This window comes from Pteropus medius, unplaced genomic scaffold (assembly GCF_902729225.1).
Source record: "Pteropus medius unplaced genomic scaffold, Ma_sr-lr_union100, whole genome shotgun sequence".
NCBI lineage: Eukaryota > Metazoa > Chordata > Mammalia > Chiroptera > Pteropodidae > Pteropus > Pteropus medius.
Window position 1 is genome coordinate 66176 of NW_024342467.1, and position 144179 is coordinate 210354.

The 144179-nt window shown below is 37.0% G+C and overlaps 2 protein-coding genes and 1 pseudogene across 15 annotated transcripts in view; 2 read left to right on the forward strand and 1 right to left on the reverse strand.

Annotated features, from left to right (window-relative positions):
* Positions 1 to 9340: 9340 nt before the first annotated feature.
* Positions 9341 to 101272, forward strand: GLCCI1 (glucocorticoid induced 1). Of its 5 annotated transcripts, none has more exons than XM_039862227.1 (9): positions 9665 to 10321; positions 40528 to 40679; positions 57753 to 57839; positions 67877 to 68014; positions 75191 to 75307; positions 79641 to 79793; positions 83884 to 84094; positions 97060 to 97180; positions 98372 to 101272. In XM_039862227.1, the coding sequence occupies exons 1-9, from the start codon at positions 9871 to 9873 to the stop codon at positions 98715 to 98717; spliced, it is 1776 nt and encodes a 591-aa protein (XP_039718161.1). In that variant the 5' UTR covers positions 9665 to 9870; the 3' UTR covers positions 98718 to 101272. The 5 variants fall into 5 exon arrangements, with proteins under 5 accessions (XP_039718137.1, XP_039718161.1, XP_039718152.1 ...); XM_039862195.1 differs by having other exon boundaries at positions 9725 to 10321; positions 75194 to 75307; XM_039862203.1 differs by lacking the exon at positions 67877 to 68014 and having other exon boundaries at positions 9341 to 10321.
* A 14587-nt stretch (positions 101273 to 115859) lies between these two features.
* Positions 115860 to 144179, reverse strand: part of ICA1 (islet cell autoantigen 1) — a 132564-nt gene continuing 104244 nt past the window's right edge. For 4 of the 10 annotated variants that reach the window (XM_039862264.1, XM_039862258.1, XM_039862251.1 and 1 more), the window contains exons 9-15: positions 142878 to 142972; positions 140771 to 140823; positions 137909 to 137971; positions 137764 to 137796; positions 128571 to 128840; positions 118955 to 119044; positions 115860 to 116654 (exon numbers count right to left, since the gene is read on the reverse strand). In XM_039862264.1, coding sequence (XP_039718198.1) covers positions 116533 to 116654; positions 118955 to 119044; positions 128571 to 128840; positions 137764 to 137796; positions 137909 to 137971; positions 140771 to 140823; positions 142878 to 142972 — 726 coding nt within the window. In that variant the 3' untranslated portion in view covers positions 115860 to 116532. The remainder of the gene's footprint in view (positions 116655 to 118954; positions 119045 to 128570; positions 128841 to 137763; positions 137797 to 137908; positions 137972 to 140770; positions 140824 to 142877; positions 142973 to 144179) is intronic. The other 6 variants (XM_039862323.1, XM_039862291.1, XM_039862312.1 and 3 more) reach the window with 4 other exon arrangements.
* On the forward strand, positions 135848 to 135966 carry LOC120602607 (uncharacterized; annotated as a pseudogene).

The following is a 144179-nucleotide window of genomic DNA, read 5'->3' on the forward strand; positions in this document are numbered from 1 at the left end:
GTATCTGTTATACTGTAGGCACTGGCAAGGTGTTAAGTGATCTATAAGTAAACAGAAGATTCTTCCTTGCCCTTAGAGACCACAGTACAGTGGGGAAGGCTTAAACAAGCAAGTAAACAAGTGCATGTTTACAACTTTTAATGAGCACTACAGATGAAACAAACTGGCTAAATGATAGACGACAGGTTATCAGTAATGGGTGAGGACTCAGAAAGGATACTCTGAAGTCAGGACACTTAAGCTGAGACCTGAAGAATGTGACGAAGCCACTCAGAGAAACTGAGGAGTGGGGACGTGGAAGGTGTGTTTATGCTAAGGACCCACTTGCGTGAAGGCTCTGCAGTGGTCTCTCAGGGGAAGTGAAGAGTCCACTGTGGCTGGAACTTAAAGGGTGAGAGAGGAGCATAAAGTAAGATTAGGTAGAAAAGGGGGCAGAAGCCAGAGTAGGCCAGGCCTTTTAAGCTATTTTAAGGAATTTGGATTTCATTGCAAAGAAACTGGAAGACAATGAACAGATTTAAGTAGGAAACAATGTGGTCCTATATAGTTCCCTTTATCCTGATTAGCAGGAAAGAGATTAAGGAAGGCAAGAGTAGCAGCTAGAAGACCAATTGGTAGCAGTAGCCCAGATAAGAGATAATGGTAGTTTGGATTAATATAGTAGCACAGGAGATGGAGAGAAGTGGGTAGATTAGACATCTACATCAGGGAAAAAAGACAGGATGATGGGTTGGAGTTAAAGAGGGAAAGAGAATGAGAAATCAGGAACATCACTCAGGTTGTTTTGTTTAGAATAACTGGGTGGATGGTGATACCATTTACTGAAGTGGGAAAAAATAAAGATAGGATTTCTTTTTTATTGGGAAAAGCAAGAGTTTAAGAGGGAAAAGCAGGAAATTAAGAGTTTAGCTCTGTTTTAGAAACATTAATTTCAGGTATTCGTGGAGACTTGCCATGCCAAATAGGCAACCAGATATCTGAATACGAAACTTGGAAGAAATGTCTGGACTGGAGAGATTGATTTGGTAGTTGCCAGCATTTTATGTATTTAAAGCCTTGAGAATGGCTGAAATTACCAAGAAGGTGAGTTTATAATGAAGAAAGCAGAGAACAAAGCCCAATTTTTAGAGGGAGCTAGAGGAGAAAAATCCCTTGAAAGACACTGAACACCACTGGTTAGGGAAGTAGAAGGGAGACCAGACCATTGCAGTGTCCTAGACTCAAATGGAAGAGATTCTTTTCAAGAAGTTGAGCCTGACTAACTATGTTGAAGTTGGGGTAAGATGAGGTCCAAGCAATAGTCACTGGGTCTGGCTGTTAACAGTGATTAGCAGTTTTCAGTGGTATGGAGGGTGGAGGCCTGATTGGAATAGATTGAATAGGATGTCAACTCTATCAAGAAGTGTTGCTGTGACGGGATCAGAGAATTAGAACTGCAGATGGAAATAAATAGCATAAGAATTTTTGTTTTGCTTTTTAAAAATGTTCATATATGTTGGGAATAGTCAAGAATTTGATGATGAACAAGAGGAATGGAAAAACTGAGGAAATGAAGTCCCTGAGAAGGTAAGAGAGGAAGAAATTGAAATTACAAGTAGAGGAAATGGCTTTTAATGGGAGAGAAGAAAATGTATCACTTGCACTGGAAAGAAAAGAGAAAGGGATCCAAATGCCAAAAGATTTGTAGATTTGATGGCAGAAATATACTGGCGTTGTGTCAGGAGTAGGTAGGTAGGCATGGGGATGGTTTAGAGGACCGAAGAAAAAAGATATAAAACAGTCACCATGGGAAAATAAACAGCCTCTCCCTCTCCCTCTTTTTCTCTTTCTCTCATCACCTGTTCTCATTTCTATTTTCTGCAAGTCACTTTATTCTTTTTCTCTCAGAAGGCAGATTTCCTATGCTTCTCTGTGCCTGGAATAGAAGATGGCCACCCCATGCACAAGTTCCTGTGTTCACCTAGTTCACGCCCTCAGTAGAAAAATATCATATTTCTTAATTCCAAATTCCCAGGGGAGAAATTTAATGGGTTAGTTTAGGTCAGTTGTCGAATTCATGTCAAACCAACCATGGTCAGAGGAACAGGTCATTTGTACAAACACAGCTGTCAGGTCCAAGTCCTCTATGTGATGGGGGAGGATTAGCCCTTAGAGAAGGGGGACACCAGTTGCCAGGTACCCCACAAAGCGTCTACCAAACTAATCTTCTGAGATGCCAAGCTATTTTATTAAGGAAGGCTTCCCTTTGGCCTTCTTTTCTATTTGTTTTAACTCTTTCTTTCCCTATTAATGTATAATTTTCTCAAATTTTGTCCTTGATTCTCTTTTCCTTTATTTCTATGCATTTCTCCTTTGCCAACTTCATTTTTGCCCATGGCTTCAACAACCATGTGTACATGGGTAACCCCAAAATCCATATCTCTGCTCTTCTCCACTTCACTATCATTTTAAAACTGTCTCCAAAACACTTTCTTTTTTCTTTTTCTTTTTTCTTTCTTTTTTTTTTTTGGTATCTGTATGAGATGAGGTATGTTAACTAAACTTATTGTGGTAATCATTTTATAACATATGTCAGTCAAGTCTTTATGCTGTATCCCTTAAACATTTACCATGCTATATGTCAATTATATCATAATAAAACAAAGGGGTTAAAAACTTGCCTCCACTTAGATATCCTCCAGTTGTTTTATTTATAGATGAACGCATTTTCTTCTCCCCAAACCTACTCCTTGTCTTAGCTACCCTGTTCCTGTTAAAGCCACCATACTATTCCCTCAGGCCTTTAAGCCTGAAGCTTCAGAGTTGCCTGACCTCCTATTTTCAAGGTCCATCAACTGAGAAGGAGCATCCCTTGCGTCTTTTCCTCCTGTCTTTTCTCCGTGTCGCCTGCCATTCCTCTAATTCTCATTTCCTAAACTCGTGTGGACTATTCTCAAAGTCTGATAAATCGCCTTCCAGTTTGCACTCTCCAATCCAAGTTGTAAACTATTCTTCATTAATCTTCATAAAGCACAGCTCCACTCATGTTTTCCCCACCCACTCAAGAATCTTCAACAGCGTCTCACTGCATATTCAATAAAGTGTGAAACTTGCCTGGCAACCTCTATGACCTGTCATCAACAGAGCAAAACTTATCTTCTATTAACCATTAGTCAAGATGGACTTTTTGATCATCTCCTAATATATCTTGTGTATTCCAAACAAGACTTCTTCATTCCCTTCTTTCTGAAGCCTCTTCTTGAAAGTTATCTTTCCCTTCTATCATTTTCATATTACTTTGTTTGCATCTCTTCTATGGAACATATGTTTAGACATGATTTTTACCTTCATTGGTAGGCATATCTTTTTGCCTCTGATAGACTACAATTCACAAAAGTGTGAAAACAGGTATGCCCTACAGAATACACAACAGTGTCTGGCACTTAGAAGACATTTAATAAATAACATCATGAGGCATTTCTAAGGCCTGATGCTAGTACTGTTGCTATTAAACTCTCACATAGATCTATTAGATGTATTAATATGGACCTTTTCAATAAGATGCTGAGTAGAACTCTGAAAACTGTGTGCTACAAAAAGTTTAATAAAAAGAAACTTCTCTAGTCAAGCACTGCCGATGAGTTGACTGCACCTTAACAACAGTCCGTCAACACAGTTATGTAGTAAAAAGTGAAATTCTGTCAGATAGGAGGAAATTATCCATGACACATTTTAATCAGTCTAAACTCTCATTTAAAAAAATAATGCTATGATAATCACACATACCCTCTTCATAGGACTGCTATTGCTCTCATGTTTTGTTGACACCACATTTGGAACTAAAACAAATGGAATATCACAGCGTGAAAAGATTTAGAATATTTGCAGCACTTTGGTCCCCAAGTCTTTAGCCTCTGAATGTGCTGGCTTTGTACAATACGGTCTTTTAGTTTAATGATAAAAGTCTACTTATGTATCAGCTCAGGGGATGTGCCCCTTGTACTATAGCTGGCTGTACAAATTGCTGTGGAGATGAAATCTGAAAAAATTGGTGATCCTCATCACTGATTTCTATCCTTGTAGAAATAACTGCATACTTACTTTTTAAATATTTATCAGTTAAAAATAAAATATCCTCTATTTCTATTGACTCTTCTGAACTTCTTTTAGAAACAAAGTTTAGGGGAAAGCTCCTTGATATTGATCTTAGCAAAGATTTTGTGGATATGAGACCCATAACACAAGCAACAAAAGTAAAAATAAACCAGTGGAATTACATCAAACTAAAAAGCCTTCTGCATGGCAAAAGAAAAGCAGCTCACAGAATGGGAGAAATATTTGCAAACCACATATTTGATAAAGGGTTAATATCCAATATATATAAGGAACTCACACAACTCAATAGCAAAAAACAAAAACAAAAACAAAACCCAAACAATTCAATTAAAAAACTGTCAAAGCATCTGAATAGTTTTTCCAAAGAAGACATTCAAATGGTCAACAGCTTCATGAAAAAATGCTCAACATCACTACTCATCAGGGAAGTGCAAATCAAAACCATAATGAGATATCACATTGCACTTGTTAGAATGGCTATCAAAAAGACATAACATATGCTGTCGAGAATGTGGGGAAAATGTAACCCTTGGTGGGTATGTAAATTGGTATAGCCACTATAAAAAACAATATTGGAGATTCTTCAGAAAATTATAAATATAACTACCAATTCCATTTCTGGTATATATCTGAAGGAAATGAAATCAGTATCTTGAAGAGCTATCTGTATCCCCATGTTCACTGCAGCATTATTTATAATAGCCAAGAATGGAAACAACCTAAATGTTGATTGATTGATAAATGGACAAAGAAAATGTGCTAAATATGTACAATGGAATATTATTCAGCCATAAAAAGAAATCTTGCCATTTGTGATAACGTGGATGAATCTTGAAGTCATCATACTAAGTGAAATAAGTGAGATGAAGAAAGACAAATACTATATGATCTCACTTACAGTGGAATCTAAAAAAAAAACAAACTCATAGAAAGAGAAGAGATTGGTGGTTGCCAGGTACAAGGGGAGACCGGGGAAATGGCTAAAGGTGGTCAAAAGGTACAAACTTTCAGTTATAAGATGAATAAGTTCTGGGGACAATGTACATCATGATGACTTTAGTTAACAGAACTATGTTCTACCACTGAAAGTTGCTAAGAGGTTTCAAGAGTTTTTACCCCACAAAAAAAAATTTTAACTATATGAAATGATAGATATGCTAACTCTATTGTTAGTCATTTTGCATTATATACCTATTATCAAATCATTACATTACCTTAACATACACAATCTTATATATGTTATACCTCAGTAAAGCTGGGAGAAAAGAAAGCAAAAATTTTATTATTTACATGAAATGTCCTTTTCTACTTAATTTTTTTTTTCAGTTCCTTTACACAGGCCTCTTGAGAATAGCTGTTCCTAACAGTAAGATAGAGTTAACTAAAAATCAGCAGATGTCACTCCCTAACTGATCCTTCTCAACTGTCCTTCTCTGTTAATTTCAGTTGGTTATTTTTTTCTGCAAATTTCAACTGCCTTTCCTCCATTACCAATTTCATTTTCCATTTTCAACCTCTGTTGAGCCTCCAAGAACTAATATTTTTCACTTTGCCTATAATATGTATTTTTTTTATATAATGCTTTCTTTTTGAATGCGAGCCTCAATGCAAAAATCTGTATGTTTTACGGTAGCCACATGGAACATTTTTCTATTCTGTGGCTATGCCTTTGCAACAGAGACATACCTGTTATTATCTCATTTTTTTTTTTTTCTGACGAAAGGCACAGTTTTAGTTCATGGAACAAGCACTTGTTAGAATTTGCTACTCTTTCAACAACATTGAGCAAATATTGTCTACCATGTACCAAGCACTGTTGTGGAGATTTAGCAGTTATAAAATAGATAGAAAGTATTGTTTTCATGGCTCTTATATTCTACACAGAGAGAACAAAATATAATAGGTTGCATGATGATAGGTGCTCTGGAAAAAAAAAAAAAGTGGGCTAGAGAGTAGAGAACACATAGTGGTTCCTTGCAGTTTTAAAAAGAGTTTTCAGAAAAGCTGTCATCATGAAAGTGGTGACATCTGAGAAAAGGACCTGATGGAAACAGGGAGAAAGCCTTGTGGATATCTGGGTCAAGAACTTTTGCAGAGGGAACACCTAGTGCAAAGGTGCACGTAGGCTGTCACAAGCAGTAAGGAGTTTTACTGTAAGCATCTGCCAGGGACAAAAATTCAGGCAAGGCTTTTTTTGTTGTTGCTATAAAGACTCCACCTACATGAGAGCTTAATAAGCTTAAGATGAACATCAGTGCAGATCTGTTTAGTGTTCTCTCTCAGCCATGACCTCATTGTTAATACTGACAGCCTGGACTGCCTCTTAGATTTGGATGGGCCTTGGATGAACAGCCTGGCAAACCTGGATGAAATCAGAAGAGAGGGTTATGGTAGCTCTGTAGACCCCATGATTCTCATTTCATTCTGTCTCCACATGAGGCTGCATATTAATCATATGTAGCCAATGATTCCAAGTTTTCATTTAAACCTAAAATATAGTCTATTATCATATATGAACTAAGAAGTATAATGTAATTCTACCTCAGATTAGCTAATGGTGAATTCTTGTCCCACAGACAGATAAGACAAAGGGCTACTGAGACAAAAGTATTTCTTATGCCACCAAATTGTGCTTTTGATGTTGTCTTCGTCTAGTCAGGACAACACATTAAAGAGGTCATTACTATCATTGAGTCTTATGTAGAACTTCCAGAGACTGTTACACTTATATTCAACAAACAGATAGTCTGCACTGGGCCTATCTATCCCATAGCCCCTACCTCCTTCTGATCTAAGTGGTTTCCAATTTACTGAGGAAAACATTTTCCTAAACCTTCTGTTGTCACCTTGGAGCCTACTCCTATCCTTAATAAGAATAAAATACTATTAAGAACTCAATAGATGAACATTTGAAAGCAGTGGGTTTAGTTTATTTCAGCTTATCTTTGATTTGTTTAGAAACTAAATTCCTTACACGTGAAGATCAGTACTTATTTTATGAGCATAAAGGTTTAAGAGAAAAACCAAGATTTCTTTAGCAAAGGTAACTGAATATCCAAATAGGGTCATCGTGACTTATGAATAACCGAAAATAATATTTTATCATCATACCAGTTCTATGTTGGTCATTTAGATTCAGTTTAGATGTTTGATTTAAGTTGGCTATGGTAGATTTGAACAAACACAGAAAGCCTTTAAACTATGGCCAGGTATGTTGTTTTAAATCCAAATCAAGTATTGAACACTCTGACTGTAGCTTGATATAAATTTAGAATTATCATAATATGTGTTCAGGTTGTTCCATATTTATATTTATATAAAAATGTCCAGAGATGATATTTCTATAATGAAACAATAATGTAATCAAATCAACAACTTAGAAATTTACCAGCATTTTTTTTTTACCTTTACATATTTTAATTTGTCAAAATTCTTGTTCATAAGCTGAAAAAGTCATTGGAAAGAAGCAAGCCATTTATCATTCTTCTTTCCCATGGAAAAATGCAATTTCCTAATTAACAATGAATCTTTAATTTCAGATGGAAAAAACCACACAATAGATCATTATACCAAGTTTGAAAGAGCAAGGTCTTTCTTCTATTTATAATTACAATATGTTATTCTGGAAAGCAAAAAAAATATATATATATATAGTGGGCTGTCTTCACTTATAAACATTTTTTTTTTTAACTAAAGGGGCCTTATCTCACAGATGAGATTCATGGACTGTTGTAAGTACTCTACAAGTATGTATTCCACAGCCTTAAACTGTGATGTGCTAGAGCAGAGGGCTTACTCAAAACCTCGAGTTAGTCCACCTGGGTTAGATTCTTAGCTACCCACTTACTAGCTGAGTAATCTCAGGCAAGACATTTAGCTTTTTTTCTGCTTCAGCTGATAACACAGTATGGCTAATAATAGTATCTATTTGTGGATTATAGAAGGACAGAATGAGCTAACACATAAAAGTTCTCAGAATAGTTACTGGTGCACGGTGAACGTTCATTAGATGTCAGTTATTCTAGTGTGGGACAAAGTGAGGAACTATCACCTGTCTTAATAGTATGAAGTACTGGATGTAATTTTAATATTTGTATTGGGATTCATCCACGTTTTACAGAACCTAGTATGCTTTCTGGTCTGAGGGCTCAAGTAAGCAGAGAGGGATGGCTTTTCTAAGTGAAACTGATCCCTGCACATAGTACCCGAAATCAGAGGAAGCTTGTCAGTGTGACACAAGAGTAGACCAATGTGACTTCCCACTTCTCTCTTTTTTTTTTTTATCTCAAAGAAATTAATAATGTAGACCCTTAAATTAATTGTTTCTGCTTAATTTAAGGTTTAAACCCTTGGTTTGCTGTGCAGTAAACTTAGGTTTTTTGATAGTTACCCAAAATCTTTCTATCTCTTCGTTTCACTGCAGAATAAAAACTAAATTTACCGCAGCGGATTGGTATTATTAAGTTGGGCATTATTTCTCCCAAGAGGCCATCTGCCTTGGGGAAAGGCAACAGGATGCTCTCCATTAATATATCTGATGGTGTAATGATGTACCACCCCTGCAATTCAGAGTTACGGTCTCAGAACAAAAGATCTGATCATCTCATCTTACTGCATAACTACAAATGTTAGGCTAGGCTGTGAGAGTATCAGCCCATCGCGCGATCCAGTTTCCAGACATTGCTTCTGATGGCCTAAAGTTCTTTTGATCAATTAGTCTACTTGCCACAAAAATTCAGATTAATAAAATTAGAAGGAGAAGGGATGGATTCATCTGGTTCCAACTCCAAAACACCCCACCAGAACAGGTGTACTTGCAAGGTAAAGTTTGCTTTAAGTGTTCTCTGTCTCAAATTGTACAATTGGCCCGGGACGGTGGAACCCTCTCAACCTGCTTACCGGGTCGTGCGCGTGTCTGCGGGTGCCGAGGCACGCGCACACACACTGGGACCCACTTTCCTAAGCCAACCCAATCAAAGTCTCGCTCTCACCTCAAGGGCTGTCAACTCTCACGCCCCTCCCTACGCGCTCAGCCCCCTCCTCACTCTTCCACCCCTCACGCTCCGCCTCCAAAGTAGGACTCACCACTTTCATTGGTAGTCACTCCTCTCACTCCTATCCTGGAACCAATCACTCGCATTCTGGTGGAGAGCGGCGGAGCCAATGGGAATACTCGTTGCGGCAGCTGCCGGGTCCCGAGCACCGGGAGGCGGTGCCGGGGGCTGGGTGCCGGTGGGGGATTAGTTGCCGTTTGGAGTGAGAAGCGGGCAGAGGCGGCGGCGGTGGCGGTGGCGCGGGATCCGCGGAGAACCAGAAACCTCAAGGCCCTTACTCCCTGACCGGTCCCCAGAAGCAGGAGTCCCGGCCCTCCCTGCAGCTGCCGCGCTCTCCCGTGCGTGCAGCCCCGCCTGGCTGCGAGCGGCCCCCGGGGCTACGTGATCCGGACGGTTGCCCCTCTCCCCTGTCAGCGCGATGCCCGGGGCGGCGGCGGCTCTGGGCTCCTCGCGGTCCCGGCCGTGACCACCACACGGAGCCCGACCAGGCGGTTGGGGCCGTTAGACGTTTGTTTTCGCAGGCTTCCCCTCCCCCCTCCCCCCTCGCCGAGGCGGCTGGGGTGCGCGTTGGGAAGGGGGAGCCGACAGACTCCTCCCCCTCCTCGATACCCCCGCCCCTCCCCCTTACACACTCGCACGCACTATCGCGCCGGCTCCCACACGCTCGCGCGGCTCCGCGCCTCCCTGTCGGCCGGCGTCGTCCAGGGCCCGCCGAGCCACCATGTCCACCGCCTCCTCCTCCAGTTCCTCCCAGACCTCTCATCCCCCGCCGCAGAGGATGCGGCGCAGCGCCACGGGCTCCCCGCCCGCCACCCCCGCCGCCGGGAGTGGGAACGGTGCGGGCGGCAGCGGCGTGGGCTGCGCCCCGGCTGCGGGAGCCGGGCGGCTGCTGCAGCCCATCCGCGCCACGGTGCCCTACCAGCTCCTGCGGGGCAGCCAGCACAGTCCCACGCGCCTGCCCGCCGCCGCCGCCGCCGCCGCCGCCTCGCTGGGCAGCCTCTCGGGGCCCGGAGCTGCCCGCGGCCCCAGCCCGCCCAGCCCGACGCCGCCGCCGGCCGGGGCCCCCACCGAGCAGGCGCCGCGGGCCAAGGGCCGCCCGAGACGGTCCCCCGAGAGCCACCGGAGGAGCAACTCACCTGAGAGAAGGAGCCCCGGCTCGCCTGTGTGCAGAGGTAGCGAGCCCAACCCTTCCGTCCTCCCGGGCTGCGTCTCCCCGACGGTGCCCTCCGCGGAAACTTCAGCCTCTCCGGGCTTCTCTTTGCTAGTGCATTATCGAAGGTGTGAAAGTGGCTTTGGGAATCTCACCCCACCCCCTACGGTCGCTGCGGGGCTTGGAGGAGCGAACTGCACAGCAACTTTTATTTGACCCTTCTGCCGCCCCTCAGATTTTATCTTTCATCACTCACCTGCGTGGAAAGGTTTTTCAGTTTAAGAGCTGATAAGCTCATTCATGTGTTTGCCGTTTGTAGCGGGGGAAGGAGGAGATGGGAGAAACACTTTAATAAACAAGCACACTAACTCTCCGGCAGCGGATAAGGTGGTGGTTGTAATCTCTACAGCCTCTTTGTGCTTTCCTTCAAAGTTCCTAATGCCTGTGACTACCGGGATACTTCCCCCCCCCCTTTTTTTGGAGGGGTGGTGACATTAGTTACGATGTAAGGATATTTCTCGGGTGTGTAGAGGGGACAATTTTGGATGTGCAATTCAAGTGTATAGTGTTTTGCTTTTTTTTTTATCGTTTCTACTTACATAGTCATATGTATCAGAACTATATGTGAAGTGTGCACACTTTTTCCATTTTTAAGTACACTTAACAGTTCGATTCAGCTGTTTAGAGGATCTCAAGTTTCTTTTTTGTTAAGTGTCAAAGGTAATGGGGAGCTGGTGGATGCTGACAGCTTTCCTTAATGTTTTCTGTTTTGGTTTGGTTTTGTTTATGTCTAGGGACACAGTGCAGATCTAGTTGAGTCCTTGGGGAGAAAAGGAAGATTAGCCAAAACAGGGACTTAAAGCTCAAAGCTCATAAGGGAGAGCGGAGTAGCTAATATTATTAGATACCAGGCTAGAGCTACAGATGCTGCTGCTGCCGCTGCCGCCGCTGCTGCTTCTGCACTGTGGAGAGAACAGATCATTCTGAGTGGAAAAATCTCTGCTTGGAAGGGAAACACTGTGGAGCTCTGTACAATGTTCATGTGGTATGTGGAATTTTTTTAAATGGAGTTTTCTTGATGAAGGGCTTAGACTTGGAGAAAATTGTTGTGTTATGATAGATTACAGTCTTGGTGTTTTTGTTTTAATATTTCTGACCTGTAATTGGCATGTTGCTAAGGCATTTGTTTTCAGACCACTTGATGGTGAGGCAAGGTAGACTGTAGTGCAGTGGTATGTGTACATGAACACCAAGAAATACATCCAGTAATCTGTATGCACCAGGAGGAATTTGTTCCCCCACTCCTCCCCCAGGTCAAGCCAGCTGCTGCAGAAACTGACATCCTCCAGCAAATCCTGAATGAATGAATGAAAACAACGTGATCGCCCTAATAATGACCACCACTGAACACACATCTTTGGCTGTATTTTATAGAAAAGGCCACCATTTTCTAACAGATTAATGCCATATGCAACTCCCTTGCACATTTTCTAGAGCTATATGAAATGAGAGGTAACAACGAAAAGAAGGCAGCAGTGACATAAATTTTTCAGTGATTTAGTATCAACAGTATGTAGATTGAGTTTTGGGATTTTCTTTTAGGGACTAATATATGCGCCGTAAAGTAAGCATTGCAGGCAGATTGTGTACACAGGGTTTTGTGGGCAGAGTAAGAGTAGTTTCGGCAATTGCTACAACAATATAATGGCCATCTAGTACCTCCTCTTTTGTTGATAAACACTAGCATCTTACAACAGATGATAGTACAACTTGTTTTTCTGCATCCTTCAAGAGCCTTAATTGCTTAGGAATTACATGTCCATCATCAAGTAGTTTTAATGAAATTTGTGATCAGGCTTAAACTGTTCTCTTTGTTATAGCATTGCACATCTAAATTTAATGCAATTTTAATGCAATCATGATGAAAACACTTTTCTGAGTCTGGTGGTGCGGTAAACAGATTTGCATCATCAGAGAGCTTGTACTGGGAATGGAAGAGGCCTTTCTGCTGTCTTTAACACCAGGTGGTTTTGTCAGTTTCTTACATTGAAATGATTTTGAATGCAGACTCTTGACCCCAGTTGCCTGACCATATTACCTTTATGTTACTTCACATCCCGCCCTGCTAGAGACCTACCCAAATTAAAACTATAGAACTATTCTGTTCCGTTTAGTCAGTCATTTAAAATCCATACTATGAACAGTTGAACAATTTTTCAAATGATAATCTATTCAGTCTCTTTTGAATTCTGCAAGGTTCTGACTTCAGTGGATTTTAGTCTCCACAGGTCAAGACTCCTGCCGCTGCCTCTGCTGCTGCAGACACTGACATCACTATACTGCATGAATGAAAAACAACAACGTGCTCCATTTCTTGCTCTCCACCTTCCTTTTCTGCACAGTCGTGTGTGTGTGTGTGTGTGTGTGTGTGTGTGTGTGTGTGTGTGTTTAAGATAGTGTTATGCTGCATATGAAACTACATTAAAAATGTTAAGTAGCTGGTGGCTTGAGGGATGTGTATTTAGTGTAGAGGCATATTGTTTACAAAAAGCTAAGTGCTGTGAGCATTTGGACTAGAGATGACATAACAGCATTCAGTATTTTTTATCTGGACTGATGGTTATGGAAGAAAATACAGAAGCTTTCGACAGTTTTCTTTGGAAGTGTTTTACCAAAAAGAAATTATGAAACAAAATAATTTCTAAGCATGTTTATTAAATCATTATTATCTCCCTCTTAAACATTAATATGCATATTTACAGGGTTAAAGCTAAAAGTAATAAAGAAATGGTACTCATATTATTTCAGAAGGTTGAGGAAAAGCTGAATTCTTTAGATGCGATCAAATAATACGATATTAATTTATAAAATCCAGCAAGAAGATGGTAATTTCCTTTATTTTGTAGCACAGTTTCAGATAATTTAAATGGGTATCATAATAGAGATACATAAATCTCTAAACATCTTCAGTGGAGAGGACCTGGAGTTTTACAGATTGAAACTATATTGTTTATGCATATGGATCATATTTTTCTTTGTATTTTAATTTTTTTTTAAACTTCGAGGTTTTTTATATTCATTTCTTTACTTCTGCCATTAGCAAAATGTCATTCTCCCCCTTGTTAGGTTTTGAAGGGTCTTGAAGTTGTGAATGACAAGCTGCTGAATGCATCCTCAGGCTCCCTGTGATGTGTTTGTAATAGATGTAAAATCATAAAGTATTATGCAAATAGTTATTTTTTGTAATGGTAATACATAAAATGTACCTTTGAGATAAATAGAACAACTCAAATGAGGATATAGCAGGATGTTAGTGTTAAAATTAATGATCTTTAAGCTAAAATGATAAATGACAACCAAAATAAAATGAAGTTGCTCCTTTTTGAAATCTCATACAACAAAATCTATGGATTTTAAAACAGAACAAATACAATTTTTACTGTGTAAGATAGTAAGCAGCAATTGCAAATCCTCTGGTAGTTTTGTTGTAAAGATTGAGCATTAGAATGAATTATAAATTCAAAAGATATAAAAATAGTTGTATTAGAATACTCTGGAGGGAGAACACTGCTTATTTTGAAGCGTACCAAATCTAATTAAAAACATGGAATCGTAATTTATATAGTTCCTGCTATGTAAAATAGTATGCATTGATTTCTGATTTAATGTAACAAATATTTAGACCCAATATTCTAAAAGATTACTAACTCTAGAGAGAAATTTGATTAGACTTTTTCATGAGTACCTTGAGAGCCTTATTGTTTAATACATTAAGAAGGTAAAGAAAAAAGCCAGCCAGCATATAACGTTGAATGACTGCATGCAATGTGCATGTGTCTGTGTGTTTTAATCAATTAATTTGCTTTCAGTTTTTTATCACTTCATTAAATATCCCTTTTTGAGTCATTTTATGCTGTGCTCAGTTTGTGGAATGCCAACATTCTTAATTACATTTTCTCTTTTAAAAGATACATTCTCTTCCTATAAAGTTACTTTTCAGGTGGCTATTCTTGGGAATTAAGGTCCTCTCCCTGTCCCTGCCTTAAGATTAATTTTCTTAGAGTGCTTAGAGGAACTTGTTTTAAAGCTTTCCTGTACTAGAGTGATAATAGAGTTCAAGTTTTGGCTTCTTTTTTTCCCTAGAGTGGCAGGTTTCAAATATTGTTTTTTGGGGGGAAAGTTTGTCAGCCTTTGAGAACTACACTCAGTATCAACAACATTCATTATTAATGTAATTTTTCTTACCAATTATGGTGCATAAAGTTTCTAGATCAGTGGGTGAATAGCCAAATAGATAAGCTAATTTATAGCTTATATATTCTTAAACTATTGTTTCATGTTCAAAGATTATATACCTCTCAAATAACTGTTACTCTAAACATATTGAATGTCATATACCTAAGGTATGTAAAAGTACCTAGCTGTATATAAAGTTTTGTGTGTTTATATTGAACTAAAACGATTCCATTATTTACAATAAATACTTTTTACAGAAGGACATTTCATTTACTATAGTATACATTTCATCAGGGGTTTAATGCAGATTAGATTTATACATTGGAGAAATGTTGAAAAGTAATGTCATCCTTGTGATTTTTATTTTATTTGTGATAACGTGGACTAAATGTTAATTAGAAAACAAAGGAATAATTGGTCTCCATATCAATGAATAGGAATGGAAATAAATGGTGGTGTTCACCAGTAGCTAATAGTTTTTCTTAAATTAATAAAGAAAATTTTAAAGCCTGTTTTATCAAAACTTTCACACATAGTTAATAATCTGTTGAAGAGTATATACTAATGACTTTGTTATTCTTAATTTTAGTTCAGTCTTTTCTTCAGAGCTTAAAATTCCCAGACACCACCAAGATAGGCTTTTCCACAGTACCTGTCCTGGGTCTGTGCCTGGCCCTGTTGCCTTTTGTTTTCAATATATAATTTTGTTCTCTTATTAAATTTCAAAGAAACCAAATCACTCATTCTGTTTCTGTCCTATATGTTGCTTATTTTAACAAGAGGTTGAGCTTATCCGATGATGGCCTCAAACTGGTTTTGCCAAAAGTAAGTGGAGGAAAGAGAGAACCCTCCTCATCTATTGATGTAGAAGGGCTCAGGAACTGGTGGAAGAGCCAGAAGCCCCCTCTCTTTCTTCCTGCCCCTTATGTGGACCCCCTGGAACTGACCATGACTCCACCCATCTGATTCTAGAAGAATAAGATGTGCGTTTATTCTACAGACATTTATAATGGATTGGTAGTGACTACAAAGAAAATAAGGATTTTACTTACACTGTAAACGAATTGTGTAAAAATACTTTTCTAGTATTTTATTTTAGTAGGGACAAACATGGCAGATAACCTTTAAGCAGTGTTGTTTACTTCAAGTGACTGCTATTGAGGCAAATACGGGGGCGGCGGGGCAAGTTCACGAATACCTCAGTAACTTCCTATGTATTCTGTTGTATATCTGGTTATAGATGGAAAGAAAACATTTGAGTATTTACTATGTAAAGGGTAGTGTATACTTGCATTCATCAGGAAAGTGGATTTGAAATGCAAATCTGATTTCAGGTCCACTGTTCATTCCACATTCTGCAAGATTATCTATCCTGTTGTTTCCAGTTCAAAAACACTGATTTTGGTGATCGGCCATGATTTCTGAGCTAAAAAAAATTATTAAAAATAGATGTTTCTATTGTTTCCACAGCATTACTACACAATGCTGGAATATACTTTGACTTTTTCAGAATGTATGAAAATGTTAGACCTAAGATGTTGAATATAACTGAAATAGAATATTGATGGGTTGGTCATATTTCTCCATTTGTCACATAAAAGTATGAGAGTGTATGTGTGAGAGCATGCACGAGAAGAGAATGTGTGCGCCCATGAGCAAAAGAAAAACCCTTTTCCTGAAGGCTCGAGAATATGAACTTAATTGTGCCTGGCCCTCCTTACATCTAGAATCGATGCTGTTCTTGAATCATGTTACAGTGAGCAGAAGTACTTTTCTCCATGAATATTAAAAGATAGTTATATATGGTGGTTGACTGATGAGTGATTCAGGAATCACTAAGCAGAAACACTGGTCTCAAATGATCATCCCAGCAACTGGTGCTGGGTTAATTCAGCCCTCCCAAGAGCTAACAGTTATCACTGAATTTGTAGGTTTGAATTCTGTATGTTGGTGCACCTTGATGGCTTACCAGAAATAAGGATGTGTCAAAGAAACTAGTGAAATCCATTGTTGTGTGGCAAGGTTTAGTGTCCAGAATTGTTTTCCAGTTACTAGAATTAAGAAATCCACGAAACATCTGAATGTTTTTCATAGCAAGAAGGCAAAAACTGCTACTTGCTGCCTTTCTAAAGATCAAATACTTAACAACCACTGATAGTAATAGCTCCTTATTTTAGCCAGTTATGACCACAGGGAGAACTTTTCTGAATAGTCTATATAGCTAATTTTAACTTTTACATTACTAGAAAATTATTTGCTGAAACATTTTCTAAAATTATTATACAGTCATTTTCTTAGGCAGAACAAATGACATAAATGAACTTTGTGGCTTAATTAGCTTTATTAGTACTTATTATATACCTAATAAAATGATCACTATAGATAGTATTGAATATAAGATTGAGCATTGACTGATAACTGGAGTTACCCTATAACTGATTCTATACATTTGCTTTTGGGATTGTCTTTTTTCTAAGGAAAGTGGAATGAAGCAATGTGGGGTTACATTATTCCTTGGTAGAATAACCTGTCTCTTTTCTTCCAGAATATATTATCAAGTAAAAGATCAAAGAAATTATTTCACAAATGGTTCCATAACAGAGCCTTGGGGAAAAAAGGTATACTAGAAAACAATAGATTTTGTGTCAAGAGACCTGGGTTCTGTTTCCAGTTTTACCAATCGACTTATGTCAAGTCACTAACTCTTTGCATCTTTTTTTCTCTGTCTTTAAGATGAGCAAAATAGTTTTCTTAAGATTTTGGTTGGGTATGGAGAAAATTGTGCTATTGAAAAGAAAACAAAATTTATTAAACTGGAAAAAATTTTTGACATTTCTCCCCCAGCTTTACTGAGGCATAATTGACAAATAAAAATTGTATGTATTTAAGATATACGGTGTGATGATTTGATATAAGTATAAACTGTGAAATGATTACCACAATCAAGCTAATGAACACATCAGTCACTTCACACAGTTGCCTTTTTTATGTGTGATGAGAATACTTAAAGTCTACTCTTAGCAAATTACTCATAATCAAAAGTTTATACTCTTTGACTAACAGTTCCCCATTTCCCTCGCCTGGCAACCACTGTTCTGCTCTCTCCTATGAATTCAACTTTAGATTCTACATATAAAGGAGAACATATAGTATTTGCTTTCTTTGGCTTATTTCACTTAGCACAATGTCTTCCAAGTTCACCTACGTTGTTGCCAGTGGCAGGATTTCCTTTTTAAAGGCTGTATAATATTTCATTGTATTTTGTATACCACATTTTCTTTATCCATTTCTCTGTCAGTGGACACTTATCTTGGCTGTTGATGATAAGCTGCAGTGAACTTGGGGGTGCATATATCTCTTCAGTATACTGATTTCTGTTCCTTTGGTTATGTACTCAGAAGTGGGATTGCTGGATCATATGGTAGTTCTATTTTTAAGTTTCTGAGGAACCTCCATACCGTTTTATTTTTCCAGCAATTTATATTCCCATCAACTTTGTGCAGGGTTACTTTTTCTCCACATCCTCACCAACACATATGTTGTCTTTTTGGTAATGGCCATTCTGATAGGTGTGAGATGTTATCTCATTGTGGTTTTGCATTCTCTTGATGATTAGTAATTCTGAGCACCTTTTCATATACTTGTTGGCCATTTATATGTCTTCTTTGAGGAAAAAATGGCTATTCAGATATGTTGCCATTTTTAATTGGGTTATTTGGTTTTGCTGTTGAGCTTTATGAGTTTCTTATATTTTTTGGATATCAATCCCTTATCAGATGTATGGTTTGCAGATATTTTCTCCCATTCCAGAACTTACCTTTCCATTTTGTCAATTGTTTCTTTTGCTGTGCAGCATTTTGTTGTTGTTTGATGTAATCCACTTATTTTTGCTTTTGTTCTTGTGCTTTTGCTGTTGTATCAAAAATGTCACTGCCAAGGAGCTTTTTCCCTATACTTTCTTGCAGTAGTTTTACTTTTTCAAGTCTTATATTTAATTCTTTAATCCATTTCGAGTTAATTATGTGTATGACATAAGGTAAGGGTCTAGTTTCATTCTTTTGCATCTAGATATCTATCTAGTTTTCCTGGCACCACTTATTGAAGAGACTGTCCTTTTCCCATTGTGTATTCTTGACACCCTTGTCAAAAATTAGTTGAACATATATGCATGGGTTTATTTCTGGGTGCTCTCTTCTGTTCCATTGGCCTACACGTCTGTTTTTATGCTAGTACTATATTGTTTTGGTAACAATTGTATAGATGCTTTTAAATAAAGTTAGTTACCATTTATCAAGCTTTTATGTCAGCCTCTGGTCTTCATTGGGACCCAATATAGAGTACTTTATAACCTCTCCTCACAGATGTGGAAATGACATCTTGAGAAGTAATTTGCCCAAGGTCAGGCAGCATACACAGAGGGTCCAGAAGGTCATTTAACTCTCTAAGTTCCGACTTAAGTTAGCGGAAAGTTACTTTTGGAACCCAGTTGATTATGGAGTAGGAAAGCATGTACAGTGGGATATCCCATTGCTTATAAAGTTAAGTCATGGAAAGGCCAAAAATAGCTTTGGAGGGTTGCATAAAGAAAAAGCTAAATGGGACTAGACTCTAGGGTCTACAGAACCTAAAATAGCTGCAAGTATTCCGAGAGGCCTCAGGTATGCATTTAAGAATGTCATGACCCTTCAAAACCTTATGCATTAATAGGCCTTTCCCTTGGTCCTTAAAGGACCTACCACTTTGTTAAAACAATTTAGAATTAATTTTTTAAAACTGCCTTTCACATAAAATCTGGGTAGAGTAAGGTTTTATGTATTTTCATGTTTTACAGTATAGGCTTTTCACTTAAAATAAAGCATGATAAGGCTCCATTCAACCTTAACATTGATTCTTTACCTTTAGTATCCTTTGATATTTTAGCAGCATTCAAAATAGTATCTGTTTATATATAACTATCATGGCAAAGCAGCCAGGTGCACTATCTTCTCAATTTATGGCAGGTTGGGCTTCTTCAATTTTTCTTCGTTTGCTGATGTGATGTAGAAAAGATATTTTGATCTCCATTTTAATAATTTCTCCCAGGGTGTTTTGGCATTTTTTTTCACTGTCACATGTGCTTGCTGTAAGCTCTCTTTAGTAGTGTGGAGCATGAGTCCTTTCATAAGTAACATTAGAAATAGTATTGTTAAGATATTAGAAGTATTGTATAGAGTTAATGTGATGGATGAAGTTTCTCATGACATTTCTTCTATAATTTTATTTTCTAGTTGACTGTGTCAGTTTATAAGTTGAATGATATCATTTATATCTTATAACATATCTTAGAAGATAATAAAAACTAGTTGTCTATCAGTTTATAAGTTGAATTATATCATTTATGTCATAACATTTATATCTTAGAAGATAATAAAAACTAGTAGGGCTTAGTTGCTCAGGGTTACATATCCGGTCTACCCATAAAAAAAAAAAAACTTTACTATTTTCACGTAAACCTGTGAAGTGATCACAGTACAATTTACAAAGAGAAGTTACAGAAAGATCATAGTGAGGTATAGATTTGTTTATGTATTAGCTGGTAATCTGTAAACAAAATACATTCATAATATCTTTGAGTTATGTGACAGTGTCATTTTTTTTCTTAAGTATTTTTGAGGTAATCTGATGCATCACCCTGAAAAGAATCAACTGTCCTTTTCCTGCTTAAAGTCAAATTATTTAAGTGCCTAGTACTTAACGGGTTAACAAACATGGCTAAATGCAGTTTCATTAGTATTATAAAATTAGGGAGTTGGACTATGCTCAGAAATAAGGTTTTTGAAAAAGATACAATGTTCTTCAATATTTTGATCAGACGGCATTACAAAACTTATTTTAAAATTCTGTTCTTTACATGACAAAGTGACCCATTAATAAAAATCACCTGGTTTAGTTGATTGCATTTTTTTCACTCTTTTGTCTTTTTGGCTAGTGTAGCTTTAATGTATTTCAGTGATAACTGTTCATTCATTAAAGAAATGTTTGTTTCGGGTATTATACTAGTTGTTGGTAGTATGTTGGTGAGTAAAACTAGTGGATTACCTCTTTCACACAATAAATGTTTATTGAATCCCTGCTATGTCTGAGGAACTCTGTTTAACCCTTACAGATACACACTCTAGGTGCAATTAGTGTGCTCACGTTTGTATTTCTCAACAAGGTCAGTTCATTTAAAGTCTGCCAAGAATTCGACCCACTATTTTCTCTGAGTTTTAGATTTCATATATGAATTGTTATTTTCCTATGCTTACCTTCCTAAGTTAGATTTTTGGTATTCTTTTTGAATACCACACACTCTGTTTATATGTGTTTTTCTTCCATTAGATAAAAACTTAGGAGAACTTCATCCTGTGACTTCTATAATATATCTGGATCTAAGCTACATTGCTGCCAGGATATATGACATTCTGCTGTAGTTTGGTTTAGGATGATTCACTGGCATTTTCTCTGTGCACACACATACACACCCTTTCAGAATTCTGAACTTTTTTTATTGGTTATGGCTTCTTGTGTAGAAATGTAGTAATATGAAGTAATAACATATAGTAATACCTGGACAGCGGTGCCCTGTGTGGCTATTGAAATGTGTAGGACTTGGCTTTGACTAAGTATCTGCTGTTACTGAGCTAGATGGAAAATAAGCTTTTCACATCTTGTATTACCATTGACTCGATACATTGGTTGAATGCACAATAACTTGTCTTTATTAAACTCAGAGTTTACTTGTTCTCAGTTTTTATTAAACTCAGAGTTTACTTGTTCTCAGTTTTTCTATTTATAGTTTTTACCTTAAAGAATCATTAGCATTACAGCCTTTAGTAGTAGTACTATTCAGTTGTGTTGATCTTTAGGACAATTGTCTTATTCTACTTTGTATTAAACCATGTGGTCAAAAAACAACTTCTTTATACAGATATTCCTGTTTAATGGAATAAGTGTTACATGCAATCTCATGGTAAAACAGATGTTAAGTGAATCATTTTTTGGGTTATTATTATTATTTTTTTTTTTTTGCTTTCATTGAAGGAAAGCTTATAGCCCCTGAATATAACCATATAATAAACCAACTGAAATTGCATGTAGAAATTTTAGGAAATAGGAAAGCATAGGAAAAGTAATGAAATAAATTATTGTTAATATTTGTTTTGTTCACTTTAAAATATTTCCTTCTTGAATTAAGTGCCTCAAAACGTAAAAGAAAGTAAATATCTAGTATAGTAGCTGAATCTTTGATTAGACTCACTGTGTTCCCATAGTTAATATAGCAATTCTAGAGGCTTTAATAGTTTAGCTATGCTTTTTCATCTTAACTCATTTTAATGTTTCTGTATTGTATTTAAGATAATTTTGGTGGATGGGTGTACTTCAAGTAGTACCTTGTCATTTTTAGCATTCCACCATCCAGCATGGTGATTGGTGCTGAGAAAAGACCCTGCAGAGAATATTTGTTAAATCCTAACATAGGATTTATATAGAGATTTCTGTTGTAGCTATTTATGTATCTGGGTTCAAATCACTGAACAGTGATGATTTTGGCATGCAGTCATATAAATATCTGACAAAAGTGAAAATTAATAAATTATACTTGTGTTGCCTGTTTTTTCAAATCCCTAATGGTTTAGGTAACTGATGACTTATTTTTATTTAGGGCCTGTCATTTACTAGTGATGTGTAAGCTTGGAAAAGTACTGATTTAGATCTTCACACAAAGTAGGAGCTAGGTGTTCTACCTGGTAGAAATAGGCGGGACAAAAACGGGTGATGTCAGAACAGTCATATTTTGAAAGATGGAAAATGCACTTCTACAGAGTGAGTTTCTAAGTTGCATTAGAGTTCTGCTAACTGAATTTGGTCTAGTGAGGCTCCATGGAATCGGCTTCTAAAGCTGTTAGAAGAAACTTAAACCATTATGTTCAAAATTTGGTGGACTTTTTCAATTAAAAATTTGAATGCTTTTGTAGGATGTTGTAAAGATCATGATTATTCTAAGTGCCAAGAAAGGAGAATGTAAATTACATATTAATTTGTGCTTCATTATAATGTAAAAAATTTAAACCGTAGAGCAGAGTTTGGGGTAGTTATTTGCTTTAGAGAATGTATAACTTATGTGCAAGTAAAATTATTCAATTTACCAAAGTGTTATTTACACAAACTTTTTAGGAAGTCAGTTACACAAGGCTGAGGTTCATCCGAGGTTGTAAAAACACATTACTGAATAGTGTAATTTATTATTGCTGCATAAAATGTTTTACTGACATTTAGCAGAATTAACTAATGTCAAATTGTACAAATGAACATGAATAGATCTTTTCCTTTCCCTTTCTAATCTGAGTTTAAAGATTCTAAGAAATTTGGTATTGAACCAACCCCTATAAAAGAAATGACTCTTGTGTAGTAATGATTTTATTTCTCACATTTCTCTGTGGAAAGGTATACTTTTAAATTAGATAAATATTCCAACGCTTTTCTGGAATATTTTGTCCTTACATGAAGAAGTTATTACTTCAGTTATTATTTCCTAGCAAACTGTTTCTAATCAGTATCATGAGGAAGTACTTCATCCCTCATGAAAAACTTTCACAGAATCTTCTGTTGTTAACATCAGGAGGACAAAGCAATAAGTAAGGCTAATTAATTAGACTAGAAATATGATTAGTGCTATGGATTATGATTTTATTTATAATTGTATATTCCTACAAGCCAGTTTTAACTTAAAAGTTTCTGTATATGTTTAAGTACCAAGAAATTAATTGGCCAACTAATCCTGTTTATTCCTAAAAACTAGACATTATGGGTGGGTGTGTATGTATATGTGTGCACACGCACATATGCATGTCAGAGAGGCCCTTCAAGTTCACATTCCTCTCAGCAATCACCTGCTCCTGATGATTTTTCCATATAGAGTTGGGATTCATGGTCATCTTTTCATAGTTCTTTAAATAATTTTAATATGCTGAGTGGTACTGACATAAGGATTTGGTTATCTTATAAGATAAAACTGGTAAACATCTAATTAGACATAATTCTGAACATCTTTGTTGTGATTATTGGGAAATTTACTATTTATAATACAATTATGTTTTCTTCCTGGAGACATGTCTTAAATGCTGAATTCTTTGATCAAACAGTTTTTTTCAGGGTTATTTGGTAAAAAATGAGTTTGTTGGGTGGGTTTGGAGAAGCAAATTAATCAGTTTAGATATAAATTTCTTTTTCTGAATCATCTAACAGTTTAGGATGACAGTCCACATGTGTGAAGTTTAATTTTCTTAAATAAATAATAATTTTTTTCTGCTGGAGTTGGCTTTGTGATTATTGAGCAGGAGATTATGTTAATATTTAAATTCAAAGTTGAAAAATTGAAAAGTGTTGTTATGATTAGTGCTGTGGATTATGCATTTCTACTGACCGGAGTGGGTGTTCTCATAGATGGTACCTATGTACGCAAATTAAAACAGACATGATCCTTACATTCTGCAAGTTTATATATCCACATATTTAAAACTATTATTATAACTTCAGGTGTTTTTCTTAGGATCTTTGCCTACTTGCTGGTTTTGTTCCCATCTGTATAAAAAGTTTTAAAGTGTATTCAGCTTTTATTTTACAGAGTAGAATATATCAATTCCCCAAGTTTAACATGAAAAAATGACGTAGTGTGTTTTTCTAAACTACGAGGTAAAAACAAATTATTAATGAATTTTATCCTATATAATTCAAAATTTGGGTCATGTGTTTTAATTATTCATATGTAAGAAGATGTGTATAGAAGTATGTACTTCTATGTAGAAGTATATAGAAATATAGTTTATCAAGATAGGAGTATTGAGTGATTTAAGTTTAATGATGGAGACTTGGTACAGAAATGGAATTGAATGGTTTATTTGCTAATTGACACTATGGAGCACAGCTTTGGTTAAGACTTCAAACCCAGAGCATCATTGGGTTGGGTTCTTATTTCCTGCCAACATAACTGACTTTTCCTCTTCCCTTGTTTCTCCCGCCTGATGATTACCATATCTTGTCCCGTCTCTTCAGAATTATCTCCTGAATCTGGTGGCTTCTTTCTATCCCTTCCATGTTTTAATTATTACTTCTTGCTTGGACTGTTGGAACCACCACCTCTTAAGTGGCTTCCCCTGCCATTAGTCCCTTACCTTTAATTTAGCCATTGTACTGCTATAAGCACAAGCTTTCTTTAAAAAAAGAAAAGATTTCTGAAGTTCAGAATCCTTAGCTTGATGTAAAAGACTCATCTCAGTATCCTCCATTGTGTATACCTTGTGTTTTTTACAGACCAGCCTCACTTTTTATTGCAAATGCTGATACCCTTTTATAAGTTCATACTTCGAATACTTGTTCCTTGTCAGGGTAAAAGTAAAATAGATTAGTTTAAATTATATTAAGTTAGATTATCCTATTTGTGGTGATAGTTTATGATAATTCAGTAAGACTCACTCTAAAATTTGACTGTCTCCAAAGCTAATTCAGATAAATGACAAAGTTAAGTCCTTCTGTAGTAGAGACTTCTATGTATTCATCAAATCCTGTTTTCTCTCCTTCTTGATCCCACATCTAGACTATATTCCCTACTTCTCCTTGCAATTAGATAAGGCTAAATGATATACAACACTTTCACCCTTGTTCAGAAGAGCACTAGTTTGATCCCCCTAACTCTTTCTCTTCTCTCATCTCCCAGCTGTATGCAGAGATTCTAGCAGAGGACTCCAACCAAGGCCCTAGGGGTATGGTGGAGTCATAAGATGAAGGAAGTCTGAATCTCACTGAATGATCATGTGGAAGGCCGCTTGTCAGCCACAAAGTTACACATTGGGCTTTTATTGCAATAAGGCACTAATTTTTAAAACTTGTAGCTGCTAGCATCGTCCTCTCACTTCATCTGATCCATCACATTGGCAAGTGGGCTTCATTGTTGTCAGCACGTCCGTCAGTATACAAGAGACATTTTTACCAAGTTTGATTGTGTGATCTTGGTGGAATATATTTATCTTTATATAATTTGCAGTTTATTCCAACTAAAGATGCTATATAACTACTCTTCGATTACAATTTTAAAAGGCCATTTTCAAAAAAAGTTCAGAGCTGTTGTAAGCAATGGTAGCCTTGTGGAAATAAGTACATGGTCTCCCAGAAAGAAGTTTAGTGTATTTGTTAAATGGCCTTATCTATATAAACATGTTCTATTTCTTGCATATGTACTATATGAAGAGTTCTATGTTATATGAACCTATCCTAATTACCTGTTTATGAAATAATCTGAGCATAGAAATCATAGCCTTTATATGAATGTGGAAAATAGGATGGAAAATAGGACTCGAATTCAAGTTATTTTTGTCACTGTTTTGCACTTTATTCACAATGATTTTAGATAGGCCTCACATACAGAATATTAAAAAAGAAATATGGAGTTATTCTTTTTAAGGCTCTTCCAAAAAGTACCCTTTGGTAAAGGAGATCCAGAATATATGCCAGATGATTCCTAATTATTAAATATTTATTACATAAAGACTAAAGAAAGGATAAATAAATGATATCCATAAGTTAAACAAATGTTTCTTAAGTATTTATATTAGGTATTAGAGAAACAAACAAAAAGACAAAAGCCTTAATTTTAGGAAGGAGCCCACCCTCTGATAGATAAGTCTTAGATTATCATTTATGTACAAATGAAACAAGTAAGTGAATGATATTATGTTTTCCTTTCCTATTTCATTCTTAAGTAAAAGTAAAATATAAGTAGTTCCCCCTTATCCGTGGTTTTGCTTTCCACAGTTTCACTTATGGTCGATATGGAAAATTCCAGAAATAAGTTTTAAATTAAGTGTCGTTCTAAGTAGCATGATGAAATCTCACACTGTCCTACCCCATGCCGCCTGGGATGTGAATCATCCCTTTGTCCAATGTCTCCACGCTGTACATGCTCCCCTCCCGTTAATCACTGGGTAGCCATCTTGGTTATCAGATCAACTGTTCCAGTATTACAGTGCTTGTATTCAAGTGACTCTTATTTTACTTAATAATAGCCCCCAAAGTGCAAGAGTAGAGATGCTGGCAATTTGAACATGCCAAAGTGAAGTTGTAAAGTGCTTTTAAAAAAGTGAAAGTTCTGACTTAAAAAAGATAGAAAAAAACAATTGTATGCTGAGATAAAAGATACTGCCAGAGTGGTTGATAAGTGCTTAGTTAAGATGGAAAAGGCATTAAATTTGGGGTAGAAGACATGAACCGTAAACTTGTTTTGATTGATGGCAATGTGTTGTGCCAGAAAGTATTGAGCCTATACAAAGATATCAGTAAGATTCTCTGAAACAAGTGACACCAAGCCATTTATTCTAAGTAAGGATGGTTACACAGATTCAGGAATAGATTTAGCATTTTATCATCTCATATCATCACAAGAAGGAGGGTGAATATAGTACAATAAGATATTTTGAGAGACCACATTTATGTAGCTTGTTATAGTATATTTCATAATTACTCTTATTAATAAATTATTTTTATAATTTATAAATTGCCTAATTTATAAATTAAAGTTTTTCACAGGTATGCACGTATAAGAAAAAAAAAAACCAGTATATTTAGGGTTTTGTACTACCTGCAGTTTCAGGCATCCACTGGAGGTCTTGAAAAATACACCCCACGGATAAGAGGGATAGGTGAAGAGAAAGAGATGGATCAATGAGGGATGTGACATCTCCATGAAAAATAACTTCTTCATTTATAACGTTTGAACATATTGTTTAGTATTTACTCTATCTCAACCCTATATAGAAAGCATTCAGAAAATTCTAATCAGAGGTGAAGAAGGAGAAAATGGAGAGAAAAGAGAGAGGAAAGTTCAGTTTATCTTTTTGTGTACTTAGCTTAGTATGGTTTTGTTTTCCTCCCACATTGAATCTTTTCAGTACATCTGGAGGCGCTGTTCAGTTTTTTATTCCAAATGCCCCAGCTATATTGTTAATGAGTCAAGCTGTATCCAAAACTATAGTTTGATAATTGTTCACTTTTATTACATAAGGAGGAAAAATTAATTTGGATGCTAGTAACAATAAACTCTGGAACTTAGTCCATTTGTAGCTTCTGGGCAGTGCCATTTTGAAGTATGGTTCAATCAGTAATATCAAAAGACTATTTTTTACTAAGATTATAATAGCCACTTCTGTGGCTGTCCTAGAGGAATAAGTGATGCTATTCTAAAATATTTTATGACATTTTTCTCCTACTTTTAGTCATGTCACTAGTAGTTTTATTTTTTTCTTAAGTTGATTTCAGTGTTTGGCAACATTTCCTGGCAACATTTTATGTAAAATATTTGTAGAATTGTTGAGGTAGAAGGTGTTCTGTGTATGCAAACACAGAACTGATTTTTACCATGTTCTGTTTTACTCCATGGCATCTACAAAGGTGTCATTTGTATGAGACATTTTCCTTCAGGATGTTTCCTGTGGCTTTTGGCCGTTTCCGACTTCTGTGAAGCATTTAATTTTGGATAAACGTATGCTTCACAGCTACATTTTTGATTCTTTGGTGTCAATATGAAAATAGATGCTAGAATAAACATCTGTGCTTCTTTATTTCTGAAGCCTTCATTCTGTTGAGCCTTTTGATTCTGGACTTATTCTAGAGAAGTGTAGTTAGTTGTGTATTTCCCAGTTAACATGTTCACCATTGCTGGATTTAGGGACACTGTGGGGGAAAATACAGCTTTTAGGCTAGATTTAATTTACTAGATTCTTTTGCATTAAGCACATCAGTGGTATCAAGACATATTTCAGTATAGATTTTTGTTATTATCTGCCTATCAGTAAATTAGCTTGACTGGCAGACATATCTTACTGAGGTTAAGCAGTTACTCTTTTCCTAGGCCTTTCCCCTTACTCTGTACATTTAAACATGGAATTAACTACTTACACCTATTATTATACTATTACGAGCTAATCTATAGTTATTATTACCTAAGCAAAATGTTTATAGCTTCCACTTAAGTGTTCGAATCTTACTTTTGTTTATCAATTGTATGTTGTTAAAATATATTTGGATTTAGAATTCTAAAGACTTCCAGTATAGATACAATGAGAAGAGTTATTTACTAGTCTAGGAGACTCTTGTGCTTTCTGTTCTTTATTCAAATAGAGATAAGAAAACTGATAATTTTTTTCAGATTGTTATTCAGAATCAGAGGAGCCATAGTCATCAAACAGATTTCTAAAGATTCCAGTTTACGTGGTATAATTTGATTATTCTTTTGGAGTAGTGATAAGACCTTTATTCCATAATGTTCATAGTCATCATCAATTCTTTCTTGGCCTTAAAACTTATTTTAGGACTCTTTGTTCTTTATCGATGTATCCAGTAGATGATGGGGTAATATGGAAAGGCCCTGGTTATTTTTGTCCCTTCAAAAGAGAGGCCCTTTTAGATTTAGCCCCTTGCAAGGTGAAGGTCCTCTTCAAGGCTTCTTTTCATCTCATCTTGTTGACCTAACTCTCTCTTGAAGCCCTTCCGTTCATTGCCCTATCATTTGCCGTGGTAAACTCTACTTTCCCCATTAAAGGAATTCCTCTTCCTTGGTCCCTTCCTGGTTCTTGCTGCAGGCTTCCATAGAATGCACTTTGAAATTTTACTCTGTAATTGCCAGCTCTAGAGGGCGGGGATGGGCAAAAATCCTAATGATGTAATGATTATGGATGCTTCATTTCACTTAGTTTCTTTCCTAGATTAGGCAGGAGCCAAGTTCTTTACTTGGTTATCTAAAAAGAATGTATATCTCTCTAAGGCTAGCTAGCAGTAATTTTTTCAGTCAACACAATCAAAATATTGGAAGAATATTAAAAATTTAAAAATAAATATACGGATCTGCTCTAGAAGGAATTTAATAACCCACATTTGGTTATCAGATACTCTGGAAATTCAGCCTGAAATTCAGTTATGCTGAGGATATAACTATGAATTTTTTAATCTTGTCATTTTTTTCATGTAGTGATGAAACGCTCACCTAAGCATTCTGCTGCTGCTTTCTCCTTTCAAAGTTATTACCTGTATGGCTTACAGCTCCCAGCAGTCCTTATGTTAATTTCTTTGCAAACCATTAGTTGTATGAAGCTTATTCTCTGGTAGATTCTTCAGGAAAGACTCATAGGAATAATATTGCTTAAATTCTACTTTATGTAGCAAGAACTCAGATATAATTTTTATCTGTGGCTCTTATGCTTGAAGGTCACTTTACCTTTATTAATGTGAGTTTGATATAGGCTGTTCTGGATCATTTTCGCCAGATTTATGTATGCTCTCTGAATATGTAGTTTCAGGTTCTTTTATTTTAGAATTTTGTTAAATTATAGTTTTTAATATTTTTTGTTTTTTATAGCTTTGATCTTCAGGGACTCCTATTAAACATATATTGGACTGTCTTGCTTATGTTACATACTAATCATTTTATTTTGAAATCTTTTTATCTCTTCATTTTTTTAATTTTAGAATTTATCTTATGTTCAGTTTTTTGTTACTGTTAAGGCATTACCCTTTGCATTTCCTATAATTTAGTCTTTATTCCTGAAATAAGTTTTTTAATTATTATTATTTCTGTATCTTTCCTGAGTTTGATCACCTCTCTATATCTTCCTTGCCTTCAAACATAATTCTGAGGCTTTTCATTACTTTTGTCATTTAAAAAAGACTTTTAGCCTGTTTTGATCTGTTAGGTTATAGTTTTCATTTTATATGGATGTGTCTTTCAGGTATATTTTCATTATCCATAGGGACATCATTTATTCCTTCTGCCCTTTTTTCCTTGTATAATTATGTGGAATTAATTTGCTATTCTTTTCTGTTGTTCACTTTTTAAGTGAAATAAATTTTTCTATATTTTTAGGAGAGAGGGATCATTCAGGGTGCTTTTGCTGGCTTTAGAGCTCTAGCCCTCCTATATCCTCCTATTGTTTTTGTAAAATGACTTAAAAAAAAATCTTTTGCTGCTATGATCAGCCTCCTTGATCTTCATCTATAAAACAGCTTTCTTCCTTTTCTTTTTCTTTTTCTTTTTTTTCTTTCCTTGTCCTTGTTCTGTTCAGTTTGGATTCTGCTCCCAGTAATTTCTCTTCTGTGTTGGACTCTGTATTGGAAGCAGCTTTTGTTAGGTTTGAGACTAGCCATATTGTTACAGTACTTCAGACTTTATTCAGTTGGTGTCTTCTTGCACTCACTTGCAAGTTAGATCTTGTAGAACACCCTCAATTTGGGCCCCTTCACATTTACCCATTAGCGATTAGTGTTCTCTTTTTCTTGGGACCATCAGAAGCCCAGGGGCTTTCCTTCTGCATCTTAATAATTTTTGGTGCTTTGTCCCTACCCACTTATATTTGGAGTTTTTGTAGGTCTACTTTGTGAACATTGTTACGTTGTAGATATTGTCCTTAAGTCTTTGGTTTGGCTCTCCTCATTGCTCTGTTTGTTATTATGGGGAGATTTAAGATCTTTTCTGCTACTATCTTTCCTTCTTTTGGAATATTTTGACAAAACTTTTATATAAGGAACTATCTTGAATATTAATTTATTACTCTACTTAATAGACAATGCTACATATATTAGAAACCTGCCATTCATTGAAAATAAAAACTAAGAGGTTAGTATTATGAAGTGAAACTGTTACCTGGACAAATATAGAGGGTGTGTGTGTGTGTGTGTGTGTGTGTGTGTGTGTGTGTGTGTGTGAGAGAGAGAGAGAGAGAGAGAATTTCTGTATGTATGGACATATATCCCAAATAAAAGCCACTGAAAAATTTTAGTATTACCCTCTACTAGAAGAATGATTTTTTTTTCCCTATTTTTAACTTTCTTTTTCCTTAATGAAAGGTAAACTTTGAGGGAAAATACCTTTGTTATACATTGCAATTTTGGGAAAATTATTGTCTAATTTAAAAATCAAGGAGTTTCAAGTAATATAGTCAGAATATAGTAATAACTAGGTATGGTGTCAGATGGGTACTAGATTTATTGGGGTGATCACTTTGTAAGTTATATTAATGTATTACACCTGAAACTAATATAATATTGTATGTCAACTGTAATTGAAAAATAAAAAATTTACTTAAAAAAAAACAAGGAGTTTCATCAATAATGTTGATTGTCATACTATGGTCAAGATTCTGCCTATTCAGTAGCCTTTTTTATAGCCTTTTTTGTTTTTCTTTTTAAATTGGGATATAATAGTGAATCTATCTCATTTGATTAAAAATTTTCCAAGCTCTATCAATTCTTTAAATGGAAATTAAGTGCTTTTAAACAGAATTTTGTGAAATTTTCAGCCTTATGATTAAAGAATATTAATTTCCTTTTACTTACAATATTACCTTCCTCTTTTGGTCATGTTATTTAGGTTGTTTTAAAGTTGCTAATACTTGTGATTATTTGTGTAACATTGAGCCCATTAGTTCAAATGGATTTTAAATGTTTGGAATCTCTATTAATTGAATTCATTGGAAGTTCATAAAGCTTATGAAATCTTTTTCTACTAATTATGATTTTTCCAGGGTTCCTTAAAGGACTACCATTTTACCACCAGAAAAAAATAACTTGAAAATCTTCGGTATATCATCCGCCACACACACACACACACACACACACACACACCACACACACACACACACACACGTGCACACACACACTTTTTTTTGTAGATGTATTCTAAATGTCAGAGCTGCATCTTAATTTGTTGTGTATTCTTACAGTGCTTGTCACCAGGCTTCATGGACATCTTAGTGAAGTTTTCTTTACAGCCTTGATACAAAGACATACTATCTTGGATTTTATTTGAAAATAGGCTGAAGGCCTTTCTGCAAATGTCTTATTTCAACTTGTGTCATTTGACACCAGCTTAATTGAGTGAGCCGTAACCAACAGAATCATTCCTAAATGTCTGCTTGACTACATTTTTTTTTATTGTTTTTCTTAACAGACCTGAGGTTATAGGCGATGTCAGGCCTCATTTGGTCAGAAACATGTTTGTTTCTCTTGTCAGCTTCTTGATTGGTTCCTTTCCAGATTTCTGTAGGGCAGCCATATGGTCATTTCTGCATGTTTTCTAGATTGCTTCTGTGGCAGGATTCCAGGTCTGGTTGATTAGTGTTGCAGAATCTACTCACACTGAGATGGCTTCAGTGTTTGCCCTTCAGTTTTATTTCAGATATGTAGTCACATCTAGTGTCCTTTCTGCCTCTTATCTGAAGTTTATTTGATTTTGATGATTTCATTTTATGTGGCCCATGTATTTTGGCTAAATTTTCATCTTATATGTCAAGGAAAAAAGATCCATAAAAGCTAATGGTGAAATGCCTAGACTGTGCTAATTCTGGAAAGCTGAATCTAGTAACACTACTGGATGATCAACATTAATGTACATTAGACTGGCTACAGAGGTGTACCAGTTTCCTTTCGGCATTTTTTTATCCTTAGTTGTATAGTTCTTAATTTTTTTTTTTTTGAAATTTATTTTGAAAATCATTCTCTGTAACTGTGAGGCAAGGAGAAAATTTTCATATGTTGGTAATGTTGTTAAAGCTGAAATTATTCGTGACACTGTTAAAGAATGGTAAGGCAGACTTTATTCAGAGGGACGGTCATGATAGATTGGACACCATAGCAGGGAGGTTTTGCGGTAGGGGAGAAAGATTGGGCTCAAACTCTGAATACAACATGGGAAAATGGGAATTTATAGACAAGGAGCAGAGTGTTGGGAGTCAGTGGGTGGAAAATTACTAAGAGGAAAGAAACATCTGGATAAGCGGGAGATTTTGGCTAAACAGACCTAACAGGCTTGTTGCTAACGGCAGGCCAGGGTGATCAGACATCTCATGGGGCATGATGGAGGATGAGGAACCTAATCAGATATCGAGGGTGATCAGATATTGAAAGTAAGGGATTCTGGTTAAACTTAGTCTGATTTTTGCTAAAATTGGACGGTGCAGAGACGAACACAGAAACTCACAAGTTAGGGCCTAGTAGAGAAGAGTTCACAGGAGCCTGACTGAGGTTTGGTCAAGGAGAGACTTTTTGTCAGTAGACTTTTTGAGGAAGTAGCTCTCATTACAGAAGTATTGAAGCAAATCTATTAACAAAATAGAACTTTAATAAATTTATGCTTAACCTCAGTGAACCAACAGCAGGAAAATTCCCTACCTGCATTTCTTTATGGCTATTCTCGATCTCCACTAGATTAATAACTATCATTTCAGGATATTTGAAATTGAAGAAAAGCAACTTAATGTCTTATAGTCAATCTCCTCTGCTCAATGCATTTGTTATTTTTATTTCAATGATGAGGATTGAAATTATAATTAATAAGAAGTTAGAGTTCATGAGAAACTCATTGATTTTCTGTTAAACATAAGGTTGTTAAATAAACTAGCTATAATATTATGTTCAGACTCACGCTTAAATTCTTTAACCAAATTAATTATTAAAATCTAAATTTCACTTTGCTTATGTATTTTGCTTTGGCACTTATATTTTATAAAGGAACCTACTTAATATATTTTTCAGACATTTTTTAGGAAGTAAATTTTATTGTAGTTAGCTTTTATTTGTGTGCAAAATACCCTGTTTGGGTGAGAGAGTCTCTTTCTAAAAGAAGAAGTATGAACTTTGTTATCTCATCTTTCCAGTGTTCCTAAGCATTCTGCCTAAAGTGTTCTGTATTTAGGTTTAAAGGTTCTTATTGTCCTGGCTGGCATTCAGTTTAGAAAGTGACCTTTTGAAGGAGATGACTAATATTTAAATTTATTAGATTTTAGAAGTTTAGCTGCCACCTTCAGATTTCAAAGAATTGGTTGACTTTTGCAGCAAGTTATTTTCTTGGATATTCGGTCAAACTTTCAGTGCCTGTAAATGGAGTAGGTTATTGTCAAAAAAGGATCAGTTCCAGTCCTTCAGACACTGGTTCTTAAGCTTTTAGTAGCGTTAGAGTTACCTGAGATGCTTATTAAAAATTCAGTTTTCTTGGTCCTACTACCAGAGAGTCTCACATTGTTCATGAGAAATTGAGCACAGAAATGAGCATATTGGACAAATGTCTCACACTTCGAGAAACATTGCATTTGGACTTCAGAGGTTCCCAAATCTGATAATGCATCCGAATCAATATGGTTTGGTTTAAAAAATATCTTGATAACTGGTTCTGTCCTGTAACTACTTAATTGGAATCTCCGAGAGTGTGGCCCATTAACTTGGATTTTTAACAAGGTGCTTGGTGATCCTTATACAGAAAACCACATCCCAGAATCTCATCCTTGAGATCTGTTGCTTAGCCCACCTGTGAGTTGCCTGAGGGCCTTGTGCCTTTATGTTCTAGGATCTTCCCAAGATCTCATTTCTTGGTGAAATACTAGAAAGCTGTTTCTGCTACTTCTCAGACATGCCCAGGTGTTGACATTGTAGATTCTTTTAATCAATACTAAGTTATTTAAGGCATACCCATATTATGGGACTTAATGGCTGTTGTCATTTTTGGACATTAACAAAGTTAGATGATAAACATGACTTTGCTATGCGGTTAAAGGATAAAAAGAGTTTATACACTTTACGAGCTTAAATTCAAGACAAAATGTCATATATGTGTGTTCTGATACTATTAGCTAGCATTGTTAATGTGATATTTTTAATCTAAAAACTAGTTATTCAGTATGAGTTCTGTGTAGTGAAGAACTGGAATAATTGGTATTAGTACTTAGTTATCTGAATTATTTTGCTGAATTGTATGGTTTGAGGATTCTTTACAGTCATTATCAATGGTGGATTTTTGAAGAAAGTAAACAGCATTTTATTCTTATTGTGTGTTATAGTGGCTGAGTATCATGGAGTTAGAGTTCTCCATAGTCGAAGGAGTAATAGCTCTTTTTCAAAAGTTTTATAAATTGTTATTTAAATGTTTAAGTTTAGATGTGCCTTGCTTATGTAATTAATCAATGTTAATAGAACGCTTTGTCTAGTAATCATTGAGAGCTAAACACAGAGAACTGAAAATTTTTATGAAGATTAATTAGCTTATTTCATTCTTACAAATTTAGGATGAAATGATTGGAGTGTGTTAAAGTCCAAGAAAGGAATAAGCACTTTTTTTTTTAATTATGTGTTTTGGTTTATTCTGTATGTGGCTATATTATGGCACTCAAAAATATTGCATCCGCTTTACCAGTTGGTAAGGTTAGTTTGGAAAGTATGGTGGCTCGCTTCATATTACTCTGTAGCCGAAGTTCTTAAAGTTTCCAGCATTCAATAACTTTTTTTAATTAAAGAACTTCCATTTAACTTTGTTAATTTTCCACTGCAGTTTAGCTTAAGACATCAGATTTCCAAACTCACTAGTGAATCTTCAATCATTGCCACTAAAGGAAAATTGCTGTTGGGAACAAATTAATTTAACTTCATATTACATTGCTCTGGCAGTTAGATATTAAGCATTTTTTGCCTATTTAGAACAATGCGTGGTTTGATACTCAAATTCAGAGTTATATAATATAGCTTCTTATTTTTAAACCTATTTTACTATTATTACTTTAAAGTTGAATTTCCAATTGGCTGCTAAAGAGCAAGAATTATTTTGTATAGTCCTCAGTAGGCACCCCAGAGGATCCCAGGCCTACCAACTACCAACTGCTGCTGCCATGTGGCTTTCTATAGGGGCGGTGGGGAGGGGGCGGGTAAGGGAAAGTACAAGCTATAGATGAATGTAATGAGGAAGCCTTTTGACATACTGCTTCTATGAACAGTCATTTTCTGGTCCAAATAATGATATAATACTGGAAATACATATGGTTTCTTTTTAACTGTCATATTTTATTGTTGAATTTAGTTATTCTTTATTTTGCCCACAAATATTTAATTAAGAGATGTTAGCAACAGGACTGTAAAGTGGTGTGGCAAGACTCTTACTCCTCCTTGAGAGCTTCCCTTGGTGTAGAGAACATCATTCTTGCTATCTGCTGCCTAATTTATTTTTGCCTTGTTTGCTTTCCTATCCTTCATTGATGTCCATGTGCCATCCATATACTGCTTTATATGATAATTATACATATCATATCTCCCCCAACCAGAGTGTAAACTCAATGAGGAGAGTCAGAAACTTTTAGTATTTATTGTATTGATTTTCTTTCATACTTTATATAATTGAATATTTATTTTGGCAATTTAAGCTCTTTTAAGTTAATTCAAAGATAGTTTCTACTAATATATATTTCTAGTTGATAAGACGTCCTCTTATTTGGTCTACTTGAATTGAGGTCATTTTTTTAATAATAGTAGAGAAATATTGTGATCGCTCAATTCAAAACTAAATACATATTCTAATTACAACTGTAATTATGAAATAAGAAAATTTATTGCGTTAAGTATATAAATAATGTAAAATCAGTTGATTTTCCTTATTGCATTATGTTACAGAACTAATTGGTAGGAGATAATACCACAAATTAAATAAAAATTGAGGAGAAGCAAGGCTTAGATGTCTATTTCATCTTGTTGAAATAGAATTGCACTGTTTATGATGAATCTTTTGATAAATCTAAGGCCCTAGTGTTTTTTTATAAGTGGGGTTATTGTGGCTGATCACATCTTGGAAGAGTATTATCCTAGCCAATATTTAAACTTAATCTGAATTTTTACTCTTTAAATAATTTATATAGAAATTACTAATAACTCTATATCTTCAAAATTTTCCTAGTTTGAGGAATATATGTTTGAAATATAACCTTTCAAATATTTTGCCTCATATTCTTTAATTCTTTTTAAGGCAAACCTTTTTTTTTTTTGTGGTATTGATAATGTGTGGTTCTACACATGCTTAACACAGATAAGCAGTAGGATTATATCTTAGAATAAGACCAGGCTAACTGGCCAATCTGTAGATTGAATTTAGCACCCAATTTCAGGTCCCTTATCCCAGTGGTTTTCACATTGAAGTGAGTAAGGCCACCCATTGAGAAATAGGAAGAAAACATAATGACTTCTAATTTTTTTTCATACATATACTTTTTTATTTTATATTTCATACATGTAAATTTCTATTTTGTCTGTTTTATAATATTTGTAACATTAACGATACAGTACATATCTAATTTATAAATAAATAACTACATATATTGCTGCATGCTTATGTATTTAACAATAGGAGTACTTAGTCAAAATAACTTGAAGACCATAGTCCTGACAGAGTAGTTAGTCATAGAGAGTAGACACTATGTGGAGAACAGGTGATCGCTTGAAAAAGGTAAGCAAAGATCCAGTGATTAAAAATATAATAAAAGTTAGTAAATTAGAATATTATACAGATCAAGGGGCTCATTTGTAGATTTTTCATATACCGAACTCTTTAGAAAACATAAAAATGGTACATATTGCTTACTTACCAAGTTAGAAGGCATTTTAATAACTGTAAGTAGACCACATACAACTTCTTAAATAGTTTGAAGTAGTTTTAAGTTTTTAGAAATAAATTTTTCATATATAATAATGGCTTTTCATTTTCTGGTTATAACTGACTTTTATATAGGCCTTTTTTTTTTTTTTTTTTTAGTGGTGAACTTCTATAAACATGTCTTTTTAAAGGGATAATCTGTTTGTTTCTTTTATTTCTTCCCGGAAGAGAGAATGTAAAGTAACTTTTTAAATTTTAAACAAAGAGTTATAAGTCAGATATTGAGAGACATGTTAATTTTCTGTTTCATAAAGTTGCTAAAATTTGTGGGTTTTGCTTTTACAGCCAGAAAAAATATTTAAGAGAATTAATAGAATTAACTCTAGTAATAGAACTAAAAAAACAGTCTATAATTACCTATGATGGGCGGAGGAAGTAAGGAGATAGAAGAAGAAACAAAACATTAAAACAGAAAACAAGTAGCAAGGAAGTATTACAAAATAGGAAGAAAAAGTTACATGAAATGTTAGATTTGTTACAACAATAAATATAAGTGGGATAAACTTACCTTTTACAAGCAGGATTACTAGAAAGTTTTTTTCAAGAAGTCCAATTATGTACTGTATACAAAAGACATAAAATGATGCAAAGAAATTGAAACCGAAAGGATAGACATACCAGGCAAATTATACTAGGAAGAAGGCAGAAGGGAGTCATAATATTCAATTTGACAGACTTTAAAAGTAAAAAGTAATAAGTGGAATAGATTATAATGGTGAAACATAAGCCATAATGATGATTTCTTGGGTTAATATGTGCCAAATTATACAGAACTAAAATATAATGATAAAAATTGCAAGCAATAAAGAGAATTGTTAGATCTCAATAGGAGTTTAGAAATTTTAAGAGTATTCTAAATCTGTGACAAATCAAGTTGATAATTATATTACTCCTATATTCTGTATTTTTTATTTTAGTTGATGTACAAGAGAAAGAACTATTTGTTCTGGAAAACAAAATTTATCTTCTCCATAATTCATAAAATGCTTATAAAATTTTTCCATGTTTTTGGTCACAAAATTGCAGGTAATTCCAAAGAGTAGAAATAGGTCATCCTAGATTCTTTGCCTGTGATGAAATAAAATTAGATCTAAGTAATAAAGATAGGAAATTTGGTAATTTTCAGATTTTTTTCTAACACTCGAGTCAAAGAAGTCAAAACTACAGTTGTAAGATCTATTAAAAACATGATAACATCAGAGTATACTGCATTTTCTTTTGTGATTAAAAAGACTATTTTGGTTTAGGAAGATAAAGGACAGCATTCAAGAACAAATAAATATTTCTTGACCTTTAATGTACATGCAAGGCATTTTGTTTGATGTGAGATATAACTGAATAAAACTAAGTTTCGGAGTTTGTAATCCACTGGATTTTATTATAGAATGCACATTAGTAGTAAATTATTTGGGATTTGTATATGAAAAATTACATAGTTAAGTATGATCATTTTAATTTTCAACAGAGGTACCTGTGGTACCCATATGGAGAGCAGTAGATTGTTACATTAGATTGTTACATTAGCAGTAGATTGTACAGACTAGAGATCTTGGTTCTTTTTTGCCTCTGTCACTTGTTAGCAGTTCTGTTCTATTGGATAATTCAGTTTTATACCTCTGGGCTTCAAATTCTTCACTCATAAATGAGGAAATTGAATTAAAATATGTTTCTTTATATACATTGTTTTATGTAACTGTAAATAAATTCATTAAATAAATATTAAGCATCAATTCCTTTTCAGTTTGTAAAGACTGAACTTTTATGCTCTGGTGGGGAGAGAGATAAATTTAGGGTTCCATATAAACAGAGGAAGGCACGTTTATCTTAAAAAAATAAGTTTGTTGGATGATCAGGGAAGGAGAGAGTTCTAGGCTCAGGAAATAATACAGTTTATAGAGCCAGAGAAGGGAGTTTTACCTTTGGGAAACTGCAATTAGTTCGTGTGGCACTTAGCCTGCATTTCTAGAGGAGTAGCAAGACATTAAGCAATGTATGTGGAAGACAAATTGTGAAAAATATAAGCTTTAAGTTAAAGACAGTGAAAAACCATGGAAATGTTTTTTAGTGGGAGTGAGAGGTGGCACTGTAAGGTTTAGTTGAGATGGACATAGCGATAGCAGTTAGGAGTGGCAGTTCAGGTAAGACATGATAGAGTCTTATAAAGTAATAGCAGTGGAGGTGATACATAGATTTTATAATAGGTCTCTAAAATGGATGGGCTTTATAGGGTCTGTGACAATAGGGTCTGTGACAGCCCTGGAAATGTATACAAGATTTAATATGTGAATATATTTCCCTTTGGAGAGGATCTGTAAATTTCATCAGACCATATAAGAGGGGTGTTAGAGTAAACAGATATTGTAGGGAAAATTGATGTAGGGTGACATTACACAAACTTTAAAGTTTAAATAATTTTAAATTGTACTTTATTGGTTAGCGACTGACCTAATTTTTTTTTTCACTTTTTATAGTGGACAGGTCAAAACCTCAGCAAGTTCGATCCTCTAATACAATAAGGCGAACCTCTTCCTTGGATACGATAACGGGACCTTATCTCACAGGACAGTGGCCACGGGATCCTCATCTTCATTACCCTTCATGCATGAAAGATAAAGCTACTCAGGTAAAATAAGCAAACTAAAATCAGTTTTATTACCCTGCAGCTCTATTTTGATCACAGTAACAAAAATGTAATCAGATATCCCCAAATTTGAAATACAATATATTCAACCAAAGAGGAAAGCCATTTCTTTTAATAAACTTTAATTGTTCTTTATCATCTGGGTTTTTTAAGTTAACTTATTTAGTATTTAATAGAGAGCATATCAGTCTGTTTTTGAGACTTATGTTACAGATTTAAGAATTGCTTTTCAAGAGAAATCAATGTAATAACTACTAACTATATTAGAAAATATAAATAATTTTTGAAGGAAAGTTTTCACAGTCTTGGAAATAATTTATAAGTATTAACAGGTGGCTAAGGAAATTTACATTAAGATTTTTTTTCTTGTTTTAAAAAATGGAGCATTTAAATGTGAGGGAATTCAAAGGAATGAGAACATTTTGGCCTTTGTAGGTTAGGAAAATAGAAGGATTAGAGTTTCATGTCTGAAGGATAAGGGAAAAAAAAGGGAAGAAATTTTTGGACATGAGCTAAGAGAATCTTCTCAATATTTCCAATTTTCTCAGACAAGCCTGAAACCATGAAACTAGCTTCTTTATCATCCATTGTATCACATCTCCCTTTGTAATATTTTATGCCCTCCCTCCCCAGTCTTTTGCTTTCATTCTTCAATTTTGGAGGAAAAGGATCAGTTTGATATGGTAGGTAGTGGGATTCTCAAGTAGAAATAACTAGCAAAATTTAGAGATGTGGGCCTGGACCCTTAGAAATGGATGCAGATAACTCAAAACCATCTTTCTGGAGGAATCGAGTTCACAAGTGTCATAATGTGTAGGTGTAGAGTGTAAAGAAAGAAGGTCAAGGGACCGAGGACTTAGTTTTTGGAAACGTACACAAGGAAATGAGAGAAAACTAACGTATTCAGTTAGAAGCAATAAGATGAGGAGGCAGTGAACATTTACTATGTACCATGTGCTGTGTCTTATATCCTGTTTTTCATTTAATTCTCACAAGAACATTGTAAGATTACACAGATGGGAAAGCAGGAACTAGGGAAGTTAAGTGACTGACTCAGGATCATAAAGCCTAGAAAATGTTGGAGTCAGGTTTCTAATACAGGTTCATTTGTTAACCAGTCTGAGCTTGTTTCATGATGCTGTTAGGATAAATGGAATAATGTGTGTGCATGCATGTATCACCTAGCAGTGTAACTGGCACTGTACTTAAAAATGTTATTCTCTTTAGATTTTAAAAAAGAAAACCTACCTTTTATTAAATATGCTTTAAGCTTACAGCAGCCAGAAACTATCTTATCCTTCACAAAAACCCTGAGAAAGACAGGAGCCAAGAGAGAGTGCAAAAAAAGCTAAGAAGGGAACAGAAGTAGTCTAGCCTTAGAAGCTAAAGGGAACGCTGTTCTCAGAAAGGAAAAATTGTTAACAGTATTATGTGCTAAAGAGAGGTTATGGAGAATGAGTACTGGATTTAGGAAATAGGGGCACATTATCTTGGAAAGTATGGTATCGGTGCTATGGTAGAGGAGGAAACACAGATATTTGGTAAAGAAGAGTGATATGGAGATAGACAAGGACGCTGAGTGGGTTTAAACACGTATGTTTCTTTATCTGTAGAGGAGTTAATGTAGCCTAACTCATGATGTTATACGACTCAATATGATAATATTTTGAAAATGAATATGGAAGTACACATGTAAGGTTATTAGTAGATATAGACAGGCCCATTTGTAGCATATGCAGGGTCTGGAGCAAATATAAATGAAGACCCACATACCATATATGTATAAGTTAAATTAACAATTACATAAAATATATTTTATACTTCTAATTTGACAAATTTTCATATGAATCTTGAAATTCAGGTTCGAGCTAAGAATTTCTGCCTGAATTCCTCAGAGTTACATGTCAGAATGTGTCTGCGTGGGCTGAGCCCACCCCACCTTCTGAGCCTAAATGCATATATCTTCCTACCCTGCGCACCGTTCTCTACCCTGAGAGGTGGCTTTATACGTTTGAACCCCCAGTCCTCTCATTCATGCTCCAACCATACGTGCTCAGGAAGTGAGACCCAGGGAGTAGGTCTTTGCAGACTTGGAAGCAGGCTTGCTGCTGTTTGGAGAAGGAACTCCTGAGTCTGGATTACCCAGAGCATGCTCTGTGGCAGAGACGTCGTTTCATGATGTGCATGTCTCTTAGGCCCCAAGGTCTCTCCACCCTATGGGAAGGGGTATAGCTAGAAGAGGGCTAGCGCTGTTCCCTCTGAAGCTTGAAGTCTAGGGTTTCTCTTGCCTGCGTCTGCATGTAACCTGACATTGAAAGAAAGGCAAAATATAAGCCTCATTTTACAGATAAGATACTGAGCCTTGGAGAAGTTAAGTAATTCGTACATGGATATGTAGCTAATAAATATGAAGAGCTTTGAGCCCAGATTTGGTGAATTACAAAGCTTTTTTCTTCTCTCCAGTTCCCCGCTGCCTATCATAGTAACCACTAAAACATATAGCATTTAACCTAGTGCTTACCTCAAAAGCATAAGAAATGGTTTTGCCCTCAAGTATTTATTATTTTAATTGAGGGTACAAGAGATGAACATATGAGATGGTTTTTATTGTCATATTTGTTTATCCTGAGTTTATTCCTAAACTCTCAGGGATGGAAGTAGAAGTTTCTATTTACTTAGCAGGAGTTAGTGGTGGGAAGGTAGTACAGTAACTTCCTATAGATATTAAATACATAGGCTCTCTGGTTTTGGTGAAGGACATCACTAGTATTTTCTTCCTATCATTTTTCCATATTTTAACTACCTTAATTATTGAAGGTTAGCAATACAATTCCTAATGTTTAATATGTTTACACTACTGGGACTTTTAAAAAGAAGTAGCATAATGTTGTGAAAAAGACTGGACTTTGGAAACAGATCTTATGTTCAAATCAAGGCCCCTAGTGTGAGGGTACTTTCTGGGATGGTGGAAATGTTGTATATCTTGATAGAGGTTTTGGTTACATGGGTGAATGCATTTATCACAAGTTATCTAAGTATACACTTTTATATTTTACTATATAATTTAACTTTAAAAATATAGAACATAAATAAATATTGAACTCCAATAAGATGTTTGGGGGTAGAGTATATTGCTTTCTGCACGTAATTTTGAAAGGAATCAAAAATAAGCTTAATTGATGGATTGATACGATGGATAGATACGTGATAAAGCAAATGTAGCAAAATGGTAACTATAGAATCTAAGTTGTTGGCTTTATGAATACTCATTGCGCAGTTGTTTTTTTTAACTATTCTATATGTTTGAATTTTTAAAAATAAAATGGTGGGAAAAATTAACTGCTGTATGACCCAAACGTCAATTTCCTTTTCTATAAACTGAAGTTAATAATACCCAGTTTGGCATAAAAATGGACACATAGATCAGTGGGACAGAATAGAGAGCCCAGAAATAAACCCATGCCTCTATGGTCAATTAATTTATGACAAAGGAGCCTTTGGGAAAAAACAGTCTCTTCAATAAAAGGTGTTGGAAAACTGGACAGCCACATGTAAAAGAATGAAACCGGACCACTATCTTACACCGTACACAAAAATCAACTCCAAATGGATTAAAAATTGAACATAAGACCTGAAACTATAAAACTCCTGGAAGAAAACATAGGCAGTAAGCTCCCTGACATTGGTCTTGGCAATTTTTTGGATTTAACACCAATAGTAAAGGCAGCAAAAACAAAAATAAACAAGTGGGCTTACATCAAACTAAAAAGCTTCGGCACAGCAAAGGAAACCATCAACAAAAATGAAAAGATAACTTACTGAATGGGAGAAAATATTTGCAAATCATGTATCTAATAAGGGATTGATATCCAAAATATCTAAAGAACTCATACAACTCAAAAGCAAAACAAACAAACAATTCAATTGAAAAATGGGCAGAAGATTTGAATAGACATTTTCCTAAGAAGACTTACAGGTAGATGACCAACAGGTCCATGAAAAGGTGCTCAGCATCACTGATCATCAGTGAGATGCAACTCAAAACCACAATATTACCCGTTAGAATGGCTTTTATCAAAAAGACAAGATATAAGTGTTGGTGAAGATGTGGAGAAAAGGGAACCCTAGAGCAGTGTTGAGAATGTACATTGCTGCAGCCACTATGGAAAACAGTATGGAAGTTCCTCAAAAAATTAAAAAAAGAACTACCATATGATCCAACAATTCTACTTCAGATTATTTATATGAAGAAAATGAAAATGCTTACTCAAAAAGATATATGCACCCCCATGTTCTATACAGCATTATTTACAATAGCCAAGATATGGAAATAACGTAAGTGTCCATTGATGGATGAATGGATAAAAAGGTGTTATATATATGAATATATAATATATCTCACAATGGGATATTATTCATCCATAAAAAGAATAAAATCTTGCCATTTGCGACAGCATGGGTGCACCTTGAGTGTATAATGCTATAATTTAGTGAAATAAAAATAAAGTGAAATAATTTAGACAAAGACAAAAAAATACCATATGATCTCACTTTTATGTGTAATCTCACTTATATGTGTAATCTAAAAACAAAAACAAACCAAGCTCATAGATACAGAGAACAGATTGGTGGCTGCCAGAGATGGGGGAGGTACGTGGTAGGTGAAATGGGTGAAAGGTGTCAAAAGTACAAACTTCAGTTATAAAATCTGTAAGTAAAGGCTGTACAATGTATAGCATGGTGACTATAGTTAATAATACTGTATTGCATATTTGAGAGTGCTGAATCCTAACCACTAGACCAATAGGGAACACCTGTATTGCATATTTGAAAGTAACTCAGAATCTTAACGTTTTCATCACAAAAAAAAAATGCCATAACTATGTATGGTAATGGATATAACTAGACATTGTGGTGATCATTTCACTGTATATATAATATCAAATCATCTGTACACTTGAAGTTAATATAACATATGTCAATTATACCTCAATTTAAAAAAATAAAACCTGATAGATTCACTCTGACAAACACATACTTATTTTGGTAATTGTTTTCCTTTTTTTTTTTTAAATCAGGAGTGATTCTTTACATGCAAAATGTCATTTCATCATTGAAACGAATGCGTTGTTTTGACTCATAACCTGTACTGTGGTGAATTTCTTTAATAAATTACTTAATATTTGGTTATGATTACATTTATGGAATAAATGCTATTTATGGAGTTCTTTTTTAATATAAAAAATAATAAAAGGAAGTGTTAATGTTTGTTTATTACATTTGTTTCAGTATTCAGAAATGAGGTCTGAAGTTTTTTCTTTTTTATAATGTAATCCTTAGATTGGTGTTATACTTGTTTCATAAAATGATTTTGTAAGGTTTCCTTCCTTTGTGCTCTGGCATGGTGTAAATATTATCTCAATTATCTGTACTTGGGCCTGAAAGAATTTTACCTATGAAGCTAACTGGATTAGTATGTTTGAGATTGTAGCTCTTTAGTAAATCTATATTTCTTCCATGGCTCTTTGTCTCTTAGTTTCTATTTATGTAGTTCAGTTTTTTTCATTTGTTTTCCATTTCATCCAGATTTTCAAGTACATTTGCATAGTTTCACAAAACACTCTTGTATAAATGTTTTAATTTCGTGTATATCTACAATTTTTTTCTCATTTTTTGAGTGTTTAAATTTTCTCATGTTTTGACTGTTTAAATTTATTAGGTTATATAGTTTTTAATTTTTTAAGGTGTCAAATTTATTTTCCTGTTGCTTTTTTTCCCCCTAGTTTGTTACCCTCTGACTTTATCATTCCCTTTCTTCTACCTTCTTATTGTTCTTTTTGTAGATTCTAGAGATGAATGCTCAAATTTTGCATTTTGTGTTATTTCTTGTTTAATAATATAAGTGTTTCATGCCAAGACATCCTCTGAGCCAGCTTTGACTAGTGTATAATGTTTTCATTATTTATATTTTTATGATATGCAATTTTAATTTTTATGTTTAGCATGTGAGAGGTTTCTGTTTGTTTTGTTTTTAATTTCTAAGTGGTTAAAGTTTCTTTAACCTAGTAAAAGTTTAATATCTACTTTTACTGTATTATAATTTTAGTGTAGACATTTAGGTCTTTGGAAACTTCATTGAAATTTTCTTTGTTGCCTAATATACAAATTTTTTCTTAATGTTCTGTATTTGTAATGAGGTATAGCCTTTTAGATATAGAATTCATTACATATTTACTCAACTTAATTATATTATTTAGTTTACATGTAGCCTTTTTTTAATGTCTGTTCTGTCATGAGCTGGCAGTTGAGTTAAAATTTCTGTTGATGTCTGTTTTCAGTGGTTGTTGTCTTATACATCTTGATAATATTATAGACGTTTAAAGACGTGTCCATTATATCTTCCTTTTGGTAATGATTGTTATAAAATATTCCTTCTCTTGATTAATATTTTTTCCCTGAATTTAACCTTTTCATGATATAAATTAATACTGTAAACTCTCTTTTCATTAGTCAGGAGCTGTGGTTCTGGAATCAGACTGCTTGGTTTTGAATTTTGGCTCCAACATTTTCTAGCTTTGTAGTTTAGGCAAATTAGTTTACCTCTGTGCCTCAGTTCTCTCATTTGTTAATGGGTTATTATACCGCATAGGATGGTTGTAAGGGTTAAATTGAATTAATGTATTTGAAATGCTAAGAGTGATGACTGACACTTATTAAGTGTCAGTAAGCAATTGCTGTTATTTATATTTACTAACAGTGGAAAAGATAGATGAATGGATATTGGATATTGGATATTGGGTATTGGCCAGGACACTTAATTCGCAGATGGGAAGAGGAACTTCAAATGAAAATTTTTCTCTCTATTCTTCCCTGCTCTTTCCCGTGATTTTTTTTTTTTAATTTGTTTTTGTCTTTTGTCTTTCTGTTTTGGTAAATCTTGCTTATTGCTAGAAATAATTAGCTTTGAGCCATTTATTTTTTTGGAGTCATTTGCTATATTCCTCCTCGTTAGGGAAAAATGTTATGGTGAGCCTAGAAGTTTTTTAAAAAATGTCAATGGGTAATTAAGGTGAGAGTAGTTTTTACTTTATATAAGTCTTTTCACTTTGACTACCTATCTATTCTCCTCATTCATCTTCTCTCCAAAGCTGATATCAGAGAAAGATTTTAGAGCTTTTAACCTTTTGGATCTTTTCAGAGGTGAGAGATGGTGGTTAGATTTTAAATGAAATCATCCTTATTTCTGCTTCTCTTTCTCCAGATGATGTTTTCCTTTGGTATTTTATTATTTTAAGTTAGTTTTTAAAATTTAAAGTATGAAACACATAAACACACCAAAAGATATGTAAAATAGCATTTTAATTTATTTTTCTTAATTTCAAGTGTATGGAATTTTATGACCCTACCTCTATGCCAGTATCATTCCTTTTTTTTTCTATTTATTTTTATTTTTATTTATTTTTAATAAACAAATCTGGAATAAGTACCGAGCATATGGGTTGAGCCAACATTCAATTAAGTTAATAACTCCAGACTAAAATATATAAATTCTTTGCTATTGAAATTATCTGTAAAACACTGTCCTTTTCTTCTCCTTGTGAAAGGAGCTTAGTTGGGAAGGACTTTAATCAAGGGAGTAGATAGTACACCTCAAGTAGTAATAGATATAAAAGAGAACTTTCAGTTTTACCCCTCTGATCAGAGGCTCATTTCCTGACCAAAAGTCATACTCGATACAGCTGTTTGGGTTTCCTGTGCCCTTGGTGAAGAGCTCGCTGCTTAAGTTTAAGAAGCAGTGGTTGCTGGAACAATTGGTGGGTGAAGGGGGCTTTTCTTGAAATGGAAGCAAGTATAAAGATTTGGCCATCTTGGCCTCTTCGATTGCATTCCAGGGACCTGAATTGTTTTTATGAAGCTGATCCCTAACTGGTTGTTGAGTAAGTGTATAAAGATTCCTTCCTGTCTGGGGTCACCTTTACTTTTTCTTTTAGCCGTTAGCTAATTAAGAAACAACATAATCCTAGAGTTGAACAGCCCACATGAAAGTAGTCATGTTCCTAGTTTAATAAATAATATTTTGGGCTGCCAAAGGAATATACTCAGCTATAGTGATGAAAAATTTAAATTCATGGCTAAAATATTTATTACCATTTTATTTATCATTTTAAAATAGTATTTCTAAATTTACCAGAAACCCAAAATTCTACTTATTTTTTAATACATGTTTATTTGATTCAAAAGCAAAAGATATACATATAGCAAAGAGCTTTCCTCATACTCCTTTACCCAAATACTCAGTTTTCCTCCATTCCCAGAAGCATTTAACAGGTAACAGAATTCACTTGTTTTTCCTTTATTTCTTCCCATACCTTACCCCTAAACTAGTAGCTCTAGGAAAATTGTGATATAGGTTAGGTTGTATTTATTTGAAATTATCCCTCTGAGTCTTATCTTCTGAACTTTCGTTGTCTGGCATATTGGTTCTCAACTTTTTATGTCTTATAGCCCTTCAGTTTTTTACCAAAAATCCTAGGATAGTACTAAACATTTAGCATTTACTCAGAAAGGTATTTGTTAGAGACAATAAGCTTTAAGAACTTAAGAATTAGATCATAGTTAAAGGTATAGTATGAGAAAGCAGTATGCCTTTTAAGTTATTAATAACTATTTTATATAAATGAATAATTGAAATGGGACCTATCATTCTGGTAGGAAACATTAGCATAAACCAAGTAAAAACAGTTTTCCGTACTGTTGAAATTCTCACAGCTATGGGAGAGTAACACGAGTACCTATTACAATGAGGATTACATAAAATAATCCGTGTTAAACTTCTAGCATGGTATCTAGGACATAGCAAATTTAGATAAATGTTAGCTGCCTTTGTATTAGAATCTATGATATTTTACTGTCTTCAGGTTTCAATATAATATTGAATTAAGTGGACAGAAAAAGGCATTATTACTAGTATCAACAATTGATTATACAATTATGAACATTGAGTCTGGAATGGTAGGAAGTGGCATAGAAGTGATAAAAATAACTCCATGACATGATAAGCCTCTGAAACTCAATATAATAAGTTCTGTTAGGTCAGAATTCATTCAATCAGAAGTAGCTATTGTTATCTACTGTGCAGTTTTACAAACAAGAATTTGTTCTTTAAGATTTATAGGTCTAAGTATGGGAGACTATGGGGAACTTCTATTGTTATGAAAGCTCCTACTCCCTCCTTCATAACTTAGGTGTCCCATTGATGATATTCATCTCATCAGTTCAGCACTCTTAGTTTTTATGATTTCAGAATGTAATGGAAATATTTTTGGTAGATATCTGTTAGTCACCTGTGTTGCTGATTTTCTGTCAGGTATGAGAGATTTTTAAAAACATTAAAAGTTATTAAGAAACAACAAAAGTGATTTATCGCTTAGATAATTCAGAGACAGCTATACTGTGTGATTATTAAATGTATTCTTTAAATTGTTAGGGAATATTACTTTTATAAAAGTAAAATTGCTCTTTTTTCTTTACATGTGAAATCAAATTTTTTGAAACAGAAACCAAAGAAACTTGTAATTTAAAAAATTGTAATACCAAAGAATACATTTTAATACTCTATAAAAACTGAAAATTATGTGTCATTTGATTTTAAATGTTTCCAATGGTAATAATAGTGCTTGTCAGAATGGATATTATTAATTGTATATACCAAATAATAAATCAAAATATTATTTCTACTTTTAATTCCTCATCTAATCATCTTTTAGTTAAAGCAGAAACTGGTTATTTGTCAGGAGTCTAATAACTCTGTTTCTGTAAAAAGCCAGAAAACAATATTTTTAATGTACGGTTTATTTTATATTGCATCTTTAGTTCCTTTATTAAATATTCTCAGGATGACCTGAGAAACCTGACCACATAGATTATTAATGTGCAGTTCCTCCTGGCCTGTTCTTTTATATTGTTCCACTGGTGCTTCTATGTGATTTGAAGCTTGGCAAGAAAAGCATAATGCTTGGGACTTCCAGGTCCAGCAATACATGACTTTTTTTAAATTGAAAAATGAGATTGACTTATAATTGCCTCTTTGACTTAAATATTTTTAATAACGGTTTTATTGAGATATGATTTATATACCATACAGTTCACCTATGGAAAGTATACAATTCAGTGCTTCTTAATATATTCACAGAATTGTGTAACTATTGCCATACTCAATTTTAGAACATCTTCATAACTCCAAAAAGAAACTGTATCCCTCAGCGGCCACTCACTGTTTTCTTCCATTCCTCTTTTCCTCAGCCGTTGGCACCTTCTAAGCTTTCTGCTTCCATGGATTTACATATTCTGAACATTCCATGTAAATGGACTCATAGAATATGTGGCCTTTTGTATCTGACTTTGTTCACTTAGTATAGTATTTTTAAGGTTCATTCATGTTGTATCAGTACTTTATTCCTTTTTATTGCCAAATAATATTCCAGGGTATGGACATACTACAATTTATTTATGCATTCATGAGTTAATGAATTGTTTTGAACATCTCTGTACAAGTGTGGACGTATGTTTTCATTTCTCTAGCAATTGCTGGATCATATGGTAGCTTTGTGTTTTAACCTTTTCAAAAAAGTTTTTATAGATATTTTTCCATCTTATAATTTAAATGTACCATGAAAGACATATCTAAACTGAAACAACTTCCAGTCAGTATTCTCATTAATAACGTGCCACTGATATTTCTGGGTGTTTGACATTTCATTTCAGTGACCAGTTTTCAGTTACTCTAAATGCATAAATGGCTTTTCTGAAATCTCCATCTCCATTCCCATAGCCAAGAGTTGATAACTACATATAGCCACTTACAGAGGTGAGAGAACCCCAACCGCCTTGTCAAAGGGAAGCCCTGTCTAGTGAAAAATATTTTATGTGATGTGTAGTAAAATCCTAACATGTAACTTGCATGTAACATGTCTTCCAAACAAATTTGAGGTTTGTATCTAAAATTAGGATTTTTGTAATTCTGTATTGGGCTTTCTCAGAGTAGATGTACATCCACACTTACCAATTCTGTAGCATAGCTATCTTATTTATTTATTTTTTTAAATAAATAAATTTTGAAATCAGTAGTCATTGTAGGAAATTTAGTTGCTTATATTCCTAACATCCAGACATAGCCATTTTTAATGTTTTGATGTATGGCCTTTTGTTTTGATTATTTACATTAAAAAATAAATTTAAAACCATTTTAAAAATAGAATGCAAATGTTACTATAGGTAGTGTTTTGTAACCTTTTTAATTTAATAAGTTATAATATCTTCCCATGCTATCAAATATTCCTAAAAATGGTTGTCTTTTTTTTTCTGATTTTTTTTTCTCATTCAACTGAAAACAGTATTATGGATTCACTATAGAATTATCTAGACTTCCCACTACTATTTAAATTTTGAAATACCTTTTTTGCTTTACTAAAGTGAGATTATAATCCATGTGCTGGGATTTTGTTGTCGTTGTTATAAGAATGTGCTGCGATTTTTCATTTCCCTATTGGTAGACATTTAATTTATTTCCAGTTCCTCTCTTGGTGTACATCTCATGTTAATTCTTAAATGTAGAATTACTATGACTATTCTTAAGGTCGTTGGCACATTTATGATTGCTTTTTCTCAAATTAGCATTTCTTACAGAGTAAGGCAAATTATTTCATTTTATCATGTCTAGCACAGATGCAATAATTGATTTCTGTGTTACTTCCTGTTTTAAAAAATTGCAATCCAGAGATTTAACACCAATACCCTCCCTCCTTCTCATTTTGAGATCTAGAAACAAATGTAGCTTCCTAATAAATTCACTGGTTAATAATCTAGGAGATCACAAACCGTTACTTCACAGACTTTCATTCACTTGTGTTTTTCATTCACTTGTGTTTTAAACTCAATGAGGGCTAAACAGACATGTATTTTGTACATTTTACTTAAATACTTGGGCATGTTATTGCTAGAGACCACTGTTTAATGTTCCTCAGTAAAGAAAAATCTCTCCCTATCAGTATAATATTCTGTTGGTTCAAAACAGTGTTTACATTAGCTTATGTTAATTTCTAAAGATATAATTATATACAAGTTGATATTATACTTGTTAATGATTTTAGCCTACAAGAAAATTGAGTTTGTGTATGGTCAGCATGGTACCTTGAGTGCAGAAGCTATTTCTTATTCATTTTTATTTCCTTAACCTAACAGTGGTTTTCAAATTTTAGCTTGCATCCAAATCATCTGGATAGCTCGCTAAGACACAGATTGCTGGACTTTATTTAAGAATTCTAGATTTAGTAATTCTGGGATTGAACCTAAGAATTTGCATTTCTGACGTGTTTCCAGATGAGACTGATGATACTTATCCAGGGACCACACTTTGAAACCTGTCTAGTATAATAAGCGCATAGCTCAGTATATAGTTGGAGCACGATAAAAAATTTGAGTATGTAACTGTTCCTATAACTGAATTCCTAATGCTTTTTCAGCTGAACTATTCCTTTCTACACTCTTTATTTTCAAGTGAAGCAGCTATTTATATCTGGTTACAAGACTGTACTTATATACAGTTACCAGGAGAACAAAGGATAAAAATATTGGAATCATAATGTTTTTGTGCTCCTTTTTAAAGCTTCATCAAGGATAGACTTTTCAAAATTGTCTTTTAAAAGTTTAAAAGAAGTTTAAAACTTTCTATTAGTCAAAGGAAAACCAAATCTCCAAAGGATTTATTTATAAATAATGAAGGCTTTGTCACTATCTATTTTAAAACCTTTTTAAAACTTTAAGTCAGTCTGCAGTCATAATTAACGCATCATCAATTTTCAAGCGATTCTATTTCTTGCCAGGTTTATCAGTACTTTAATACTAAGGATCATCTAAGTACTGTTTAATAATTAGCACTCAATAATCATATATCCATAAAATATTATAGACTACAGTACATTTCAAAGGCAAGGATGAACCATACAAAAATAAATTTAAAACTTTTATATAAGATTTAAATAAGTTTTAAATAAGATTAAGAGAATACTGTGCAGTTATTCTTTTGTTTTTGCGGGTGATTCTTTAGAAGTGGCTTTAGGCTTTAGGCTCTTACATATTGAAAACAAAATATTTCTTGCTAGGAGTTAGTTTGATATGTTTTGAAGTTGATAAAACAGGAAAGCATATCTGCCTTTACTGGTTTATGAATAAATGTATAACAAACGTGCCCATATTCACATCCGATAAAAGACTTATCCAAAATATACAAAGAATTCTTAAAACTGAACAATAAGAAAATAAACAACCTGAATTTTAAAATGAACCAAAGAACTTAACAGATACCTCACCAAGGAAGATGGCAAATGAGCGTATGAAAAAAAATGCTTCACATCATTGTTATCAGGGAAATGCAAATTAAAATAGTGAGATACCATTACACACACACCTATTGAAATGGCCAACATTTAGAACACTGACAACACCAAGTGTTGACCAGTGGTGGAGCAACAGAACTCTCATTCATTGCTGGTGGCAGTGCGGAATAGTCCAGCCACTTCAGAAGACAGTTTAGTGGTTTCCTAAAAAACTAAACATACTTTTACCACATGATCCAGCATTCATGCTCCTTGGTGTTTACCCAAGGGAGTTGCAAATGTATGTTTACGCAAAAATCTAGGTGTTAGTTTGCAGCTTATTCATAATTGCCAAAACTTGGAAGCAACCAAGATGTCCTTTAATAGTTGGATGAATAAAGTGTAGTACATCCAGACAACAGTATATTACTCAGCACTAAAAAGAAATGAGCTATCAAGCCATGAAAAGACATGGAGGAATCTTAAACGTGTATTACTGAGGAAAAGAAGCCACTCTAAAAAGGCTACCTACTGTACGATTCCAACTATATGACATTCTAGAAAAGGCGAAACTATGGAGACAGTGAAAAGGATCAGTGGTTGCCAGGGGTTGAGTATGGGGAGGAATGAATAGGCAGAGCACAGAGGATTTTTAGGGCAGTGAAAAGACTCTGTATGATACTGTAATGATGGAGACATGTCATTGTATATTTGTCTAAAATCTTATAATGTGCAATACCAAGAGTGAACCTGAATATAAACTATGAACTTTGGGTGATAATGATGTGACATTGTAGGTTCTTCACTTGTAACAAATGTACCACTCTGGTGGAGGATGGCTGTGCATGTGTTGGGGCAAGGACGACATGAGAAATCTCTAACTTCCTCTCAGTTTTGCTATGAACCTAGAATTGCTCCTAAAATATAGTCTTAAAAACAAGTGTGTGATCCTGTGCAGTAGTACTATTTTCTCTGTATTGTACTCAGAGAAGCAGCAGTGCTCACACAGGAAACCAGAGGTAGGAGGATGAACCTGGGGACTGGAGACATAGCTTCATGGGCTGGACTTAGGATAATTCTGAGAGGTGAAAATAAAAATGGCCTCTTCTACTGAAACGTAACTTTTTTAGACAGGGGAATTTTTTAGTCAACCACCATTTGTCAGCAGTCTTAGAGACAGGCTTTGGTTCTGCATTGCCCTGGTAATCTAAGTGGGGGCAGCTAGAAAAGAAAAATTCTCTCAAGTATGGTGGCTGAAGAACAAGCTATTATATACAATACAAATTTTTGAGGATTATCTTTTTTTCCAAGCTGTCTGTGGCGGGTGTTAATAAGCGTACTTCTAAAGTAAGTGTCATGGGGTCATATAAGTAAGAGAAAAAAGAAAGGAGGTTTTTTGAAAAAGTGAGTGTGTCTCTCCCTGTGTGTTTGTATGTTTGAGTTTCTGAAATGCTAATTGCATTGTATATCGAGTAGAGGAAGTATAATATACATTATTTCCAAAATAAATTTGACCATGGAACCCTTTTATCATATATTTTTACTAACATCCATGAGCAATGTTATAAGTGTTGTTGTTCATAAAATTCTACTCTAGATTGACAGAATAACAGGCTAGTTAGAAAAAATTTCTCGCTGATATGAAAGGAAAGAAATTTGCTACCTTATGGTATTTTTCTAATTTAAATGATAAAACACTTCTCAAATACTCAGATTTAACAAACTGGATACAAATTATTTCATCTTCTGTGACTTCACAAGCATGAGCTTTAAATAGATTTGGTTAAACCAAGTAGCCATCTTTTGTTTTTTCTCTGACCGAAATAACTCATTAAAAAATGAGTTAAATGCACAGAACACTGCTCTCAATAGAACTTTCTGTAATGACGATAATGTTCTATATCTGTGCTGTCCTGTGTGGCAGCCAGTAGCCACTAGCCACATGTGGTTATTGAGCATTTAACATGTGCCAGTGTGACTAAGGGACTGAATTTTTAGTTTTATTTCATTTTCATTAAATTTAAATTATTGCATGTGTCTAGTAGTTTTTATATTGGACAGTACAGTTTATAGAATATATTTATAGACTAGAGCATTTTTCATACTATTTATTTTAAATTGATGTGATTATAATGAAATTACTCTTTGGGGAGATTTTTTAGAAAAGTTGAGACTGATGAATATACTTACACAATTTATATGCACATAAGTCTATAGCTACATGATTGAGAGTACTGTAGTAGTGGTTTTATACTTTTAAACTATTTTATTAGCTGGCTTTCAGGAACATAAATATTCTTTTGTAGTTTTTATTTCTTTTGTGTAATTAATACTGTATTCTGAAATAAGTTTTCACATTCAGTTTTAAGAAAAGATAGTATGATGAAAGATAATTCTGTGAGATAAGAAACCTCAGATTTAGTTCCATTTGCCATTGGCATGCTTAGCAGTGTTAAAGCAGTTGCAAACTTTTCGTGGCTATTGATTTATCTCTGAGTTGGAGATACAGGTTATGTTAATGTCCTTTGAAAATATTAGAGCCATACAGAATAAAGAGTGTTTTAAGTGTTATTGTTGATAATTACGGAACATGCAAGAAATTTGACTCATTTTTCGTGAATGCGCATTGAATTTTAAACATTATGATCCTTAACCATTTGATTTTCGTCAAAGAGTAATATGCTTGGTAGAAAGGTAAAAGTATTAAGGCATATAAATTCTCAAAATAAAAGTTTGACTTAAATAAAGTGATATGATTGAATAGTTTTAGAATAAATTGATTATTAAAGATATGACTACTTAGGGAAGCGTTAAATTATTTTCAGAGTAGTTTGTCTTTTCTAGGACTGAACTTAGGAAATTTTAGTAACTAAGTAGTTCTTTGAAAGCACATTTAATATAGTGATGCCTCTTATACTTGCACTTGCCAATTGAATAAAATATTTTACTCTCTAAGTTATGACTAAATAGCTTCACTTTAGTATTTGAACTGTTTAAGCAGGTTCTTTGTATTTTTATTCAATTAACATTCAGTTGTTCTTGGTTTCATTTTGGAGTTTCATTACTTTTAAGAGGTGGTAATTATTTTAAAAATTGTCCACAAGCATTTTAAATTGTATACAAAGTAGAACTGATGGCTTCTTCATATTATGCAGACTGACAGGTGCAGCCTCAGCATAAGTGATGATTTTTTTCAGTAGGTAATAAAACATAATTTTTTATATCAGATATATTTTTGTGAAAATCATTACCCTTTGTCTATCTTTAAGTTATGGTTTTTACTTTCCGTAATTTCTATTATATTCAGCATACTTTCATGTATTAAGAATGATACTTTAATATTGTGTAATTTTCTTTTTTTAATAACACTACTAACTGGTCTTACTGTTAGGGGTTTAGTGTTTTGTATTATATCTGGGTGTTTCATTAATGTCGTTAATGTGAAAAACAAAATATTTTGAGTAACACTACTCAGAGGTATCTTAAAGTGATCATGTCTAATTCAGAATGTTTTAAACATTTCACATGGTCATGAAAATGTTAGCGTTTAAGGGATTTTAGTATTTAGTATAGCCCCTTAACTGGTATGTGCCAAGATTTTGAAATATGTTTGAGTTGCTGTGAGAATAAGTAAAGACAAAATTCCTTATTTTTTATTTTGTTTTACTTTGGTTTTCTAAAGACACCTAGCTGTTGGGCAGAAGAGGGAGCCGAAAAGAGGTCACATCAGCGTTCTGCATCATGGGGGAGTGCCGATCAACTAAAAGAGGTAAGTTATTTCTGTTCTCAGTCTATAACCTATTTTGGTCCTAGCAAGTTATCTTGCTGTTTCCTGAATATAATAGTAGTTCCTTTATTTGCTGAGCTTACTTCTTTCAGAGTTTATGGGTTGCCTTTCACATTTTGGTGTAAAAATCTGAGTTTACCTTGTTTGTGACCTTAATGTTCTTTATAAATATTTGTTATGCACACTCTTAGCTTTTGCCTTTCCAGAATGAATTCGGATTTTATGTAATAATCTCAATATCTTCATTTTCATTATCTTTTGTTCGCACTTCAACTTTCTTGTTTTGAGTTAGAGCAACCAGAACTATAGACAGTAGCTTTGTACAATGGTAAGAAAGTGCTGCTTCTAATAGCTTTTTTGTGGTAGCCAGTATATTGTTGCCCTTTGAGATCCAGTTGTACAGTAGAATTCATATCTTTTAGAAATAGTTTTTATGACCCACTCCTTTATTTGTTATGAATAACCCAAATTATGATAATCTTTATATTTTAGATTATTTTTTATGATAGTGTTATGTTTTATCTATGTAAATTCTTATCTATTTGAAAGGTCATTTAGTCCATCATCTCCTATGTAAATGCTCCTTAGAAAGGTGGACATCTAGTTTGTTACGATCATTTCAGTGAGATAATCTGATCGCTTTGCAAGAGAACCAAACTAGTTTAATTGTTTTAGCTGAAGTTGTTAAATAGTTTATTTTAGATATCGAACTCAAAATTATACTCTATCTTTTTACTCTATCTTCTGTATCATTGTGTAACTCTACTTAATATTTGAAAGGCTAGCAGTGTGGTATTTTTTTCTAGCATAAGCATTGACATTTCTCTCAAACATTTTCATAAGCTACAGTTTCCTTTTAGCATCATTTTCATATACTACAGATTGTAAGTATCTCGCATGTACTGCAGTGTCTAGAGTCAATAGATACAATCTATTAGCATGATTTTGCCTCTGACCATATTACAGTTTTGTAGCTTCTTTATAATATTAATGTAGATAAATTTTCAACACAAATCTACCCTACATACAAACACATATTTACAAATCTGTTTTCCTAGTAGCAAAAAATAAAAATAAAAAAGGAAGCCGAGTTGAAAATATTTAAAGTAGCAACATATTTATGCATAAAATAGAAATAACAAAAAAATGAACTTGCAGTTTTATCTCAGAGGTAAATAAAGTCTCAAAGTTGTAGCCAAGACGTAGCATGGTTGAACTTTGGACTACAGCAACACATGATATACGTGATTAAAAAAAGGAATGGCTGACGTGACTGAGGGATTTGATTGCTCTCCACACAAAGCAACCAAAAAGTTGGGTGAAACAACTAATTCAGTGCTCTGGAATTCAACCAAACCAATTGAGAAGCTTTATTCATGAAAAGTCCTGAACTCAGGGTAAGAATAACATAATTCTGTGGTGTTCTTAACTGGTGCTCCTCCTCTTCCCATCTTCCTCATCCCCAGTTTTGTTGATGTGGCATTTCAGCCAGGATGGGGCAGGTCTTGAAAACCAGAAGTTTGCTTTCCCTGCTGGTGAGAGAACACTTGATAGGGAGTGTTGTAGGTTAAAATAGTGATCTTAGTTGCAAATGAACAGGGAGTGCCAATAGCTTCACTTGTGTGAGGGCATAGTCCAATTTGTGGCAAGCAACAGACTCATGGAGTAGCAAGACTTACAGAGGTCTAGGAGGCAAGACAGCCATGGAGGCTCAATGAAGTCACCACATATCCCAGGTTGACTGGAGACATGTGTGTAGCAGAAAATGAAATGGGCCCAAGCCACCCATGCATCACTGATTAGTGGAACCTAAGCATATGTAGAGAGGAGATTCAAGCAGGCCTTGTGGTAATAAATTCTGGGGCCAGCTTATAAAAGGCTCGGACGTTGAATGCAGTCCTCATTCTACACAAAATCCCGTCCTGGGAGTGGAAGTCTCACTGGATCAAGATGTTTGAATAAAATTTCTGATTAGTCTTTGAACACAAAGGTGAACACTTGGAGACAAGCTCTAAAATGTCTTAAAAAGCCAGCCTTAAAGAAATATGAGGGGGAAATAATAATGGATTAGAGACATCAGTGGCCACACATTATGGGAAAAACAGGCTATTAGTCTGTCAAGTTACTAAAACACAAACAGATAAGACGGCTGCCCTCAGAGAAAATCAGAATCTACATTTGCTATTGTGGATTATAAAAAATGTCCAGCATTCAACAGAAAATTTAGAGATGCAAAGGAACAAGTATGACTCATACTTAAAAAAAAAAAAAACGGTCAATAGAAACTGTATCTGTGTCTCCATATGTTGGATCTAGCAGACAAAAACATCAAAACAGCTGTTATAAATATGTTCAGAGAAGTGAAGGAAACCATGTTGAAGGCATTAAAGGGAAGTAGGATGACAGTGTTTTAATGAATAAAGAATTTTCACAAAGAGATAATTATTATAAAAAAAGGTACAAACAAAAACTCTAGAGTTAAAGTATAGCAACTAAAATAAAAAATTCACTGGTTGGGCTCAATAGCAGATTTGAGATGGCAGAAGAATCAGCGAATTTGAATATATGTCAGAATTTATGCACCCCGATGCCAGAGAGAAACAGAGGAAAAATCAAAAGACCCTTACAGACCTGTGGGGAAACATTAAATATGTCTACATACACATAATGGAAGACCCAGGAGACGTGAGAGAGAGAGGGGAGTTAAAAACTATTAGAAGAAATAATGGCAGAAAACTTTACAGATTCGATGAAAAAAAAAATCTGTAGATTTCAAGAAACTCAACAAACTCCAAGTAGAAAAATACAAAAAGAGCCACACAGACACACATCATAATTAAATTGTTGAAAGCCAAAAGAAAAGAGAAAATTTTGAAAGCTAGAAGAAAACAACTCATTACACATGAGAAACCAATAATACCTTTAACAGCTGACTTTTTTGTCAGAAACAGTAGAGCCCATAAATCATGACATGTTCAAAGTACTAAAATAAAGAAAAACAGTAAACCAAATAGTCTATATCTAGAAAAACTAGTATTCCAAAGTAAAGGTGAATTGAAGTATTCCCAGATAAAGATTGAAAGAATTTTTTGCTACTAAACTGTCTTGCCAGAAATATTAAAGGAAATCTCTAGATGTTACTTAAAATCTATGAGAAGAATTAAAAAGTATTAGGTATGGCAAATATGTGGGTAAATATGAAAGAGTCTATAAATATATTTTTCTCATTTTTCCACATATTTAAAACATATAAAATCATATAAAACAATAATTATAACACTACTGTGTTGAGCTTATAACATATGTACCTGAAATATACATATGACAATAACACAAAAGAGGGACAAGGGAAAGGGCATAGGTTATAGTTTCCATTTTAGTGGAATTAAGTATTCTTTGAAGTATATTATGATAAGTTAAGATGTATGTTATAATCCCTAGAGCATTTGCTAAGAAAATAACTCTAAAAAATAGAAAATAAAAATATCAGTGATTAAAGTGGTACACTAAAAAATATCACAAGAGTAAGCAGTAAAAGAAGAACAGAGGAATAAAAAAAAGTGTGATGCAAATAGAACCTGAATAGCAAAATGGCAGAAGTAAATCCAATTATTTAAATAATTACATTAAGTGTGAATGGACTGAATGTTCTACTCAAAAGGCAGAGATTGTCAAACTGCTTAAAAAAGCAACACTCAGCTGTATGCTCTAAGAAACACACCTTAGATTCAGAGACACAACTAGGTTGCAAGTAAAAAATGGGAAAAGATGCATAGCATAAACAGTGATCATAAGAAAGCTTATCAGACAAAATAAGCTTTGACAAGAAGTATTACTGAAGGCAAATAGACGTATTTCATACTGATAAAAATGTCAGTACATCAGGAAGATATAACAGTCATAAATTGTGTATATATCTAACAACAGTCCCAAAATGCATGAAGCAAGACTATGAAAGGAAAAATACAATTTCTGCAGTTGTAATTGGAAATTTCAAAACTGCATTCTCAGTATTTGATGGAACAACTAACGAGAGAGAATCAGCAAGGAGATAGAAGACTTCAACAACACTATCAATTAACTTGACCTAACTGACATATATAGTAAACTACCCAGTGACTACAGAATACACATTCTTTTCAAACGTGTGAAACGTTCTCTAAGTTAGACCATATGCTAGACCATAAAACATCTCAATAAATTACAAAAGGTTGAAATTCTGTAACAGAAAGAAATCTTAGAAAACCCCAAATATTTGTCAATCAAGCAATACATTTCTAATAACACAAGGCATATTTTAAAATATTTAAATGAATGAAAACAGAGAGGCAACTTAGAATTTATGTGTGCAGCTAAAGCAGTGCTTCAAAGAAAATATACCTCTAAATGTGTATATATATATTTTTTAAAAAAGCTCAAATCAGTACCTACGCTTCCATCTTAAGAAACTGGAAATGAAGAGCAAACCAGACCAAAAGCAACCAGAGGAAGGAGATAATAAAGAATGTAGCAGAAACCAATGAAACAAAAATATAAGAGGAAAATCAATGAAAGTAAAAGTTGGTTCTTTGAAAAGATCAACAAAGTTGACAAACCTTTAGCTAGACTGACCGAGTTAAAAAGACACAGATCACCAAAATCAGCAGTGAAAAGGAGTGACATTATTAACCAACTTTATAAAACTTAAAAAGTATTATAAAGGAATACTGTGATCAAATTTATGTCATAAGTTTAGAAACTAAGATGAAATGGAAGATGAATTCCTCGAGAGACACAAATTACTGGAAAGACACAAATTACCTAGACTGATTTAAGAACAGATAGAAAATATGAATAGACTTATAACAAGAAGTTGAGCAATTAAAAATCTTTCCAAAAAGAAAACCCCAGTATCATATTTGGTGAATTCTAATCAGATATTTAAAGAAGATAATAATGTTAATCTTTCAAGTTCCTTCAGAAAATGGGAGAGAAAGGACTACTTCTCAATTTATTTTACTAGGCCATAGTTAATCTGATTTCAAAGCCAAACAAAGACATCTCAAGAAAATAAAATGGCAGATCAATATCTTTCTTGAATATAGATGCAGAACCCTTAACAAAATATTAGCAAACCAAATCCAGCAGCATATTAAAAAAATTAGACATCACAAGCAAGTGGGATTTGTCCAGGATTGCAAAGTTGGTTTCTGATCTGAAATTCAATTAATATAATACACTATATTGATAAAATAAAGAACAAAACCACGTAATCATCTCAGTAGAGTCAGAGAAATCATTTTTCCAAACTCCACATTTATGAGAAAAAAATCAAATCAGGAATTAAAGAGCATTCTCTGCCTGATACAAGACTCTTACGAAGAACCTACAGATTACATTTAATAGGGAAAGCCAGAACGCTTTCTTTCTAATTAAGAACAAGGCAACAATGTCCACTGTTACCATGTCACTACTTCCATTCAGTATTGCACAGAAGATTCTAGTCAGTGCAATCAGAAAGAAAAAAAATACCCAGATTGTAAAGGAAGTGGTAAAATTGCCTTTTTTCGTAGGTAACATGATGCTATATGTAGAAACCCTTAAGAATATACAAATATATTACTAGAATTAATAAACAGGTTCAGCAGGGTTGCAGGATACAAGAGCAACATACAGAAATCAATTGTAAACATACAGAAATCAACTGTATGCCTAGATACCTATAACTACGAACAATCCAAAAAATAAGGAACTTCATTACAGTTGTACCAAAAAAGATTAAAATATTTAGGGATAAATTTAACAAAATAGTGTAAGACTTATATCTTGAAAACAACAAAACATTGCTGGACAAACTCAAGAAGATTTAAATAAATGGAAAGATTTACTTTTTTCATGGATTGTAACAGTCAGTATTATTATTAAGATGGTAATTCTCCCCAAACTAATTCACTGTAATCCCTGTTAAAATCCAAGAATTTTTGTTTTTAGTAGAAATTGACAAGGTAACTCTAAGATTTATGTGGAAATGCAAAGGACCTAGAATGGTCAAAATAATTTTGAAAGCAAGGGAAAAATTGGAGGACTTAAATTACATAATTTTAATAATAATTATAAATGTACATTAAAGAAGTTGGCAAAGTATTAGAATAAAAGAAGATATATAGATAAATGGATCAAACCCTTATATTTATGGTCAGTTGATTTTCAACAAAGGCACCAACATAATTCAATTGAAAGGGACAATGTTTCCAACAAGTGGAGTTGGGATAATTGTATATCCAAATGTACGGAAAACTCGTAAGCCTTTAATTCTCACTATGGAGAAAAATTAACTCAGAATGGTTCATAGCCCTAAATATAAGCTCTGAAATTATAAAATTTCTAGAAAACCTTGGATTAGGCAAGGCATTCTTAGCTATAACACCCATAGCGAGGCCATAAAAGAAAAAATAATTGAACTTGATTAAAATAAACATTTACACTTCAAAAGACACATCTAAGAGAATGCAAAAGTAAGTCCCAGACTGGAAGAAATATTAGCAAATTATGTCTCTGATATAGGACTTATATGCAGAATATGTAAGGAAGCCGTACCAATCAAAAATAAGACAGTCCACTTAAAAATGGGTAAGACACTTCAATAGAAGTATTTCACCAAAGATATATGGATGGCAAAAGGTATTCAGCATCATTAGTCACTGGAGAAGTACAAATTTAAAGTACAAGTTACAACTACACACCAGCTACAATGACTAATTAAAAAGACTGACAGTGCCAAGTGTTGGCAGGGATGAAGAGAACCTGGAATCCTCAAATGTTCTTGGGAATATAAAATGGCACGGCCACTTTGGAAAACAGTTTCTTTAACAGTTAATCAGAAGCTTAACAAGTAACCCAGGAATTTCATTCCTAAGAGTCTTTATAAGCAAAATGAAAACATGTTTACACTGAGACATGTACACAATTGTTTATAGCAGTTATTCAGAGCAACTGAAGAGTGGAAAATATCAGTCAGTTGGTAAATGGATAAACGAAATGTGCTATATTCATGCAATAGCATACTATTCAGCAATAAAAAGAAACTATACTGAATATTGATACATGCTACAATGTGAGTGAATCTCAAAACATTTTACTAAGTTAAGGGTCAGCAAATTTTTTCTGTGAAAATCCAGATAGTAAATATTTTAGCTTCTGTGGGCCATATTATTTCTGTTGCAGCTATTCAATTCTGCTATTGTAGTGTGAGAGCAGACATAGCATAGAGTAGGTGTGGTTATGTGCCAATAAGTTTTATTTACAAAAATATGTGGCAAGCTAGACTTGGCCTGCAGAGTGTAGTTTGCCAATCCTTATGAAGGCAAAGAAGCCAGATAAATAAGACTACATGTTATGAGTACATTTATATTGAAATGCCAGAAAAGGCAAATTTATAGAAGGACAAAAAGCCCATTAGTGATTGCATGTGACTGGGAGTGGGGCTGAGGGAGTGATGATTGGCAACAAATAGAGTCAAAGCAAATTTTGAAGGTGATGAAAAAGTTTTAAAACTGCATTGTGATTATTATGCAACTCTGCAAAGTAATTAAAACTTATTGAATTTTACCCTTATAATGGATGAAGTTAATAAGGAAATGTAAATTATACCTTAGTAAAAATGAAAAAGAAAGGACTAGTTATAAAAGGCTGGTGAGATTTCCATGTAATGTCATGAAGATATTAAATTCTATATGTTATATAACTGTGGCTGGAAAAATGATAAGAATACATGGGTAAAGACTAAAAGTAAAACCAGGAATACGTATAATAGATAACAGAATTGGAATTTGAGAAAATTTTGAAAAATGAAGACTATTATTGAAATAGTAATATTTTTAAAAAGTTATGTACTACCAAAATTCAGTGTTTTAAAAAAATAACTTGACCTACTTCCTTGTCATAGGATCAAATTCAGCTGTATTGTATCACATATATACTCTCCCTTTCATAATTTACATCAAGATTTCTGACTCAGATGTCAGTGAAAGCACCTGTATAAATCTGTCTCCACTTTGCTCCAAGCTTAGAAGAATGCAATGTGAAAATTTTTCAAATAAATAAATAAATTCTAGCTATGTTTAAGACAAGGAAAACCCCTGCAGGCCATGAATAGAAAAGAAATCCTTAATGATGAGTGGATATCAATGCCATCTGGCTCACGAACCCAGGTCATGTTGGCCGGGGCTTATGGGAGAATTTTTAAGCCAAAGTTAAGAGAGTATAATATTCCTACACCTTTTAAGAGTGTCTTGCAAATGGCAGGAGATTGGAACTGGGACCATGTTTCTAGGCAATAAAACTAGGCGTGAAATAACTCCACATGACACTGTTGGTGTTTTCCTGTGGTTCAGAGAGGCAGCTATACAAAAATGGAAATAGTAACCATATGTTGTGTGTGTGTGGCATCTGGAATAGAGCTCTACCCATGTGGGACCAAAGGCCCAGAGTTCCTATTTCAAGACCTGCTCTGGAGCTGTGCAGAGGGCTAGTCTGAGCAGCTATGACACAACATGGCAGAAAAGAGCTTACAAAGGATAAAACTCTCACATAAAGTAAGCTTGCAAACAAGTATTTTAGGAAATGTAAGGAATCTGTTGCCATAAGAGACAACCAATACATTAAATAGGATCATTCACACCTGAGGATATAAAGATAAGAACACAATCCCCAAAAAGAACTTAAAATAAGAAAGTTTAAGAATTTCAAATGAAATAGTTACTTGCAATAAGAATAGAAGTAAATAAAAGCAGGCTTTTTTTTTTATTCGCAAATCTTAAGTAACAAAAGTTGGTGAAATAAACTCTGGTGGATTAACTTGACATAGCAGAAGAGGGAATTAGTGAATCAAAAGATTCCACTAAGAATTGAAAGTTTGGATAGGCAAATCATCTAGAAAATAGAACAAAATGATAAAGAAGTTTAAACATGAAAAGAAGTTAAGAACCATGTGAAACTGACTTAAGTGTTCTAGAATGTAAAAATAATAAGCATCAAGGAAGAGAAAAATTTTAAAGGTTGAAAATTTGCTAGATATGGAGAACAATGTGTATCTTTATATTGAGAAAGCCCACTAGCCCCAAGGAGGAAAAACAGGACAAAGTAAAAATTCCAACCTTTAGGTATTTAATGTAATGGAATTGTAGATCAAGGGCAAACACACACACACACACTTCTTTGCAAGTAGGAAAAAAAGTAAATTAACCTACAAAGAAATGGCAATCAGATTATCAATACATTTATCAGACACTATAATTAATAACACTGTATTATGAGATTGTGGTTTGCGTCCATGTTAAGGAAATGAATTTAAGAGAGACATCATTTTTCTTTATGAGAAGATTAATTCTCCTTTGAATTATGTTTACTGAAGGGTTATTGTCCCAACCTTTATTTAGATGTTACACACTAAACAAGTATATAAGTGTATTTTTCCATTGCTTAGATATATGGGTCCTTGTTTATATAACACAATTTAAAATTGATTTATATAGCATAACTAGAGTTTAAGAAGTCAGCTAAGTAAATGATAAAGATTTAATTAATATTTATCACTTTTTATGGAGCTTGATTTCTATACATTTAGTAAAGGTAAAAGAACAATGGTAAATTTTTAAGATTTCTTTTCACATACCTCATCAGCCTTTAGTGGCACTGAATTTATTCATAGAATAACATCAAATGAATAAGACTGCTCAGTATTGTACAAAGCATCTAGAATTTCAAAAGAAACAGTAGATAACAATCTGCTTCTTAAAGAACTTAATTACATATTAGGAAAAGCAACTAAGACTTTAAGGGATAATCACAAAAGGGCTTTATATTATTACTTCCCACTCCTTATTCAGTAGGAGAAGTTGTCTCCTGCCTATGGTACAAAACGAGAAACTGATCACCCACACTCCTGTGGTCTCTTGAAGTGAGCATGCTTTCCAGTCACTTATAATAGTCAAAGCTCTAACTTCTTTCATGGTTATAGCTACTCTTCTTCTCCCAACTAGGGCCTACTACAACTGGGTGACTTCATGGGTGAAGGGATCCTGGAGGCTCCTTTTCTGTTTCTTGCTCACCTCCTTCCTAACTCCATAGCTACTGTTTCTGACCCCTCTGGAGTTGGAGCGTGGGGGAGAGAGGGAAAGGTAAGGGGAATAGAAATGTTCCTACTTGACTGGTACTATTATAAGATGCCTGTACATTCCCTGGGCTTGACAGATTTTTAAAATTGACTTTTGTAATTTCATGGGTTCTTTGGAGACCACTGGTTTTTGAGCGTTTCTTACATTTCTATCTTTCTGAGTTAGTGAGTCCCTTGTTCTCTAGAATGCTAGAAATAGAATTTCCTAGCTGCAGTGTTCTGTTCGCCCTTTTAGGTGGCCCTCTTACATAGGACCTAAGACAGCCTTTCACAGTGACTCTCACGTTCAAATTTCCCAAATGGTTCCTGGGAAACTCTCACAGTTTTTGGTCAGTTCACGTCTGAGAGCTTAGTCTAATTCTAATGTAACAGTGAACGTCTGTTATCCTAGCTCAACATTTTTAGTATCTGGAGTGGGAGTCAGATACCAGTTTAACATGTCCCCTTATCTGTGTGCAGCATACATCAAACTTTCCAATTTGTGCCATTAAAATCCCCTCTTCTTTTGAGGCAAAGGAGAAAGTACACCCTCTTAGGTCTTGGATTTGATTTTTTCCTACTTAGAGTCTAAGAAGTTTGCCTTTTACTATTTCATGGATGCTGGCAGAGGCGTGAGACTCCCGGTTTAGAGACAGTGGACTTTGTTATTCACAGCATAGCAAGTATCATCAAGACTGTTGTTTGCATTTGTTCCCCTCAACCCCAGGTGCCATAGGGTAGTGGGGAGGGCCCAAATGGATGCCTGCATATGGACATCACTTTATAGGAGAGAAACAGAGAGCTTGGGGAATCCGCTGTTTTTATAGTAAGCAGTAGGCAAATCGCTTTATCCCAGGGGGTGACATTCCCAGAGAGAACAAAAATAATACCATTGTGTAATTGTTTTGATTATTTTTTACTATTCCTGATTTTAATAAAATAAATGGAAAAAAAGCGGGTTTACTATTCTTAAGTCCTTCAGTGGAAATAAGGAAAAATCATGAGTTGCTTTTTATCTCACCAATGAGCCCTCCTCTCATTAGTAAGATAGTTTTTCTTTGAGGGAACCTCCTGGAGCAGTAACAAGCAAATGAAATGATTAGAGATGTTTCTCACTTCTGATCAAATGTTTAATAGATATTATTGATGTGGTCTTCCTTTTTCAAGTAAGAAAAATAAAAGTTTCTTTATCATTTTATTTAGAGTATATCTTTTGCCCTAGTATTCTGTTAGTTTTTGGCACTTAAAAAAGTTTTGTTTTGTTTTTTTTTTTTAAATTATACCATAGTAGGGGAAATAATTGCAATAATGTTTTCTTTGGACCTAAAAGACAACAGTCTGAAGAATTTGACTGTCCCGTTGAAATCAAAAGAATTATGTGATAAACCTTTTAAAAATACTTAATATTTATCTAATAAAGTCTCTGTCTCAATCCAAATTAAATTGTTATACAGATGTTTTGTAATTTTTCATTATTTAAAATTGTATCAAACAGGCACAATTTTTAAGGTCATACAAACTGCTGATCAAAAAAATAGAAACTTATCAGTATGTTACTATGTAGTCAGTTAATTGCTTCATCAAATTTTTGTTTATCTCTATTTCAGTTCCACATCTTGCAATATCTCCATCACTAAGAAAGGAAGTTACTATGCAGAGTGGTTGAGATTATGAGCAAATACGTAGTGACTGGTAGTTATTTGCAGTAGAACATTAACCTAGTATTACTTTCAGCGGTATTGGTAGGTAATAGAAGTTACAAATTAAAGGCTAAAGGACTAGATCTGCCATTTATTAGCTGTGTTACATTGGGAAAGGCCTTTTATTTTTGAGAGTGTCTCCTAGTCTGTAAAAGAAAGAGATGCAATAAGTCTGGGGTCACGTGGGTTTGTGAACTGAGTGTTTTTAAATGTTCCGCTGGTACTATTAACGTGCCTCTATTGACAAATATGCCTTATTGGTAGTTGTAAATACACTTATATAGTAAAACTTATTTTACGTGTATAACAGTTGTCCCAAAGCTAGCTATGTGTATGGGGATAAATCTGTGTGTGGGAGTATCACTGTCTTTCTGTCGCTGGAATAGTGGGTTTGTGTCTGCATGTGGGCAAGCATGTCTTTGGGTATGGAGGAGTCGATGTGCGTGCAAGTGACCTCTGTATATTTATGTACTTGCACATGTGTGTGCTCTTTATGCATTGATGCATACATGTGCCTATGTTCATTCATTTGACTTTCATGGAGCTTAATGAATAGCAATTAGTTTATTAAAGTTCGCCTATCGACACTTTAAAATAAAACAGGAAAACAACACTGATTATTCCTATTTATGGAAAGGCATAAAAAAGTTTTAAATTTATATTTTTAGTGTAAGGAAAATTCCTTTGAACACTGTGAAGGGATATAATGTATAAAATTTATTCGTAGACTACAGAAGCTTTCTTTTGAGACAATCTGTATAAGCACTAAATTTTTCACATATTTCATTTTTTCATATAAAAGTGAATAACAGCTTGCGATTCATGACTTCTCAAACTACATTTTCAGAAAAATTTGTTAAGTTAATATCTTTAGTAATAGTTCGGGGTTTTTTGTTGTTGTTGTTGTTGTTGTTGTTGTTGTTTTTGTCTTATTTCAGCTGTTGCCAAAATTTTCATTCCCATTTATATGTCTGCACTTTTTGTAAGATTTATCTCCTTGTGAGTTATGAACTTGATTCTTTAGGCAATACAGAATAGTGGTTAACATGGCAGATGGGAATTCCACTTCCTAAGTTTAAATATTTATTTCACCACTTAACGGTATGACTTTTAAGAGTTGAGCAGGCAATTCTTTCTTGAATTATCGCTTTTCTTCTTGTTATAACTTCAAGGGGAGAGACCAGGAGAGACCCTAAAGAACTAATGGCTATTCATTGAGCTGTCATGCTTCCGACGTCACTCTGTGTGACTTTTAGCAAGCTTTTTAACCTTTCTACCTGTCAATTTCTTCACATATAAGACAGTGATAATAATAGTACCTATCTCATATGCTTTTATTGAAAAATAGACCTCATTCACATAAAAGCACCTTATACAAATATAAGGTAACAGAAACTTAACTTTGGGTGGCAAACACAATACAACATGGATATTATGTATTAATGAACTGTATACTTGAAACCTATATAATTTTATTAACCAATGTCACCCCCAATGAATTTAATAAAAAAAAGAATGTGGCCTTCAAAAAAAAAGCAAGTGGCAGACTACTTCCTGATCTTGAGCTAGCTCTCTTTTAATTTTTTTTCTTTTATTCTAAAAGCTCCAGGGTGCTGCTTCCCTTCCTACTGCTACCACTTAGTCCTTTTAGGTTGAGATTTCTCATTGCCCTGGCCTACCGTGGAATAGAGTTCATTCTGAGAAATACTTCCCTCCCTTTCAGTACTTGAGGCAAAAATACTCAACCAGTCCTGTGAGACTAAGAGTTTAGTATTGTTTTATTTTGTTTTTAAATGTTCACAATAGTAGGGGAAACTAACAGGATAAAAATAGCAAACAAGGGCATGTTATCGAGTTTCCAAAAATTTATAATAAAATGTGTTCCTTGTTCTCAGATTTTAAGTGGGATCAGGGCCCGATTTTTCTTTATCTAATTCCACAATGGTTTAGTCATCCTTTGTGAGTATTTATGCTAATCCTTCTGTCTACAATTATTATTTCTTCTTCGTGACTCCAAGTCACTTATTCCCAAACTTTTTAAGAGTTTGCAGCTCACATGTTTGGGTTCCCTTTCATGGTTAAAAGATGGCTCCTCTCTCTTCCTTGTTTTTCCTTAAAACTTAGTAAAGTATAATTGACATGTAACATTGTATAAGTTTAAGATATACAATGTAATTATTTTATGTATATATCAGATCGTCACCACAAAAAGGTTAGTTACACATTCATGGCCTTACATACTATTTTTGTGTGTAGTGAGAACTTTGAAGATCTATTCTCTTAGCAATTTCAAATATGCAGTGTAATATCGTTAACTATAGTCACCATGCTGTACATTGTCCCCAGAGTTTATTCATCTTATAACTGGAAGTTTATACCCTTTAACCATATTCACCCATTTCCTGCCCCCTACTCCACCTCTGGCAACCACCAATCTGCTCTCCATTTCTGTATTTTTTTTTTAGGTTCTGCCTATAAATGAGATCATACAGTGTTTGTCTTTCTTTGTCTTATTTCACTTTAGTGTAATACTGTCAAGCTTGATGCTTAATTTTTTTCTTAAGGTCACAGAATAGCTAATATATATTTAGAAACACGAAGTAAGAGTCATCTATATTTTAGTTTTAAAAATCCAGTCATTGTGACTTAGTGTTCCTTTTTTAAAGGAAAGTGGTGTGGTCATTTCAACATCGTAACCAGGGTGGGTAGGCCCACCAACGTGAGGACTGAGAGTTTCTCTGTGATGCGAAGGAGTGTGGGCTTTCGAGAGCCACTCTTACACAGAGGTTTAGAGCTGTGAATGTGGTGGGAGGGGTGTGTGGGGAGGTGGAGATTACAGTTTCCTTTTGTATCTTCTTCCCAGAGGACACATTTGTGTCTACTCTCCAGTGGTACCAAGGTAAGGAAGAAGTGATGGCTTTGGATGGCCAAGGGAAAAGAGAAAGGAAATTCTAAGTAAAAGCTGTGGAAGGTGAGAGCATTTGCAGTTGTTACGGAGATCTGCCTCTCTTCTGAATGTGTTGTACTTAACACAGGAACCTCCCGTATTCTGAAGCAAAGGAGGATTTATGGTGTCTTTCTTCATTTTACATAGTTCTTGACGAAAATTTCTAATGTTCTGAGTATATATATCTAGGAAGATGAGCTTCACTTTTACCCTAATCACTACTGAAAAATAAATAGGAGCATAACTTATATTCCAAAGATAAATAGTATTGTGTGAAAACCATAAGAGTGCATATTAAATTGATAGTCCAAGCCAAGTAAGATGCATACCATGATGCAGACTTTTTGTTTTCAGAGGTTTGTTAAAGCTGTTCAGAACAAAAAGTTTTGTCTTGTTTTGATGTTTCAAAGGCCTTTATTTTCATTTGTTTATTTTTAAAGATATTTTAAAAATGAAGAAGTACAAATTGCCTTGATTAATCTCTAAGCATTATGGGCTCTTCTATATAAAAGCTCTTGCTATTTTTGAAATACCACTAAACATCATTAATACTCTGAAAACACTTAATTTTATACCTCTATCCTAATTAAATGACTTGTACAATTTGAAATTCTGTTTATTTTTATCATAAAGAATAATCTGTCTCAATTTATAATAATTACTTACTAATTTTTATTTTTTTCTCACGAAAATTAATGTTCTCTAGAAGAAAGTTATGTAATTACAACAGAGCACAGGAACACAAATAATAACATAGATAATCTTATTTGTATATCTTTGCAAGGATGTTATACGAGAGCTCTGTAAGCTACGAGGAGCTTTAAAAGACTACAGGAATCAAAAGATCTCGATATAAAAGAAAGGATATAAATTATTCCTTTGTTTAGGTGCTTTATTTCCTTCTGTGCTGTTTATCTTTTATTTGCCACAGGTAAAAGTTAGTTTCCCAAGCAACCTATATACTTTTTCGCTTGAACATTTATAAGCTTTAATAACAACTGTCTGTTTTGCTTTTTATTGCTATTGGTTATTCAAGGTAAACATTTAGCTAATATTAAAATACGTTGCTTTATCTCTTTGAAGGAATCAATATATTTCAGAGACTTGACTTTGTATTTATACTTTGCCTAATAGGTGACATAAAACTGGGCTCCTTATATATAGTTTTTTAAGAAATTACTGTTAATTGATCTCATCTTTTCTATAAGAGAAGTAATACCAATATTAAATAACTTCCCCCAGACTGCTAATGATTCCCTTTAAAATGCTCAGGAATATTTTACTCCTGGTCTAGCACACTTTAAGTGATTATACATCACCTAAAATATATTAGTAGTTTAATGACTTCTAAGCCATATTATAGTAAATGACTTTTCTCTTAAACTTGTGAGTGTTACCATACCACTTAGGAGAATAAACTCTAAGTTATATTTGTTTCTAAAAGTTGTGTTATTCTAGCCAAGTGTCTGTCAATGGATGAATGGATAAAGAATATTATTCAGCCACGAGAAAGGAGGAAATCCTGCCATTTACAACATGAATGAACCTTGAGGGCATTATGCTAAGTGAAATAAGTCTGATAGAGAAACAGATACTGTATGATCTCAATTTTATGTGGGACCTAAAAAGCCAAACTCATAGAACTAGTAGAGTGGTGATTGCCAGGGGCTGGAGGGTGGAGGGAATGGTGGTTGTTCAAAGGCTAAATACTTCCAGTTATAAGATGAATAAGTTCTGGGGATCTAATGTAGAGCCTTTTCATTATAGTAATATTGTATTACATATTTGAAAATTGCTAAGAGTAAATCTCAAATCACACACACACACACACACACACACGCACGCACGCACACGCACACAAATTGTAATTATGTGATGAGATGGAGGTGTTAGCTAATGCTTTTGTGGTATTATTTTCTAATATATAAATGTAGCAAATATATCAACAGGTTGTATACCTTAAACTTACAGGATGTTTATGTAAATTATATCTTAATAAAGCTGAAAAATAAGTTGTATGACTAAAGAGTAATATATAGTAACATATTAAGTAGTAATTAATTATTAATACTAAATGCTTTGATTTTCCTTACCACTGAGATCTACAATTTTAAAGTGATTAGTAATTGATAAACCAAATAGATTTTATTTATATAAATGGGAACTTAGGAGCTAATACTGTCCTTATATTAAGAGAGTGGGTTTGACTTTAATCAAATGCATGTGAAATACTAGTTTTCACCTTACAAAAAGTAGTTGAAGATATTTCTGGTGTTACAAACGTAAAATCTGAAATAATCTGGGGAAATTTAGTCTGTGTATTTACCAACAGTATTATTTAAATTGTACAAGTGAGGCATTTGTAGCTTATATTTATTTATTTTCAATAGTCTTAATCATAGAAACTTGGAAGAATAAATCATCGTAGTGAAATACTATCCTCTCGAAACCTTTGAGAAGTTAATTTATTAATATCCAAAAATTAAAGAAGTAAGTACTTAAAATTGGTAATCACTTTTCTTCTCTTCGTGCTTCTTTTCTGCTCTCTCCAAAGCAGATTGCCAAACTGAGGCAGCAGCTACAACGTAGTAAACAGAGTAGTCGGCACAGTAAGGAGAAAGATCGGCAGTCACCTCTCCATGGCAACCATATAGCAATCAGTCATACTCAGGTGGGCTAACTTCTTGTTCATATTCGAATAATTCCTTTTAGAGGGTTCATTATAAAAAGAGAATCCATCATTTTAGGATTTAAAAAGTTCATTTAAATCTCTAGCTTTACTAAATTACTACTGTTTGTTAAATTGCATAAGAAGTTTTTTGTTTTGTTTTCTGTTTTGTTTTAGCTATATGTGTAATCTTTTAATAACAGATATAAGAGTGTAGTGGTCTCAAGGATGATCAGTACTGGCCTGGACTGAAATCCTAGCTCATTTACTTATTAAGCAACTATAGGCATTATCTCATTTAGTCTTCCTAACCTTAACCCTTCTATCTCTGTTATCCTTATATATTTTGTCCCTACTTTACATATGAAGAAATGGAGGATTACAGTTTTGTTGGGGTCCCCCCCACACACAGAAACTAATACATCCCATGGAACAAAATTTGGGAAGGGCATGTCTAGACCAAATTAACTTATAAATGTTGATATAAATTTTAGTAAATTAAATAAACCCGAGTAGTGCATATAAACAAGTCCAATTAGGAGTTGTTTCACAAATGTAAGGATGATTCAACATTAGGAAATGTAGTAGGTTAGTTCATTGCATCAGAAGGTCAAAATAGATCTGAAAAATACTTGATAAAAACTGTGTTCATATGTGACAAAAACATTTAAAAATAAGACACTTTCTAATGTGACTAACTGCAAATGTAGTTAAGTGAGATTCTACCAATAAAAAAATATTGGAAGCATTTCTGTTATAATAAAAATCAAGTCATAGATGTCTGTAATTATTGATGTTATTTGCTAGTTGTATAGAGGCTCTAGACAGCACAATGAGAAAAAGAAATAATTGTTATCACTAGTTGTATATGATATTGCATATTAAAAAATCAAAGTGAATGAACTAAACTATTATAACTGATAGTAAGATAGCTAAAGTGGAAGATACTGACAATACCAAGTGTTGTTGAGGATGTGGAACAACTAGAACAGCCACACATTGCTGGGAACACAAAATGTTACAGCCACTTTGGAGAACAGTTTGGCATTTTCTTAAAAAGTTAAATGTTCTGACCATGTAGCCTAGCAGTTCCACTCTTTGGTATCTGTCCACGAGGAATAAACATGGCATGTTCACACAAAGACTTGTACATTAGTGTTCATGAAGGTATTATTCATAAGAGTCAAAAATGGAAATAAATATCCATCAGCGAGTGAACAGATAAACAACATTTCATACATCCTTACAACGTGATACTATTTAGCAGTAAAACAGAAGGAGCCACTGATACAAGGTTGAATCTCAAAAGCTTGCCAAGTGAAAGAAGTAAGGAGCAAAAGGCTGCTTACTGTATGATTTGTTATGTTAAATTCTCAAAAAAGCAAAATCATAGAGACAGAAAGTGTTAGGGGTAGGAATTGACTTTAGAGAGGCCTCAGGGTTCTAAATTTTGATCATACTCATAATTGGATGACTATATATATTTACAAAGCTTAGTGAACTGCATACATAAAATGGGAGGATTTTATTGTATGCCATTTGCACGTCATCAGAGCTGTAAAACAAATATGCAATGAGCAATCAAGCCTTAGAAACTTCAAGTGAAAATTCACATATGCCTTCCTTTTTCTTCTTAATCTGATAGAATTAATATATTATTCTTACTTTATTTCAAGAACCTTTTCTGTTAAGACCGCAATGCATTTATAGTAGATCTGTTGACTCGTTGACTTAACAAAAAAGACCATATACTTGTTCGAATTTACACTGAACTTTTTGGCATTATGGTAACGTGTAAAAATCCTTAACTTTTACTATACATACTGAGCTTATTCATAGGTGAAATGCAAAGTCTAGAATGTGCTTTAAAATACTCCAAGAACAGAAAAAAAAGAATGTTTAGATAAAATAAGATTGGCAAATGTTGATAGTTTTTGAAGCTGGAGGATGTGTACCTGAAAGGTTCATTATGCTGTTCTGTTTAATTATGATTATAATTTTTATAGTAAAAAGGAAAAACCAAGAACTTAATGAGATGATTAGGTAAAATATAAACATAAAAATCCGTACTTTTCTCTTATACTAGTAAAGGTAAACTACTGTACCATCCACTTATAACACTTCTAGCACCAAATGTGTGGGGTTTTTTTCCACACCAGCCAGTTCTCCAACTCTGCAGACACCAATGAATGTCCTACAGTTCAATTATAATACTACATACCTGGAGTTAGCACAGACCCCGCAGGTTAGGGGCTCAGCCCCACAAGACTGCCCTCGCCTGCAGATGCCATTTGCAGGTCCCAGGTTGTCATCTGTACTTCTGACCACAGAAGTGACTTCCATAACCCCATCTTCCGGTTCAGTAATTTGCTGTAATGGCTCACAGAACTCAAGGAAACACATTTATTGGTTTATTTTAAAGGATATTATAAAGGATACAGATGAATAGCCAGATGAAGGGGGGACATCGGGCCGAGTCTGGAAATGTCTCGAGTGCAGGAGCTCTGTCTCCATGGAGTTAGAGTACACCACCCTTCTGGCACGTGGACATGGACATGTGTTCACCAACCTGGAAGCTCTCTGAGCCCATAGAGATTTGGGGATTTTTATGGAGGCTTCATCACATAGGCATGATCCACCATTAACTCAGTCTCCAACCCCTCTCCCCTCCCCAGAGGATGAGGGGTGGAGATGACAGTTCCAGGCTTCTAATCATAGCTTGGCCTTTCTGGTGACTAGCCCCCATTCTGAAGCTGTCCAGGAACCCACCAAGAATTGCCTTATTATAACAAAAGGCTCTTGTTCCTGTCACTCGGGAAATTACAAGAATTTTAAGAACTTTGTATCAGGAGCCAGGAGCAGAAACCAAATACATATTTCTTAATTATGTCACAACTTGCAATAACATGTTAGTATAAATAATGGAAAATATAATATGCCTAGAATTAAACTTGAATATGCAAACTATGAGACTTTATTAAAGATGTAAAATTTAAAATAGATACATAAATGAGAAATCTTAACACTTTCATGCACAGGGGTCTCAGTATTTTTTAAACAGTAATTTTCCCAAAATTAATGTTAATGTACAAATCGAGTTCTAATGGAAATTTTAAAATAATTGTTTTATTACTTGAAAAGATGTTTTCAGAGGTCATATGGAAAAGTAATGCCAGTTAATAGAAAACAACATTTGAGAAGGCTTTCCCTACAAGAAAGCAAAATATACTATAAAATTATAGAAATTAAAACAGAGCTCCATATAGGGTTTATCAGCTAACAGCTCAAGGAAATCATATATAAAATCCATAAAGAAATGTTGGGGCAGTTTCATTACTATGTGGGGAAAAAATACTACCTCACACCATACACAAAAATAAATCATGATGAGTTAAGTATTTTAATATAAGAAAGTACTGAAAGAAAGATAGGTGTGATACTAAAGTAAACAGCAAATGTATGATGAGTGACAACTTTAATGTGAATAAAGCTCATGCATCAATAAGAGACAAAGCACATTCACGGGTAGGCGTTCACGGATGGCAGGAGCACAGCACTTAGTATAGGAGTATTATTCATGTGTCAGAGATTAGCAGTCTACCTCATCATGAATCATATACATCAACTTTGATCATTCAGAATAAGATAGCGATCCTACATATATTGTTTTTATTTGTACCTTGTTCATCTTTATTTTCCTTATTTCTTTCTGTTGTGTAAGTTCCTTGCATATCAAAAGGCTTGTCTTACACTTGTTGGTGCCCTCATGGCAGCTATGAGAGGTGGTTAATTTTTGAGAACTCTTCCAAGGGACTTCTGAAAACAACCTAAAAGCTAAGTGAGTGTTGTTGAATTTAACATGGTATTGTCGCCATATTACTTAGTAATCCAAAAGGTTTTCTTAAATGATTGAAAAAATGGAAATGAAAAAGTCTTGGAGGTAATTGTCACAGTGTTGGAAACACACAGAGCTATACCATAGCATCACATGATACGCTGAACTTACACAGTTTCAACTATGCTTTTTCAGTAAAAATAAAAAAGAGAAAAAAGTTAAACAGTGCAGAAGATTCTGTCTGCCATTCTCCTGGAAAAGTGTACACATTATATAACTATATGTATACACTTGTATAAAGGATTGTTTTGACTCTGATTTTTACTGTACTTCCTTACTTTAGAACTTGAATTTATGTATGTATATCTGAATTTATATTGTATTTGAAATGTCCAAATAACTCTGCTCATTTGAGTTTCTATTTTCAAATTTACCATGCTCTTTAGTTTTGATTTCTTCAACCACAAATAATTTGATACCATCTTGTCTTTTGTTTTGTAGGCTGCAGGATCAAGATCCGTCCCTATGCCTCTGTCAAATATATCAGTGCCAAAATCGTCTGTTTCACGTGTGCCCTGCAATGTAGAAGGAATAAGTCCTGAGTTAGAAAAGGTATTCATTAAAGAAAATAATGGGAAGGAGGAAGTGTCCAAGGTAAGGTTACATGGGATGTTCGAATCCTCTTTTTTCTTTAATATTGTGAACTGTCTCAAAGCTCTTTTTTTGATAACAGCTTTATTAGTATAATTCACATACCGTACAGTTTACCTGTTTAAAGTGTACAGTTGAGTGGCTTTTAATATCTTCACAGAGTTTTACAACCATCACAATTGATTTTACAGCGTTTTCATCACCCTCAAAAAAACTCCATACCCTTTAGCAGTCACCCCTCAATTTTCCTCCAGTGGCCCCAGCCCTAGGCAACCACTAATGTACCTTCTCTGTCTACGGATTTGCCTGTTCCAGACATTTTATAGAAATGGAATCATGCAACATATGGCCTTTTGTAACTGGCTTTTTTCACTTAGCATAATGTTTTTAAGTTTCACCTATGTTTTAACATGTGTAAATACTTCATTTTTATTGCCAAATAACACTCGATTGTGTACGGATCTTATTTATTCAGTCATCAGTTGCTGAACATTTGTATTGTTTTTACTTTTGGGCTATTATGAATAATGCTGCCCTGAAATTTATATGTAGTTTTTGTGCAAACAGAATGTTTTCATCTCTCTTGGGATGGAGTGGAATTGCTGGTGTGGTAACTCTGTTTAACCTTCTGAGAAACTGCCTGACTGTTTTCCAAAGTGATTGCACTGCACACTCTTTTACATTCCCACCAGCAGTATATGACGGTTCGAATTTCTCCATCTGTCTCTTTGAGTATAGCCGTCCTGGTGGGCATGCAGTGGTTTCTCATCATGGTGTTGCTAGACATTTACTGATGGCTAATGATATGAAGCATCTTTTCATGTGCTGTTGGCCATTTGTGTATCTTCTTTGGAAAATTGTTTATATTCCTTGCCCTACTTTAAAATTGGTTTATTTGTATTTTTATTATCAAATTGTAAAAGTTCTTTATTTTCTGATGAAAGTCCCTTTTTAGTTATATTATTGGAAAATATCTCCCAATCCTTTGAGTTGCCTTTTCACTTTCTTAATGATGTTCTTTGAAGCACATTTTTAGTTTTGATAAAGTCTGATTTCCTTTTTGCTATTAGTACTTTTGGAGACATATCTAAGAAACCATTGCCTAATCTAAGGACACAGTGATTTATTCTTTTGTTTTTTTAGCTTTCTCTTGTATTTAGGTCTTTAATTCTTTTTAAACTAATCAAAAATACTTTATAAATACCTATATTCCAGAAAAGAAATCTAGACAGTACTACCTGTTAACCTGTATTTGACCACATTTTAAAGCTATACTCAACAGAAGAAACCATCAAGTAGCCTTTGACTTAATTATCTCAAAAATTTTTTTGGAACTAAAATATTTAATTTATGTCAAATATTTATCTGATATCTAATAATATGTAGATTTTATAACTTACTTAGAGTTAATCTCAAAATCCAATCTGTTCAATTTTACATTTATAAAATAAAAAAATAAAACTTCCTTTCCACTCTCAGTATTGCTTAGCAGATATGAGCATTATTTATAGTTTCCTGTATATCTTACCCGATATGTTATGTGGTTGTGTGTGTGTGTATGCTGATATATAGTGAATCATCATATGGATGTACCATAATTTAGAAGTCCTCTATTGATGAGTTTTTGGATTGTTTTCAGATTTTTTTGTCATCACAAGAAGTGCTTTAGAAAACATTGTACTCTTGCAAACAATTTCCTGGCAGTGAAATTTCTGGGTCAAAGGATTTGTACATTTTAAATTTTGATAAATATTGCTAAAATTACCCTCCCAAATGCTGTGCCTTTTTACTCTCCCTAGACATTTCCTGTTAAATTTTTATTTTATATTTATTTATGCTATAAGAGAACCATTTGGAAATTATGCCATCTCTTAGCTATTTACAGTTAAAATGTTTCCTTATTTACATTAAGTAATATTTAAGAACAGTAATATAAGGAAGTGAAATTCGTCTAATTTTTTGAGGATGAGAAAATCAGTCATACATTTTCTGATTCCTTTAGAACTGGAAAGCATAACTGCTAGAATATAAAGCTTGCTAACAGCTCTGCTTTTAAATAAGTCATATTCTAATTTCATAGTAGCCATTTTAAAGTTATTCTGGGGTAACCACACTTATAACTAAAATATTAATGTTTAGAATTTTTAGATTTATGATTAAGTGTGCCTCAGTTTTAATAAATTAAAATGTCACCAGTAAGGAATCTTCCAGTAGCTAAAAAAAGAAAACTGTCTTGTCTTGTTAAATATATCAATGTTCTAAGCCTTTGTATTTCCCATTATTATTTTATGTAAATATATAGATTTCTAAAGTCCGTTTCATTCTTCTAATTCTTATAACCCCCTTCCCAAAGAGAACAAAAGTTGGTTAAGGAAATTAACATATATTACCAGTTACAGATTAAGAAATGTGAATACAGAAAGATCGTGTTTATCAAATAAGACATGACTAAAAGATAGCTCTAATTCTTAAAAACTTTTTTAGCTACCAATTGGTACATTATTCTTTTCCTGATGCCAATATTGACACTTTTAATACAGTAACATTTTTATTGATTTAAACATATCTAAGTTTTAAGAAATATCTCTTGTCATGAAACTCTCAAATATATTTTCTAAAATGATATTTCTTTATGGGTTGCCCTGAAAACCTCACACATCTTATACTGAACATCATACAGTCTTGTTCAAAAAAAAAAAACCTGCACCAATGATTTATTCATTGTTCCTTCTGAGATTACTTAGTAGAGTCGTAATTAAAACCTAAATTTAGTTAAATAAGAGAAAAAGTTGTAAAAAATAAAGTAATATTTCTTTAAGAATATTTCTTTCCTAAATTAAAAGTTTTACTTTTTCAATTGATTTACAAAATGAACTAAAATTTTATAATGTATTCTCCTACAGTAGAGTAGTCATTGTCAGGTTGTGAAGATGGCATAGTTTTGCATAAATGAAGTTTTTATTTCAGTAAAGTCACTTAAGTTGTTTGTTGTAAGGGGAAAAATACATTTTGAACCTTGCCTCATTTTCTTATTCCATTTTCTCTCTGACAGTGTTTCTAAAAATTCTGAAATGACAAAGCTCAGAGTAAGAGCAATAAATAGTGAAAATAAGTTGTAAATAAAATTTAGAGTAAACTGATTCTTTTTCCTAGCATTACAGTGTTGTCTACACAATAACAAAATATTTTACGTATATAGAATTTTATTTTTTGACCTTTTTTGGCACACAGATGAGGAAAGTGGAGTAAGAGCTATCCTTACAGCAGAAGCAGAGCAGAAAGAGTTTACTAGTGCAGAAGCTCTGATGCCATTTAATTAGCCATGTCACCACGTGCTCTGAACTATATAGGTCCTTTATTTGTGAAGACATTAGACTAATGAGCTTTAAGGTCTTATCAGATTCAAAATATATGATTCTGTGATTATAGTTTCGTGTCTATTTCTTTTTCATGCCACTCAGAACAGTGCATTGGCACTGACAAAATTAGTAGTAGTCCTTCTCAGGTGGATACCACATTAGTAGAATTGTTCTGAGTTATGTTAATGTCCTTCATTGAATGCTAATAGAATAAAACTCATTTTATTAGAGATTTTGGGTTTCTAGCTGTCAGACTTAAGAAAGAACGAACAAACTTTCATACCTGTGAATATGAGATTTCACTTTTACTAGCAAGTCAAAGTGATTTCTTGAGCAGGTCGGTGAATTCATTCAGCATATATCTATTGGATGTCTGTGTGTCAGACACAGTGCTTGGTGTTAGCGGTTACAGTATTAAAAGAAGCCCCTGTCCTCGAAGAGTATCATGGGAAGTGCTAACCTACGAATAAGGACAGACAATTAGTTTTTAAGACAATTTATCCTTAGTATTTTAAAACCTAACCGTTTTGGGATTTAAAATAAATTTTTCCTTCAATAAAGGTAACATGGCAGAAATGAACTTAGGGCGCAAGATTGATATCTTTATTCTCTGAAGAATCAATTATGGTGATGCTAGTAATAGAATATGAAGTCAAAGGAAGTGCCACGTGTTCTCTGTATGAATCAGATGTGTGCACTGCCGTTCGCATGTTTAATGGCGATTCCTCTTCCAGCCATTGGATATACCGGACGGTCGGAGAGCCCCACTGCCGGCTCACTACCGGAGCAGCAGCACTCGCAGCATCGACACTCAGACCCCCTCTGTCCAAGAGCGCAGCAGCAGCTGCAGCAGTCATTCCCCCTGCGTCTCTCCCTTCTGCCCCCCGGAATCCCAGGATGGCAGCCCTTGCTCCACAGAAGATCTACTCTATGATCGTGATAAAGGTAAGAATGAAATCATCCACTTAGAGGGTTTGTCGTAGGGCCTTGCTCATTTTACTTTCTTTGTCTTAGATCATTACATCATCTTTTTTTTCTTTTGTTGAACAGTGGGATTGTAAAGGACTGGTTAATCTAGGTTTGTTTGTTCATTGGTTTCATATACCCCCTTCTTTGTGACTCTTACAAACATCTTCCATAAATGTGTCAGAGAAGCACAGCGCATGGTTCTAAGAGCTAATGAAAGCTATGAAATAGAGTGTGTACAGCTTCACATCACATAACACACAGGTTTTTCCTTGGTATCTTCCAGAACTAAAGATGGTTATGGTAGAGTTTATATTTCACATGCCTAAAGTTAGATTTCATAATCAAATCGATTTGGGAGGAAGTGATTTCTAAAACTGCTGTTGGATCAATGAGTATATTTTTAACCAAGTAGATAAAGTTTAATGAGTACCTATAGGACATCAGGGATTATATTATGGTATATACATCAATTATTAAACACAAGTAAGAGGGCAGAACCTCTGGGATTTTTGTTGCTCTTGTTCCCTGTGTTTTCCTGTCCTGGTGTCGGGCCCGTGGCAACCACCACTCTCTTTTTTCAGTTTCTGGCCACCTTAGACCTAGACACAGAAGGCAACGAAGATTGCCCAGCTCCCACCTTCCCAGCTACTTTCAAAGAAACACTGAACTTTTTTTATAACACATTTACTGCTTCTCACCATAGAGAAATAGATCATAGGTCTATGTCCTGATTTGACCCCCACGCCCCTTAATTTGTTTTATTTGGGAGAATTTTTACAAGTAAAGTACCTAGATCTTAAGTGCTCAGCCCAGTGAATTTTTACATGTGTATGCAGTCAATGAAACCACTACCTAGATCAATATACAGAACATTTTTAGCACCCCAGAATGCTCCCTCACCCCACTTCCCAGGCAGTATCCTTCCCCTCCCTACCTGGAAGTAAACACTATTCTAATTTCTATCACCATAAACTAGTTTTCCTCTGTTACTGAATTTCATAGAAATGGAATGGTATAGTGTGGATTCTTTTGTGTCTGGTTTCTTTTGTTCATCATTATGCCTAACTCTCTGCTGTGGTGTACGTGGAAGCTACTTTGGATTTTGTCCTCTGTTCCTATTTCTGTGAGTGGATCTCAACAGTTCTCCCCTTTCTTTTCACCCCTTCATTATTGAAAGCCTGTGAACGCCCTTACACCATTAAGGTGTGTTGAAGGCAGTATAGTACCTTAGGCATCTCTTTGCTTCTCATCATAAGTGGGGAGTCTCTATTTTGTAGAACGTCAGACTAGGAAACTTTCATTTCACTGAGGCATCCTACCAGAGCGAATACCTTTAGTCCCTCCCTCACATCATTTTACTATGAATGTTTCTCAGTAAAACAAACAAGAAAACGCCTTGCTTGTGGTAGGAACGTTTGTTTTGAAGGTAAATGGAAATGTTAAATAATAGTAACTTGTTTGGGGCCACACGGGTGATAAATGGCCAAACAGTTCTGATCGATTCCAAAACCCGTATTCTTTGTTATACCAGTAGAAGAGAGAAGTGCACTGCAGATTGACTACTTTTGCTGCTTATTAGTAATTGGTTTAAAATGAAAAGTAAAAATAACAGTGATAGTAGGTTGAGGCAGTTAATTCTGGAGTTTTGTTTGCTTCTAAGTTTAATACTGTGGATAATTGAAAGACACTGAACCAAAAAAGAAATGTATTAAGCTGACAGACGAGTTCCATTCTGGTTAACTGGTTGTGAGATTGCCTTCAGGGCTTCTAAGTCACTGTATTCCATGAGGCAGATAAATGTGTGGTTTCTGCAGTTCAAAAGAGGTTTTCACTTAGATTCTAAGTTTAAAATAGTATATGTTTTTAATATCTTTTTCCTGAAGATTTATAATGTTTTATAATGAGAAGGTATATTCATGTCGCTCTCCTGCAAGGTCTTTTCGACACTAAAATATCAGATTTAAGTTCCTCACTGGCTGCGACACACAGAAATGGACTTGAGTCCTATAAAGTTTTGGGCATAAAACTTGCATTAATTCTCAAGGATTCAATAAATGGTAGCTGCTGTGGTAGAAATAATCATCATTATTAATCCCTGTTAGCTCCCCAGGCTCTTCAGGAAAAATGCAAACTATTTACTTTTTCTCTACAACTTAGCCAAAACTTCCCTCTCTGGCCTAATTCTGTCAATTATCTAATAATTTGAATTTTTTTTCCAGTTTTATTAAGATTTAATTGACATAGAACATCGTGTAAGTTTAAGATGTACAATGTGATGACTTGATACCTGTATATACTTTGAAATGTTTACCACATAAGGTTGATTAACACATTTATCACCTCATAATTACCATTTTGTTGTTGCTACCATGAGAGCATAAAAGCTCTACTCTCATAGCAGCTTGCAAGTATACAACACAGTATTGTTAACTGCAGTCAACATGCTGTGCATTAGATCCCCAGAACTCATTTATCTTAAAACTGAAAGTTTGTACCCTCAACCAACATCCACCCATTTCCTCAGCCCCTGGCAGCCACCTCCCTACTCTGTTTCTATGAGTTCAGTGTTTTTAAGATTTCACATATAAATGAGATCATACAGTTCTCTGTGTGACTTATTTCACTTAACATAATGCCCTCAAGGTCTATCCATGTTGTTGCAAATGGCAGGGTTTCCTCCTTTTTTGTGAATGAATAATATTCTATTGTATATTTTCTTTATCCATTCATCTGTCAGTGGACACTTAGGTCGTTCCACATCTTTGCTGTTGTGAATAATGCTACAGTGAACATGGGAATGCAGATGTCTTTTTGAGATTGTGTAATCTGAATTCTTAGACAAATTAGACCTTTTCCTAAGATTGCCTGTCTTCATGTATTTTCCTCTATGCCCTTTTATTCCATACTAGTCATCCACCTGATAACACAAATGTCTTTTCTTTCTTCTGTTCTTTTTGGATTTTTTAAAAAATACAAAATGAGAACATTGGTTCTGATCATCTCTAAGGCAAATAGTTTTTCCTAATAGTTAAAAAATATATTTCTTAGTACAATTGAGTGATAATACCTACCTCATATCATTCCTGGGGTTAAATGAAATATTGTGGCAAAGGGCTTAGCACAACCCTTGGTACCTAGTAAAAACTCACTATGTGTTGTTGGGTATGGCTAATAGTGATTTATTTTAAAAATCTCTTTAGAAATTATGGAAATCTCAGAATCATTTAAGACATTTTTCTGTTTTCTACGGGACTACTTCAGTTTCAGATTTAAGACCTCGTGACTTGAGTTTCTTAATGTATCTCCCATAGTATCTACCATATTTAGGTTTGAAACATTGCTTTACGATGAAGATCAGGCTGATATTACTGTTCCCTGGGAAAATGTGTGACCTATTAAAACGTGAAGTTTCTGTTTCTTGTACAGATCAACTACCATCTTTGTGAAGAGAAACTTAAAATAGCATCTCTTTTATTTATGTATATATACACACATACATATGTATTTTAGGATCAGGAGTGGTGTTTTACATATTTCAACTGAATTAGTACTTCTAGTTTATTTAAGAAATATTAGTTGAATATCTACTGTATGTTAGATACTTACTAGAGGGTGGAGAAATAGAAATGGACAAGATGTGATATCTGTTTATAAGGAATATCTAGTCTAATAGGGAGTAATAGTAATATAAATAAATAATACACTGATACATATATGTTCTGAATTCTAAAGGTACAAAAGAGGGAGTTGTCAGTGTTGTAGTTTCTGAAACTTACATGTATCATTCGAACTATATAGTTTCTGGCTCATTACTTTTCTATGTACAGTATAAATTCTGTTTTTTTAAGATACCGATTCTACCTTATAATTTGCATTTTTTCGCAATAAAGCATAACTTGGTCTTTTGATTCTTTATGTTTCCAGTAAAGAAAAAAGTAGAAGTTATGGATTTCTAACAGGTTTGCATTATTAACTGTGAAAAAATGATTATTACTGTAATTTTGTAGTCAACTGGGATCGATTTGGAGTACCTATATATTCTGTAGTTGCTATAGAGAAATGTGTTCTGTGATAGAATAGCTGATTCAGACATCTTTAGTTGCTGGAATAGGTGTGCACAGGAGGGGTGAGGGATAGCCAGTGTGAATATGTACTCTAATGGGAGATGTGCTGAGGAGCTGATTATTCTTCTAATATTCGTCTTTTAAACACTTATTCTTTTCCTGACTTTGCTCACATTATTTCTGCCTCTTCCTTTTCCTTGAATCATGTAATTTGAGACATCTAAAAGAATTTTAGTTGATTAGTCTATTGGTTTTTTCTTTGACTATTTCAGTTGCAATGCCAGGACGATAACACTCTATTGAGAAAGGTCCAGCCAGGAAGAGACTATTTTCAGATTTTGTTTTTTGTGAGTTTTTTTTTTTACAGGTTTTTCCAGTGACCAAAAGACTGAAGGCGTCCATCCTGGTCACATGTGTAAAGTTGCCCAGTTAACTAATCTAATGACTGCCTCAGATCCTACATTATGGTCTGTGTGGAGAATTCAGGGATCCAGAATGAGAGCTGTCATCTTGACATCCTCAGAATATACCATAAGAGTTAGCCTAAATTTTTCCACATTATCATGCCCAAAATGAAAGGGAGAAAAATAGTCATTTATATAATACAGATGGCAGCATCAAAATATTAGTTCTTTTAGCAGCTCTGCCAGCATTCCTTGATGGTAGCCAAACTTATACTGGGCAAGCCACAAAATCTAGACTTCAGTCTGCCACTTATAGTTGATCTTTGGCACAGTTCACTTAGACAGTTGTTATAAAATTCTGCAATTTTGCAAGATAGAGTGGAAACACTGATTATTCTAATCATGAAGTCAACTCAACCGTTCTACTCAGGCCAACTACCGAGAGTTGTATTCCAAGAGTCCATACATTGGTTACTTGAAACTTAAACTATATTTTCCCACAGGAACAATGTATGTTATGTGGATGGAGTTTCCCAAGGCCAATGCATAAAAGCCTATTTAATTCATACTGTAACTTAACTTAAAATATTAATATTTCTAAACTTTGAGTGTTAGGACTGAGCAGCCCTTAGTTGCAGGGGGAAAAAGTATTGTCTTTTCAGAGTCTAGAACTGACTGAGGCAGACTTTAGAAAGTGACTTTTTGACATCTTATTGTTTCTTTCTACATACATTTCAACTCTATTTGCATTTATCTCTTGGACTCCATTTCTCAGTCCTTGTTGACCTTTATCCTTACCATACTTTAACCTCAATCTCCTAAATAGCCTAACCAGCCACGATTTTGTAATACTTTTCTTTTTGTATTTTATATTGTGACAGTAGATATGTTGGATATAATTCTTTTAGCCACCACACCAAATCCTTGCTTTTGAGCCTGAATCTGTTTCTCTATCAAATGATTCACCCCATGTGGTTCTAAGATGCTTATTATCCTAGAAGAACTTCTTGGTGGTAAAATTATAAAATGTGTCAAGATATAGTTCCAAGAAAGGACTCATCCCACAGGTTAAAACTCATCTGTTCTAAAGCAACAAAGGAGCAAACAAAACAAACAAACGCATAAACACAGACAACAGTATGGTGGTTCCCAGAGGGAAAGGGGGCGGTGGTTGGAGGTTGAAGAGGGTAAAGGGGGTCAAATATATGATGACAGAGGAGACTAGACTTTGAGTGGTGAACACACAATGCAATATATAGATTATGTATTATAGAAATGTACACTTGAAACATATATAATGTTATTAACCAATGTTGTCCCAATAAGTTTATTTTAAATAAATAGTATCTGCTGTTTAAAAAAAAAAAATTGGTATGTTCTAGAGTTATGTCTCTAAGGTCATCTTTCCCATTTCTCTTTTTCAGGAAAACATCTAAAATTAGATATATTCCTATTTTAACAGCACATAGAAAACACCTGCTCAATGCCTTTTCCTCCTCTTTTAGAAAATGTTCACAATTGTACTAATGGCCGATGCTGTGCTAGCTCTGGATGAGTTACCATTCATACTTTAAAACAAATAAGTATACAACTCAGTTCTAACTGTTACAACCCAGTGTCTAGAATAGAAGCAAACCAAAATTCATTAACATGGCCACATAGAGCTTCCACTTAATCTCCCATTGTCTATTTACCAGAATATAAGCTCCAGCAAGACCAGGTAACTTTTTGTTTTTTAATTCAAGTTGACATTCAGTGTTATTTTATATTAGTTTAAGGTGTACTGCATAGTGGTTAGATATTTATCAAGTAACTTTATTTTGCTTATCGCTTTATCCTCAGAAATAGAGTAATGTCTAGCATGGAGTGGACATTTTAACATCTTAAAAAGATACTAAAATTTTCAACACAGCTACAAAAATATATCCTTTAAGATCTTTTTTCATGGCACATACATTCTTTAAGGATATATTTTTGTAACTGTGTTGAAAACATTAGCATCTTTTTAAGATGTTAAATTATAAGTGTTAGGCTTTTGAATGTTTAAGAAGAGCGTAATAATCTCCCACACACATATACATCACCACCAAAAAAGGAGACAATATAAGAGCAATATAGCCAAGCAAAGATTATTCTAACTTAGTGATATGCCTTTGGTGGGAAAGACGCCATGAAATTCAAATTTCCTGTTGAAATTAGGGGAAAGGAAGTAATTTTGCTAAAACCCATATTATCTCCTGTTCTGATCATGACTGGGGAGAAAATGGATTATTAACCAGGCTAGAGGAAAGAGGGATTTATTGAAATATTTTCTCCCCATTATCTTTGTGTTCCTCTAAGAAAAAATGTCGATGCGTAGAGGCCAGTGTTTACACTGTGTCTCTGAGTCTAACAGAAGGCAGGCCCAATGCAACTGTTACCTGAACTGTAAGACTTTCATTAGAAGCATAGAATGTTAGATTGAAAGGGACTTGATCACCTAGTTACCTCTTCATATCTCTAATGAGGAGGACACTAGAGTTGAGATAGATCAAAACTTAAGCAGATAGCATAACAGTAATGAACGCCGATCTGACTGTGGTAGAGCAGCCAGGTTAAATCCTTGCTCTACCACTTCCTAATTATGTGTCCTTGGGCAAGTTACTCAGCCTCTCTGTAGCTCAATTTCCTCACCTGTAAATTAGGAATAAGTATGGTACTTGCCTCATAGGATTGTTATGGTGACTAAATATGCTCAGGTGATTTTATCTTTGTTATCTCCTGTAATATTACTGCAGTCCTATGAGTAAGGATACTGTCATTATTTTAAGAGTGGGGAATCTGAGGATCTGAGAAAAGAAGTAACTTTCGTAAATTTTTTGCAGTCTAGTTTCCAACAAAGATCTTCTATAGGAACTTCATACTACTTTTTCCTGCCTTTACAGGAAGAATAGCCTTTATACAGGCATTGACCTGTGAAAGGGCCTGGTATATGGAGAACAGTAAGAAATTGTGTGGCTGGAGCATAGGGGTGAATGGTAGGAAGTAGAAAGCAGTGAGAGTGGAGAGGGAGCAAGGCCACTGTTTTATAAAGGGCCTTGTAGACCTTGCTAAGAGAAATGAATAATCAAGCAAAGATCTTTTTGTCAGCTCTAGGACATGACTAGCTTTATCTTTAAAGACCATAACTCAGGTGGAACTACAGAAGTGGAGGGAGACAGCAGGAGGACAAGATAAGATGCTATTTTAGTAGTCTAGTCCTGTGGTCTCCAAACTTGATTTATTACACATCTTTTTCAGCAATTTTTAATCTGCGCCTCTAATAGAAATTCATGTATTTCTAAATTATATATGTGTGTAATTCAGCCCACAAAGTAAATATGTGGTAATACAACTTCTTTTCTTATTTTTAAGGATAGAAAATAAATATGTATAAATGTTCTAATATTTTCTCCCTGCATGTCAGCAGATCGTTTTGTGCACCTCCATTGGGAAACCACAGGGGCAGGGCAAAGACAAGGAAGGGTAGCAGAGGCGGAGGAACTGGAAGAAAGGGATGGAAGGAGAAGCAGCAGCATTTGGTGTCTGATCAGATGTACGAGGTGAGGGAGGAGAAGGCAGGTGAGGACAAAGGCAAAGTTCTAACAAACATAATCCTGATATGCAAAACAACATTCCAGCTTGGAACACGTAGGAAATGATTACCACCATTAGTAAGCAGTGAGTATGAAAGAAGGAACATGCTTTTCGGTGAATATAATGATAAACTTACTGTTCCATGTTGCTTTTTGCCTGAAGATGTTTTAATACCATTTCCATTTAGCAAGAATTGGAGGAAAAAAGAGGAAGTACTGAGTTTTACCTAATACAAGACTTTTATAGCATTTTGTTTGCCTTCTATTTTGCATATAGTTAAGTGCTCGTTAAATATTTAAGTGAGCATTTAAAATTACAGTTAAACTTTTATTATAAGTGTTCATTCCTTTTCACCCTGTAGGATACTTTAGGGGCAGATGAACAATGTTTCAGTTTTTTGAAAACTGTTGGCCCTGGAAATTTTTCCATTTAAAAAGTTCAAGAATATGAAAAATAAGATTGTATCAGAATCATCATCTTGAGATCCTTACTTTCATTGCTTTCAAGATATAAAATATTCTGTGTAATCTGAAATTTATTTTCAATAGTTTTCCCATTGCGATTTCTAAGAATCATGATTTTATTCTATATTTTGGTTTGAGGTCTGTCTTCAATAAAGTGATTTGCTTTCATTTTTAACTGCTATGTCAGATAGTCAGGTTTAGAGTAAGTAGTTAGCAAATCCAGCAACTCCAAGTCAGATTTAGAGACAAAAATAACCAATGTTGTTTTGCATATCAGGATTATGTTTGTGGAAGAAGCATTGTACTTAGATGAGTGCCCAGGAACAAGGAGCAACTGTAATTTATTTGCTTAATTTATAAATTGGTATCAATTCAGTGTGAATACTTATGAAATTCTTATGACATGAACTCAAGGCAAAGTTCATGCTAGGCAGCCATAAACCAGCGAATCTGATACTCCAAGTATCATTCTGCTTCCCACCAGACACAAAACCGTATCTTCATGTACCTGAATAAAGTTAGATTGTGCAGATCTATTAAAAATGACATTTCTGTTACTCTCTCTGCCAAGAGAGAGTGGAACAGGTATAGACATTTAAGTTCTGAATAGTTCACCTTTTTTAATTTGCAAATTAAGAATGATTTGTCTACTATTATAGTAATATTTATTGAGACCTTACTGTGTTTAAGGCACTATCCTAGTCCTTTTATATATATATAAATATATATATTTTGTAGCTGTCATAACAATAGTTATTCCCATTTTACAGATCAGGAAACAAGGATCACCATTTTCCTGGGTCATGCAGTTAGGCCTAGATAGAAGTAGAAGTCAGGTGGTCTGACTCCAAACCAGTGTTTAAACCTTTTTGTGATTGATTCTCAAATTTGGCTGCTCTTCAAAAGCATCTGAGAACTTTACAAAAAAAAAAAAAAAAATTACATGACTGGGAGGAGCTACAGAGTAAAATCTGAATCTCTTAGGAATGTAGGAATGAGGTCTGGACATTGATATCTGTTGGTATTTTTAAAACATCCCATGAGGAGCATACTATGAAACCAGAATTAAGAGCCACTACTCTGTAATTATATTGCTTGTTTTAGAATTAATTTCACTTAATTTGGTAGAATAATCCGATAGTAGGACATAAAGCACATCTAAAGATTTAGGACTAGAATGGAACCACGGTGAAGATTTTACATACCTACCCACATAAATAAATCAACTTAATATATATGATTTTTGTTTTTATACTGGAATTGTGGGCCATATAGCTTAACATACCAGAAATAACGAAAGCCATTTTTAAGGAGAGAACCAGAAAACTCTAAAACTATAAAAGTACATGTAGTTTAGTGAATGTTGTTTCTACATGGAATTCCAAGTTTTAATACCATCCCTAATTTTTCCAAGCTTTAATTCATTATTATATGTTTAAACATTTGACAAACTACTTGTATTTTAATAGTAAATATTGTATACATACATAAGTATGATCTATTATAATAAAATAACTAATAAAATATTTCCATACTTTTGATTTTCAGAGTTGGGGAATTCTGTTTTATAAATGTAGATGAAACTATTATGAATACAGACAGCTGTATAAATAAAAATACTCATTGCATTTAATTTTCTTATTGGCATTGGCTATGATGTTAGAAGAATATAAAGTTGAGATTAACTTAATCTCGACTACATGTCTAGTTATTTCCTGCTGTGGGATAACAGAATGAACGAGAAAATTTATCATGCTTGTGAACAAAAGTGATTGAATTAAGATTACCATGAGACTTTTCATCTCAAATCTCCTGAGCAGGCACGCTCACCTCACATTTATAATGTTCTGTTAACTGAAATGTGGTTATTCAACAAAGAGTTCTAAATGAATAAGTGAGAAATCCAAGTCTGTAGTGGGCAGAATAGGATGTTCCTGTGGGTTGTTTTAAAGCATGCCATTTTGTAAAGAAAAAAAATTAGTGCAGCGTTCCTTTTTTGTATGTTAGAAACATTAAAAAAAAATTCCAGAATTTTAGAGTTAAAAGTGACAATTTCTTTAGTTATATGTAAACTCAGAGAGGCAGTTGTGTTTAAGGGTATACAACTGTTCAACTAGTGACAGAGCTAAAACTAGACACGGTATCTCTGTTCCCTGTTTCTCTTCAGATTACACACTTACCCTAGGGGGAAAAAAACAGATTTAACAAATCTGTTTATGGTTCCAAATTTTTTTCTTTCAAGCTTTGTTTTTCCAGACCATGAAACATTAAACGTAAACATATACATACATATATATATATATATACCTTTAAAAATTACATATGTATGTTTACATATGTTTTTTAGAAAATTTTTAGAAATTAGAAAAATTTCAAGAAGAGAAACCATTTAATTCATTGTAGATTGTTAATAGGAAGATAATCAGTTTTGTAGATTATCCAACTCGCATCTAACTTTCAGTTCTGGGAAAGTACCTTGAAATCATGTGGGTAGGCCTAATGATGTAGTAAAAAATAGAACACAGAAGACTGTAACTGTGGCCAAGATGACTTTTCTTACGTGATAATAGGGTGGAACCTTGATTAGTGGCATGGTGACACTCCTGCTAATGGCAGAAAAGGCTCATTAAAGGCATTGAGCCCATGGTTTTAGGCCTCTTCTGCACCCCACGGGGGCTGTGTTGTGACCAGCAGTAATCTCCATGGAGGCCTCACATGCCTATCTACTTTGCCATGTGTTTCCTCTGTGAGGCTCGTTACTGTTTGGATACAAAGCAAGGTCAAGCTGTATTTGTAGTATTACACTGAGTTCAAGGCCTCATTCTCACTAGTTGTTGATTGTAGACCAGTCTTTTTGGTCTCGCCTAGCTCAAATAGAGAGCAGCAAACTCAGACTCTAATCACATTAATGAAGCTTTGCATCTACCTAAGAGAGAAAAATCATGTGCCCCCTCCTCCCTCCCATTCGTTTAAGCAATATAGGGTAAGTATTGACTCTAAGACAGTCTTCAAATCTGAGTGGTATGTGAAGAAATCCAACTTAATTCTAAGACTTAGAATTCATTCCTTTCAAGAGACCGTGCATAATCTATCGGGACATGCGTAACAGTAGTGGTGGAGAAACTATGTGGTGATCCAGGTTTCTTGATAGTGTGGCCTTGTTATTTTGTAGGCAATGATTTTCCAGCCAGAGATATAGCCATATTGAAAGATAACCACATATCTGTGTTCCCAAGACTAGCATAGAATCTCTTTGAATCATTCACCAAATACACTATAAGTGTGCCTCAAGAGTCTACTTTCCAAGCATGTACTATACTTCATTAATGATAAAAACAACCCTGTTACTCAGATTCTGCATACTAGACTACGTTCTGTACCTTAAACTACAGCAACTTGTCAAAATTGTGACAAATGTAATTATGGTACAAATGCTATCTTTCAAAATATGTATGAAAATAATACATCTCAGTAGATCATGTACTTAGTATTTTAGCAGTGGGGATTGGTTCGCATTAAGTCAGAATTTGTTTAAATAGGACCATTGTGTTTATACAGGTAGGTTACTGACTCCACAGCTTGGCATCTTACAGAGATAATGACACATTTTGGTGGATTTGAATTTCCAAAATTCTTTGCCAGGTGGGAAAGGGAAAAATTGCATATACATTTAATGGCATTTCATGAATAGGCCATTTTCTTTTTTGTCAAAAATATGAAGAAAACATAATAGGTAGAGAGGCTTTTAGATTTGTCATGCTTCCAATAGCAAAAATACAAATAGTGCTGAAAAAGTCCTTTTACATAGACATTTTCAAGGCAATATTCTGAACAAATTACTTTTGTCATGGTGGGCTGAGGGAGAAAGACATTATGTGTTATAAACCTGTTTTTTTCCCTGCATACCTGTTATTCGTAATGTTCAGTAAAAGTGACATTTCTGCTAAGAACTGTAATGAAGATTATTCCACATACTAAAATTTCCAGTTACGTCGTTGGACAGTGAGAAAACATAGAGAACCCTGTATTATAATCTCGTAATTCTTCTGCATGACTTCTACATATTATACCATTCATTTACATTTTTGAAGTACATAATCGTGTATTTGTTTTCAGGATTACAGCTCCACATTATTCAAAATGCACTTTTCTGGACAAAAATATCGTCTTTTTCTGTTCTGTGGTGTGGCAGAGTCCTGTTGCATTGAAGCTTTTATTTATAAGAAATGTACTACACAAGGGTGTTAGAAATAACTTTGCAATAAAGGAAGCTCTGTGGTGGAAGCAAAAGGGCAATAGTAGATAAATTGTGCAAGAGGCTGCTTGTTTGGAAATCAAATTTAATTTCAAAGAGCTTTCAATCACTAGTTAATATAACTGCTTTAAATTTACAGACAGTGGGAGTAGCTCACCGTTACCCAAGTATGCTTCATCTCCCAAACCAAACAACAGCTACATGTTCAAACGGGAGCCCCCAGAGGGATGTGAGCGAGTGAAGGTCTTTGAGGAAATGGCGTAAGTAATGTCTTTTCTATCAGCTGGGATCTGCAAAGCTGTAAAGCTTTTTACCGAGACCAGTTGATTACAGATGAATCAACTACTCCATCCAGCTGATAATGTGTTTCAAATTCAAAATTCTCCTTATGAAAGGAGAATTGAATAGGCAGAAGAGCTCTTATTAAAGAAGAATTGAAGTCTGTGTGCTGGAAATATATAAGCTAATACAAAAGAAACTTGTAAATTCATCCTTAGTAGCTAAAAGATCTACTTTTAATCATTTTAGACGTTTCCCTTCAAAGGCTCTATTAATTTAGATGGCTAACAGTTACACCGACATTTAGCAGCATAGTTAATATCCATGTATAGCTAGCGTAATGACAGTGATTTCACAAGCCAGAGGGAAACTAGTCTGTTTCTCTATAGATACATCTAGTGTGTGTATTCATTGAACTTAGACATTCTGTTCACAGATTTTTTTTTTTCTTTTTGAAATTTTTGTATGTATAAATTAGAAATTAAGAGAAAAGAGGTTCATACTATAAATACTTGGTAGAATAGCTCAAAGAAAGCTAAGGACGATGGGGCTCATGGGCTCTGTCATTTGTTGGCCTCAGCGCAGGTGCCAAGTGGTGGCTGCTGAACCCTTGCAGGTACTAGAAGGGGCCAGAGACCGGCCTCGCAGGAGTTGGTGACTAGTTCCTGGGAATGGGAGGAGAGGAAGGGCTTGTGGACCCTGCCCGTCCGGCTGACTGGCTCTGCGAGAAACGACCGAAACTTTGTGTTTCTGATCTGTTAGTGGAAGTGTGGAGCGAGATGCCTAAAACCAAATATATGATGGCGTAATTCCTCTCCCAATACACTTTTTCCTAACAGAAAAGGTCATTTTAACCTTGCATAATCTTCAACTATCACGTAGGAGGTGTTTCTACGCTCCTTAATGATTGAACGCAAACTAACGATCTCTGAAAAAATTTGCCCAGTCCTTTTGAAAATCCTTTTGTCTCAAATATCACTTCAGTGCTGTGTACATCAGTAGTCTACCTGCTGACTTGTGCTATGGAAGATGTTTACCCCCTCTGTGTACACTTAACTCATTCCCTGCCATTCACATTTTAGCTTTTCTTTAGAGAACTCCGGTTAATTTAGAAAGTACTGGTTAAGTAACTTTTTAGTGATTGTAAACCTAATTTTGTTTTATGGTTTTAGGTCTCGTCAGCCTATCTCAGCCCCTCTCTTTTCATGTCCTGACAAAAACAAGGTTAATTTCATCCCAACCGGATCAGCTTTCTGTCCTGTGAAACTTCTAGGCCCTCTCTTACCCGCCTCCGACCTGATGCTCAAAAACTCTCCTAACTCTGGCCCGAGCTCAGCCCTGGCAACGCTGGCCGTTGAGCAGCTCTCCTCGCGGGTCTCCTTTACGTCCCTTTCTGATGACACCAGCATGGCGGGCTCCCCCGAGGCCTCTGTCCAACAGCCATCCCAGCAGCAGCAGCTCCTGCAGGAACTGCAGGGCGAGGAGCACGTCTCCGCTCAGAACTACGTGATCATCTAAAGCGAAGGAGGAGCCGGCCTCTACCCTTCGTCCCATGGATTAGGAACTAGATCTCAGACATCTATCTGCATGGAGTGACAAACTTTCCAAACACCACCACCGACAACAAAATACTTATCAGCATCATAAAGTATCTCTTAACACTGGTCTTGGCAGGGACGGAACGCCTATTCAGCAGTTTTCGTGGAAAGCAGTAATGCTTGCAAAACGTGTGTGTCATTCAGCATTTTAAGTGGAGACTATGCATTTCATAGTATGTTTGACAGATTAGTACTGTGTCCTGTGTTTTGTTCCAAATTCTTCAGTATAAATAAGCTCTGTATCAAAAGGTTGCCTGTCTAAATAGAAAATGTCTTGCTGTGTTTTGTCCTATGGAAAATACTGTACTTCAGGATTATGTTTACAATTGATCCAGGTGTTTGTTTCTAACTTCTGTAATACATACAATGCAAAAAATAAAATAAAATAAATGGCCACAACAGTTGCACAGTGCCCACCCTATGGCCTAGCTTCAGGTACTTCAGTTGAAGTCTAAACTCAGGTAACTTGGAATGTATATCATATTGGGATATTAAATATTTCACAGCTAAAAAGCTAAAGAGAGAACATCACTCTTTTGCCTTTCCTTATTTTACGCATTTCCCTTTCCTCATTACATTCCACATTCTTAGTATGAGAAGTGCATTCAACCCTAGGAGAATGATAATCCTGGACATGGGTGAACATGAGAAGAACCAGCAAATCTGTGGTGTCTGACATCACTTTTGTCATGTGGTTACGAGTAAAACAACTGTTGCATTCACTGTTTCAACATGTATAAACATGGCTTTTTTATTTATTTTTTTTTTACAAGTTCAGGTGTTGCTCAGTTAATGACTGTTCAGTGTCACGAAGTGTCCAGTACTAGGCTGTGCATAAACATTCCACATTGTGTGTGTTGGAATTTAAAGACAAGAATGTCTAGGTTTAAATTCAGAATTAGTGAAGTTTCACAGGGAATGGCTGAGATTTTTTTGTTTATATTGGCTTTCAAGGTCATGAAATATGCTACTGTTTTATCTGAAGGCATATTAACATTTAGTTTCTTTTGGAAATTTTTTAATTTGCAAGTTTAAAATGACACACTTTAGGTTATTTCCTCAAGCAATCTAGGTACATGAGTTGCATTCATGTAGAGAGAGAATATATGAGTCTCAGAATAAATGCAACACAAGTAAGCAGGTTATTTGGTGACTTACAAAAGCCGTAGTTTGAAGCTGTCTCATTTAAGCCTCTTATAATAATATCATGAATAGTTCTGTTAATATTTTGGATGTGCAAAGTAGAGCGTAAACCCAAGTAAATAGCCTTGAACTTGCAGACTTGACCAAACTTTTCAGCAAAGTATGAAGAGAGCCCTAGGTGCTCCTGATGGGTCAGTGGAAGAGCCGACTTTCAGACATTGTTTCCTGCAGCACAAAGAGAGTATCTAAAAGCGAGAGGAAGCTTTTGTATTTTTATTCCATTGCTTGCAGTTCCGTAAAACATAAAGTTGTTCTTCATCTGCACTTAAAGTATATGGCACAATTTTCTTAAGAATTAAGGGAGCAAGGCGCCCACAGCTACAGAAAGGCTTCAGCTCCTTTCAGTCTTTCTTGGGTTTTCTTTATTTTCTAAGGAGGTCAAAGAAGAAAGGTGATAATGATGAACGCAACACCATTGATTTTTTTTTTTTTTTTTTTAAATAGCATATATATTATTTGTGTGCGTGTGTGTGCGTGTGTGTATTCTGTGTATTGTCATCCCAATTATCTTCTTTCCACCAAAGTTTGCAGTAATATTCTCTCCTGAAGGTGCATTCTGGCTCCTTTAAATTAGTCAGTGTTATACTGTAGGAGACTGTCATGGAAAAAGACTCAGTTTACTTTTGCCATTTTCACAGGGGAAACTTTTCAAACAATCTCTTCAGCAGCAGACACCTTTAACCCTAATAATCTCAGGCCTTGATGAAAATATTATATTTTGTAGATTATGGTTAAAGGGAGATTATTCTGTATGATAAATATGAGCTCCATTAACTTCTGATATCTGGTTTAGCATTATATAATGTGTTGATCTTATGCTCTGCTTTTGTCCAAATAATATGCAATAGTATCAATATCAATTTCTGGAAGATGGACTGAATATGCTTTTTTGGTGATGAAATCTGATGTACGATATTTATAGTGACGTGCTTTTATTTTCTCATGAGAAACTGAATTAATTGTGTTGTACATTTGTTCTTAGCATATATTAAAGTTTTGAACCAAATGTGTTAAAGCTTATGCTTTGCCATGTAAATTTCCCAGAAGTTGTTGAGCTCAAATGTATCCTACATCCAGCTGTAGAAATTTGTCAGAAATCGTTTAAATTTTGTATATAGATGTACTGTTTAATTCTAGCCACTGTGCTGAACAGTATTCAAGTCACCATACAATATGGCTTTACACAAGGAAATGTGTGGCTTTTGTTTTGTATTTTTTTCAGTATAGAAGTTCCTGTGTCTTATTTAAATAAAGTTATTAGTAAAACTGGAATGGTCCACATATGTTTTTGGAAAGACTGGGTGGTTAGCATCTTAACCTTACAGAAATGAATTCAGCTCAAGGTAATGGCAGTATTCAGTGCTTATTATTGAGTTCCTGACCTGCATCTCTGGGGCTGTAGGGAGTCTAGCTGGATCAGATTTCCACAGCTTGGTTTCCTCTTGACATTTAATTTACACACTTTCCCTCACAAGGTAAGAAGCCAGGTGTCTAAAGTTCCAAGTCCTTGTGCTGTTCCAGCTATGAGCACCTTAGAGAAAATGTCCCCATGTCATTTTACAGCTAAGAATTTATTTGTGGAAATAACGTTTGGCGAAATCACCTCAAAGGAAGTTGCATATTTCTTGCAATGAAAGTTGCAGCAAAAATAAATTAACTTTTTATTCCTTTTATTCGTGTTTATATTCAGGATAAGGAGAAAAGCTTTACAAAACGAAGGAGCGTTGATGTTATGCCCAGCTACACAAATAGGGCCACGTGGTGTCCAGAAAGCAAAAGCAAACCACTGAGAAATAATTTACCAGCAGAGTGTTCATTTTCGAAGTCCAGCTCATCAAAGGGATTGATAAGATTTGACCTTTAAATTGAACTTAAAAATGACTATGTAGTATCTGTGTTTTGGGCTAAAAAAAAGTCAAGTTAACTTTTTAATGGTGAGACTTGTCAACTATCTTCTTGAGGCTATTACATAATTTAGGCAGGAAATTAGCTTATACAAGTTAAACATTCCATTGCAAATGAATGGGAAAGAAAAGTAGAATTCTCAGCCCCATCTCTGCTTGACTCAATCACATAATAAGTTTAATACAAACAGCCCTGAAAAACGAGTCAATATATCAGTATTTGCAAAATCAAGCCTAAGAAACAAGGAAGGGGTTATTAGGTCATATATTAGTTTAACCTTACACTAGCTAGAAAGTCACTTGAACTTTATGAATATTGCACAATAACTTTAGCCCTATGCCCCACCCCATAGCGTGAGGCCCTTCTAGTTCCGAAGGTCCGTTATCCTCCACATGTTCCCTGCTGCTCTCTATGAGCAGCTTCTACCTTCTACCACATCTTTGGCACCCACAGGCCTTTTTTCCCCTGGACACTCACTCCTTTGGTGAGCTCTGGGCTCTTTGGAGCTGCAGGATCTTTGAGAAAATGGATCACTTAATACATACCTGGGCTGAATATGAATATTATAGACTAGCCCCACAGTTCCGGTTGTCTAAAGAGCGTCTCTCAGACTTGTTGCCTCATCTCAACTTGATTAAACAGAATGAAGACACTGTCTTGTCCTATGTTGTACCAGATCAGTTCTCCTCCTTTTTACACTTCTATTCCTATTTCCCAGAAGACAAAGATTGGAATTCTGTGTCTTGAAGTTTTCTCCACACACATCTTTCAGATTTGCTCTTCTGTCTTCCTATTATCTCACCACCAGTTTTCAAGCTGCAGAAGCATGATGTTGGCAGGTCAGAGAGCTATGCCAGGTGAATGAATTTCTTTTGAAATAAGATTCTGATGGCTAGGAAACAAAACTAAGTGTGCTAGGCTTTCAATACGACTCTAGCTATAGACCAGGTGTCCACTAACTACTATACATTGGCCAAATCCACCCCATGCCTTTTTTTGTAAGTACAATTTTACTGGAATAAAGCCACACTCGTTCACTTACGTAATAGTTAAGTTTTGAGGGGAATTGGTATATGCAGATTTTTGACTGTGCGGGGAGTTGGCACTCCTAACCCCCTACCCCTCCCACAGCCACATTGTTCAAGGATCAACTGTGTTCCCTATAGCTATTTTGCAGCGCGATGTGAGAGTTAAATAGATTCAACAAAGACAGTCTGGCCCACAATGCCTAAAACATTTACTGTCTAGTCCTTTACAGAAAAAAATTTCTGACCTCCGATGTAGAGCAAAGAGCAAACTAAATGTAGATAACTTGTATCACATATGGAGTTGTTTCTAAAATATGTCCACAAATTCTATAATACTTCTCTCTTCAAGAGATAGAGCACAATTTTCTCCCTTTAAGTGTGGGCTGGACTTACTTATGAATAGAATCTTGCTTCTGTCTTGGGGTGTGTGCACTTTATTGGATCACTTGCTATGGGGGAAGCTATATTATGAAGATATTCAGAAAGTCTGGAGAGACCCACGTTGCAAGTAGAATCCTCTGGCCACCAGCTAGCAAGGAACTGAGGCCCTTAACCATGTGAAGCAGGTCGTCTAGCCCCAGGTGAGCCTTGAAATCACTATAACCTCATGAGAGACCTTGAGCCAGACCCAGCTAAACCATTCCTGGATTCCCTAGAAATTGTGTGAGATAATATTTGTTGTTTTAAGGTGCTAAGTACTTTATTACATAGGGTTAGAGAATACAATACAGCAGCTGCCCTCCATGTCATCCTCCACACACATACACACATACCCACTACTGTCACCAACATCACCTAGATTCTTGCCTTTTTAGATGGGTAATTCTATTTTTGCATTGCAATTTTTAAAAATTTTTTATGCTGGCATTGGTTAACTAAATCCAGTAAGTTTCAGGTACACAATTTAGCAGTAAGGCTTACACATACACACACATATACACATATGTATAGCAGTAAGGCATACACACACACACACACACATATATAGCAGTAAGGCATACACACACACATATACATATACATATGTGTATATGTATATATATGTGTGTGTTTGTGTGTGTGTGTGTGTGTGTGTGTGTGTGTGTGTGTGTTCACCACCCATAGTTAGATTTCTTTCTGTCATTACATGTTTACCCCATCTACCTCCTCCTATACTTCTTGAAAGAAGCCCTTTAGGACTAGGTTTAAGACAAAGCTTTCTTGAGCAAATTTTTTAATTTGAATAAGTCACATGATAATAAGTCTATCATATGTGCCTAAAGGTTGTCTAACACTAAACCATCTTACCCCAGACAATCCAAAGCTGGGTTTGCGCTGAAATTAAACCCTTGCAGAGAAGGTTTCTCTGCGGGAAATGATGCGGCGGGTGGGAAAGGTGATCAATTTTTAAAGTTTGGAAGGAAGAAAAAGCAGAATCTAAAGAAGATGAGAAATATTTCCACCTTGAATGTCTTTTTTTTTTTCCTTTAGTTAACAGGAGGCTGGTGACCCAGTGGATCTAAACTACCATAGTCCATTCTATAGGCATTTGCACCTCTCAAAGAGGAGAGGAAAAATAAATTTTCAAGGGTTCCAGACTAGTTTGGTGATGGCCCCCTCATTTGAAACAGCCATTTTCTTAACACTAAGACTTTGAACAATTAGATCATTTTTCCTCCAAAAGATTTTCCGATAACAAGGAATGAGTTCCCTTTCACACTACAAATTCTACTCAAGTCTTGGCATCAGTTTTAAGTGTGACATCGATGACATTCCTTTAGCCAGAATTGGGTATGACCCTGCAGACAATGGATGTTATTTCAAACCACTGTCTGGAAGCAAGCTGTATACAGAGTGGATGTAGGGCTCCACGAGGATCTGCCAAATGGGGCGAATTGTTCATGCTGAAAAGGCAACACTTCTCTCAGGTTTTCTATTCCACTTTGTAAAGGAAAAAGGTTATACTCGAGAGATAGAAGTTAACAAAGGACACTGCTCATGAGCTGCAATAAACAGCCTGCCATTTTGCATATGGACTGAAATCAAGGCAAATGATAATCTTATTTCATTCTCCATTCATCTGTCCGTTTGGTTACAGACAAACATCTGGCATGGTCTCTCCCGCTTCCTTTCCCAATGACCACCCTTGGAGCTTTGCATGAAGAACTTATTCCCTTTTGAATCCGTGATCCCTTCTCCTGGTCACTCCTCTAAATCCATGACCATTGCAGCGGATCCTGCAGGAAGCTAATAAAGTAATAGGGGGAGGAGGCTCACGACGGTTGCACCTGAGGAATGGGGTCTGTGGGTGGGGGAGGGAAGTGCTGAGGCGAGCTTTCACGATATTCATATGCTTGCTTGAAATATTTATTTTCTTACGATGAGCATGTATTCCTTTTGTAATGTTTTGTAAAAGAGGACAAAAAGGAACCTGCAGTTGTTGGCGGTCCCCTTTTCTCTGCTTACACCACCTTCTTACCATCCATCCATCCATCATCCAGTTTGCAGCAGAAAGTGGATATGACTGAACTGACTGCTTTACATATCCCTAATATAAAAAGGTGAAATTCAAGGGGAGTGATCAACAGGAAAATAAATGTTTAACCTCACTATTCATTAAAATAATGCAAATTAAAATAATTTGTTGCCTTTAAAATAGCAAAGATTAAAAAGAGAGATAATATTTAGTGCGAAGGGAGTGGCCAGGGCATGATCACGCTCATATCTGCTATTAAAAGAATAAATTAGAGCATCCTTTCTGAACAAGAATGTGGCAGCCACCAAGTGGCAAAAAGCAGGTCACAAACCAGTGTGTTCTCTTGGTTTTCTAAAAATACATATATACGCAAGTAAAAAAAAAAAAGACGAAGAATGTACAAAAACTAATACTGGTTAGCTCTGGGATGTGGATAATTTGTCTTTAACATATGCATTTGTTTTTCTAAGTTTTCTCTGATAGCACCTGCTAACCTTATAATGTGGGAGAAAATGAATGTTAATTTCTAAATATCAAGGGAGAGAGGAAAAAAGGAAATGATAGGAAACGATTTAGTTTTGATGGAAATGAGCAGCAGGTCTCTTAAAATCAAAGTGGCTTGAGGAAAGGCCTCATCGAGTGGAATTTGTCTCAGTGGGAAAACCCAAACATGACAGAACTTTTTTTCTTTCCCAGAAAAAAATGACTCCAACATAGTCATACTCTAAAGTAAACAGAAAATTGAAAAGAACCCCCTACCCCAAGCTACCTGTAAAAGCCTGAAAATGGCCAAGATATTGTTCTTGAATGTGACTCATATTTCCCAGTACACTCTTTATTGAGAGTTATTTAGTCTAGTGTTACAGAGGTTTCCTGAAGTGGTTACAGGTGAAACGGACATTGACCAGATTGTATTAGAGAAGACTGGGAATCGAACCGCTAGTCAAGCTGTGGTGGATTCCTTGGCTTGGAAGCCCCTCATGTGGGAAAACTTGGCTCCTCCTATTAACTGTTGGCTCTGTAACTGGCATAAGCCAGTGAGGCAGAAAGCAACTTAGGGATTCCGTTTGCTTATTTCTCCTTCTTGGAAAACTACTGTTCCTTATTCACCGAACTGAGTCTCAGCACTATGCCATCTGTGATTTGGGTCAGCTGGCGGGCCACACCTGGTAGAACCATTCCCCTCCCACATTCTGGATCCCAGAGGCAGTGTGACATAAGGGGAAATGCTCCAGATTCGGCATTGGACAGGAGTGAGTGATGGCCCTGTGAGCTTGAGAGTTTTTATTTGTGAAATGATGATACTAACCCTTAGTCAGCTCAGGCTGCCATGCAAAATATCACAGGCTAGGGGACTTAAAGAATAGAAATTCATTTATCACAGTTTTGGAGGCTGAAGGTCTCAGATCAAGATCTAGCAGGTTCGATTTCTAGCAAAGACTCTTTTTGGCTAGCAGATGGCTGGTTTGTCCTTACATGCCCTTTCCTCTATGCCATGGTGTCTATTCTTATGACATCGACCTCTCTGATCAGGACCTCATTTTGCCTTAATTACCTTCAAAGGCCTTATTTCCAAATACAGTCACATTGAGGGATAGAATCTCAACATATGAATCTTGGGGGGAGACACAATTCAGTGCATACAAATCCTTCCATTAGGCAAATGCAAATTAAAACCACAATGAGACACAGCTTCACACCTACTAGGATGACCATAAGCAAAAAGACAAGTAATCTCAAGTATTGGTGAGGATGTGGAGAAATTGAACTCTCATACACTATTGGTGGGAATGTAAAATGCAGTAGCACTTTGGAAAACAGTCTGGAAGTTCCTCAAAAGGTTAAGAATAGAGTTACCCCATGACCAGCAATTCCGCACCTAGGTATAGACCTAAGACAACAAGAATGTATGTCCACACAAAAACTTGTACACAAATGTTCATAGTAGCATTATTCATAATAGCCAAAGTGGAAGCAATTCAAATGTCCATCAATTGATGACCAGATAAATACTCAACTATAAGTTGAGTATTACTCAGTAATAAAAAAAAGAATAAAGTACTGATATGCCTCAACATGGATGAGCATTAATAACATTATAAGTGAAAAAAAGGTCATCACAAAGACCACATGTTATATGATTCCATATGAACTGTTCATTACAGGCAAATTTATAGAGATGAAAAGTAGATTAGAGTTTGCCACGGTCTGGGGTAGGGTGGAATTGGGAGTCACTGCTAATGGGTACAGAGTTTCTTTTGGGGATAATGAAAAACGTTTTGGAATGAGATAAGGGCGATGCTTGTATAACCTTGTAAATATACTAAAAGCCACGGAAATCATACACTTTAAAGGGGTAAATTTTATGGTATGTGATTTGTAACTCAATTAAACACACACACACACACACGCGCGCACACACATGCGCATACATACACACACACACACCAAAAAATCCTATTTGGTGGGATACTTAAGAGGACGAAAGAGGCCAATGTGCACATAGCGCAGCGCCTGGCACAGAGTCCCCCATGAGTAACAGCTGTTATTTTCCATAGTCCATATAGAGTCAGAAAGAGTGACGGCAGTAAGGCTTTCACCATATAAAACATGGTTACATTAGCCTAAAATCTCCGTGGTCCTTAAGGACATTCACTGGACAGTCCTGCTTCCTCCTCCCGGTGCCCACTGACATTTGCACTTTTCCTCTCTTTCTGTAGGTGGGTCAGTCAGGCGCCCACCCTGGCTCCCCACGAGGAAGCCCACGTGAGGCCTGCAAGCTTGTCTTCCCACAGACCTCCATGCCTCCCCTGCCCTCCGGCTCTCCTCGCCCGGAAAGCGAGGTCAGAAGACCAGGACGCTTCAGGCTTCGGCTAGGGCCCCCTCCTCTGTCTTTTCCAATGCTTTGTCTCTACCCCGGACTTGGTTTACGGGTCAGAAGAATCGGCCTGCATGGCCCTGGGCCTCTCTCGTCTCAGGTTCACCACTGAAACCCAGCGTACAGAAGCAAGGGCTCCCCTGGGCTGGCTCTGAGGGCAGGTAACAGATGGGCGGCAGACTGCAGGTAGCCAGAGCTCAGGCTAGTGTGTCATCAGGATTTGTTCTCTCTCTGCGAGCTTCTTCCTTTCCAGCTGGAGCTAAAGTCACAGCTTACCCAGGATGGCAGCTCCTATTGGCAGGATAAAAATACCCCTATGTTTGACGGCGGAGGCCCACGCGTGGCCAACTCAGCCATTAGGACAAGGAGAAAGGAAATAGTACAGAATGGCTGGACTTCCCTGCAGGGAAAGCTGGCCAGAGGACGCTCCCGCTTGCTTACACGTGGACGATGATGGCTTTCACTGCTTATAGGAAGTTCCAGCCACATTAGTGTCTCTGCATCAGTATGAAATCTATGATTAGCATCCATGTTTTTTACTTTTATTGTTTATCAACCCCTTTGAGAATTTATGGACACTTCAGATCATTTCCTCAGGAAAAAAATCCACAGAGGTGCATTTTCACACACACACACACACACACAATTACATATGATCTCAGAAGATGCACAGAACCCTTGAAGCTAAGAGGCCCATAAATCCCTAGACCAGAACAGAGTTTATGACAGAGCGGAAGGAGTTGGTAACCCAGCGCCAGGAATAGCAGTGAGCTGCTGGAAGAGAATGAATGGAAGCAAGGACGCTGATGTGTCAGTCCTGAGAGTGACTTCTGCTTATGCTAGGGACAGGGGGCCAGTAGAGGAAACTCTAAATGTGGAACAGACCCTTGGGGCACTACAGTTTGGGGGCCAGAAATACCAGCGAGGAGACACCTCAGACCGAAATCAATAAAAGAGCTCCCCAGGAAGTGGCTGGGGAAGGAAGCCCAGAGCTGGCGCATTATCCAGCCTCTATTGATGAGAGGCATTTCTAAAATCAATTGCCTCCTCCCTGGCTGGCAAAGCGGGTGTGTGCAGGCCGCTGTTGGGTTTCAGAGGCTCCCTGAGCACTTCCGATCGGCTCTCTGCTAGGGCAAATCATGAAGAAGTCGCCTACCCTAACGCCAAGACCAGCGGTTATCCAAGCCGAGAAGTCCCAGGGGCAGTACCCCAGAGCAGAAGTGCTAGAGGAGTGTCCAACAAGAGGAGCTGGGGGCGGGGGGTGCTGCAGGAAGAGGCCTGATAGAGAATCTGCAGTGAGCCAGAATTTGATGGGTATTAATCATGTCCTCCAGGAGAACACAAGTTCAATGAGTATGGCCAAGCATTTGGGCACATTGAAAACAGAGCCCTCAGATTAGTTTCCTACCGATTAATTATCAAAAGGCAGGACATAGGTGTTTCTTTTGTGTTAAAGCCAATGATCCTGCTTTTCAGAGGAAAGTACAAAGAGGTGCAAAGGATCAAAGTTTAGATGAGCAGCAGGAGAGCAACGAAACTCATGCTGACTGACAACCTGGCTCTCTCCATGGTCCAGCCCTGCCCAGGCATCCCTTCCTCCACTGCGTGGCTCCTCATACCACTCTGCCTCTGCTTCTTCAGACTTAGTCATTCCTCAAGGCTCCCAGCTTTATAGTAACTGTGCACTGCTTCTTTTGATTTCTGCTTTTTTAAATAATTGACACATTGTTTCATATCATCATCACCAGTTCAGAATCAAAGGAGGGAGAAGCTGATAAACTCTTGACTATTCTCAGGATGGAAAGTTATTCTGCCAGGACAACTGCATTGGCTTCCTGAGCTGGTCAGCTGAGAGACCAGGAGGTCCTGTGTCCCAGAGCATGACCTACTAGCCTAATACCATGTCTCTTTTAGTAGAATGGTAGCCAGGACTGCTTAGAAGGGGGACATGGCTGTGACAGGCAGCTTGGATGTTGTCTGTACATTCACGTGGAACTTTTCTTTGTCTGTACATTCACGTGGAACTTTTCCAATCTCCTGTAAGAAGACAGAACTGCCAGTATTATAAGACCCTTGTCTACTAAAAAGAAGACAACCCATGAAACTCCCCTCCTTTAATACATATATATATATTTGGAACAGATTAGATTTTATTATAAGGTTTTCAAAGTCAACTTTAAAGACCAAGAGCCTTCTTAAAGAGGACATAGCAGTGTTCATGAAATATTCTGTCTACACTGTCCCATTTCCCAGTCCCTTGCAGTTACACATGTGACCATTTCTGGCTAATGGGCTGCGTGCAGTCCTTGGTGAAGCAAAGCACAGTCTATGTGTGATGCTCCAGCTCTACCTTTCCTGCTGCAGTGACTGAGAGGTTCATTTGCCTCATGTGATCAGCTATAAGCTAGTGAAACTTCATTAGCTTGAGTCCTTGAGGGTTTGCGGGGCCGAGCCTCACTGACCCACATTGGAAATAGAGCAGGAGTGAGAAAGGAAGAAAACTTCCTTATTATAAGCCACTGAGATTCTGTGGCGATTGTTGCTGAAGCACGATCTGGCCTATCCTGAGTTACCCACAGATGGATGCTGGTAGACATCGATGGCAATAATACTGTAAAGAGTTATCTTCTTTGGAGCTTCAAGCCGATCACACTCTCAACTCTGCAACCCAGTCCGAGTCTCTCTGCTTCTGGTGATGTCTCAGGGCTCTCCTTCCCTGTAGTGCAGAATCCCTTTGTGGAGGGGGATCCAGAATACAATTTTTCTTCTTTCCTTTAAAGCCATAATTATTGAGGCATAATTTACACTTGGTAAAATTCATCCTTTTTAGTGTATGGTTCTATGGGTTTTGACAAAAGCATACAGTTGTATAGCCACCAACATAATTAATTTATAGAAGAGCTTCAACACCCCCTAGAATTTTCTTGTGTCTGTTTGGAGTCTACCCCTCCACCAACCTCAGCCCTTGGCAACTGCTGATCTAATACCTGTCCTCACAGGTTTGCCTTTTCCAAAATGGCACACAAGTAGAACCATACAGTATGTAGCCTTTAAAACAAAAAATCTTTTTACTTTGGAATACTTTTAGATTGATGGAAAAGTTGCAAAAATAGTACAAATTTCCTTACCCAGCTTCCCCTAATGTTAACATCTTACGTAGCTATAGGACAGTTGTCAAAGTAAAGAAACTAACATTGGTACAATACCATTAACTATAGATTTTATTTGGATTTCATCCATTTTTTTCCACTAACGTTCTTTTTCTGTTCCAGGAGCCAGTCCCAGATCTCACATGGCATTTAGTTGTCATGGCTTCTTAATTTCCATCCCACCTCTTGCCCCACCCCCCTCCACCCCCATCTGTGGTAGTTTCTCAATCTTTCCTTGTTTTTCATGAGCTTGACACTGACCAGGGGGTTGGGCAGGTATTCTATAGCATGTCTCTCAATTTGAGTGTGTTTGATATTTTTCTTATGACTAGACTGGGTTATGAATTTTGGGAAAGAATACTACAGAAGTGAAGTTCCCTTCTTATTATGTATCAAGGGGTACATGATAGTGACATAAATTATCACGTCGTTGCATGAATCAATAGTTTGTTCATGTTCACCACTGAATTAGTCTCATTGCATGCAGATAGGACAGTTTGTTTATCCATCCACTAGGCGAAGGATATTTGGACTGTTTCCAGTTTTTGAAGATTATAGTAAAGCCACTACAAACATTCACATACAAGTTTTTGTGTGAACGAATTTTTTTTTTTTTCTCTAGAGTGAATTCTTAGGCATAGGATTGCTGGGTTGTGTGGTGTGTGTTTAACTCTCTCTGAAACTGCCAAACTACTTTCCAAAGTGACTGTTCCACATTGCTTTCCCATCAACAATGTGTGACCACCGATCTCTCTGCATCTCAGGTTCTTTTGATCAGTGTTCCGGTTAGTGGCTCATCTTAAAGACACCTTAAAGATTGGCAAGTTTCAAGTGTGTCCTCTTTGTCTGGCAAAGAACCTACTTCATTTATGCTAGCCTCTGCATGGAATTTTGCCCGACTTTATGGAAAAATCAGGGGTAACTTATTCATCAGACTTTGTAGTCCCATCCTCCTACCTTCCTCAATTCCTATGATGTTTTGGAATGAGTTAATAAATGCTAGGGAGGAAAATGGGATTGGAGAGTCTCATGGAAGGTTGTAGGGAGAAGCCTCCCATTCCTACCTCAATATTATTTACTAAGTGAGTGACCTTCTGTGACTCTATTGGCCATACTTGTGTGCTGCAGTGTGTGAGCACAATGTTAAGTCACTTAGTCCTTGTAATAACTCCATGAGGCAGGGAATGCTACTACCCCTATTATATTAATGAGAAAACAAAAGCTCACATTGGGTTTACAGCTGGTGGAGCTTCAGCACGGCCACAGATTTGTCCAACTTCAGAACCCAAACTCTTAATACCTGAGCCTCTAGATCCAGCTGTGCCCAAAGTACGCACTTTTTAGTTACCTGAGCAAATAAATATGCCCCCACTTTTTTGTTTTTGTTTAAACGAATTTGAGTTGAATTAGGCTTCACTAATGGTGGATTCTTTGAACTCTCTGCTTTTCTCATCTCTACATACCCTTCTTTCAGGGTTTCAGAATCCTAGTCATTTTTGATGATGATGATAAGAAGAAAACAAAGAAGTAGAAGCCTCATGAAAGACAAGATCTAATGCAGCATTGAAAAATATGTAATACTACTTCACTACTCCCTGCCGCATATCCATCACAAATATCATTTACTTTTTAGAATCCTTCTCAATGCAGAATTCTTGGCAGCCATTGCCAATCACTTCAGCTTGGCTCCAAGCTAAAATCCATTTTCCAAGAAAGCTGAAGAGACCTCCATTACTGGACTGTGAGTGGTGTCAGTCAGTGCACTGGGGCGATGGTTTAAATCAGAGCAGAGGATTAACTGCCATGGCCTGTCTGGAGGACACTTAGTTGATTACAAAGACAGATGCAACTTTGATATACTGGCAACATCAGTAGTGTTAATAGTTAGCTCTGAGCCATTGCCAGGGTGGGCCCCTGGGGAGGGGGTCTCTGCAGGCGTCTCTGAGAAAGCATGGAGTTCACTTAGCTGGCTCCTAGAGCTGAAGCACGGGCAGAAGCAGGGGAGGTCTGGCAGGTGCCATCTTTATCCCAATTGCTAGGCAGCCTCTCATGGCACCTCGGGGGCCTCAGGCCTGGCCCCACACCCAGTGGAAAGAGTGGTCATAGCGTGATGGGTGAGCCCCGCCTACATGCCCACTGGCAACTCGGGGTACCCAGGACTGCCAACTGTGAGCAGATCCTGTCTTTCTGGGCACAAACCTCTGTCAAAAAGTGCTGGTTCTTTCTAAGTTAGTGCATTTCTAATTCTGAAGCTGACGGATGCTTTTCTCACTCTCCCAGAACTCAAAATCAACTTGACATTTCTAAAATTACATTTTGAAGGCAATGAATCTATAACGTGCACCAAAGCCTGTGCCAGCTGAGGGAAAAAAGTAAGAAAGGGGGAAATAGAAACGTTTCTGGCTCCCTCCTTCGAATTTGAATATTCTTTATATATCAACTGGGGTAGGGGGAAAAGGGGAGGGAGACTTGGAGGCTACCTAAAATGACGGGAAAGTTTTCAAGGAGCAGGTGCTCTCTAAATTTCCCTGGGGATTCATGCAATCATGGCTCAGATGGGCCTCACGACATAGGATGAAAATGAGGAAGAAGTGTGACTAGGGGTGAAAAGGGTGGGACACTTTTGCCGTCTTCATGCCAGAGGCAGCCCATCCACAGCGGCTAGGGAGGTACTCCGAGGCGGGCCCCCCAAAGAAGCCCCCTGGCCCGGCCAGCGCATAGGCTACTTAAAAGAGAATCAGGCAGCAGCTGCTTCTCCTTAAACAGGAAAGGTGGCCAAGGGGGCTTTGTGTGAGCCCGGATCAAAACACATCTATCAAGAGGGATCAAGAGCCTGGCCAAGTGGATTACAGATGGAAAAGGGAATTGAATCTTTTTTTTTTTTTTTTTTTAATGTAAAGAAAATTCAGGGAGAAAATGTGTCCATGTGTAATTCTTTCCTTTTACTTGCTGCAAACCTGTTCAACTACCACCATTCTCCTCCCCTCTTCACTCCCAGATCAACTTTAAAATGCAGCCTGTTAGTATTTAAAGTGATCCATTCAACATGGCAGAGCCCCACACCCCCTCGTGCCACCCACCCTCTCCCCCACCAAGCTCCCTGGGCCTCCAGCCTGGAGTCAGCCCCTCCTTATTCATCTCCTTACTGGGGCTGCAAACAATTGCGACCCAGGATGAAACTATGAGTGTTTAATCCGCATTCCACACAGGGCAGCTCCATTCAGCAATCATTAATCCAGTGCTTACAAGGTGACTTGGAGTGCCGATGACCGGGGACACAGAGAAGATTGGGGGAAACAGGGACCCTGTGCGTTGGGGTTGGAACACCTAGTGGTAGAGGCAGCTGCATGCAGCAAGGGCCTTAGGTGGCCAGGCAGAGCACCATGTGTGCGCTAATCAAGAGTCAGGAGACGAGCAGGAAGGGAATTGTCAAACCGATGAGGGGTTGTTCCTCAAAGGGCAACCACCGGCTATGCTTGGAGAAGTCCCTGTGGAGGAGGTGGATCTGAGGTGGTTCCTGGGGCTGGGTAGGGTTGTGAGGGCGGCTGAGGGTAAGGACTGGCCAGGAAGTGGGACATCCTGGGTGGAGCGGGCAACAAATGCACAGGCCCAGGGGCCAAAAGGGAGCCTAAGGGCTCAGCAAGCCCTCCTGTGTGTGTGAGGGAGGGTCACCGGATGGGGTCCTGGGGCTGTATCTTGATCTCCTCAAAGACCCCATGTACAGCTTGTGGTGGCCAGGAAGTGAGCAGAGCTACATAAGCCACGTAACAGGCTGCGTCCCCAGCCCCATTTCTCCCGTAGGCTTCTTCCCACCCAGGCTCCATCTCCTATCTCCTAGGCTGTCTTGGGAGGACAGGGGCTACTGTGGAGGCCCTTCCATGAGGGCGTACTACAGGCAGCTGGGGAAGCCCAACGTTCCTGTGGGTTTGGGACAGTGGCCTTGGAAGACCCTTTCAGAGCTGGTGACCGAGGCCACAGGAGTGTAGCAGAGGCCTCCTTGGCCCAGCTGAGTACACAGAACCATTTCCTGGCTGATCATCAATTCTACCCCCACTGAGGGCCACAATTCACTGAAAGGGCTGTACGTGGGCTTCTGTGGCCTGTCACTTAGCATGTCATTGGTGACAAGGGAGGGGAGGTGAGGTGCCAGCACGGGGGTCCCTAACACTGTCGACTATCTGAGCCACTTACGTTCTGACATTCAATACTTGCTCCCACCCCTGCTGGGGCCAACCAAAGTCCAGGTCCTCCTCCCTCAGCTGCTGTACCTGGAGGTGCATGAGGTCATGTCAGCTTCCTGCAGGTGAAGCTGTCCCTCCTCCTCTGTCCCTCGCCAGCCCCCGCCTCCACAGCACCTTCCCACTGAGTTCCCACAACAGACTCATTTCTTGACTTTGCATGTCAAATATCTTTTCTGTTTAATTAAAAAAAAAAAAAAAGGTAATGTCACAAGGGGCTCCAGAAATACATGCTTTTGAATTCCAGCCATGGAGAGGACAAAAGGAGACACTGGTATCTGCAGATGTGGCTGCTTTCCATAGAAAGGTTCGTGCAGCGGAGACCCGCCGGCTCCTCCGCCCGTAAGAGAACACGGGGCCAGCAGGCCAGGGCCGCGGACAGTGTCTTTGGTTGGCTGGAGCTTCACCCAGAGCTCACTGGAAGGCGGCTGAGCAGGAAGAGCGAGTCTCCCTGCAGCCCCACTCTACGGGAGTGTAAGAGGAGGCATCTAAGCTCTGTCAGCCTCCCGCTGCCTTCGAGGCTGTAGGACGCGTTATTTAAACCTAACGCAAAGTAGGCTTATGGTCTGAACATGGATCTCACAGTTGCCCAGTGACACATCAGCAGCCATGATGTGGAGGCTGGCAGGAACGTGGCCACACTGGACACAGCTCCTAGACAATCCTGTATTGTCAGGTCCATGTAGAGAATACACTCAAACCCTTTATACCAAATGAGAGTAAATAATTATACCAATATAAACAGGGCCTTTGACCCTTTTGATTTATTAAAATGGCACGTAAATATTAAAACGGCATACTGATAACGTCATACGTCTGTGAGCCCCCAGGTGTGTGGCTGAGGAATGGCACGTGGGCTCCCGCCCTGAGGCTGCAGACTCATGCATTGAGCAATTCATGTTCTTTATCGGTTTTCCCAACAGCATCAGGATTTGATAAAGGGTCAAGGTCAGCAAAGAGGCTGAACCAGGCAGTCAGGTCCGAGGCAGCCTTGGCAGGCTCTGGGGAGAGAAGAAGAAACATCAGTATATCCATCTTCCAAACACCCACCTCTGCCACGCTACCTGCAGGTGGGTCCAGGCTTATCTTGAAAGGAGAGGATGCTCAGACAAATCCCATTACACTCTGTCTCGAAAACTAGTTAGGGAATTCCATGTCTCCCTGTTGGTTGGCTGAGTATCTTTTCCAAACCACGGCCTAAAGCTCAGGGAAGACTGAGCTCCTGTGTTAAACTCCACTTGCACCCCTACCCTGGCAGGGGGCCACAGCCCACAGAGTTGCCTAAAACCTCAGACCCTGCCCCTTCCCCACAAGCAGGAGATATCAAAGTTATTTCAGAAATCAGACTGCATGGCTGGCAAGGTGCCTTCCAGTGTCTGCTGGAGGAATCTTTTCAAATCCCCTAGGTCAAGAGAAATAATATGGTGGCCACTTTGAGGCTTCAAAGCTACAGGCCCAGAGGGCGTTGGCACTTAGGCCTAGCTGCTCCTCTTCCCTCCGGGTCACTGCCTTCTTCAACCTTCTCCAGTCAGGCAGGAGAAGGGGGCCTTTGACATGCCTCCCCTTTCCCCACTGGGCTCTAAATTGTCCCCAGACCCCTTCAGCCTCATTGGAGTTCTGCCTTCAGATGCTCTTTTATGGAACCACCTGCCCTAACTTCCTGAATACCACAATTATAGAGCCAAATTATTTTCCAGATGAGGAGAACATTTTCAAAAGAGTACCTGATGCAAGTGATTTCTAAATAAGTTGGGGGCTCTTCTTTATATAAATCATTCCATATGAGAATCTAAGTTCATTGGCTTGGATGACCCACGCTTCGCTTTTTTTTTTTCCTTCTCCAACAGGTGGGAGTATCAAAAGCACAAAGAAAATGTCTCTTTGACAGGTTATCCTTCTAGCTAAGAGCAGCTAGGAATGTGCTTGCCATCTGGCTAAAAGGAGTCTCAAAAAACATTGGTAGGGTAAAAACTGGTTATATCAGAGTGATGGGAGAATACTGATGGGATTATGCCAACATAAGCGGGGCCTTTGATCTTTTCATAAAAATGACACCTAAGTGTTAAGGCGCTGTGCCAGTCATGTTATACTTCTGCTTCCTGTGTCTTTATTTGCAAAATCTCTTGTAGATATATTACTTTATAATGAGATAAATCAACACACCTACTATATTTTAGAGAGAAAACGACGGTAAGCAAGGCTAGTTGGTAATACGTAAGTTATTACTGTGCAACATTAATTGAATTCCATGTGCAGTTAGCCCTTAAATACTTGGTTTATTTTGATGTGATAAACTGAGACTTGAGAGATCTCAATATAGTTTGGCTGGAGTGGGGAGGAGGACAACTAAAAAAAAGGGAGTAATCTTCATTAGTCATGTAGGAGGTCAAACAAGGAAGTTACATGGGACAAGACTGATTTAGGAGGATTAGTCTATTCTTGATAGAAAATATCAAGCTATCGTAAAGATATCTTTAGTGAAAATAGATTACGCACTCACTTCCCCTTCCTCCTAACCTCTGCAAAGGTCTTAGAAGGCCCTCAGAGAGGGGGCATGGCCCTGGTTCCTCCCAGAATGGTGCCCAAAGTGTGGCGCCCACACCAACAGCAGGGGCATCACCCGTGAGCTGGGAAGAAATGCAAGTTCGCAGGCCTGTACTTTAGGGCGACGCTCACATTCCCCAGGCCTCCATTCTTTGAGGGAAAACCAGGTGCACCTATTTGCACAACACCTAAAAGAATATCATGCTTTTTGATGATAATAGAAGAGCCATTTCTTTTAACTTCCTTTGGTCAACCCAGGGAACATGGGTGATGACCAAAGGAAGAGAGAGAGAGCTACAAATTTAGACAAGATCTTCGGTTGAACAGACGTCCTCCTCAGGGGCTTGTCTCAAAACAGAACAGATCTCAGGAGCCTGAAAGGCCTCTGTGGCGACTAAGAAACCTGTCTCTTTCTGAGGAGCTCTAATCAAATGCCTTCTCTGGTGGTGGCAATGGCATTTTCAGCTTAAGATAACAAACCTCAGTGGCCTTTCCTACCTTGCCATTTCCACCCAATCTTGGGGAGTACCCAGTCACTTGGAGACAGATATTTGCTTCTTCCTCATTAGATTTGATAAAGGGAATTATGAATTAGGACATTAGGCCAGAAAAAAAGTCAGAATATAATTCCTAGGATCATGTAAAACTCTCTACCCTGGTAGCAGGTGCTCAAATGTAAAGAAAGACAGAAAAATTTGTGTTAGGCCAGCGGAAAGGAAGGCGAGTGTCATTTCAGAGGGACGAAACACCGTATTACCTTTCACTGCAGGGCCGCTGTCATTTGGACTGCTCGCCTTTGGTGCTGGCCATGGAGTAGGAGGAGGATTGACATTTCTCTCTGACCAGCCTAATGTTCAAAACCAGAGGTCGTTAGATCTAGGGAAGAGCAGTCCCACTGCCCCCCAGTTGATGGGCACAGACAAGGTGGCCTCCAAAGAAAGAGACAAGACCTTTCTTCTCCAGTTCCTCATACTGGGAACAGCTTTAGGGGAGAGTAGATATGTATAATCACGCCCAACTCAAAAGTATGGAGAACTAGAGAAATGATTGGATTTTGAAAAGCAAATGAGAAAATGCTGAGGTTAAAGCATCTTTGCCTTTAGCATTATGCCCATTTTTCTTCTCAAGTAGCATCATTTCATGGTCACACCAAAGATTATCAATAGCATTCCAAGGAAACCAAGTGTCTTGTTTTCTGTCATAAATGGGAAAAGCTTAGAAAAGTGAACACCATTAAGTGCAGCACTAAAACTAGCAAACTCCAAGTCTTCTCTGCTTCCGACATGATCCAATTCCTTTATTTTCTATACAGTTAATTTAAACTGGGAAGTTTCGTTAATAAAGTTAAGTAAATAGAGTCCAGTCCAAATACATAAGGGGAAAGAAAGCCTCCCACCACCTTGATGCCATTCCTTCACAATGGCATTTAGCTTACATATCCCAACATTCTGTAATGACCTCTGTGCTCTGCCTGCTCATAATGAGCAAAAGGCATTCAGCAGTCCTAGAACTTAACCATATGCTTTTTTGCACATCTGCTTTAATTCTTTGTAAGTCCTGTCTTCTCAGTGAGGCAAGGAATTGTTACTTCAATGTGCTCCAAAATTCCTAGGTGCTTGTAGACTAAGTCCGTTGTTGATTCTCACTGTGGAACACAGACCACTGAATGATGCATCACTGTTGGGTCCATCAAGTGAAAACGATATCCTTGTACTGGGATGCTCTGGTCACAGTGTTTTCTATAGAAAAATTCTTGTTTCTGATAAGGCCCTCATGAGGCAAAACGTCTGCATGGTAGAGTTCGGTTGGAGCAGTGAAACAAATTTCTGGGGCAAGAAAGCCACTCAGAATGTCACAAAACTGATAGGATGTAATGCTGTTCGTTTAAGTGGCCATTCTGAGACTCATAATAGAATCTTACTGCATTTATTAGTTTGCATTTTGTCTCATCTCCTAGAATTGTGAGCCCCTTGAAGGCAAGGACAATTCATCTTTACATCCTTTGCTGCACTGCCTGGCACAGGGTGGATATTGATTAGGATAAACTATTGAAGAACTCTTTTAAATCATGAAAAGTACACTGATGAAGCGTTATTTTAAGAGGTGAGAAAGCAATGCTTGGCATAGTAGATGCTATAATACTCATTAGCTGAATTACTTTATTTTAGGCAAGTGGCATACACACTTCTCTATGAAAACTAACGAATGACAAATGAAATAGCCTCTGACCTACTTATTGTCTCTAGAACAATGAAAACATATAGTAAGTTTTAAAAAGTATTGTTATTTATTGGAAAGTTACTTGAACAGGTACTAAATATACTTCATAAACAATCAAAAACACCAGATTTTCAGAGAACTTTCTAGGATGATAGAAATGTTCTCACACGGAACTGCGGTGATGGTTGCACAATTAAAATTTACCAGAAACCCTTGAATTGTTCTCTTACAATGGGTGAATTTTATGGCATGTCAATTATAGTTCAACAAAGCCATTTTTAAAAATGAACACTATTTGGTGTAATCCAGGAGTAACATAACCTCCCCAGTTCCTAAAAAATTGGACATGAGCATTTTCTTTCTAAGCCCAAATCACAAAATAAACAGTGGTAAATGCGGAAAGTTAAAACTGCGGTTCGATCATGTGCCAGATAAAGCTGAAAGAGGTAGAATCTAACTGGGTGAAGTTTGCTCTTCTCCCTATAATCTTCTTCCCAACATCAAGTATAGTCAAGATCGACCTGTGCTCGGCAGAGCCCAGGAACCTTTGCATCAACCCCAGCAGCCTGGCTTCAATCTCTTAGAGCAGAGGTTCTCAAGTATGGTCCCTGCACCAACAGCATGGGCATCGCCTGTGAGCTGGTTAGAAATGCAAGTTCACAGGGCCAACCCTGACTACTGAATCAGAATCCCTGGGGGTGGAGCCCAGGAAACCGTTCTAACAACTCCCCTAAGCAAGTGTAAGTTTAGGAAGCACTTCCATAGATGGTCTCCAAAGAGGCTGCTAGGATCACCATTTCTGTCAGAATCAGGGTCAAGGCCAAAGCCAGGACAAAGAGAGAGGCCCTCCTAAGAAACACAGGGGTCTGCCTTAGCATCCCACCCCCAGGTCCTGCAGCTTTAAGCTCATCAATCCTGTCAAGCTGTCTGAGTTCAGGGAGGCCCCCACTTCCAGAGAGAACCTGAACTAACTCCAAGAAAAGCCAGGTGAGAGGTATGGAAGTCAACCCCTCCCTGATTTCTGTATGCTATTTGATACGGTGGGAACTCTACAAGGTAATTCTTCCCATTTCAAAAATATGCACGACGTTTATTTTTCAAAATGGATACAGAGAACACTGAAAAGAAGAGGTAGGTTCGGAGCAATGTATACTTTCCAGAGCATAAAATGAAACACATTTCTAAAGGAAGCAGAAAAAACCTACATGTCCAAACGGAGTGTCCTTCGCTTTATGCATCGCACGTGTTCCTGAAAAGTTATACACGAATGTCTGTATATCAAGTTGTAATTTAAAATTACCAGAAATACAAGTCATATTTTCAAGCCTATCATTTAAAGGTTTATAATGGCAGATTCCTTCATAAGGACAATAAATGTCTTCTAATTGGATTCTTTTGTAATTATGGATTTTCGAATATGGCTCACTTAAACACTCATGAACCACATAAGCCACACCTAGAATCTATGAATTTGGGGGCTTCTCTGCAGCAGAGGACATGAAGGAGGATGAGCCTCAAGACATCCCCTCTTTGAGAACTAAGATGATGGGGTCACCGCCTCAGAATTTTCACAAAGACACAGGGTATCACTATTCCCTTGTCTCGTGGTTTGAAGCAAAAACGACAGCCACTGTGCCCAGTCACATTCTCTCAGTCCGACGATCCGACTCTGCGTGCATGAAGGGAGGAAATGGTGTGGCTATGACACCGGTTCTATATTTAAAAAAAAAAAATTAAAGCAGATACTAAGCTCAACTGCAATTTCACCCTCACTCGTATCCCACTGGGAATTATTTAGGGGAAGGGTGCAATGAAGGTAATTATGGATGAATGCCAGGCTAGATTTCAAATGTCTCAGCTTCTGTCAGGAAAAATTCTATTTGAAGAGAACTTAGTGGTGCTAATATTCCTGTGATTGCCATCAACTGTTCTCTACTTGGTATGAGTTGGCTGAGGCGCTTTTAACATGAAGGTGTGCTAGAGAGACTTCGCCCCATCTCAGATCAGTTGTGTCAGGGGAGGGGAGGTGAATGGTGGGGGCAGGGGAGTGCGGAGAACCCTGTGAACAAAATGACTCTCCGAGCTTTCAGTTCCTTTGATATGTCAACTGTGCTGCCCATTTGCAGGAAACACACATAAAATTTTATTGGAGCAATCTTGCCCCCTTTACTTACATAAGGGAAAATATAAATCAGCCAGAAATAACACCGGCCGGCGAGAGCAGCAAGTGAAGCCAAAATAACACCATGCAGAGTAGCACTTTACTGTGAATATAATTTCACTAACCAGAAGAGCCAGCCCGGTCTGGGTTGATGATCGCAGCCCGGGGAGCTCTGGGGTGAGGTTGGCAGTTAAGGGGAAAGTGGCAGCACCACAGCCATGATGGACAAGGGCCAGGCTGCTGTCCGCACTTCCCTACTCTAAGCCCCAGTTACCCTATCTGCAAAAGGTAGATAAAAATTCTTGACTCATTAGGTGTTGCATAGATAAAATGGGACCTTGTAATAGGTGAAAGCAGAAAGTACAGAAGATAGAGAGCAGGCCCTTCATTAATCTAAGCTATCGAATCTAGACTTTTATATAGCTCCGCAGCCATCAGGACCAACCCCTGAGACTATCGGCCTCAGGTTCACATCTTAGGATAGTGTTCTTTTAACCTAGTGATTCAATGCCACTTGCTCTGTCCCTCCATTCTGGCCATCATGCGTCCATCTATCCAGTCTCTTTTTAACATCTACTATATTTCGGGCACTGAGCTATGTTCTGGAAATAGGATGGTTAGCAACACAGACATGGGCCCTTCCCATGATGACCTAAAGCAAGAGACAGGAAATTAAATCAATTTTGCAATGTGGTGAGATAAGAGGAATGATTAAGGACAGGGTGTTTGGGGAATGGAGAGCAGAAACACGTAACACTGACCGCTGGGGCAAAGAGGGGAGTCAAAGAAGGCTCCCCAGATGAAACGACACTGAAGCTATTCAAGCGGAGAATCTGAAGGGTGGGAAGTTAGCCATCCTTTAAGCAAGCATCATGGGTGTGTAGGTGGGCAGCATGCTCAGGGAGGACGAGAGAGCATGTGTCCAGTCCCAGTGGTGGGAGAGCTGGGCTCACTGAAATTCAGTACAGCAGGGGTCCAGGGGTCCAGGGGTCCTGACGTAACATATGGTTCTCCGGCAGAACCGGAGTCACGTCAAGTTCATGTACGGGAGATCTGGGCACCGATGAGACCAGAGCCAGATCTCGTGAGTCAAGCTGAGGAGTTCAGACTCTATGTGAATGGCGGATAAACTGCAACAATTTGGGATTCCTTGATTTCCTTATCTACAAAATAAGGGTGGAGAAGATGGCTATCAAGGCTCCTTGTACAGACTGATGGAGTCACTTACGTCCTACAGATAGCCAAGACCTGTGGCTGCTTCTCAGTAGGCCTAGAAAGTTCTGCTTCTTCGATGTAACAATTTCACTGTCTTACTCGAGAGGGTCTGCTCTACCTTCAAACTACCTTTAAATACATCTCCACGGTCTTTTTTTCCCTTTACATTATTGCACTGGAGTCCCAGAATTATCAGTTACTTAGAGCTGGCTGGGCAAAGCCAGGACCAGCAAGAGGCGAACTCTGGTAGAGGAAAAGTGAATATGAGATAAACCAAAGCCTGACCTTTCATTACGCTTAAACAGAAACCCACCCGGATGGCAATGGTACCTCGGAACCAGGTAAAACCGAAGGATATCTGGAAGCAGCAGAGGGCTGTGCATTTGCGAGAATCTGGAACAAGATTCTGACTTCGGTTTGCAGAATTCTAAATTAAAAGGTGTCCTGGTGCATTTATTGTGAGCAGATGGTAATCTCTTCAGTATCAGTGTCTACTTCTAAATTACATTTTGGATGTTGGTGGAGAACAGAGAGGAATGTCAAACGAGGCCTATCAGCCTGGCCTCGTCTCCACCTCAGGCAGCCTCTCCGCTGACTCTCTTCCTACTGAAAGAGGCCTCGCGAGGGTACGATTTTCTCATCACTGTATGACACAGGAAACCCCAGCCCCATCATGCTAGTAACTTCAGAAACTTAGAAATCCTCGCTAAAATTAACTTCTTTAAATTGTCAGCACAACTTGATCCTAAATATAAGTTGCTTTGTTTTGTTCTTCTAGAGCTTGAAATGGGGTTGGGAGGTAGGGTGGTGGGCAAAGGAAGATATAAAGAGATATAAAGTTTCTCTCACTAAATTCTCTTTCCTTTCTATTCCCCCAGAGTACTAGGGAGCAGAATGAGGAGAGGAGCCAAAGAAGAGAGGGAGGGAGGCAGAGGAGAATGGCGGGACAAGGAGGGAGGATGCTGAATGGGTGCAGGAGGCAGAAGGAGCGGGAGGGGAAGCATGTGGGAGAGAGGTGAGTTGCTATGGTGGCGGCCTGGAGCCTTCCACCTCGGTCTTCTTGATACTCTGACCCTGAGGACATAGATCCACCTGGACCTCACGGAGAGCTAGGCCAATGGCGAGACTGAGTTTGAGTGCACACGAGTGACATGCGGGTGTCTGCTAGCACAAGGCGAAGATTTCGTAGACAATCTCAACTTCAAATATTCTACTCTGGAACATCCCCCACTCTTGTGGTTGACAGGGACCCTGTCTCCCACACCCACACTCTTCCTCCGCCATTCCTGCTCCTTCGGGAACATCCAGGGAGAGGCCTGAAGGAACTTGCTGGGGAATCACGTCTGCCATCAGAGACAAGGTACTGAGAGGCAACAGAACATATGGTCCAAGGCAGATTCCTGAGTCACAAGGCTCAGGTTCAAAACCTGGCCTGCCTCCTACAAGATATATGATTTCGGGCATATTACTTAGACACTCTATACCTCTGTTTCCTCAGTTTCCTGGGCTATAAAATGGAGATGATGACAGTACCTGCCTGGGAAGGGTGTTGTGAGGATTAAGTTAACAGGCATAAAAAGCACACGGGACAGTGCTTGGCTCAAAATGTGTGCCATATGGAGTGCCGGTAATTGTTGGTTTGCTAGCTACTAACGGCAAATTCACAGAATCACACAATTTTAGAGCTCAGCATCTCTGAAATGGGGGTTAACCCAGGGATAAAAGATAAAACCTACTTGTGGAAAGGTGGAATGAACACCTTTGGGTGACTTGGGTGTCTCCTCATACATTATTTAGTGAGTCATATTAATATTTCATTTTACAGACGAGAAGGCAAAGGCCCAGAGAATTTGAGGGGCCTGAATAATTGTTCCAGAAGGAGTGAAGGGAAGGGGTTTGCAGAACAAAACCCAGCTCTGCATGCCCTACTGTTTCTTTGTTTCACTGGGCCAATATGCCAATAAGCCTTTCTATTCCACATTTAGTTTGGCTACTTATTTATTTCAGTGGTTTAATTTTTTGAGATGATCTGGATAATCAGGGGAAGCAGTTTCAATATGAGATGTTAAAAGTTTAATAGTTATTTAAATGCTTTTGGAACTCATGTATATAGATGGATTTTTTTAGACCATGGATGCAGTGGGAAAAAAATCTAGAGCTAACATCATCTTTTCCTCCATTTTGCGGGGCCGATGAGTCCTGACAAAAGCACAGAATGTGGTTATAAGTGCATTACAGGATCAATCATTGAAGCAGGGAGCCTGTTTTTTATTTGTACCACATGTTCTGAAGGTTCCCTAAACCAGGCAGCAGCATCAGGGGTGGACTGCGGGAGCCCTTGCTGGGAGTTGCTAGGTGTGATTCAGTTCAGGAAGCTGAAGGGATTTCCTCTTTCAAACCCTTCAGTTCCACTTTCTTTCTGTCATTTTGAGCTCTATAGATATTCAATTTGTAGCTGTTGGCATGCAAAGGAAACAGGATAACTCAGAGGTTACAAAATAACTCCTTCAACATTGATCTTGATATAGAATCCTAGCAGAGGACGATCCTTTCAGGTGGTAACTCAGATCATGTCCATCCTTGGCCCAGGATGCTGCGATGGTTCTCAAGTCATGAGGCCCTGTGTGGTCCAGCTTCTGTCTCCTCTCTGAGCACCTCTCCCCCTTGCTCTGTCGGCTCCAACCACAGGGCTCTTCCTGCAGACCCTCGTCCAAGCCAGGCACGTCCTTCCCTTTGGCACTGGCACGGGGGTTCCCTCTGCCAGATCTGCACATAGCTGGTTCTCTCACCTTCTGCAAGTCCTGGCTGAGATCTCATCTTCTCAATGAGAAACTTGTTTAGTTCTACAGGCTGACCTGCAGCCCCCCAACACTCCTTATCCCCTGGCTCTACTTTTTCTTTTCTCAATAATGTCAATCAGTTTCTAACCCACTATGTGGCTGCTTCTTTATTACGTTCATTGTCTTCTCTTCATTAGAATGTGAGTTCCATGAAGGCAGAAAAAGCCTTGTCTTTTTTGTTCTCAGAAGAATCCCCAGGGCCTGGCCCTCATTAGGACCCAATCAATAGTTGTTGAATGAATGAGAAACTTGACAAAGTGCTTCTAGGGTGGCAGCCTCAAGGCAGAAACAAATGGCATCATTTGGAGGACCTTTCTCTCTTTCCACAGTAGAGCGCGTACTTCTTTCTCCCTGTCAGCCCCAAGTGTGGTTCTGTGCCTTCCCCTTGGACTTGGGGCAAGGCCGAAGTGCAAGACCCTGGCCTAATGTTCTTGTCATAGCTCTTGGGCATAGTTCTGGGGACCCTGCCAAGGGCCCCCGTGGGCCCTGAGCTCTTCTCACTCTGCCCGCTCAGGAAAAGGGCGTGGAGCTCTGACTTGTCTGTTGTTTGCATGGGACACTCACAAGTGAGTGACACACAGCCGCTCTCTGGCTAAGTGGGAGTACTGCCATCATCATGCCCTGTTGGCATCAGGGGCCCTGGAGTTTCTAAAGCTGGGGGCCCGAGTAGGATTCATCCCGCAGTACAGCTGGAGAGTCTCTGGCAGCCTCGAGATCTGAGTTGTGGGTGCCCGCTCTGGCCTTCCAACTCTCCCACAGCTTGTTAGCACCTCCACCACAGGTAGGTGGGGGTGAGATGCAAGTCACTGCTAGTATTGCTTATCTGGAGCTCCCGTGAAAGAGATGGTGAAACGCAGAGCAGAAAAGTATTTTTGGATTTCATTTATCTCTCTTATCTCTAACTCCATTTCTGAAAATAAACAAGATGGCTACAAAATAGGCCTCGCAAAGGAAGATAAAAGGAATCGTGTATTTCATTAAAAAGAGAGAAGACTTTTGTGTCTTGCCCACCAGCTCTTGCTATGTTCATGATCTCATCTCCAACGACCTAAGGTTTTCATAATAGCCCGTAATTACTTAATCATTCCAGCTCTGCCGTTTGTTCTCAACTTTAAGTGCCAGATAAACAAGTTGTTTATTAAAGAGGTAGCCTAAATCCATGGTAAAAACCCAAACCATTTGAGAATATCTTAAAATGTGGGCTGCTGGTGAGCCTTGACCCCTTACCAATATTGCAGACCACTTTAGATCAGTATGGAAACTATTTCTGCTATGGCCGGGGATGCACGGGATGGTTAAACCAGGTGTTTCAAGCAGGAGAGGAACAGCTGAGCTGCGGGCCCACTCAGGGCTGGAGTGGGCCAGGATGGAGAGCAAGCAAGAACTAGATAAAACTTATTGTGAAAAGAGTTAAGAAACCCAGGGTAATGTCAGCTGGCACTTGAAAAGAGCTCACATCTACAGGGATGTGGAGAGCTTTGCCTTGTGAGAGCATATAGGAGAACTCAGCGAAGGCGGTGGCCAGGCAGGGGTGGGCGACCTAGCAGGGCTGTGGCTGTGAGGGTAACCTGACCCTCCCCTGTACGCCACGGAAAGGTCTAAAATCAAAGCAAGACAATAATATTGGGAACCACCCCTCTCGCCTTTCACTAACAGAAAATGTTAACATAGGGAGAAAATTAGGAGAAGGAATAGATTTTAAACCCCGCACCGCATCTTAAAGTTGGAATGTGGCTCTTAAGATTTCGGCTAAACAGAATTATAGCTGAAAACTAAAGAAAATTACAAAAGGAAAAAAAAAGATGCTAGATATAAAATAAAAATCAGAAAACAAACAAACAAAAAAGACAAAAAAAAAAAAAGAGGAAGAAATTGGCCTCTGATTTTAAGAAAATGAACAGACAGAAAAACCTCATTTCAATCCCCATAGTACATACCTTGTAGCGAGGCCTGTAAGTCTTTCATATTTTGGTCTAAAAGCTGTGACGGAAGGAACAGTGAGCCTGTCTGGGGCTTAGGGTCTGGCTCTCCCGGGGCCACAGTGGGCGCGGGCTCCTTCAGCTGATCGTCTCCAAACACAGCAGCCCACTCTTTGCTGAACTCACCCTCCTCCAGGGAGGAAGCGTTGAAGATCTCACTCAACAACAGCAGGTCATCTTTGTCAGCACCTTCGGGTTCTGGAGTCCCTGTTGTTGGGCCCAGGCAAGCTGATCGAAGTGAGAGAACACAAAACATATCATCATCAAGGGCCCCGGATCCTCGGGAATAAAGGCAGTGGGGGCTGAGATGGGACAGACTGGGCAACGACTAGATTGAAGAAAAAGTTTATCAAAATACAAACTAATCCCACTATCGCTTCTTTTAAGAAGTTTCAGAATGAAATTTCTAGTTCCATCTTCCCTCATCCAGTTTCTGAGCATCATTAGAATTGCACTGAAATAGTCTTCACAAATAGTCTAAGGTTGTTTGTTTATTTGTTTGTTTTTAAATATAAAAGCAAATTTATCACCACACCATTTCTCAGCTAGTAAACAAAGATGAGATTGAAAGCACGTGGGAGACCTTAGTCTCCCACGTTTGTACAGCTTCTTGAATCTTCCCCCACAACAAGCCCTAAATCCATAGCCAGCACAGCCTGCCCTGCCAGCGAGGATGCGGGGAGGCCCCTCACCGTGCCCTAACTGGCCCAGGGAACGAGAGGGGGCAGAGGATGTCAGGAAGCTCGATGATGAGCAAGAAAGGCACCCTTGCTTCCTTTTATCCTTTGCTGCAACCTGACTGCATAAAGGAAAGAAAAGGCAGGTCTGCTTTCCCTGAGGGTAGCAGTGAAAGGATGACAGGAAGAGAGGGCAAATTATGGAATCACCCAGAGGATGAGCTGCCTGGGCCAGAGACACAGCTCCAGCGTTGGAACGGGCACTGGATAGAGCGGGAGCCCCTGGACCACCCTTTACTTGCTGTGTGACTTCAGCAAGACCTTTAACCCCTCTGGGCCTCTGTTTTTTCATTTATAAAATTATAATATTAATGCCTGTTGGGAAGACCAAAAAAACAAAAACAAAAACCAACCAAACAAACAAAAAAACCCCTTACACCTCACTGGTCCAGAAGGAAGACTTCAAGGAAAAGATCTACTCTTACAACATAAACACTGACAAAACACTGAATAGTGAATACTAGTAGCATGGAGGCATTCCTGCTACCAGAAATCCTAGAACAAGCCCTTTCACTGAATTTTCTACATGTTTTGAAAACCAAGGGCTGATGGTTTTATCAGCTGTGGCATTGTTCTGGTATCTAATTGCCACTTGGAAACTGCAAACGTTTTTGTTATATACATCATGAAGCGAAGGAACAATCATGATTTATATATTCTCTGAGCTACACTGGAATTCTGATACTCGATCTATTTTCAACCACAGTTTCTATAAAGATCTACAGATTGAGGGGATTTTCGATGTGCTGAGCAGACTGGCTATAAATCAGGGAGTGGGGAGTCCAGTCACTCTCACATCGCTGTGGTTTATAAACAGTTGGCAAAATATCACTTTAATCAGACAACCGTCTAAATCTAAACATTCTCACTGTTTGTGTTACCAGAGAAATTTGCACTGAGACGTAGCCCGTAGGTGTGGCTATGACAGGATGTGACCATCAATATGCAGTTATGCATCCACCCTCCCTCTCTCGATCTCTCAGCATCACCCTTTTTACCTATCTGTACTTCCTCCTTTCAGCTGGGACTGAAATGCTCAAACTCTTTTTCTCATGGTTTGCTTTGTGGTATGACTGAAACCAGGTGATTGCTGAACCAAACCCGTTTTATTGGAACCCGTTCAAATTAATGTGTAGACCCTAGAGGAACAGATGACTTTAATTGAACACTGGAAGTTCCGGGCGTTCCTCCTGAAGTCATTTTCAAGTCCTCCGCTAGGTCAAACCCTGGGGGGAGGCGTCATTGCTTTCATCCAGATGTCAGTCCAGGGAAGGTCATGACTAACATTAGCAACAACAAATAATAAACTTTGAGGCTTCTAAAAATAACTGTGGACTGGAAAAGCTCTATCTTTGTTTTCACTGTTTAGGTTTTGTGCGATGGATGATATTTAGAGTAGATTCCTGCGGGTTTTGCTAACTTAGGATCACTTCCCCCCTCTCCTTCAGTGTTCTCGTTGGGGGACACCACTTAAGATGCCTCATCACCCTCATCCCAGGTGAACATGTGCACTAAGCTGGCCATAGTCCTTCATTCCTCAGGCCACAGTGACTGACTCAGGGGTGGGCACATGCCAGAGGGTTCTCTGAGTTTGGGATATGGAAGCTGGATGGAAGAGAGTTCTTTTTCTTTGGGATTCCAAGTACTAAAGATGCAGTTTTGAGGCCCACAGTGATGGAGACAAACATAGAGAAAAACAGCATCAAAAGTTGGAGAATCCTGACCGTCTGAGCCCCTGGATCCAGCTTTGTGTGTCCTTAGTTACATGGCCCAATATCCAATATATTCTTTTCTTTTCTTTTTAAGTTTAAAGCTAAACTATTTAGAGAAGGGATCTGTTACTTTCTACCAAAAGATTCCTCACTAATATTGTATCCTATCAAACTCACACTTAGTAACAGAAATGAGAAAAAGGACTCGTGGTGAGGATAATCATATTGTCTAAAGCTATTTCTAAAGAATCTGAGATCTACCATTGAATTTGGCCTATTACTTAGTATCCTGGTGATTTAACAGTTAAAATAGGCTGCACTATGGACATTTTCTCTTTTAAGAGAACTTATTACTTAGCTAATAGCAATGAAACTGGCACTGACTTGAACCAGAAAACAGAGAAACCTCCCAATTATTGCCCTGATAATTAAGATGCTTGAGATTACTATACATAACTTGTAAGAAAAAATTACAAGCAGAAAAGGACAGGGTTAGGTCCGTAAACAGACAAGTCGAGACTTGAAAAATAACCCGTCTGTTGGCTCTTAGGAATCACGCTATCCTTTTAACTGGAAATAATTCAACTCAACTGTGAGAAAATGAGGACACACATGGAGATATGATAAGCTCTTTGAGAGAAGCCCTGGTAAGAGCTACAGAACTGGAGTCAGACCTTCTGTCCAGAGGACGAGCAAATATTGCTCCTAAGTTATGACATCGTATCCTGCTTATCTTAAAGGATGAACGAAGGTTGTGGAGCTCTGAGGTGTCAAACCTACAAATGCTACACTAAGCCCCCTTTTCAAGATCTTGAAAGCTTCTCAGTCTCTGTGTTTAGTTTCATGTCACATAACCCAACCACAGACATTAACTACAAAAATAAAGGCCAACAGACATGACGTACTGAAATTCTCACCTCAGCCTCCAACTCTATGACCCTTCGTGATGCTCTTCCTTTCTAAGATTAGCCCTCCCTATGCTTGCCCCTTCCTTTTGGAAGCCTGCGTCATTCGGCCCCAGCATCTGCAGCCTTTCATTCTCCAAGGCTTCTTCTCCCTGACCTTAGAAGATGAGTGTACATTGTCAGTCTTCACTTGATACTGCCATCTCCTGTCACGTTCTCCTTCGTGTTACTGCTCCGGTTTCTTCTACAGCCACACACTCTACTCTGCCACCACTCCTCTTTTGGCTTCCTGTAATCAAGTTCCTGCCCCCACCATACACTGAAGTGGCCCGTGAGGTCCTCATGTCCTCATGGCCAGCCCCAACCCCCTTTTCTCAGGCCTCAACCTCTGTAGCGCTTCGAACAGTTGCTCGCTTTGGGAATGACTCTCCTCAGAGTCTCTATGAAGTGGCTTTCTTGGATGTCCCCACAGCTTCTTGACAATACTTTCCCTGCTGCCTCTTCCTACTCCAGGTGCCCTTAAGGTCTCTTCCTAAGCCATCAGATCTTCCTTTCTTAGTTCTCTGTAGAAGACCTTATTTATTCTCATGGTTCCAATCTCACTTGGGAAGATTCTCAAATTTCCATCTCCAATTCCAACTTTTTCTTTTTTTTAAATTCGGATGGCAAATTCCTTACCCAGGGACCTTTCAGCATTTGCCCACTGGTGAGCCTGCTGGCACTCCATAAAAGGCACCCTCTCCATGTATACCTTTGCTCAGCTCAGCTGCGAGATTACTACTCCCTTATTCAAAAGCCTTCAGTGGCTCTCTCTGACTACGGAGCAAAGTAACATTCCTTATAGTGGGATTCAGGACCTCTACAGTGAAGCTCTAATGCAGCCCTTTCATTAACACTGCCTCCAGGGAAGCCTACAGTTCGGCAAAACTCTTCCTCTTGCCAATTCTCAAACATGCTTTCCTGCCTTCCTGTCTGGGAACCTGCTGTACTTTCTCCCAATGAGATGCCCAAAGAGAAAACTCAGTCTTGACTGGAAGGGATCTTAGAGATTGTCTCCTCTAACTAACTCATTTTACAGATGAGGAAAAAGACACAAGCCCAAGGTCATATGATCTATTAGGTACAGACCTGGCTGGGGACCCCTGGCTCACAGGTCAAGATATTTCCTCAGGCAGCACACTGCTTTCACTTCAGAGCCTATTAAGGATCATCCCATATATAAACTAATATTTAAGCTTTTGTAGTTTGGAGGCTTTATAAGGTCAGATGACTCCACTGGCAGCCAGGCAAAGCTTGGCATGATGGCCGAGATAGCAGAATCACTCAGCATGTTTGCCCTGCATTGCCCAAGCATTCAAAAATAAAAACCCTATGCTCCTGGGAAAACGTTCCTTAGGAAAAATGATCCTGAACCAATGAGGCCTAACTGATTCTGACCCAGTGAGTTTTCAATGAGTGAAAACTGACATATAGAGGAAGCTCTCTTAAGTTCACAGAGTGTGGGTGACAGAAAGCTGATGTGGGAAACTGGTGGCAGCAATATTTTTGAAATCATACTGTTTCATGACTTCAGCATAAATTAGGAACACAAAAGGTGGAAACATAGACCAAAAATGAGAGCACAGGAAAATAGACAGATAAATGTCACATAAGTTACCTTCATCTCTGTGTGTGAAACAGGAAGACTGTTTCTTTGGTTTTCTCCCTGGTCCCCACTCTCGACATTATGACTAATTGTAAAGGCCGCATACTTGCAGCACACATGAAAAACCCCAAACACCGACACTACCCTCACATCACCCAAAAGAGAGTTTGGGGGGGGAGGGGATGATGGGTAGGAAACCACCTCGCAAAAAAGTCTAACAAGAAAAATATTCTTCATTATCAAAGGCTCTGGTAACAAATTGTACTTGTTTGGAATTCAAGAATACTGCTTCTAAAAACTCCCTTCTAGTGAAAAAGACATAGACAATAACAAGAACAGATGGGGGAAATCCACTCCCACCCACTGTCTTGGAAACAACACACACACACACACACACACACACACACACACACACACACAGAAAAGAAAAAGAAAATACCTCCCTTCTCCCAAAACTCAACAGTGCTAGACCCTGAGTAGGTACTCCAAAAAAAATTCTTTTGGGTGATCCCCCCTCCCACCCCCACTCCTCCATTTTAACATTAGATCTTAACGAGCAGCAATCTAACTGAGAAACTTGAGACGTGGGGCAGGGGAATATCTACACAGAACACTACCGACTACATGGTGATCAAGAAAGAAGAGTATTTGGTTTTAAAAGTGCACCCCTATTTTATAGCAGTTCATTTGAGGATGCTAGGAGAGACAGAGATAAGGGAAGGTGTATGAGAAAAGGTAACGAGCTTAGTATTTGCTACGTTGTATGTGAGGAAGCAATTGGATTCTCTGTCAGCCATTCAGAACCCGCAGGAGAAGGTTCTGAATGACTAGCGAGGACCTGGGCACAGGGACAAAAATGCATATTATTGCTATGGACTAAAGGTTCTCACTCAGACCTATGGGAGCTACTGAATGAGCTTCTCAGTCATTCTGATGTTTGGCCAGAATTTAGAATCATAAGCCTGGAAGTAGTAAACTAAGAAGTAGCAGAAGATAAACATTTAAATCGTTAATATGGACAACTGAAAAATTTAAAAATTGGTTCAGTTAGTCTTGTCTTAGAGAGGGATCTTTTGAGTAAGGCCAAATGATGAGATTTAGGTGATGTGAATTCATCTAATGCTCTTTTGCTTAAACCACTCCTTTCTCTTCGGTTATCTGATGGATCTTTTTCTTTCCCAATTTAGTGGAACACAAAAACTTTCTATATGTTAGAATGCATGAATTGAGATTGAGATTGTTACATGTGGTCACAAGGTGATTTCAGAGCCACTCTCAAGTATCTCAGAATATCACTTAGTTTCTTTTCCACTTAAAACGTTTTTATGAACTGGCCAAATTCTGGGTTTCCATTATATTATCTATTTTGAGGGAGAAAACACACTTCATTATGACACTGAATCAGAGTGATTTTCTGGGTGACAGCTCCTCTAGAACTGTCTCCTTGCTGTTGTCACGAGCATTGGGCTTTCTGATAACGCTCAGCCATGACCTAACGGGATTACCACTGGGCATGAACGGTCCCCCAAGCAGCAGGGTGCTAGAGTTTATCGCCCCCAGGACCCATAAAGTCAGCCATCCCTGGATTGAGCTCTTTTTATTTCTTGATTGTTTAATGTCCTGCATATCATAATCAGTGTTTTAATTCAGGATGTGGGCCTCCCGGCAGTTTTCTGAAGGGCACACATTTTGAAGTCAACTAATTAACTGAGCATTCTTTTTTTCAGTCATCCCAAGTTCTCTGTGCACTGAGAATATTTTTAAACTCATGGCCGTGTTAATTTTTAAACTGATGCTATCCTAGGGATTGCCAATGCAGAAGAGGTAGATAATGGGAAAGAAATTATGTGGCATTGCAGTTAACCGAGAAAATGTGTAGATCAATTTTTCTGCCTGAGAAAAAATACACATTTAGGGGAAGAGCACATTCATCTATCTTTAGAGTTAAACTGAGCTCTCAAAAAAAAAAAAAAAAAAAAAAAAAAGGACATGAGCTGCTATTCTATGAAACAAAGACTGTGTAACTATAAACGAATATGGCAAAAGTTGTTTTAAATAAGTAGAAAGATATCAATCTTATTCCAATGTATCTTGGCACATGCTTTGGAGGAGGTTTATGAAAGTAAGCATGTAATTTGGACAGTAGTAGCATTTCTGATTTCATTCTATTAAGAAATGCATGATTACTGGGTTAGTGTTGCATGTAGCATTATTACTAAATTAAAGAAAAACTCCAGTCTACGGCCATGCTACCCCGAACAACCCCGATCCTGTCTGATGTGGGAAGCTAAGCAAGGTCGGGCCCGGTTAGTACTTGGATGGGAGACCACCTAGGAAGACCAGGTGCTGTAGGCATAAAAAATAAAAAAATAAGGGATTGTAAACTGACAAGGTCCTTGCAATCTGTGAGGTCAACCAAAGGTTGCCTCGCCTAAAAAAAATTTAAAAAAAGAAAAAGAAAAACTCTAAAACCAAAAACTTTTTTTGTAAGAAAGAGAAACCTGAGAATGTAGACTCATATTTGCTTGTGTCTGTGTAAAAAACTGCTGGAAGGATACAGTGGGGGATGAGAATATTGGCATAGAAGAAAGGGGCGGGGTGCAGGAATGGGAGTGAGAGTTTTTTTTACCATATATGTTTTATCATTTTGGTTTTTTGTACCAATGTAAATATACCACCTATTCAAAAATTGTTTTGTTTTTTTTTTAAAAAATAATACAATTAAATAGGAGATAATAAAATTAAAGAGCAGATTACACACAGAGGAGGTTGGGCATAGGAGAAATAACGATCTTCCCATTAAAAAGTTAAAGCATATGTATAATGATAAATACATTTGTTAAATGTTAAGATTTATTAAAACTAGATGATGAGTATTACAACCTTTATCTCACCTATATAAATCTAGTTCCCCTTTCAAAAAATAATTTTTAAAAAACACCCTTTATTCCATCAAAATATTCTATCTGTTAAGCCACGAAAGACAAGTTTTTATGAAAATGGAGGCCAAGGAATGGCAACTTGCATTAACTATTTGATTACTTTTTATAACCTGGTATGATTTCAATATTTATAAATAAGTAGTCACTCTGATAAAATACGCATGGACATTCATGAAGTAGTACACAGTGTACTATTTCTTATTCCTCTGTTTTTTAGATTTTCTTCATCTCTCACTCTTGGAATTAAGTCCAAATACAGCTCAGAATTAGTCAAGAAAGTCATTGGCTCTAGTTAACTGAAGCCCATAGGATCACCTTGGCTCATTTCTAGTCCTGTAAGAAACCTGAAAAGACCAGGGCCGACTGCATGCTAGCCAGCCACCCAGGGCAGGGGGTACTCTAGAATATAGCTCAGAATCTCAAGGCTATTTTGGACTCCTGGTAAACCATTAGAAATAAACCCTTGGGAGTATGGAGAGCAAAGGTTATGACAAGGTTAAACATACCCAATTTCCTGGGATTACATAAGACTATGCATATCTCATACGAATCCATGATTCTGGATTCTCTTTTGGAGGGTTATTCAGTAAATGATTTTAGGTTTGGTGAACTTGGGTTTGGGACCTTGTCAGCAAACTCTCCTGCATTTAACTAAGGCTCAACTGAGATGCAGCACAGTACACCACCAGAACACTTCTAGTCCTACTATTTCAACCACTTACCATTGAAGAGTATCCCTATGTCAGAGACCATGAAGACCCTTTACATACATGATCTCCAACCCTGACAATAACCCAGCAAGACTGTTGGTATTGGTTTCATTTTACGAACAAGAATGACAAGGGCTGAGAGAATTTAAATATAAAGCAAATTACTCAAGGCCATTTAGGGTAGAACGAGTATTCAAATTCAGGTCTATCTGATTCTGAAAGCCATGTTTTTTCTACTGCGACACAAAACCTTTGACATCGTAACTTTTAGCTTTAGTTTGAACATTGTGAAATTAATTATACTAAGGATGACAGATCCACATGTAATAATTTGTGCCTGAGCATGTTTAAAGTAATTTATAAAGAAAAATGACAGTCACCTGAAAAATCTGCTTGGGAATGCAAAGCTATTCCAAAGATAAACATTGCATTTCCTGCATGCAAAAAGCAGTATTAAAAATTAAACAAATTGTAACCCCAAAGAAATGCATAAATCTTACCACCTTCCTCAGATTTCACGTTTAATAGTTCATCTATCGGTCCATTAGAGGAGGGGGAAGAAAACAAAATCGTGAGTTAGTTTCATTTTGTAAGGAGTTTGAGTCAAATTATTAAAATCGAGTTGTTTTCTTTAATCTAGATTACCTGAGCATGCATTGTGTGTAGAGCTTTTGTCTAAGGCAGATAAAACACCTTTTTCTTCTTCAGCTGTAAATATAATGTATGATCGGTTAGCACCAGTTCAGAATGGTGTGCATGTTCACATGCTCTTACAGTGTAAAGTAAACACACAGCTTCAGGCAGAAATGGCATCCACAAACGCACTCATGCAGAAGCAGGGATCCTCAGATTGCATTTTACTCAAGCTGGTGGCTCTCAGCTTTGTCTCTGCTTTGTTTGTTAGAAAAAATATGGCGCTTATGTAACAATTCTCCTTCCATGGACACATGTGTGACATAAGTAATTGACTATTACTTGATGGTGCTAATGAACTTCAGCCATATAGGACTGGCTCAAAAAAAAAAAGGGCAGATTACTGAGTGAAAGAAGCGAATCTGTAAATGCTACATACTGCATAACTCCAACTATATGACATTCTGGAAAAGGCAAAAAACTCTGGAGACAGTACAAAGATCAGTGGTTGCCAGTTTGGAGGGAGGGGGGAAGAGATGACTAGGTAAAGCCACAGGAGGATTCTTACTTAGAATAGTAAAACTATTCTGTATGATACATGTCATTATACATTTGTCAAAACCCACAGACTGTACAACACCAACAGCAAACCTAATATAAACTATGAAATTTAGGTGATAAGATGTCAACGTTAGTTCATCAGTTATAACAAATGTACCACTCTGGTGGGGGATGTTGATAATGGGGGAGGCTATGAGTGTGTAGAGGCAGGAGTTATATGGGAAATCTCTTTACCTTCTGCCCAATTTTTCTGGGAATCAAAAACTGCTCTAAACAATAAATGTGCGTTTGTGTGTGTTTCCGTGTATGTGTAAACACACACATACAATAGAACAGCCTTAAAACTTGTTTTGTTCATATACATTAAACTTTCTGCAGATCACAGAATAAAAGATAACACTTTATTTTAATGGATTCCATTCTGTGTATACATAAAATAAGATGGTCAACATTTATAGTCTCAAAAAATTATGCAAATACTACAAGCAAGTGAACATACTATACAAAGAAAATTTGATACCCCTGTATCATCACATATTGCATGAATATATGATTTATGCAGATATGAAACTTGAATACAAATATAATAAACTAGAGTTTGCATTTTGTTAAGGAACTAAATTTTTCCTATTGGGTTATTTCGATTCTTAAAATATGATTTATTCTGTCGGTATCTAAGGGATACTGAGGCTGGAAGGTGTGGATCAGTATAGTCAGAGAACTCTTATGTGGCCAACAAGTTCAGGCTGGCCTGCTTCTCTGCCTTCTTCTGCCATTTGCTCCCTCCCTCATCCCCCAAGGACACTGTTCCTTTGACCTTCTCCTGGTCCTCCCTCACTCATCACCTTTGCCCACACTGTTTCTTTTGCTTTACTAGGTCTTGCAACAGCATTTGACTTAGCTAGTTCCCTGACCCCTCGAACAGGTGAGGTCTTCCTATCACATGTGTCCACAGCCCTTCTAGCTCTCGCCGAAGTTGGAGTTGCCCGATACCTGTGTAATTCTTAGGTTACCATCTGTTTCCCCTTTTGACCGTAAGCCTCGTCCTGGAATGGTCTGAATATGTCTAGTGGACCACTGTATGCTGAGAGCCCACTGCTGTGCCCGCCACAGAGATAACACTCAATAAACTTCTGTTAAACAAATAAACAAGTACGTAAGTGAAGCTGTACATACATGTACAGGTGATGTGAAGCCAAGCTAGAGAAGCAAAAAAGTGAGAGTTGTTGTTGTTGTTGTTGTTGTTGTTGTTGTTGTTTTCTGTTGAAAGGCAGATGGGGTTAAAGCAAATGAAGCAGTAAGTGGGAGAAGAATAAAGTAGGTGAGGGAAATGGTTGGAAAAGTAGGAGGAAAGACAAAAGGTAAGAGGGTGGAGGAAAAAGATGGAACAGAGGGCAAATTCTAGGGTCTAGTCTGCCTCTTTCTACCTCCCGGAAAGGGTGTCTGCTGCAGCAAAGCATGAAACAATGCAGAGGCAAATATGTACCCTGGGAGGGCCAGATTGAACAGAGGGTTGGAGTGATTTTAGTTTTCTTCACATCTCTCCTGCAAAACTTTTCCCTGAATCTCTGAGGATTTCCAGTCCCAATGAATAGCTCAGTATTACAGCATCTTAGTTCTACCCCGATTTACCATTCTCTCTAGTCCTTTATGAGAAGAAGAACCAATGAAAGAATGCGCAGTAATGGCGGGAGACAGGGATAGCTGACAGGCCCCTCATAGCCCATGGCATCATCTGTAAACGCTCTAACCCCTTTTTTGACCACGTGGGTTGGTATACCCGAGGGACCTGGTGTCACTCATTACAGAACAGGCCCGGGAATCACCTGAAAGAGCAGCGTCCCCATCTGTTCCCAACAATAACCAACACCCACCCCACAACACAATGAAAACAAAACGCACCCAATATAATCATCTAATCTTATTAAAATTACCATCTACAGCCCGAACAGCAGTTAGACCTAGTAATCGTAATAGCAGAAATGTTATCATCTGTTGTAAAAGAAATAGCTCTCTGCCAAGTCTCAGTCATGGATGCTCCACTGACAGGCTACTGCCAAAGTGACTAACGGTGCTATTTTCTGGCTCAAAATATACAACCTCTCTCAATAACACTGCAGGGTTGACATCGTCGATCTATAAAAATTTAAAGCTGACGCTATAGGAAGCAAATTAACATAGAATTTTCTCTGCTCTTTCTGAACAAAATTAGAAAAGAAGAAAGGCCTAAAGGGAGTTTGCCAAAAAAGATAATGAGTTGGCTGTTAAGCAGTAGTATTTCAGAAGCAATTCTAAATAAAAATCAAAACTTACTCTTAAAACTAGAGGATTCCTTGTGCTGGTTTTCTTCCTCTAATGAAATTAACCTTAAAATTAAAAAAAAAAAAGTTTAGTAATCTGTTTCTGAAAATGTTATATTTATGATACAATACCAATAACTGCACTTATAACACACACACACATGCACACACACACACAGACACATGGTGAATGCAGAGTCACTTACAGGCCATACATTTTTACAAAGAAGAAACAAATTTTCTGGCTTTCTCCTGTACCAAGGCTGGTTAGCAGCATCTTAACATGTGAATTGTTAAGATGTTAGCAGCATCTTAACATGTAAGGCACCTATTGTGTAAATATCTAGATGGGCAGTTAGATATAACTAATACAGATATAACTAAGATACTTACAGTTATCACTTTTAAAAACATAGTTTAAAAATTAATGGACAAGCAGGTGTTTATTCTGATTCCTGGTATTGTAGGAGAGACTACCTCAGGAGGCTAGTTAAATTACATATGGCTGAAAGTAGGATCAGTCTCAAATCCAGTCAACTGTCACCTACCCAGCTCTTACCACACATGGGTGAGATCATGGCAGAGACACATTACTACCCTGAGACCCAGCTGGCGTCTCTGAACCTCCCTTCTCGCACGATGCTTCGCCTGCTCCTTCTGAACAAAATTCTTGCTAAATTTTCATTGTCTTTTTATACAGTTACTGGGTTACACTTTTTGAGTTTTTAAAAATAAAGTACTAAAATAAAGGAGAACTCCTAAATTAAAACTATTGGCCAATCTTGAGTGGTTCTCTTCTGAGTAAAGGCTAATCCTTTATTTTGATTCTAGTAACATAAGATAAAAAGAAGGTGCCAGGACTCACCCCACACTCTGCCTCCTACTACACCAAGGCATGGGCCCCTTTCACCTGTCTGAGCCTCACTTCCATCCTTCACACAATGGGGCAGTGCCTATGCTGATTGTGTGGAGGGTTACCATGAGCATGCACTGGGGTGACATAAATAAAGCACCTGGCATGGTACACAGTAAGTACTCACTAAATGGTAGCTAGCATTACCATCATTAGGAATGAATTAAACTGGTTCCCCCAATATCGTCAATTGTACTACAATGATATCACATTCTATAGTCTTCCTATAGTGAAAACTTGTCTTCCTTCTGCACTAAAGAAATTTTCTAGCATTTGCTGTAAACAAAAAAGGGCTAATATTGGCAGGAATATTTCTGTTGGGGTGTGTGTGTGTGTATTTAAAAGTTTATTTAGAAACAGTAAAAATATAAGGCTGTTTTGTCATAAGATTGTCATCTAAATTTTTGTGTGTGTGGAAAAGGAAAAGCAAATCATAAGGTGATCTATTTTGGTTTCCTAGGTTAGCCCATTCGAGATTAATGCTGTTCCTGCAGGCTATGACATCTTACTAGAAAAAGACATAGATTCGTATTTAAACTTTTGCCTTGCTATATGAGTTAGGAACCATGCACCGTATCTGTTGAAAGTTTCTCTCAGTATTTCAAATGACTGGAGGCGCCTTCTTTGTAAAGAGGCGAGAAATGAAGATGGAGCAGTCACTTCCTGTACTCAGAGCTGCTCTCTGCTTCACAGAGAACAGAAGGTCTGAAGATTAGAAAACAAAATGTCAAAACCCAACACTTTTGCATGATAACACCTAAGTACCATATGAATTATGAGGCAATTTCATAGGTTATTTCCTTCTTTGAGAGAAAAGCAGGGGGATTTCCTATCTAGGACAGGATCTTGTAAGTGATGGTAACAAAAGGACCAGATAGGGTCTAGAAAGCTGGGGCTGAGGCCACAAGATAGGGAGCCAGGCAGCCCTGTGACCACTGCCCTTTCCTGCCCCACTAAACTCCTCACAAGTGTGTCCCTTCTAAGTACCCCAGAAATGGGTCTCTTGTTGGGGTGAGTGAGTCCCAGTCTAGCAGGAATATGTGTTGGGGGAGGAATTGGTCTCAATTTTAATACATCCACTCTGAGAAGTGAGGGAGTAGAGCAATTACCCTGCAGCTGAGGCTCCAGCAGACTTGGCCAAGGAGGACTGTGCCACCCTTGCCTGCAAGAAGAAAGATTTTGCCAAGCGAAGTAGCCTGTGACTTACTGGCTCGGCTCCTCTGCTGCGGCCTCTGCACTCTCCTGCTGGGTGATCTTCCTTTCCTCCTTCTCAACCAGCTTTTTCATAGGGTCTTGTAAGCTCTGGATCATGAGCCGTAGACAGTAAAAAGTAAAAAGAAAAAAAAAAAGAAAAGAACAAAAGGAAAAGGAAGATCATCAATAAAAATTTCAACTGCCACTGGTCCCAACAACCAAATCTTAAATTAGAGATTTGGGGAGGTAACCTTGAACCAATCAAGTGGACAGGAATGAAATTTTATATGTTCTCAGACCCATCCAAGAAATACTAGCCTATAAAGTAGAGCTGTTTTGCCACTAGATTTATGTTTTCCCTTTTGTGATAAGTTATTCAAAAGAAGGCCTTTTGGCTATTGCTAACTTTATTTTTCATCTTTAACATGCAGCTAAGATAAACATTCTGTTCTGCTTACAGCCCACACACTGACAGAGTAGAAGCTTTTTCTCCTCCAAAGATGAGATAATCTCATTTTATTTTTAATTTTGTTTGCTACTTTGCAATCTAAAAACAGCTTTAAAAACAAGAGGAAACAAAACCCTTTTTTACAAAAACAGTGGCTTAACATATTCTGACAAGTTAACTCCCACGAGTGGACAAAGCAGGTACATCTAAATCTTTGTAGATTAAAAATGGGGGAGAGCCTTTTTATGGTACATAATTTCTTGAAGTTACTGTTTTCAAGGTTTATTAAGTATTTAAGAAAAGACTTTTTAAAAAGCAAGTGCCTAGAAACTGTACATCGGTGACAAAACCTGAAAAAGCAAAAACATTTCTATAACAACTGAATAATGAGTTATACAAAAAGATCTCTATTCCTGGCCCTAATTAAAATACAAATCTAAAATACAAAAGAAACATCTCGAGATGCTCATCCTGCTTCTACCCTCAGAACTACTGAAGTCCATCCTTTGGGCCTTCACGTCTCTTTTCCCGCCTTCCTTCTTCCTATCTTTCTGGTATGATAACACGCACAGAAGAAGGCAATTAAATGTCATATGCCAACTCTGACTGAGTAGTGATGACTAACTGGAGGGCTGGATGAAGCAGTTTGGACGCTGAATCTCAGCAGAGCAGAGCTCTAATTGATTTTGGTGTCTGCCACGGATACCAGAGGGACACTGGTGTCACCCCTCCTAAGTGCCAGCTCTGTTTCACTCCCTGCACAGAATAATTTTTCCTGAAACATTCAAGCCATCACGTTACCCTTTTTCTCAAGAACCTATAGTAGTTCCTAACTTCTTTCCTTTCTGCCCAGTTTTAAAGATCTTT

What these genes read in the sequence shown, in the direction of transcription:
- GLCCI1 (XM_039862227.1), top strand. Translation starts at nt 9,871, where the DNA reads ATGTCCACCGCCTCCTCCTCCAGTTCCTCCCAGACCTCTCATCCCCCG. An exon ending in CGGCTCGCCTGTGTGCAGAG is followed by an intron (nt 10,322 to 40,527) that starts GTAGCGAGCCCA and finishes CACTTTTTATAG; the next exon opens with TGGACAGGTCAAAACCTCAG. An exon ending in GGAAGGAGGAAGTGTCCAAG is followed by an intron (nt 79,794 to 83,883) that starts GTAAGGTTACAT and finishes TTCCTCTTCCAG; the next exon opens with CCATTGGATATACCGGACGG.